The sequence below is a fragment of the Sardina pilchardus genome, chromosome 2 (genome assembly GCF_963854185.1).
Source record: "Sardina pilchardus chromosome 2, fSarPil1.1, whole genome shotgun sequence".
Lineage (NCBI taxonomy): Eukaryota > Metazoa > Chordata > Actinopteri > Clupeiformes > Clupeidae > Sardina > Sardina pilchardus.
Genome location: NC_084995.1, coordinates 20,601,336 through 20,740,176, shown reverse-complemented (window position 1 = coordinate 20,740,176; position 138,841 = coordinate 20,601,336). Strand labels below are relative to the sequence as shown.

At 41.9% G+C, this 138,841-nt stretch overlaps 15 protein-coding genes across 24 annotated transcripts; 6 read left to right on the top strand and 9 right to left on the bottom strand.

Moving 5' to 3' along the window:
* Window positions 1–3,889: 3,889 nt before the first annotated feature.
* LOC134101393 (CD209 antigen-like protein E) lies at window positions 3,890–19,378 on the top strand. Of its 2 annotated transcripts, none has more exons than XM_062555041.1 (5): window positions 3,890–4,022; window positions 18,127–18,213; window positions 18,694–18,836; window positions 18,916–19,022; window positions 19,123–19,378. In XM_062555041.1, exons 1-5 carry the CDS (start codon window positions 3,938–3,940, stop codon window positions 19,265–19,267), a joined length of 567 nt encoding a protein of 188 aa, XP_062411025.1. In that variant the 5' UTR covers window positions 3,890–3,937; the 3' UTR covers window positions 19,268–19,378. The 2 variants fall into 2 exon arrangements, with proteins under 2 accessions (XP_062411025.1, XP_062411033.1); XM_062555049.1 differs by lacking the exons at window positions 18,127–18,213; window positions 18,694–18,836; window positions 18,916–19,022; window positions 19,123–19,378 and adding exons at window positions 6,845–6,931; window positions 7,089–7,231; window positions 7,310–7,416; window positions 7,517–8,035.
* A 4,873-nt stretch (window positions 19,379–24,251) lies between these two features.
* On the bottom strand, window positions 24,252–25,569 carry cxcl8a (chemokine (C-X-C motif) ligand 8a). 2 transcript variants are annotated; one of them, XM_062521086.1, is made up of 4 exons: window positions 25,368–25,569; window positions 25,135–25,267; window positions 24,868–24,954; window positions 24,252–24,629 (listed from the first exon to the last, which is right to left on the bottom strand). In XM_062521086.1, exons 1-4 carry the CDS (start codon window positions 25,426–25,428, stop codon window positions 24,617–24,619), a joined length of 294 nt encoding a protein of 97 aa, XP_062377070.1. In that variant the 5' UTR covers window positions 25,429–25,569; the 3' UTR covers window positions 24,252–24,616. The 2 variants fall into 2 exon arrangements, with proteins under 2 accessions (XP_062377070.1, XP_062377078.1); XM_062521094.1 differs by having other exon boundaries at window positions 24,252–24,626.
* A 5,021-nt stretch (window positions 25,570–30,590) lies between these two features.
* Window positions 30,591–32,568, top strand: LOC134065961 (interleukin-8-like). Its single transcript, XM_062521107.1, has 4 exons — window positions 30,591–30,767; window positions 31,254–31,386; window positions 31,548–31,631; window positions 31,729–32,568. The coding sequence occupies exons 1-4, from the start codon at window positions 30,704–30,706 to the stop codon at window positions 31,739–31,741; spliced, it is 294 nt and encodes a 97-aa protein (XP_062377091.1). The 5' UTR covers window positions 30,591–30,703; the 3' UTR covers window positions 31,742–32,568.
* Window positions 32,569–34,069: 1,501 nt separating this feature from the next.
* On the bottom strand, window positions 34,070–53,195 carry LOC134098459 (zinc finger protein GLIS1). The gene is made up of 9 exons (XM_062551514.1): window positions 53,158–53,195; window positions 51,761–53,030; window positions 47,027–47,188; window positions 45,360–45,470; window positions 43,437–43,614; window positions 41,708–41,864; window positions 36,663–36,811; window positions 34,931–35,044; window positions 34,070–34,704 (listed from the first exon to the last, which is right to left on the bottom strand). Exons 2-9 carry the CDS (start codon window positions 52,865–52,867, stop codon window positions 34,619–34,621), a joined length of 2,064 nt encoding a protein of 687 aa, XP_062407498.1. The 5' UTR covers window positions 52,868–53,030; window positions 53,158–53,195; the 3' UTR covers window positions 34,070–34,618.
* A 10,251-nt stretch (window positions 53,196–63,446) lies between these two features.
* ndc1 (NDC1 transmembrane nucleoporin) lies at window positions 63,447–72,244 on the bottom strand. Of its 2 annotated transcripts, XM_062521066.1 has the most exons (18): window positions 72,082–72,244; window positions 71,433–71,553; window positions 71,238–71,339; window positions 70,955–71,129; window positions 70,711–70,843; window positions 70,419–70,527; window positions 70,278–70,329; window positions 69,977–70,109; window positions 69,771–69,863; window positions 69,584–69,665; window positions 68,357–68,521; window positions 67,730–67,993; window positions 67,270–67,400; window positions 67,038–67,088; window positions 65,904–65,967; window positions 65,507–65,607; window positions 64,606–64,766; window positions 63,447–64,435 (listed from the first exon to the last, which is right to left on the bottom strand). In XM_062521066.1, exons 1-18 carry the CDS (start codon window positions 72,118–72,120, stop codon window positions 64,372–64,374), a joined length of 2,040 nt encoding a protein of 679 aa, XP_062377050.1. In that variant the 5' UTR covers window positions 72,121–72,244; the 3' UTR covers window positions 63,447–64,371. The 2 variants fall into 2 exon arrangements, with proteins under 2 accessions (XP_062377050.1, XP_062377058.1); XM_062521074.1 differs by lacking the exon at window positions 67,038–67,088.
* Window positions 72,245–72,736: 492 nt separating this feature from the next.
* On the bottom strand, window positions 72,737–73,486 carry zgc:113691 (uncharacterized protein LOC503529 homolog). Its single transcript, XM_062551502.1, has one exon. It carries the CDS (start codon window positions 73,484–73,486, stop codon window positions 72,737–72,739), a length of 750 nt encoding a protein of 249 aa, XP_062407486.1.
* Window positions 73,487–74,394: 908 nt separating this feature from the next.
* yipf1 (Yip1 domain family, member 1) lies at window positions 74,395–79,016 on the bottom strand. Its single transcript, XM_062521056.1, has 10 exons — window positions 78,958–79,016; window positions 78,552–78,614; window positions 78,304–78,461; window positions 78,125–78,208; window positions 77,922–78,009; window positions 77,727–77,843; window positions 77,142–77,308; window positions 76,345–76,527; window positions 75,589–75,697; window positions 74,395–75,314 (listed from the first exon to the last, which is right to left on the bottom strand). Exons 2-9 carry the CDS (start codon window positions 78,583–78,585, stop codon window positions 75,608–75,610), a joined length of 921 nt encoding a protein of 306 aa, XP_062377040.1. The 5' UTR covers window positions 78,586–78,614; window positions 78,958–79,016; the 3' UTR covers window positions 74,395–75,314; window positions 75,589–75,607.
* A 260-nt stretch (window positions 79,017–79,276) lies between these two features.
* On the top strand, window positions 79,277–81,649 carry lrrc42 (leucine rich repeat containing 42). 2 transcript variants are annotated; one of them, XM_062555028.1, is made up of 7 exons: window positions 79,277–79,900; window positions 80,022–80,153; window positions 80,246–80,364; window positions 80,560–80,645; window positions 80,742–80,855; window positions 80,986–81,064; window positions 81,143–81,649. In XM_062555028.1, exons 1-7 carry the CDS (start codon window positions 79,449–79,451, stop codon window positions 81,418–81,420), a joined length of 1,260 nt encoding a protein of 419 aa, XP_062411012.1. In that variant the 5' UTR covers window positions 79,277–79,448; the 3' UTR covers window positions 81,421–81,649. The 2 variants fall into 2 exon arrangements, with proteins under 2 accessions (XP_062411012.1, XP_062411003.1); XM_062555019.1 differs by having other exon boundaries at window positions 80,243–80,364.
* A 2,472-nt stretch (window positions 81,650–84,121) lies between these two features.
* tmem59 (transmembrane protein 59) lies at window positions 84,122–87,989 on the bottom strand. The gene is made up of 8 exons (XM_062521032.1): window positions 87,775–87,989; window positions 87,288–87,393; window positions 87,048–87,142; window positions 86,756–86,908; window positions 86,589–86,661; window positions 86,351–86,477; window positions 86,026–86,143; window positions 84,122–84,876 (listed from the first exon to the last, which is right to left on the bottom strand). Exons 1-8 carry the CDS (start codon window positions 87,937–87,939, stop codon window positions 84,724–84,726), a joined length of 990 nt encoding a protein of 329 aa, XP_062377016.1. The 5' UTR covers window positions 87,940–87,989; the 3' UTR covers window positions 84,122–84,723.
* A 310-nt stretch (window positions 87,990–88,299) lies between these two features.
* tceanc2 (transcription elongation factor A (SII) N-terminal and central domain containing 2) lies at window positions 88,300–91,737 on the top strand. Its single transcript, XM_062521044.1, has 4 exons — window positions 88,300–88,616; window positions 88,707–88,848; window positions 90,911–91,104; window positions 91,367–91,737. Exons 1-4 carry the CDS (start codon window positions 88,515–88,517, stop codon window positions 91,553–91,555), a joined length of 627 nt encoding a protein of 208 aa, XP_062377028.1. The 5' UTR covers window positions 88,300–88,514; the 3' UTR covers window positions 91,556–91,737.
* A 250-nt stretch (window positions 91,738–91,987) lies between these two features.
* On the bottom strand, window positions 91,988–95,184 carry cdcp2 (CUB domain containing protein 2). Its single transcript, XM_062551493.1, has 6 exons — window positions 95,148–95,184; window positions 94,116–94,463; window positions 93,472–93,813; window positions 93,016–93,369; window positions 92,612–92,793; window positions 91,988–92,331 (listed from the first exon to the last, which is right to left on the bottom strand). Exons 1-6 carry the CDS (start codon window positions 95,182–95,184, stop codon window positions 92,020–92,022), a joined length of 1,575 nt encoding a protein of 524 aa, XP_062407477.1. The 3' UTR covers window positions 91,988–92,019.
* An 843-nt stretch (window positions 95,185–96,027) lies between these two features.
* Window positions 96,028–101,432, top strand: mrpl37 (mitochondrial ribosomal protein L37). The gene is made up of 7 exons (XM_062521020.1): window positions 96,028–96,522; window positions 96,869–97,052; window positions 98,833–98,948; window positions 99,582–99,767; window positions 99,971–100,113; window positions 100,363–100,563; window positions 101,206–101,432. The coding sequence occupies exons 1-7, from the start codon at window positions 96,141–96,143 to the stop codon at window positions 101,281–101,283; spliced, it is 1,290 nt and encodes a 429-aa protein (XP_062377004.1). The 5' UTR covers window positions 96,028–96,140; the 3' UTR covers window positions 101,284–101,432.
* A 564-nt stretch (window positions 101,433–101,996) lies between these two features.
* Window positions 101,997–118,886, bottom strand: ssbp3a (single stranded DNA binding protein 3a). Of its 5 annotated transcripts, none has more exons than XM_062520975.1 (18): window positions 118,728–118,886; window positions 118,104–118,176; window positions 117,861–117,922; window positions 116,970–117,054; window positions 107,991–108,080; window positions 106,360–106,434; window positions 105,957–106,016; window positions 105,696–105,750; window positions 105,480–105,553; window positions 104,874–104,965; window positions 104,653–104,701; window positions 104,498–104,533; window positions 104,257–104,320; window positions 104,030–104,100; window positions 103,796–103,865; window positions 103,631–103,659; window positions 103,245–103,346; window positions 101,997–102,935 (listed from the first exon to the last, which is right to left on the bottom strand). In XM_062520975.1, the coding sequence occupies exons 1-18, from the start codon at window positions 118,781–118,783 to the stop codon at window positions 102,906–102,908; spliced, it is 1,173 nt and encodes a 390-aa protein (XP_062376959.1). In that variant the 5' UTR covers window positions 118,784–118,886; the 3' UTR covers window positions 101,997–102,905. The 5 variants fall into 5 exon arrangements, with proteins under 5 accessions (XP_062376959.1, XP_062376967.1, XP_062376975.1 ...); XM_062520983.1 differs by having other exon boundaries at window positions 104,874–104,941; XM_062520991.1 differs by lacking the exon at window positions 106,360–106,434.
* Window positions 118,887–119,413: 527 nt separating this feature from the next.
* On the top strand, window positions 119,414–131,588 carry acot11a (acyl-CoA thioesterase 11a). 2 transcript variants are annotated; one of them, XM_062520963.1, is made up of 16 exons: window positions 119,414–119,493; window positions 120,393–120,611; window positions 121,911–121,980; window positions 122,716–122,776; window positions 122,919–123,020; window positions 123,408–123,555; window positions 124,282–124,438; window positions 125,085–125,204; window positions 125,688–125,826; window positions 125,961–126,016; window positions 126,906–126,972; window positions 127,273–127,356; window positions 128,219–128,352; window positions 129,027–129,158; window positions 129,815–129,941; window positions 130,259–131,588. In XM_062520963.1, exons 2-16 carry the CDS (start codon window positions 120,428–120,430, stop codon window positions 130,421–130,423), a joined length of 1,746 nt encoding a protein of 581 aa, XP_062376947.1. In that variant the 5' UTR covers window positions 119,414–119,493; window positions 120,393–120,427; the 3' UTR covers window positions 130,424–131,588. The 2 variants fall into 2 exon arrangements, with proteins under 2 accessions (XP_062376947.1, XP_062376939.1); XM_062520955.1 differs by lacking the exon at window positions 119,414–119,493 and adding an exon at window positions 119,622–119,755.
* A 298-nt stretch (window positions 131,589–131,886) lies between these two features.
* On the bottom strand, window positions 131,887–135,323 carry fam151a (family with sequence similarity 151 member A). Its single transcript, XM_062551481.1, has 8 exons — window positions 135,134–135,323; window positions 134,621–134,782; window positions 134,347–134,496; window positions 133,882–134,044; window positions 133,524–133,748; window positions 133,162–133,298; window positions 132,934–133,068; window positions 131,887–132,689 (listed from the first exon to the last, which is right to left on the bottom strand). The coding sequence occupies exons 1-8, from the start codon at window positions 135,321–135,323 to the stop codon at window positions 132,028–132,030; spliced, it is 1,824 nt and encodes a 607-aa protein (XP_062407465.1). The 3' UTR covers window positions 131,887–132,027.
* Between the last annotated feature and the right edge of the window lie 3,518 nt (window positions 135,324–138,841).

Genomic DNA, 138,841 nt, shown 5'->3' with positions numbered 1-138,841 from the left:
AGTGAGATGTTCTCACTATTGGTAGCATAAGAGTATGGGTATTTTTTACACCCCAAGTTGTGAAACATTCCTTTTTTTTTTATTATTATTATTATTTTTAAATCATTACACAACTTTTCCAACATGTTGTTACTCCCATCCCAAACTTTTGAAACACGTTGCTATATTAAAATTCAAAATTAACATATATTTTCCATTATAGTCAAATTTGTCATTTTCAACATTTGATTTGTTGTCTGTGTCATTCTTGCAACTAAATATGAGTTTTTGATTTGCAGATTTCAGCTTCCTGTTTTTATTTGTATATATTTGTATCTGTCCCAACTCTTTCTGATTTGGGGTTCTATCACAAGATCATTGTCACCAGTATACGGTCTTCATTTTAGTGCTGATGGAATATGGGCATCATCTGAAGGCTAGGTTATGTGGTTTGGGATCTGAACAGCCCTGTAAAAATGTAAAATGTAAGTAAAGGCTTGACGGCATGTTTCCTGCATATGCCAGCATGTTGGCAAGCAGTTTCCAATGCTGACTGCAGGTTGTTGATTGTGTCAGTGTTTTTACCTCCGCCAAGGAGGTTATGTTTTCATCAGGGTTTGTTTGTTTGTTTGTTTGTTTGTTTGTCTGTCTGTCCGTCAGTCTGTCTGTTTGTATGTCTGTCTGTTTGTTAGCGAGATAACTCAACTCAAAAAGTAATGGATGGATTTCGATGAAATTTTCTTGGAAGGTCAGAAATGACCCAAGGAAGAAACGATTAAATTGGAGTGATTGGTATCACCGTCGAGATTCCAGAGGTGTTTTTCGCTTAGCGGTGTAATGGCATGGTAGCCTACTGTATGGCGATCTGAATAGTTTAGGTTCAAATGTATGACAACCTGGAAGAACAATACAGGCGGAGGTCTGCACTCTCTTGAGTGCTTTTCTAGTTTGACAGGCTTTCTTATATGGAAGCTTGTTAGATAGAAACTTTTTTTAGACCTGTTAATACCTCAAAATGAGGATGGGAATAAATGTAATGTAAGCACTGCAGCTCTAAATAAGTGTTACATTTTGGACGAAGCTCAGGCATTGTATTGTCGGCAAAGACCACTTTTAGTTTTACTGCATTTTCATTAAAAAATGTCTGATGTATCAGCACAAAGCTAAGATTTGCTGACCAAGCACATCACCCATTTTCTGAAATCAGCCTTGCCACCTCAACTGAATGGCTAATAATATAATATAATATATACTAAATATTTAATATAATATGGCAAAGAAGACACACTATGCAGTAGTGTTATGGATACAGCAATAATGTACAATGCATGCTCTGCAGTTTTTGTTATTGTTATTTCCTGTCACGATTCTCTACATGACATTGGACACTGAACATTGGTCCTGTTGATAGAACCCCAAATCAGAAAGAGTTGGGACAGATACAAATATATACAAATAAAAACAGGAAGCAGAAATCTGCAAATCAAAAACTCATATTTAGTTGCAAAAATGACACAGACAACAAATCAAATGTTGAAAATGACAAATTTGACTATTTGGGTATATAGCTAAAATATGTATTATCTATTTATCAGTGACTTTTAAAAATCTTTTTATCTTTGTTTTTATGCGGAGTCAGTGACAACGACATTTCGTTCCACTTTGTAACCACAAGGTGAAATGACAATAAAAACTTCTTGATCTCTCTTGATCTTGATCTCTTGTTAGTACATGTCAGGAGAATGCCCATGGATTCTTTAGGAAGTGTTAATTCTACACAATTGGATTACGCCAATTCAGAAAAGGATGCAGAGGAGGATCCATCCACAGGTATACAAGTAATTCCGTTTCAAAGATGGAAATGCTTGGGATCAAACTCACACTCATACAGACATACACATCAGTCTTTTGTATTGATAAACTTTATTTTCTACACAGGACATGTCTGTTACAGGGTGGTCATGGGAACTCTGGGGCTGCTGTGTGTTCTCTTTCTAACTTGTAATACTCTCAGTGGAAATATTGCATTACATATTGCAAGAGAGACCTGTTGCAGACTAACCTCAAGACTTTGCAGAAGGAGAACACTGTGATTAGTGAAAAGCTGGATCTCTGATCTTGGTGAGTTTAAGGTGTGCTGCCCAAGCCTGCCATATGCTACCTATACTTGTAATGATTCACCTTTCCCCCACAACAACCCAATGTATGTTGAGATTATTGATAACTCAGTTTTTTTAACCCTGGAAATAGTGTAGTCCACCACTTATGAGTAATTTCAATCAATCAACAGCTCAAAAAACATATTTTAGGGTGCCACTGACGAATTCCAGTTGATTGTAAAGTTTCACTTACTGTATGTAGCAGCTATGTGTGTCTCATACTATAGCCACAAGTGCAGAATCAAACATAGAAAGTTAAAGGAACACTTCACCGTTTTTTTTCATATTAAACTACATTATTCGACAAGTTGATACATACCTCTCAGGTTTCAATGCGTGCACTCACTGGTTCTGGCGCGCGGCGCAACTTTGATAGCACTTAGCTTGCCCAATGCATTCATTAGGATCCAAACAGAGATGAAGTTAGAATACTACCGTATTTTTTTACAGCTACAGCTGGGCAGCCATTCACGCCTTCTCGTCATTAATGTTAATCTTTTGGGCCTCTGTGTCTAGTTACAGCCTCTGTCTGTTTTTGGTCTTGGATTTGTGAATACAAATCTGAATAAATGCGACTTATAGTCAGGTGCGACTTATATATGTTTTTTTTCCCTTCATGAGGCATTTTTTGACTGGTGCGACTTATACTCCGGAAAATACGGTAAATGGCACTATTGAAAAATGATTCGCGTTAACAACTAACGTTAGGGCAGCGACGGTGGCCATCAAATCAACATGATTTGGCATTAGGCTACAAACAGAAAACGTATGATAGAGTTCGGGGCAGGCGACATGCTAGTAGCAAGATTGCTTTCCTGGATTCTGGAACCTCAGACCCTACTAATAACTTCTAGCATGTTTGCCAACTTTTTAAAATGAATGCCATGAAAATAGAGCCCTCCAAAAAGGCGAACCATGAAATCTATTGTTTTTGACCTTTTGACCTTCAATTTTGACCTTAAATTATCAATATGATTTTGGCAACTGCTGGATTCTGGAACCTCAGACCCTACTAATAACTTCTAGCATGGTTGCCAACTTTTTTTAAAAAAAAGAATGCCATGAAAATAGAGCCCCCCAAAAAGACAAACTATGAAATCTATTGTTTTTGACCTTTTGACCTTCAATTTTGACCTTAAATGATAAATATGATTTTGGCAACCGCTGGATTCTGGAACCTCAGAGCCCTCTCATAACTTCTAGCATGGTTGCCAACTTTTAACAAAAAATGCCATCAAAAGTGTTTTTTCAGGGTCTTGGCCTGCTGACTATTTCTCATTTGTGACTCATCAAAGCGAAATCAGTTATTTTAAGAAAATCCTTCCGGATTAAAATGTTGAATTTCACATTTTTGCATAATCCGACAGTATACAGTCTACAGTTTCATAAACCCAGCGAAGATTCAACACATTTGCAGTCATTCCCGTTGTCCACGCTGCTTAAAAAGGTGATTTTCTCCTCTTCTGGTATATCGTGACAGGAGAACCATGTCAACTTTGGATGCGGTTATCTTAGCGATAGTTTGTGTGATACCCTCGATATACATATCGTCGGAAAGCTTAGTTTATGGCCGTTCACGTGAGCACAATAACTTAATTTTGTAAATTTTACCGAAACGACTGGTTTTGCTTTGCAGGGTCACATTTACACATACATTTAGTAAATTGCACAAGCCAGCATTGTTCCTCTTTGTTACATTTAAAGAGGAACATTTCCACTGCTGACAGTACCACATGCTGTGTGCAATAAAAGAGAGGAACAACATCCTCAGTAAACAGGCAGCAGTACTGCAAAGTAACATGGAGACGACTGTGGACATGAACGACTATCAGAACTCCCCTCATGGCCAACATGCCCAGGCCCCTGCATGCCGACATCACAAAGGTAAAACTGAGGAGACTCTAAAGGAGGAATCAGTGTTGTTCAAATTTGTTTAGAAGACTAGCTGTTTGGCTCTTGAAGTTAAGAAACTATACATTTGTCTCATTTGTCAGTTCTGACAAGACAAAATGGTTGTGTGTATCATAAATGTCTCTGTGGCAAGTGCATTCTTATACTGTACATACTGGTATTCAGTGTTGGGAAGTAATTGGGTGCATTACTATAGAACGAAATGCGGTCAATGTGTATGCTATAATCAATAATAATCAATAATCAACAACCGGAACTATCTATTTTAGAAAATATTTAACTTTATTCAAATGACAGAAGCATTATGTCATAAACATTTATGACTTGTTTATAATGTATGACATGTTCACTGAAAAGCAGATTGTGGGTTGTTGTTGACACTATGAGTCTTAAGCTACAACTTCACATAACCTCACATGTCTGTTTCCTCCACTAATAAAATATAATACAACGTTCATTCATGTAACTCAAGTTTGATAAATCCATCGGAATAGTATTAGTATTGTGTGTCTGTGTGTATGTGTGTGTTGTATTCAGAAATGTATCTAATGCATGGATGCTCTTGCTCACAATAACACACACACACACACATACACACACACACACACGGATGGTTAGAGGAGTACGTTTTTGCTCTCTGCTCTGGCAAGGTCACACAGAATTAAATTTACAATTACTATGCTCTTGGCACATCCATGATGTATGGTGTCATTTTCAGAATTAGTATCAAACTCTGGCTAAGACCCTGTTTACATATTATCTTCTACATTTAGGGTAAACCATTTGTTCACGGTTGTTGACGGTTTGAATAAATGTGAGAAACCCTACCCATGAACAAAAACCTCTCCACCCACATGCTTACAGAAGCTGTTAAACAACAAGTTGACAAGAATAAGCATAAAGACATCCCATTCTTAAGCCAAGCAGACATCGGGTAAAGTGAAACCTCTGGACCACAACACAACTCTCCTCGGTAACCTCCTAGCGTTCATGGTTCAGTCCAAGTCAGTCAGTCAGGGCAAAAATTAAAAGTTAGAATATTGAGTCATTGTTTGACTTTCGAACTTCTGAGGAGAAAATCCCAAGCGTACTCAATGCAAAAAAAATAAGACCTGCAACATTCATCAATTTACCGAGTAGTCTGGAAAATGGATAATTAAAATTTTAAAGGTAAACTATGCAAGTTTTTTTTTTTTTTAGCAATTTGTCATACTAAGCAGCTTTGGAGTCATTGGAATGGTTATTTGATAGGCTGGGTGAACCCTGCCTGAACTTCCGGGGAATTTGAATTTCGCCTGGCAGCTCAGGCTGGAAACCAGCAGATCTATCTCCTCTGTTTACTGCCAGAACCTTTGACTCCAATCAGAAACGGCCATACTCCATACTCCTGAATCTGGCATGCTATTGGTTGGTGACGTGACGATAACGAAACAAGCGACGCAAAGCAGCAGTTGTGTGCACACTCAACCTATCGATGCCGCTATCGCTTCTGTTTTTGGAAGATTTTCTTTGAAAACAGAACAAAAACTTGCCCTGGAACACTTCATACAGAAGAAGGATGTGTTTGCGATTCTACCGACCAGCTTTGGTAGAAGTTTAAAGAGACCCTATGCAACTTTCTGCAGGAGACGATCACTCCTTGTTTACATCTGGAAGTCTGAGACGAAGAACCACGCTTGCAATTTATATATTTAAATATAGCCTATACATGTATAAATATACACGCTAAAGCTGTTGGGGAAGCTCTGCAGAGAATATGCAAGCATAAAACGAGCGAAAACGAAAAACGAAACCGAAACCAGAGATGAAATCGCCAATCCTGCATAGTTCCTCTTTAATTTACCAACTAGCCCGGCTCGTGGCAATTGCGTGAGTCTTTTGAACGATACCCATTGATCCTGCCTCTTGTGCAGTAGAAACAAAGCGCAGCCTCCCCAAACTAATGTTTAATCTTAAAAGATTGAGCTTAATATGGTGAAAACCAGACTAATTATTTGACTTAATTCGGGTGACGCTCGCTTCCCTCTAGCGCCTCTGAGCGGAAAAACCACGCATGCAAGTTTGTTGTGACACCGGGACGGAAAGTCTCCAGCCTCGCAGTCTCGCAATCATGCTCATGAAGCGGCAGACTGACTGATTGAGGAGTGTTATAAAATGTACACGCTAAAGCTGTAGGGGAAGCTCTGCAGATTCATCTGCAAGCGTAAAACAAGCGAAAACGAAAAGCGAAAGCGAAACCGGCAATGAAATCGTCAAACCTGCATAGTTTCCCTTTCAGCCAATTTCTCATTCTTTTCATTTGAAATCTGCAAATAGAACAAAGCACTGCAAAGTGTTAGATGTAGGCCTTTCATAGGGGTACCTTAGTCACTGCACAATGAAAAAACAAGGTGATCACTGATCATATAAAGGTCAGTGCGTAAGAAATCCATAAGAACATAGGAAATGTATGGAATAGGGTCACATCTCCTACAATACATTAAATGATGTTTTCTAAACAAAGTTCAGGAGGATCCCATAGGGTTGATCGACAGGCATCACTCACCTCACTTCTGGTCGTAGGGTATAAAAACCATATGCTGGAGTTGCAAAGCCTCCCACCTCCTCCCCTGCTCCTCCATATGAGCTCCAAGCTCTAGTTACCCCTCACATGCGGACATCACTCGCATGTGATCTCCGCTAATGGCATCCCAGGACCATGGCCAGCTACCAAGCCAAACTTGCCATTCTCTGCAATCACTTTAAGCAATCCAATGGGCGAATTAGTGAACATGCACATTTAATTCAATTTTCAGAGTACAGATTGTACAGACTGATTGCAATGAGTTTTGGGATTCTCTGTGTTCTGCAAGTGGCTCTTAACATCTCCCTGCATCTTGCTGGTAAGTTTTGAAATCTGTACCAAGTATCATTCAAGTAAACTACTTTGTGATGCAAACGATACATCTAAATCTGAATATGCGTAATTATATGTGTATTGATATGTTTGTAAATATATGTTTAGTTATCTATACATGTACATACTTTGTTTTATTGTAGGAAGATCTTGTCCAGTGGGGTGGTTTACATATGGTTCCAGCTGTTACTATCTTTCAACCTCACGCAGAAACTGGACTGATAGCCGTGACCAGTGCCTAGAGAGGGGAGCAGATCTGATTGTTATAAACAGTCAAGAGGAGCAGGTGGCTGGCAATGTAAACACAAAACACTTGGTATTAATTATGAATTGGTTTTAGACTCATTATGATCTTCTTTCATAGGAATTTGTAAGAGCGCTCTCCGTGCATGCTTGGATTGGTCTCAGCTGCAGCGAAAAAGACAGGGTCTGGAAATGGGTAGATGGTGCACCCCTGACCAATGGCACTGGGTGAGAATGGAGAGATTACAACAACGTAGTTCAGTATTTACAAGTAAATGTACAATAACTGGACACAATGACCTGAGTGCAATCCTGCTGCTGTACACAGATATTGGTCGCGAAGAGAGCCCAACAATGCGAGAGGGATGGAGAACTGTGTTGAAACATGGGCTCGTGACCCATCTCTTCAGACCTGGAATGATGGCAGATGTGAATATGAATTACAGTGGATATGCGAGAAGGCACCTTAGTCCAACGGGTGCAAAATGGAGGCATTATGAGTGATTTTGAGCTACAGTACATTGGTCTAGTACAATGCTGTTTGTAAAGATCATTATTCACATTTTGACTTTTGACATGATAACCACAATATACAGGGCTCTTTTACTTCCTTAAGTGGGCCAAGAATTGAGTAAGTGGGAAATCCCTGGGTCTGGGTAAGAAAATATGATGTGGCTAATATGAAGTCATCAAAACTGTCAGCCGTCATGTGACTGAAATTGCATGACTTCATGATTGGTCACAGAAATACGCAGGGCCCTCTCGGAAGTTGAGTGAGTTCAGTGATTTATGATTTTGACTATATCAACGATGTAAATTTGTCAAAAATAAAACAAGGTTCCTTATTGTTATTGATTTATGTTAGTGATCTGTTCAATAAGCAGTATGCATATAGCCTGACTCTCGCCAGACCCTTGTAGTTCCGCCATGCTCCACCAGAGGCGTTTCGCTGAGCTCCACACAAGGGTCTGGACTCGAGGACAATCCAAACTCCTTCCAGGGGGCAAAAAATTATGAACCAATCAGGAGCACCGAAGCGAGTGTTTGATTCAAACAACAATGGCGGCACGCAGCGAGGAGTCTTGTGCTGACATTGATTCTGCTATTTCAACCGTTTTGTCGAATCTATCGAGTATTCATTCTTTAAAAGATTAACAGAGAATGGTTTTGAAGACATTTATTGGTGGCAAGGATGTTTTTACTCTTCTTCCGATCGGGTTTGGCAAGAACTTGAAAATGCCTAGCACGTCATTCAAGATAACAGGCAAGTGGTTTATCAAATCACATGCAAGGATGTTTTACAAGGACCCGCCTTCATAAATATATCTCCTATGGAGAAGTCCCAGATCCTTGTGTGAAGCAGACAGCGAACTACAGGATCTGGCGAGAGTCAGGTTAATATGCATATATTATGTTGGGAAAACAAAGAGAGAACTATCCTGTCCTCCCCCTCCCAGCTTCCCCAGCCCCTCTGCTCTTTCTCTGATGCCACACAGGAGGAGGTGATCCACCTGCGCCCTGGACCCTTTCACTTCAGCCCTGCTTAAGGCCAACATCTCTGCCGTCTCTCCACTCAACATCATAAACCACTCTCTCCTGGCTGGCCATATCCCATCTACATTAGAAGCTGCTGTCATCACCTTTACTGAAAAAAAAAACACCCTGGATCCACAGGGTCTCTCCAACTCACGGCTCTGTATTGAGCCCCACCCTCTTCACCATCTACATGCTCCCCCTTGGCAATATCATTAGCAGATATGGAATAACTTTCCACTGTAGGCTGATGACACACAGCTCTACCTCAGCACATCCTCCACCAGTGGCGTCATGCCCATTGAAGTTAAGGGGGCTCGTGCCCCCTCAGATTTTTCGTCCCTGATATTTTTTTTAATCATAACGTTCTGATTATACTCCATAGTAATCCATACCAGAGCCTATAACGACTCAAATGTATTCTTCTGGATGTAATAAACCTATAACTAAAGACCGGCAGCCCTTTTCCTAAATTGGTGTCTATAGCATACTGTATGTTCCCGTGGAAACTGACACGCACATTGAGCGCGCATTGTTGTGTGTTGTGTTGTGTGTTGAACTGTTACAGTTAAAGTTAGGCTACAATTTGAACAGTTGAACTGCACAGTGTTTGGACAGCTACAGTCAATTAGCCTGGATGCCAGACCGAAGTTTAGCCCCGCTTACATTCTTTTTCTGCAGGGAACTTCGGTCTGGCACTGCTCCGTTCAGCTGCTACTATTCGAGATACAGATCTGTTCGGACCAATCACGTTGTCAGGGCGGGCTTTACATGATGATTGACAGATGAACAGCAGTGAAGTTCACGGCTGCATGCGTCCTCGTTTGACGAGTTGGGTGTGAGACCATGTTGGCTTAGGTTGATTTTGATTGCAACAGAAACGCTATGGCTATGAATGCATAATTTGTTCATGCAGTTTGGCCTTTCGTTTATCTTAGCTATTGAAACGGAGGTTTTATCACGGATTCACACAACTATTTCTGAACACTTAGACCAACGTGGATATGTGGGAAAACTTCAGTTTCACTTTCACCAAGGTAAAACAGCATGTTTGGGTGATGTTGTTCCCGTTTGTTTAAAAATGTCTGTTTGCAACGTTGGGTTAACGACACACTTCCCCAGCTGTTCATTGCATACAATTTGAAGGAATTATTTTTAAAAACGAAGGAGGATGTTTTCCATATAGCCTACCCTGCTACATATTTCGTTGTCTTAGATTTCGCAGATACTGACAGCCAATAACTTGTTCTGTTTGGTTTGGTCTATCCAATGAGTGCAGAGCTATCCCCCCCGCCCTGTATCGGTTGAATCACGCCCCATAATCGCAGCTGAATGGAGCAGTTTCAGACTCATATTCTGACAAGAATTGAGTATGACGTCGTCAGGCTAACAGTCAATAGTGTTGAAGTGGTAAATATGCAATAAATCAACATTACATTTGGATGATATTAAAAAGTAGCGGAATTATTTGTGGACCTGGAAATCTTGGTGATGATCACAAAGTTCACCAAACGCTCCAAAATCGCATTTCCAGGGAAGCCGGGCTTCTCAGGGAGTGAATGGGCAGTGGGATGTAGCCCACCAGGACGAACTCTTTTATCTACCGCTCTGAACGTGGCTAGAACTCGTTGATTGAAAGCTATGTTGCGATTGGAGAGCAGTGTTGGGGAGTAACGCATTACATGTAATTGAGTTACGTAATTTAATTACAAAATAAATGTAACAGTAATATATTACAGTTACTGTAGAAAAAATTGTAATTCAATTACAGGTACCTTTGACATTTTTCAAAATTACAATTTGAATTACATCTCAATATTGTCAGCAAAACCTTGCAAAGAATATTGTATGTAAAAATAACTGTTTCCCTCCACAGCCATAGCTTGATACAGGACCTTCTGATAGGCTCTATCACGTCTACAGCGCATCAGCGTAGGCCTACATGCCTGCCTGTAAACGTGTTATGATTATCATTATATTATCCTTACAAAAAATGTGATGCTAATTCATGACATTGAATGCCCTTGCTGCCTTGTGCGCTTGTACAGAACTGCTCGGCAGCCTGTAAACCAAGGCCGAAATCTTCGCATGGATTTGGGGACTATATATATCAATAAAAAATCGGAAAAGTAATCAAAAAGTAATCAAAAGTAATTAGTTACGTTACTCAGAAAAAGTAATTCAAATAGTTACACTACTATTACATTTTAAACAGTGTAACTTGTAACTGTAACACATTACATTTCTAAAGTAACCTTCCCAACACTGTTGGAGAGGAAGAGTTTCAAGTTCAGGGATGCGTTGACGTTAGTGTTGGCAGGTGAAGTCAAAGCCAAGGTAAGTTGCAGCTCAAATTCTTGTATATTTGTGAGCAATACAGTCGGTTTCTATTTATCCTATACTCTGCAAATAAAACCGTAATGGGGAATTAGGTTCTTACGGTGGTGTATTGGTGGTGTATTGCTGTCACACTAGAAATGAAAAAAAAGGCTCAGTATCAAGTAATTACGTGAAAGTTTCTTGTTAGAACAAGATCTTTTTCACGTTTTAACAAGATACGTTTCATGTTATTACATGAAATGATCACGTTATTTCATGATGATATTTTCACGTTATATAACATGAAAATATCATGTTATTTCAAGATATGATATTTTCACGTGTTTACAAGATATTTATCCTGTATTACATGAAATTTTCACGTTATTTTATGACAACGAAACTTAACGAGACCAGGCTGGAGAGCCCATGGCTGGCATATAGGCTGAATGAGAACAGGCTCTCGTGTCTATGAACATGCACCCTGGCTGCTATTGCAGTGCTGCTTGATGAGTGTTTGTTTTTGTGCATGTGTGTAGCCTACAGTACGTAGTCGCCAGCTGACCAAGTAACAGGAGCAGGCCTGTGTGTATCGGCAGAGAGCCGCTGCGGAGGCGGATAGAGAGGTGAGCAGGAGTAGCCTGCTCACACAGTCTGATAGTTATGCTTCATCTTCTCATCCACTTGACGCAACTTAATGCAAGAGGGAGAAAGGGCCTTGATACATTTGCGAATATTTACGCAATTTGGCTGGTTTGGTGCCGTAGCTTGCATGTCAGGTCATCGTGGTCATATTTAGGGCTGTGGGGAGAGGCTGCTGGGAGTGAAAAGTGAAGCGCAGCAGTTACACAGTGCAGTATGGAGCCCAGGAAGGGTCAGGTGGGTGAATATTTTTTAAGTGCACTTTTGCGTTCCCTCGCAATACTTTTTGCGTTCCCTCGCAATACTTTTGCGTTCCCTCGCAATAACTTTTGCGTTCCCCCGCAATAATTACGTATATGTGGCGGGGAATTTGCCATTGACTACGCCACCCCAGGTATTAGAGGGAACCCAGGGAACATCCTCTAGAACCAGTTACTGTGCGTTCAGACCAAGAGCGACTTGAGCTTCCAAAATCGCTCTGGACGCCCTGTAAAGGACACCGTGGGAAGCTGGGAAGCTTTGGCCGCTCCTGGCCGCTCTGACGTAGTAGCATTCTATGTTCGTTGAAAGTCTTTTGGTCGCTGAACCGCGTCATAGCTCATTACCATAAAGTTAAACCACTTTCAACTTTCTCTAGTCGCTCAAGACGCCCAAAACGCGACGCCGACGGATTCGTCGCTGCTGGCAGCTGAGAGAAGCCGGCTTCCATTAAAAATGAATGACTTCCGGAATCTTTGGAAGCTCAAGTCGCCGGCGGTGTGAACACACAGTTAGACACACAGATCCGTGGGTGAAAAGGCAGAGACGTCCCATTACATATATTTATAATTTTATTAAATAACAGCGACAAAGACATGTACACAGACACGCGGGAGTTAGGCTGTGACATGGCAGGTAACCCTAACAGGTGCTCTACCCCAAAAGAGGGCAATCAAGTGCTCCACACAGGCACGACAAACAGGTGGACTAGCAGTACTACAGTAGCATTACACACAGCACAGCACACAAAAAGAGGAGTAGCGACCACTAAATGGAGTTCCCCCAAAGAGACAGCCCAATACAACAAATCACAGGGACACAAATCAAAGTACTACACAAACACCTAACAAGCCATTGGCAAATGGCAAACAAAACACAAACTTGCACTTACATGTATACACATACGCACAAACTCAGACACACAGGAATGCCACCAGCAGAAGACAGCAGGACCAAACGGGAAGAAGCTGGAGCCACCCGAACCAACTTCACTGGCCGCCACTACGATGTTGCCGGGAGTGTGGCTGGAGAGCACAGGCCAGAACATGCAATATGCACACACACACACACACACAGACACACACACAGTGTTGATAAAAGCGCAGAAACAGAGCAGCCTCGTCTGTCGGATTCCACTCGAGCTCAGGCCTACAAGAGTGGGGAACATCCTTACAATCAGCTCAATCACTGAAATCATAAAATAAAACTAAAAGGAACCTACCACTATGGAAGTACATGAAGTACAAATGACAAGGGAGCAGGCGCCATGGGGCAGGGTGCTTCCAGCAGTCCTTGACGGACCAAAGCAGATCCAGTGCACAGGGCGAGTGAATCTAATTGCTGGCTTGCTGCAAAACAGCCATATAGTACCGACCAAATGCTAGGGACAGAGCCCATGGAGCTGGGGTGAGAGCCGTCCGGGGATCACGCATCCAACAGACCCCTTCCAACATGGCCTCTCTTCTACCCCCTTTACCCCAGGATCTGAAGGCCTTTTCACGTGCAAGCAATTAAGCAGAGGGGCGGGGCAAGGAGAGCAAGTTAATTGCTACCCATTTGGAACTAAGCAGTCTTCGTCCTGTTACATTCACGCCTATGTCCTTTAAGCCGCAGGTTCCGTTTGCGGAGTGGGAGGGGTAGAGAGGGAGCGAGGGTGTGTGTGAGATTGGAGTGGGAGAGAGAGGCATGTTACAGGGACCTGAGCAATGTGAATGTAGGCTATATTGTTATAGAGATCACAAAATAAATCCTCGGATCCAAACCACTGTGCAAGTTATTAACCTGCATGCTGTTGTGAAGGAGAGAGGGAGTTAACCCGAGTCAGTTCAAGTACCTCGGCCCTAGGAGCAGCCAAATAAGTCTCCCCTGAAATCTCAAACTACGTTCTAATCTAAGACATAAAGACAACATTGGGCGCAATACTGTAGGCTAGCCTAGGCTACGTCTGGTTAATGCGCTGTCAACTCTCATACTGCGCCGAAACAAGACAGTTCTTCAGCAGACGCTTCAGAGTTTTCATACTTATAATCACATTGTGTCTCACAGACAAATCCGCCAGTATATTGCTGTATGTGAGCCCCAGGTTAAAGTAAAACTTAATGTCCAGATTATCCATGAGATGAACTGCAGTCCATGTAAACCTGTATGGTAGGCTAATGTATGGATGTTGAGTCATGTTTCATGAATCAGTCATGAATGCTTCATGCAGTTCATGACAGCTGTTATGAATGTGTTATGAATGAACCCGTCAAGTAAAGTGTTACCAAAAAGATTCACCCACCTGACCCTTCCCGGGCTCGGTAGTGCAGGCTGCTGGAGAGCACGGCAAAGGAAATGTTTAAACAACAAGCTTTTTGAGATCAATTTATCTCTACAGTAGGTAATCATCAACACGGCCCAAAACGCCACACCGGGATTCTTCCCGACTCTCCCGATTGCCACTCCACTGCATACAGGTGCAGAATATTCTGGACAATGCTCGGGTGTTCGCATATAGCCTATATATATTCGCATATAGACAATATCATCCACAAGTAAATAACTGGAGAATCGTCATAAACCGAGCTTAACATAGAATTTGATTGACTCATGATGTGAGCCATAGTGACCAACCTTTCTTGCCCCTCCTTCCGTTTAGTTTCATTATCATGAAATAACGTGATAATTTCAAGTAATAACATGATAAATATCTTGTAAAAACGTGAACATACTGTATCATATCTTGAAATAACATGATATTTTCTTGTTATAAAGTGAAAATGTCATTATCATGAAATAACGTGATAATTTCATGTAATAACATGAAACTTGTCTTGTTAAAACGTGAAAAAAGATCTTGTTATAACAAGAAACTTTCACGTAATTAGCCTACTTGAAACTTTCACATAATTACATGATACTGAGCCTTTTTTTATTTCTAGTGTGACAGCACACCACCGTAGGTTCTACAGAGTTTGTGACTTGCTTTGTTTCAGTTATGTATGGGCTTTGTAGCCAGATAGCTCGCTATAACGCCTGGCAAGGCTAATGTTTACTTGAATTTTAAAAGCCATTTGATAGTCTCCCCCACCGGGGGAGATTGAAAATAGAACAGCAAGGCAGATGAACGTACGGAATAGCCACATAGAAATAACTAGTTCCAAATGTAAACTTCCTCCAAAGTGAGCTGATAATGTAGCCAAGCCAGGTGACATGTCTCAGAATTCTAAGGTAGCCTATGTTTGGTCTATTCTGGGATTTTGGGATCCAATATAGCACCCTAATAACATTTATCCAATAATTGACAACCACCCCACCCCCCCATCCCCACCCACCGTCGGAAAATTATCGCGACGTCCCTGATTGTGCCCTTTAAGAATTTTGGCTTGCATGACGCCCCTGACCTCCACTTCATCTGCACCCCTGCCAACATCCACACTGGCCACCTGTCTAGGAGATAGAGGCATGGATGAAGCTCAGCTTCCTTCGACTGAACAGCTCCAAAACAGAAGCCATCCTAGTTGGCACACCACATCAGCTCCGCTCTTCCACCATCATCAGTATCACCTTCTCTGACCAAAACATCTCCATATGTACATCTGTCACCAACTAGTTGGGTGTTAAAATTGCCCCACAACTCACCTTTGACATCAAAAACCTCTATAAGACTTCATTCTACCACCTTCAGAACATCGCCAAACTCCGTCCAACACTCACCCTGGGGGATGCAGAGAAGCTCATCCACCTTTGTCTCCTCCAGGCTGGACTACTGTAATGCACTCCTCATCGGGATCTCTGGCAAGAGCATCCAGAGACTCCAATATATCCAGAACAGTGCTACCAGGATCCTGATGAGGGTGCGCAAGCATGAACATATCACCCCCATTCTGAAAAGTCTTCACTGGCTCCAGGTTCATTTCAGAATCGAATATAAGACCTCACTCCTCACCCACCAGTGCATATACGGACACACCCCCCCTTTACATACAGGAACTCCTCACCCCAGACCTCCTCACGCACCTTCCGGTCTAACAATAACACCCCACAGCATGAGTGATGGGGCTTTCTCCGCGGCTGCTCCCAGGCTGTGGAACGCCCTCCCTGAGGGCCCCACAGAATACTGACACTTACAAAAAAACAAAAAAACAATGCTCAATGTTTTTTTATAGACATTTTTTTATTTTTTCTTTCTTTTTATTTGTTTCAATTATGACCGCTGTGAAGCCATACAGGTTTTGTCAGATTTTTTTATCTGATACATACACACAGGCTGTGCAGTGATGATCAAGCTACTTAGAAAATGCAGTAAGCTAATCTAGCTGCTCTATATTAAATGAAGCTTACCTACACAAAAGCTACCTAAAAGACAAAATGTAGCAAGCTAAGTTACATAAATGTATGTAACTTATTTTTAACTACAAGTAGTGAAGCTACTGCCCATTAAAATAGCCCCACATCATCACATACCCTTCACCATACCTGGAGACTGGCATGGTGTTTTTGTGGTGATGTGGGGCTATTTTAATTCCAAAGACAAAGGGAAACTTATCAGGATGCATAATATCCTAGATCCATGAAATACAGCTGGCCTTCAAAATTAAAAACATAAAAAAAATCTTCCTGCTTCTATGGGAATTTTATATCATCTTAGTCAACTTTAGCATGGGTTCAAATATTCTCCCCACTGTGTCCCAAATCCCAAAATATGTTAGGCCCTTTTTCTGATTTACTCATACATTTAGTGAATTGCACATGCCAGCATGGTTCCTCTTTTTGCCGAGTATCACATGCAGTGTGCAATAAAAGACAGGAACCAAAGCACATCCTCAGTAAATAGGCAGCAGTACTGAAGTAACATGGAGACGACTGTGGACATGAACGACTATCAGAACTCCCCTCATGGCCGGCCCCAGTCGTGGCGCGACTGGCTGGGGCACCTGCACCGCACGCCGGCGACCCGGGTTCGATTCCCGCCCCGTGGTCCTTTCCGGATCCCACCCCTATTCTCTCTCCCACTCGCTTCCTGTCACTCTACACTGTCCTGTCACATTAAAGGCATAAAAGCCCCAAAAAATATACTTAAAAAAAAAAAAAAAAAAAAAAGAACTCCCCTCATGGCCAACATGCCCAGGCCCCTGCATGCCAACATCACAAAGGTAAAACTGAGGAGACTCTAAAGGAGGAATCAGTGTTGTTCAAATTGGTTTAGAAGGCTAACTGTTTGGCTCTTAAGTTAAGAAACCATACATTTGTCTCATTTGTTCTGACAAATGAGACAAAATGGGTGTGCCATATGGCTTACATGCCTGTAGCCAGCTGAAGTCACAGAAGTCTGGACCTTGATCATTTTTTAGAGCTAAATGTTGGATTTTCAGCTAAATATTCACCTGACAGAAAAAAACAATCAGCAGTTTAAAATGTCTCTGTGTCAAGTGCATTCTTATACATAGCGGTATTCAGTGTTTGGAAATAATTGGGCACATTACTAAAACAAAATGCAGTCCATTTTAGACAATAGAGTAACTTTGTTAAATTGACAGAAGCGTTATGTCATAAATATTTATGACATGTTTATATATATGACATGTTCATGACAGTGTCATGTCACTCTTATGTAGCTACCTTCAAGTAAAGTGTAACCAAAATATGTATACTTCCTTTGGGACGTGGTAGCTTTTTAGCCTATGAGCAGACAAAACATCACTGTTCTTTGACACACTGGTTTCATAGTGCAGAGTTTACACTGTCCATCCTCACTGTAAAGCAGATTGTGGGTTGTTGTTGACACTATGAGCTACAACCTCACATGACGGTTTTATCCACTGCTAATAGAATATAATACAGCGTTCATGTAATCCAAAGTATTTAAAATATGTTATTCACTTTGAGTAATCTATTGGAATACGATACGGCATAGACATATGGATAAACATTTCTCTCTGCTGGATAATTTTCAATTAACCGAAATATTGGTGTAAATATTACCATGATCAAATCTTCACCTTTGGGTTACTGCACAACGATCACTGATCACATAAAAGTCAGCGCGTAATAAATCCATAAGACATAGGAAATGTATGGAATAGGGTCACATTACATTACATTACATTTGGCTGACACCTTTTAACCAAAGCGACTTACACATCTCCTACTATACACTTACATGCACATTTAATACAATTTACACACATATTTGATCATTTTCAGAGTACAGATTGTACAGACTGATTGCAGTGAGTTTTGGGATTCTCTGTGTTCTGCAAGTGGCTCTTAACATCTACCCGCGTCTTGCTGGTAAGTTTTGAAGTCTATCAAAAATCATTCAAGTAAATTAGGTAACACTTTACATTACAGATCGGTAATAAGTGGGTAATGTTATGGTAATAATATCTATGCAATTTAATGGTAATAATATTTTGAAACTACATATTACAAATAATAATGTGTAATTTCTAGAGAATTACTGTGCAATTACCATGACAATGCAAATCACTTGGAATTAAGAGTAAAATGGTAATAACTGCTGTAAATATGTACTTACCGAAGCAATAAATATTTAGGATAAATTATTTGTAATATGTGGTTTAAAAATATTTTTTGAAATTGCATTTATATTACCATAACATTACCCACTTACAGTATTACCGATCTGTAATGTAAAGTGTTACCGTAAATTACTTTATATGTATATGTATGTAGAATTATGTGTATTGATATGTTTGTAAATATATATATTTAGTTATCTATACTTGTAAATACTTTGTTTTATTGTAGGAAGATCTTGTCCAGAGGGGTGGCTTACTTATGGTTCCAGCTGCTACTATATCTCAAACTCACACAGAAACTGGACTGCTAGCCGTGACCAGTGCCTAGAGAGGGGAGCAGATCTGATTGTTATAAACAGTCAAGAGGAGCAGGTGGCTAGCAATGTGAACGCAAAAACACTTGATATTGATTATGAATTGGTTTTAGACTCATTATGATTCTCTTTCATAGGAATTTGTAAGAGCGCTCTCGGTGCGAGCTTGGATTGGTCTCTGCTACAGCGAAGAACACAGGGTCTGGAAATGGGTAGATGGTGCCCCCCTGACCAATGGCACTGGGTGAGAATGGAAAGATTACAACAACGTAGTTCAGTATTTACAAATAAATGTGCAATAAATGGACACAATGACCTGAGTGTAATCCTGCTGCTGTTCACAGATATTGGTTACTAGGAGAGCCCAACAATGCGGGAGGGATGGTGGAGAACTGTGGTCAGACATGGGCTCGTGAGCCATCTCTTCAGACTTGGAATGATGACAGATGTGGCCACAGATTTCAGTGGATGTGCGAGAAGGCACCTTAGGTCAACTGGTGCAAGATGGAGGCATTATGAGTGATTTTGAGCTACAGTATTCATCTATTGTTGTTGTTTTTAAAGATCATTACCGGTATTCACATTTTGACATTTGACATGATAACCACAATAGAGATGGTCTGATTATATGTCACTGTAATCTTCTGTCTGAAAATCCTCGAAGTATTGATGGTGAATAAGGTTGATACAGTATGGCACTGAGTAAGTACACACACACACACACACATGCATGCACACATATACACATCCACATGCACAGACACACGTGCATGCACACCCAGATACACACGCATGCATGCACACACACACACACACACACACACATACACACGCGCACGCGCACGCACGCACACACACACACACACACACACACACACACACACACACACACACATCCACATAACCAGGTACACACACTCACACTCTCTCTCTCTCTCTCTCTCTCACACACACACACACACACACACACACACACAGGCATGAACATATAGTACTCACACACACACACACACACACACACACACACACACGCACAGGGGATGGAAAGAAGGAGACGGAGACAAATTGACAAGTGTGTGATTTATTTTTGCGTAGAGGATGTACTTGACTGAGTGTTGGTCATATTTTGCACCACTAGATGGTACATCTAGTATTATATTATTCTGAGATCTCCTTTGCTGTTGTTTACTTCATTTGTCTGTTAGTCATATTTTCTCTCATTTGTTGTGGTGTTGTTATTACATTGTCTGTCATTATTTTTTTTTTTTTCATTATTATTATTATTATTATTATTATTATTATTAAAAACTATTTTTAAAAACTGCTAACTGTCAGTCTGAAGAAGGGTGTTCGCCCGAAACGTTACTTGATTAAAAACAGTTTAAACGTGGAGTTCAGTGTGCAGATCCAGCTTTGCTTGTTTCATGCATTTTTTTTAATTTTTTTTTAAAATCCAACATCTGTTAGCCTCTGGATGTGCGCGCCTGCTCTCTTAGATTTAAAACTGATACCTGTCACTGTCTAAAAAGAAAAATAGCTTATTATTATTGGAGAACAGAGCATTGGTAATACAGCTTGTTTAGAGGCCAATGCATATTATACAGTGAAAAGTCAAATATAAGTATGAGACAGCAGATAGTTATGTCTGACTCATAATAATACAAGACCCAATTGCAGAAGCCCAAAGACTAAAATAGAAATGGCACAAGTGTGGCATGAAACAGTTCCGGTCCATTTCAAAGAACATGACTCCTCCAACATCATTGGCAATGTATGTGTGTATTACCTTGTATGAGTGCATAGTTCATACAGGAAAATTGGACTTACGCCCTTAATTAGTGACAACGCAACCTAACCAATCACCTTTGCCTCCTATACGCCTGCACTAGTTTAAATTCTCCGCGGTCTCCGCTGCCAGATTCACCCAGCTCTAAGACGCCGCTTATTTGCTCCCTCCTCCTCCCCAGCTCCACCTGTCTAGATCTGCTTATAGTATAAAGGGGGGTTTTCGTTAATTTCTACTTGTCTTATTTATTGTGGCAGCTATTTACAGTGTTACTTGTATTTTATGCAGCTTCAGTTTTGCAGCTTTGCAGCTTTAACTTTGCAGCAGCATCTTGAGCAGATCTAGGGCGCCATGACCAAGCATACTACCTTGTACTTACACTAATAAAAATCTTATTTACTAATTCTGAGAGTTTCCCGTCTGAACTGTATTACTGGTCGGTAGTTATTTAAGGTCTTTCACTTCCTTACCAAGTAGGCCAAATAGGAAAATCCCTAGGTCTGTGGGCAACACAAAATATGATGTGGCTAAAATTACTCATATTGTGGCATGTCAAAACATGCGTCAGGGCTGCCAACTCTTCAGATCAGCTTGGAGTGAGATTTATTACAACACGGTGGTCTTTCTGCTGGGCCTTACTGTCGCACCTCCAACGGCACCTGTGGTGGACTGTGCATGGCAGGGGTGCAGTCCTCCATGAGACAGGCCTAAACCTGACCGCGTACCGTCCATAAGGTTTTGTTGCAGGGTCTTCAGCTGGGGACCACTACTCATTGACGTTTGGCTCCTTAACCCAGAACATCTCCTGGTAGCGGGCCAGTGACCAGGAACGTCTCCCTGACACCCCCAGCAACAAAACATGAATGTTACTCCCCTTGTCTAGTCATCTCAGCCAGAGCTGGTGGCTTGCTTCCTCAGCTTCCTCAGAGAGCTCTCTGGTGGATGTGCTCAGTGTGGCTTCATGTAGTCCCAGGTCCTTGAGCAGGCGTGATATTGATCTGCCCAGAAATCCTCTTTCTCCCACCTCCACTGGGTACAGCCTCACACTCCATCCATTTTCTCTGCAGACCACAGCACCACGTCAGGTCTTAAGGTGGTGCTGCATATCTCCTGTGGGAACTAGCTGCCTACCCAGGTCTGCAGTACCTCCCTCTTTCCCACTACCCCTGGTGTTGGCAGGTGGTCTCTTGCTGGTATGCATTGCGAGTTCCCCCTGCCTGAGGAAGTGGATACTGCATTGGCACTCTGATGGACTCTGGCTGTTTGCCTCCAGTCGTTTTGCAACCCGACAGAACATGCTGGATTAAAGCACTGTTGGGCCCGCAGAGGTCACAGGATTGCTCTGTTCCAAGCCACTGGCGAGGATTTTGAGGGCTTAGGAGGGTGACATACACTCTTAAAAAAAGTGTTCTCAGGGTGCTATATAGAACCACTCAGGCATTAAAGAACCCTTAGGGTTCCTTTGATGGACCCTTCAAAATGGTTTAATGATCCATTTAGGTGTACCATAGCTATGGATGTTAGTCTGTTGGGGAATAACTGAAAACACCAAAAGTTGCGTTTTGGAGAGATTAGATGGAGGTACTGATCTTTCATCCAGCCTGAGATATCCTTAAGGCGTGCAGAAATACAATCTGAAACGCTAGTCATCAGGTGGGAAAAACAGGTAAAGTTGAGTATCTTCCACATAGGCAAATCCATGGGTGCGAACGATCTCATCTAAAGGAGTAAATAAATAGAGAAAAGAAGGGGCCCTTATATGGTGAGGTTATGAGACATTATATCTGTCTTTGCCAAGACACGCTGAATGAATGTCTTTTAGGATTCAAACCAGTTATGAGCTTTCCAGACAGAAATGGCCAGCTCAGATAATGCAGAGAGGAGAATGCATGGTTTATCAGGGACTGCAGAAGAAGTCAAGCAGAATTACAACTGACAGGGCACTGTCAACCTTGCTCTGATAGATGCATCTCTGAAATGACATAATTTTCTCTTAGCAGCTCTAAGTTCCTTTCGGTTTATGAGCCATGGGTGATGGGTTTTAGAATAAGTGAGTCAAAATGGTGGGTGAAAAGAGGACATGCTGTGTTTATGACAGGACTGTGTGGTGGTTCTCCTCAAACAAATTCACTATGACGGTGTCATTTGCACACTTCCCTATGTGGTAGTTATCAATCTCAGTACAACAGTTGTCAGAGTAGGATGGACATTTAGAAATCCAATTTGTAAAGTTACAAATAATTTCAGAACAACCTCCATAAAATCCTCACAGTAACTAGAAACTAGAAAATATCGTTTGTAGATTTCAGAGTGAAAATGCTGACAAATATTTGTTCTAATGTTTTCTTCAATGGCTGCTGGCAGTTTATTATTATTATTATTATTATTATTATTATCATTATCATTATTATTATTATTGTTGTTGTTATTATTATTATTAATTCAAAATATGCTACCCAGATTCAAAATACCCACTGCAGTAGCCTAATATTTCACTCTAATATGTCCAAAATAAAACCCAAAAGAATTCTTGATTTTTTCCAGTGTTAAGTTTTCTGTACATCAAATGTAGGCTATGCAAATCATTGCATATTTCAGTAAATAATAGCTCATTTACACATGTATAACATTTAATAAAACGTCCAATACAAAAATGTCTTCATGTAAATAATCAGCTATGTAAGATTTGAGGGAATATCTATTAGTTTTATATCACTGGATTTAATATGTCATACTGTTTACACTAAAAGTCAGGTAAGTGCTAGGGTAGCTAGCTTTTCCCATTATGAATTAGCATCAGAAAGTTGGCATCAGAAAGTATATATTCCATTGGATTTGAATGTCACAGATTAGCAAATGTACCTTTTTTTGTGTGTTTTGGCACAAGGAACACTACGCCTCTGGATATGATTTTATCTTCTGATTAGTGTAGAAAACATCTTGGGGGTTACCGGTAGACAATAAGGTGTTGATCTCTTTCTTTAGCTATTGTAATTAGGCGTAGAAGTCAAAATTGCAAAAAATGTCCCAGATTAGGCTACCTGAATTCGCCTTAGCCTGGGATCACTAACTGGGAGGATCTTGATTCCTGAATTAAAGACAATGCAGCCAACAGTGTCGAGAAACTTGACAATGGCCTGGAACAGACTAGTCTATGCGGCAGAGCAATGGTGGCTTGAAAGAAATCCTCATGTTGGATTATTGCCATCTCTGGTTTCAAGTTTCTTCCTCTTAACTCCCTTGCTGCAACTGCCACTGGTAACTTTAGAACTCTACAGTTTCCGAACCATCTAAAATCCTACCATGACCATTCCACCTCCAGTTTTTACATTTAGTTTTCAAAGCAATGTGTCTTTATTATTTCCCTAGGCCTACTTTTTGTCCACATTTTGCCTGAACAGGATTGACATTAGGATAAACTGTTTCTGATCTGATCTGAATGGCAAATCAAGAAATCAGGACTAATCTCTATAGACCCTGTAGTGCAGCATGACAACGTTAAACACATCTTACATTGTCCTGTAGCACCTGACCATTTGTTTGTTAATCAACTGGGCATATTCTATGACCCATACCCGCCCACACACGACCTACAACTTCAGAGTGGTTCCATAGGCCATTTCCAGTTCCGTTCTTTGCATTTGTATAATAAAACGATCAATTCAGCATTATATAATTATTGTGGAATTTATTAGGGGAAGACCATTGAATGTAACAGTGATAAATAAATATTTCACATGTGACCAAAAATAATATTAGGGTTAATTTGCAGTAAAAATACAAAAATGTGATCTAAAGCCTGTTAAAACACAGGGCAGCGATATAATAAATAAAAGCAGTATACGTTAATAAATAAATAATATAAATAGATCAACCTTCATAAATACTTTGACACATTTAAATATGACAATATGGTATGTTTTTCTGGTTTGCATCCATAAAGTTCAGTAGTTAAAATGCTGGCTCCGTCTGAGGTGCTGAAGTGGTGGTGGTTGCTGATGCAGATCATATGAAAAGGTTGTCTGTTGTCAAGACAAACGCTGGTTCTTGTTTCATGGTTTTCTGCTGTAAAGATGAAATTGATTAGATTGAAACAAAATGCATACAAACTGTTCAACTCAATGCCTTATCAGCTGTGTAAAATAATTACAGAAAAAGGCTTGGACATAATTCTGTAAGTAGGCTACATATTTAAATACAATCAAACTGAAATACTACAAATTCAAAACAACTTCATGAGTGAAGTAAATACAAAATTAGCCTCAATCTAATCAAAATGTCAGACGTTCAGCATTTGACTTACTTGGAAAGGATCTTTTGAATGACTTTCTTAACCCAAGGAGCCTTGGTGTCCAAGCAGATCTCCTGAGCTGTGCCTTTTAGTGTTGCACTGCAGGTGATAGAAGACATGTGAGACAGTTAGAGATGAGGCCAACCATTCAGAGACAGAGAAACTGTTGTTTTTTCTACAGGATAAGCATGCCTCCATTAACTGCTCTGCTATTTGCATGAACACTCAAAAGAGTCAATGCTGGCAAAGTGTCCTGGGTACCAAAGAGGCAGAACTCACATAATTTCTGTGTCCTCACAGTGGGGGGTGGGAGGAAAGAGTTCCACGCTCTCAATCAATTTTCCAATTCTTCGGCTCTCCGTCTCGATGCAACGGCAGCGAGGTTCCACACCAAGGCCTCTCAAACTCATGCCTGCAGTCAGGAAATGAATAGCTCAACATTAGTTATACTCTATATGACAGCAAAGGTGGAATGAACACTGTTAAGTCATCCAAGGTAGTTGAAAACTCACCCTCTGACATGCTGATAATGGCAAGGAAGGTTGCAAAAACCACAATGGAGATTCGGCTCATTTTTCCGAAGGCTTTAAGGTTCTTTCCAATGATAAAATAACACTGACAAGGTTGCAGTGGCGGTTGTTGCAGTTGTAATCTTTTTGTGCTGGTAGAGCGGAGAGTGTCTTCGTCTATCGCCTTGAGGCTTGAATGTGCCGCGGAGCAGATAGCAGGATCCTTTTAAGGCTGAGTCTTGGAGGTGAGTCAAGCAAGGGGTTTCGCAATCATCGAAATCTGGGAAAGTCTAGACTGACGTCACGTTCAAGTCAGCAAAGAATAACTCTTTTCAGCCTTAGCTGTCCGTTAGTCAAAATATTAGTGTCATTTGTTGTCATTTGTACGGAAATTTTTCTTGATTTGATATTTTTGTATTCTTAACTTGCATAATTCATGCATGTTTATTACTTTCATTTATCAGTTAAACATTTGCTAGAGAGATGTTAACACTACATTTCTTCGAGTAACATTTGCACATGTCATGGATCAGGCTGGTTTTAATTCAAACAAAGTTCAAATTCTAATTTATTATAGCGACAATAACAATCTAGATTATATCAAAGCACATGAGCAAAGAGCCGAAGGCTATCTTTGCTTGTAATACCAAACCACAGATATTTAGCCGATGACAGACATAAGTACTGTCGTCAGAGGCACTAGGGATCACAGATTATGATGCAGGAAGTATTTTCTTGCCAGATACTCTTCAGTGGTCCGTTGGTTGACTGTGCAACATGTGCAAGTCCAATCCTGTCACTTCCCATACACTTCACTTGAATTGACATTCCTCGTCTGCTGTCACAGACAACTCATTTGCACAGCACTTACACAGATTTCAACAGCACAAGCTTCAGAAGACTAGTAATCTTTTGTCATATAAAGTATCAAAGGAACTGTATACAAGTGCAGAACATCAGCCGGATGGTGATGCACCTGAAAACCCCCCACTTTCACCATTTTATGACTTTGCCTTCACATGACTTTCTGTGATGCATATGTGCAGTTATGCCATGCTCATTTTACTTGCATGGAGACTATGTATCTCTCTCTTTGTCTCTCTCTATCTCTCTCTCTCTCTCTCTCTCTCTCTCACACACACACACACAAAACCTGATAAGGATTTTCCTGCCCTCTTTTCTTTCTCAGACCGATACCTTTTCCAGGCCTATATAGCTGGTACCTGAAACCTCTGAGGGGGATTTCTTGCTAATGTCAACTAAGCTGTATAAACATGGGACATACTGTGTAGGAAAAACAGGATGACATACAAAACTTAAGAAGGCGCATAGGGATAAAATCTCCTGGGTGAAACTCCAGAAGCTTATCTGAAACTCCCACCATGTCTCTCAACTTCACAAACAAAAACAAAACACGCAAACCGAATTTCACACTGGCAAAATATTCAGCATGAAATCACTTCCATGTGCTGTACTGTACCTTTAAACATGTAACATCAATAAGGCTACATGGATAACACACATTAGTGGTTTATCAAATGTTCTACTATAGAAACTTAAAAGTCTAAGTCAATCTTATTTGTACAGTATAGCACATTATCATACATAATTGTTATTCAATGTGCTTTACACAGACAGAACAGACAAATACATTTGAAATAGTTCAAGACTTAGATAAAACAAACAAAAAAATAGAATGAATTAAAATGAAGAAATAAATAAACATAAAACAATCCACGTGGCCTATATCAGCAAATCAAAGGCAGTAGAAAAGAGTGCAGTTTTAAGTCTCTTTTTAAAACCGTTGGAGCATATCTAATCCGTCTAACCAGTGGGCGGCATAATGACTTAATGCCATTTCACTGTTGAATTACTGAACTGCTTTCACTTTACTGACATGTGATGTGAGTGAGGGAGAGTAATAGGTGTGCCTGTGTGTGTCTTCCGTCTCTACGAAAGTTAAATTGTAACTCCTCTAAAGGAAGTATTTTATATTTCTTGTAAAACACCTCTATACCTCGTATGGGGACAACCACCTGGAAATACACACCCTTCTGCATGCCATTACTCTCAAGTAAAAATGAATGACTGTGCAGTGCAATGTCCTGTTCATTTACTGGACACATTCAAATGGAGACAGTAAACTGCTCTACACCCCGCCTCTCCCCCATCCCATTGAGGACCAATGGAAATAAGCTTTTTAGTTTTACTGTGTTATCCTTGATATCTTTGTAAGAAGGTGCGTGAGAAGCAGATCTCTGTTGTCGCAACTCTGTATCTATATGGCTCTGCCCTTACCCAGCACCAAAGATTCTAGAACAGAGCTCTGTTCTAGAATCTTTGCCCAGCACCTTCCAGGCAGCGTTGCCTTGCAGTCGATGGTGGCAGGCCAATAAAAACTTTACTCCGGCATGACTGGCTCTACGGTTGATGAACCATGGTTGATCTGATGATCATGATAAATCATCATGCCCACATGCCATCAAAATCATCCATAACATGTCCAAAATGGTAAATAGTGAGTCTGGTGCATGATCTAAAAATCACTACCTTACTCTCTGTAAAAATTAGTTCGCCACTGACCAAGAAAAACCTGGTTCATAGTGAGAGCTACATATAAAGCACAGCTGAAGAATCACGGATATAATTTTCATTGGTTTAAAGGATGTTATGCCCAAAACACACACATGACTGATTAAGAAACATAAGAACAACCTTTTTTGTGCCAAGTCCTCAAAGTTTGACCACATAATCATGCCACGCCTTTAATTTCTATAAACTTTATGTTAAATTTAGAAACTATTCTTTGACTAATGCCCTTTTATGCTTTTATTATTTTATTATTATTATTTTTAATATCATCATTTCTTATACCTGTTTGCTGTTGTTTATGTAAAGCACCTTGAATGAATAAATAAACTTGACTAGACTGATCTTAACCCTATATGCACAAAAAGAGGAGCCCTCCCCTTCAGAAAGTGTGCAAATCCATACTGTACACACAGAGAGACATAGGTATCATTCACATACACCCCTGACAGACTTCTCCTACCCTCTAAAGCCATGCCTTAATCATATTTGGGGTCCCACATTCAAGGGTCAACCTAACCTAGGGTTCTCTAGTGCGGTTCATACAACAGGTACACACTGGGCATGCCTTGGATGGCTCCACAGCAAGCCAGCCCACTTTTTACACCATTTATAATGAGAGGAGAGAAGGGTCACCCCATTTGCCCTTGAACTTTGGGCCTCAGGTGCTAAAGCTGTAGCCAAAGAGGCAGGATGAGTGACTGCAGTCTCTATCCGCTACATACATCAATGTTTTTCTCCTCCTTGCAGCATTATAGCTAATCCTGATACTCCTTTGATGGAAAAGACAACAATGTGCTTTTATGTTCTCCAAAATCCTAAACAAAAATGCTGAAAACAGCATGTCTAGCTGACTGTGTAGTGACATATAACACAAAATACATCTTTACCGCTCCAGTCTCTATTCTATCTGAACCTCATTCCACAAACAATTTGCAAATTGGTAAACATTTACATTGTCCTGAAAGACAAAATATTGTCAAAAGTTGTTTATAATCCCAGAGTATCCTAGTACTATGCAATCCTTGTAATCTTATGATACCATTCATTTGAATGGACATAAAAAGTTCAATATTCGCATGTTGTTGCCATATGGCAACAAATAAATTTTGCTAATTTACAAAAAACTCATAATAAAGTTGTTTTAATGATAAATGTTTGCATAGTCCAGGTAGTGTTTTCATTTTTTTTTCTCAAAGAAATTATGCCTAAATTCAGAATTGTGACCACCCAGAGGTAAACAGAAGTATTAACAAAATATCCTAGTCATGTGACCTAACAATTTTTTTTTTTTAATCAAAATTGAAATCCCCCTTTTCAAATATAAATAGTAAAATGTAGGTTTTGTGTTACTGCCAATTAGAAACACTGAGATAAATCATGTGTTGCCATATGGAAACGCCATGCAATATAGGTATTGAGTAGGCTACATCCTTGGGAATCAACCAAATCACCAATCAAAACCAAATCATTGTATCAAAACCAAGTCGTGATACAATACACGTTTAGGGAATCATGACATCATGATAACAGTGTGATAGAGAAGTGAAAATCTGACATTTCACCATCAGCGGATGGTGAACGGATGTAAACTACTGCCCTTGGTATTCCCCATGCATATAGTGTCCAGTAATATTGACTTGCTGTATTGGAATATCCACAACAGGTCATGCATTGAGGATCTGATTAGATCATCGGACAGTTGATGTATGGTCATATGTTTTTGACAGAGACATATAAACAATGACTGAGAGGCCCAAAATAAGTAAGGCATTGTCACATGAAGTTCTCGTGGTGTGTGTATTGTGGTCCTGATTGAAAACCCCTAACTATTCACGACTTGGCATATGGCATTGTTATGACAGCTACACTAGGTATGACTAGGTATGGTAAGCCTATATTGTGGATTCTTGTGTAACATTGCCTCACATCTGACACTGACATGCAGATATGGGCTTGACACCTTCTTCAGTTAAATCCATAAAGTGCACGTTTTTACCTCAATGTATCAGCTTCATTTTGAAGGTAAACCAATGCGGTGCATGGTAGAAAATCGGTGATGTGAGATTTTGGGATCAATCCCATTTCACATTCTACATTCATGAGTCAGTGTTTGTTCTGCTGTCTGAGGATTCATCCCTCTAACCTCACTCTTGGCTGCTTCCTTGCTATTGTACAATACGATGTAGCCGTCATCAAAGACTAAATCCCTGCTACTGTACGGTAATCCAAATAAAAGCCTTACAGTTTTAAAAATGTATAGCATAACTGTATTTGCAGTTCTACATGTATATAATAAAGCATGTGTAGATGTTTACATACGCATTTGATCTCACATTCAGTGTACTCAAGCTCAGCTGTTTTTGCACAATACAGGCTCTGCAGATGGGTAACACTCTGACACCGCCATTTCAGCCAAAGGGGTGGTCTTGTTGCAATGGAAAGTTTATCTACTGTACACTTTAGATACCAGCTGTTTCTTTTTGCATTGCTGTAAAGCATTTCTAAGGGGTTTGGTTTGATTGTGAGAGTCCCAGATGATGAAATGTCATGACTCACTTCCACTGCCATTGTATAAAAAAAGAGATCTTTCCCACAGTGTGACTGGCAAATGAGGAACAGGGAAGAGTTCTTGAAAAGAGTTCCTGGATCTGAAGTTAAACATTAAAAACAAATCTGTTGAAAGTCAAAGCAAGCGCAGAGCTGGATTCTTGACCTGGTGATTAACCTAGAGATTAACTCAGACTAGAATGGGCAGTAAAACACTCGGCGGCTGTTTGACTGTGCTTGTGGCCTGCTTGGTTATCACAGATGGTGAGTTACCTATATGCTGCAGCAGCGTCACATACAAGCATATCTGCATGCATCTCACAGACATTCATCTCCACTAAACCGTGCATACAGTATGCGTTCATCTGTGTAAGTTCAGTAAATATGACTGTATTTTTCCTAGAGAAGGGTGTATGCTAAACTCAAAGAAAAGTGAAGATCCACACACCCCATTAAAGTTCCTGACGGCCCTTAAGGGCTTGAAATCATACTTCATAAAAGAAACTTAACTTTAAAAGGAAAAATACAATTAAATCCAGCTGTGCAAGTTCTGTAATTATGATTGTATTCTTCCTTTCACAAAGTAACGTTTCAAGCCCTATGGGGCCGGTGTGCATGCAGATCTTCACTTTTCTTTGAACTGCATATTTTTGATCCTGCACCCGAATCAAATGATATGAATGTGCGTGATTAAACTTTGTTTACTCAACACGTACAGTGTGCTAAACTCGCCCTTTATAAACTCAACAGGGCTGAGCCTGCGGGGGGCAGGAGCGGAGCCGCGCTGCCGCTGCATTGGGACAGAGGGCCGGCGCATCGGGAAACTGATTGCGAGGGTGGAGATGTTCTCCCCAAGCCCTCACTGCAAAGACACGGAGATCATGTAAGTGCTGAAAGTCTGTCTGTCAGACATACTTTGCTATTCTCTACCCTACAGCTGGTCTTTTTCACAGTTTTTTTTTTTTTTTGTTGTTGTTGAATTTGGTCATTTATATAAGTCTTTAGAGGTAATGACATTTTCCTCTCTCTTTCCTTTTTTGACAGTGCCACCTTAAAGGATAGTGGAAAAGAGATATGCTTGGACCCCAGTGCTCCATGGGTTAAAAAGGTCATTAACATCTTGTCAAGGTAAGTTGGTAACATTTTTGGATAAGTAAGGCATTTAAGGCACTACATCATAATCTGAAATTATATGTAATGATATGTTTCTCCTTTTCCCCCTCAGAAACCAGAGATGAAATCTGTTCCTAAAAAACTTCTACAGTAGCTACAACGCTGTCCAGTTCTGAGTGTGTGATGGCTGTGACCTAGCCTGGCATAGCCATATGTAAGCTTCCGCTCAATTTTCATTTCCCTTCACCATTACCTCTGTACGATATTAGTACAAGGGTTTGGTATGACCAGGCTGGCTGTGATCCAATGCTTGGAATATTTCTGTACTTAAACGCACTGAGAGTGAATGTTGAAGATGTATGGTTCACACATGTTCCAGGTCATGGGTACAGTACCTGTAAATTACAATATTTGTACAATACATTACAATGTTTTAAAATATTTGCACTGAACAATTATGTTTTTCAAAAATGACCTGTGATGCACAGTTTTATGAAGAGAGGCTTAGAAAAACATGGATGTACTGCACCCTCTGTTGGTGAAGTAAAAGAAGTGAAAACGTGTCTATCTGGCTCAGAGCACTGAGTATCAAGACAGAAAAGCACAAAAACATTCTGTAATCTGTAAGTGCTTCTTCACTTGGCTGAGCCTCCTAACTGTCTCTTTTAATATCAGCCATAGCTATGTAACGTAAGCTAAGGCAACGTAACACCATACTACTAACTGGTCGGTGTGGTAATATAATGTTACAATTTACAACATTTTATTTGCTGTATCTGAACTTGCATGCTGTCATATGAAGCATGGGTATGAATTCAGATTGTGGCTTTTTTGTTTTGTATTTTGTTGACTTCACCAAAAATACACGTATTTGCGTATTTGCTATAAAATGTGCCCTCTATTGGTTGATAAGAGGGAAGGCTGCAGGTCAGGAGATTAAAATTTTTCTCAAATAACATCACTTGTCAGAACAATCTATATATCTAAAATAAATCATCATTTTTCAGAATAAGTGGTTGTGTTATTTCTATGTAGTATTTGTGTAATGCACATTGCAGACAACCCCAATTCCAAAAAAGTTGGGACGCTGACCACAATGTAAATGAAAAGCCGAAGAATTTGTGGATCTCAACATCATCTACTGTACAGTTCATAATATCATTGCAGTAAGAGAATCCAGAGAAATCATTGAAAACAAGGGACAGGGTTTAGAAACAATATTGAATGGCCGTGGTCTTTAGGTATGGAATTAAAACCGTTGTCACCTCAAACTTAATTTGAATGTTGTATTTATTTATGCACATATTTATTCTGTTTTTCTTATAATATATTCTGTATACTGCATACAGTATATCTATATGAAGACTTAAGTTACAAAAGCCTCAAAATGCCACCAAATGAGATAACGATGGTGAGTATCTTCCTGGTCTGTCAATTTTTAGGCAAAAACCTATAGGAACTTGATAAAAAAAATGCTCATTTAAAAGAAAAGTTGTCAGACAGATTTTGTTTTCCATCTGAACTCTTCATATTATTCTTACCAGCCTATTACAATGATACTGCTACTACATTGATTGTACATACTGTATATGTACATGTTGTTCATACATTATTCAAATAACATAGCCATAGCCACATACAAGGTAACTGCTATACTTCAAATATTTATATTTAATTGATATTACTCTAGACCACCTTCTGTAAACCAACTGTATACTACTGTTTACGCCTCACTATATTTGCTATCCTGTCTATGCACCCACCACCTGTCTATACTTTGTACTGTATATCGCATTGCATTTTTCTGCTCTTTGCACCTCTGGTTAGATGCAAACTGCATTTCATCTTTATTCTTGTACCCTTTACAATGACAATACACTTTAATCTAATCTAATATAATCTAATTTGCATTCGAATGAACACATTTGAGTAATTGCATGGAGAAACTGAATTTGAATTGTATATGCTGAAATTGAATTCATTAGATTGAAACTGAATATCAGTCAACTTGAAAATGAAGTCAAACTTATTTGCTCTGATACACAAATTATCCCCACTGGAGATTTCGCTCTTTGCACTTTCACATGCAGTTTGAGTTTCTGATCATCTTCCTCCAGATTTCGTGATATTATACTGTGTGTAACACTATAAATGGGGAAGGAGTTTGAGTTGGTTTCTAACTAACTAGGTATTGTGCAAGTGCTAAATGGTGTCAGATTTGTCATTGATGATGGATGATGTTGAAAGCTCTCTAGAGAGTTGGTGTATTGTGTACATACAGTATGAGCAACTTACACACGTTACTCATCTGAATCATCTTGAATCTCAATATTCTGAAGAAGGCAAGGTTTACGTAGGTTTTCATAATTTAGCACACCCTTGGAGTAGTCATTACAGTTTCACAAATACAAACATATGGAAAACAAATGAATGAATAACTGGTGTATGTGTAAATAAAGTATTTATTAAAAACATTTTTGTCAGGAATAAAAATGCAGATTCTCTTGTGAGAAACCATTACATTGAGGCACATTGTTCTATATAAAAATGATGACTATAGTTGATGCTACAATTATGTTGCCTTTTTCAAAAGAGCATGTATGGGTGTCCTTACAACAGTGCAAAAACAGCATGAACCTACTTTATAATACCTACTTAGAATGTAAACATTGGCTCTGACAGGGAGAGAGAAAGAAAAGAAACAGTAATGATCTTCTTGTGAGATAGACCGGCGAATGGTGAGTGATAAATAGAAAGTTACGCACACAGACAGACAGACAGACAGACAGACAGACAGACAAGCAGGAAAGATAAGACACTGGAAACACTGTGAGGAGTGTATGGGAGAAGCCCAGTCCAGTCTTTGGGGTGCAGGTTCATGAGAGATCACTGCACAGTGCGGAGACATGTTTCGCTCTTGCTCCCGCTACCCCAGAGAGCGATGATGTCCGTCCTCTCTGTTCCACCAGAGGGCTCCCCGCTGCCTGTACAGGACAGTCCTCTCACAGGCACATCTGGGGGGTCACTCTCCTCTGGAGAGAGGGGAAAACATGGCTGCCCGAGGCTTGGTGCTCCTGCCCACTGAAGCCTACTGAGACACAGGTAATGCATACCGGTATGCATATACAGTTTCTTAGTGTGTGAGAGCACATGTGCGTTAAACACCTGACTCTTTAACATACTTGCATAGACTTCCTTTCCATGGTTAGATGTTATAGTAAGTTATAGTACAGTAATACTGTTCATGTATGAAAAGTCCATTTGAATTAGATGAACATTTGAGAGCGAGAGGGGTAAGAGGAAAAAACACACACCTGTAGATGGCACTGTTGAGCTAGGGTTGAGTAAGTAGCCACTGGGCTCAAACAGACCTCCAGAGGCTTCACTGGCCAGATGGTCTAGAAGACTGATATCTCCTGAGTGGAAGTCTTAAGATGTACAGTATGTATGTGTGTGTGTGTGTGTGTGTGTGTGTGTGTGTGTATGTGTGTATGAGAGAGAGAGGGAGAGAGAGAGAAAGTGAGAGAGAGTTGAAGAGAAAAGAAAACACTTTAGTGTCTTACAACAACAAAACATACAAAAGTGATATAAAAGTAAAATAAAATGATTTAAAAAAAAAAAAGATTTTGTTGTATTGGTTTTTAAAAAAAATATTTTTGTATTTGACTCTAGGCAAGACAGATGATAAAGTAAGTTGTGAAATTGATGTGCAAGTGTACTTGTGTTCTACAGTTATAAGAAAACTCCATTTGTTGAAAGGGCACTCAGTCCAAGTGATCCAAAGAAGACTCGGACAAGATAAAAGAAAAGAGAAATATGCTGCTTGATTTGTAGCCCCAATAGGGAGGCTACAACGGGTGCACAACTGAAGCACTCCACTCACGTCACGTAACAACAGTTTTAGAAGACTGGTATAATGTTTTTGAACGTAGACGCCGCCATCACATCTGGTGCAGTCAGTTCCATCGATTACAGTGGAAGCTAATTGTTGCATCAGACGCTACACGCACGGAACACTTCATTATGTGCCTGGAGTATAGCCTCTGATACCAAGAGATCATGGTGACCCATGGTGAGCCATTGCTTCAGACTCAGTGGCAGCTCACTTGCAGGGCGTCTAAAACATGCTCTGGCTGTTTCATGTCAGGGTGTCCCACAACTGGGCTGCTGCAGTGCCAGATGTTTTAGTGTCTAGAACTCTCACAGCAAGTCTCTCAGAGCTACAATAGCCACTGTTGGTTAAGGCTTGCATTATTCACTCTTGTTAGGACAAATCAGCCACATAAATAAAGGGAAATGAGCAAATAAGCTCGTAAATTTTACTGAGAGCTTTTTCCAAAACATGCAAGGATTTGCAGAGCTTATAAAAAGGTGTACTGGAAATGGCCCCATTATTTCCAGCCGTGGATCCAAAAGGTCAGTCTAAAACGTTTCTCAGAGATCGCTTATTTTTTTTTACGGTCTCTTCATAAGGAGCATGGAATTTGGTCATTAGGCAATAATAAATGTTAGTTCAACAGCCACCCCCTTTGGATCTCGAAGGAAGTGTTCTTCTCTGTATCAAATTAATAGGTGGTTTTATTTAGCTCAGGTCTGACATTTCTAGCAGGTAATTATCTCTTCATTAAAGTCCAGATGCTGTTAAAATAAAAAGCATCTGCCAACAAAGCACCATTCAAGAGCATTTCACTACATCTGAAAAACAGAAGTTTCTTTTTCAATTAGCCATTGTTACTAAATAGCATTGTTCTCAAAGGAAGAACTCTGGTAGACCACTAATTCCTTTCGTATTCAAATTACATTCGCTTTTCATCCAAGAACATTTCAGTGCTTCTGAAAACAAAGTTTTTTTCAATTAAACATTGTTACTGAACAGCACTGTTCTCAAAGGCAAAACTGTGGCCCACCACACATTCCCGTCGTATACAAATGACAATGTTTTTTTTCCGGCAGAAAACAGGTTTCAGCAAGCTTCAGCAGGTTTAAGTAAGATTTCAGTTCTGCACTGGATCTAAATAAGGACACACACATCATATGGACTCTTACCATGATATGCTCCTGTTAGGTCAGGATAGAGCGCCTCATGCTTCGGATCACACTGACCCGTCAGCAACCCCAGCCTGTCGGGATGGGCCAGTGGTTCCCCTCGGCCTCTAAGCAGGCTTACTTCTGAGAACATCAACGACGAGTGGAATCTGTGGGCGAGACAGGCAGGCACTTGTGTCCACTTCACCGTATTTCACTGACGTCAATTAGAGCCCACACCTTCGGACATGAGGAATCAGATATGTAAAAGTCCGGCTTCAGAGATTAAAAAGTCCTGCCGAGTGTTGGTTGTACCTGTGCCCTCAACACGGGTGATTTAGCAAATTAGTTGATCTACCAGGCAGAGGAGTGGTGGCTGAATTGCATTCAGATAGTGAATGGATGGAACTAAATATGTGGTAGGACTTTTACTTTCTGAAGCCAGACTTTTGTACCTCTGTGAAGAACTTCAAGGGTCATGCTATTACATGGAGCAGTTCCATCTGCGTGTGTTCTGCCACATAGAAGAACATGCCACTATACGGGCACGATTGAGCACTCACCACAAGCTTTTAATGGACCAGATATGTTTGACTTCCCCCCCTACCCTGCGGCTACCTGCGGACCCAGGGGACAGTGTGAGGACCCTTGGCTCACCGTGCTGAGCCAGAATTAGCCAGCTCAGTGGGCACGATTCAGATGAAAAGAAAGTGGGAATATTGGAATATTGGTAACTCACATCTGACTTACTGAAGGGTAAACAGCTGTTCTAGCCTCTCCCTGACGGAATGTTACCTACTTAAGACAATAAGGACCAAAGACATCACCCAGCTTTGTTGCTTTTTCTTTTTTACCATCATCAGCAGTGAAGCCCTGGGTTATTTCACTGCTATTGCACTGACTCATTCTGACCATGCCACAACAACCACACGGCAGGAACGTTCTGTCTTCCTGACACAGGGGCTCATTCCCAAAAGTTCTCTGGCATTAGACAGGAATGTGTGACAAGTCACTATAACTCACTGCTGCCAACTTCACCCTTTCAGACCTTGCTTGTTTCACTAACAAGGCCCTTTAAACATTTTTTTTTTTTTTTTTTTAAAGAAAGCTGACAGCCAGCCTGCAAAGGACCAAACGAGAGTGTGGTACTCATATTTGAATGGCCTTCCTTCTTCAAACGCGGCAATGTTATGCGTTTCATGTGGAACCGAGTGTTTGTGTGGATGACGTGCGCGCCTGGCTCCTCTGGCTGTCGTGTCCTGCAGGACGCTGGCTCCTGCCTCCCTTTGGGACGAGAGGTTTGGTGCGATTCATAAACAGTCCCGCTTCTGTCAGAGCCGCTGAAATCCGCCCAGGCTTAAAGCCCGCTTCTCGCTCAATTCGGATGGGCCATAAAAATGTTGCAGTCGAGATAATCTATCTTCCAAAAAATGCTGCTTTACTGGACAATTCCCATGTCAAAAGGATATAACTTTAAATTTAGCACAGCCTTCACTCTTGGGCTTAAACGGAACAAAATAAAATAGAAATAAATTGCACCTCTTCAGGAACTGATGAAGCTAACAGATGTGTGCATGGGAATAAAGCAATAGGCTTGATATAAATGAGGAGCCCCCCCGTCCAGCACCAAAGTCACGTCCAAATTTCTGTGGTGCTTATGGGCTCAGTAAACTCCCTGCATACCTTTTGGCTCATAACGGCCCAGAGGCAAATCCGATGGTGGAGTTTGTCCTTTTGCAGAGAAGCATTGATATTTGAACAGATGTTTATAGTGTCATTTGAGCAACATTCACATTGTGGCCCTTGAACCTTGCCTAATCTCTTCAGGATGAATTAAGGTGTGTTTCACATGAGAGAGAAAGAGAGTGAGAGAGAGCAAATGTGTATGAGAGAGAGTGAATGTGAGAGAGAGAGAGAGAGAGAGCAAATGTGTGTGAGAGAGAGAGTGAATGTGTGTGAGAGAGAGCGAGATGGTGGCGCTAGTGTTGGCAGAGGGTGGTGGTGTGTGTGTGTGGGTGGGGGGGGGGGGTTGGAAGGGGGGCTGGGGGTGCGGCTGATGTTGCTGTCAGCACAAACTCAGGAAACAGTTCCACTCTTCATAGTTTTACAGCTCTCCTCTCCGGGTGCGCTAATCAGTGCCAGCTGACCAGTGCCGGCCGGTAGGAATGAGAGGAATCTTTCATGCCGCGCAGCAAAGTCCCCACTGTCTCATCGCACTCGTCCTCCTCCTGTTGATGTTTCTCCCCCTGGCACTTCACCCCTCCATTTCACGCTATCTCACTTGAAGTGTTCTGGCTCTCTCTCAAGGAAAACTCTCTCTAATGAGGACAGCTGATGCTGCAAGTGCCAGGACAGGTTTAGAGAAAGGAAGGAACTGTAAAAGTTACACTCCTCAAGTCGTAACTCGTTAAAGGTTTTTTTTTTTGTTTTTTAAAGTTTATCTGTGATGTGACCAACTTTTTTAGTCTGTCAGAATCAAGAGTTGAAATATCAACTAAATGGGAGATGATTATAATATTTGTATAAATAGATAATTGAAGCACACTTAGGTCAGTCTTTGGTTTTTTTTCAATAGGTAAACCGTGAACTGAATCTGTTGGAACAAATACTGACTCACACTTGGAAGACGTGTGCTGAGTCATGGTTTGCTGGGAATAATACCCACTCAGCCACCCTGAGTGACTACAGGCTAGCTCTCTAAGCTCTTAAGGATAGCTCCATTTCCTCTGTCTGCAGCAAAATTCCCATAAAGATGCCAAGTAAGACTAAAGGTGTCCTCAGAGACAATCCAATCTGCACACAAAAGAGTTTACTGTTTTTTAGTACCATACCAGATAATGCTTTTACGGTAACAAAACAATGTCAGCTGATCTGACACTCAAGCTTGGAATTTCATCAGAAAAGCCTGAAAATGCATGAAATGTCTGTGCCTGAGATATCCATTAGTGCTGTGATAACAGTACGGACAGGACACTAAATAGGCCACTTTATTATAGGCTGTCAAAGCAGACCAAAGCCAGAAGCGATGAATCACGTTAGATACGTCAACCTCTCCATCCCCATAGAGACTGACACACAAGCAAATATATATATACACACACACACACACACAGATATATATAAACATTCCCCTTTAGTGCGAATAAGTAACAGCCAAATGGAGGACATTTTTCCGCTGATCCTCTGATGGATAGCCACCCCATAGTAACCCCTGCCCCCTCTCTCCTCACCACAGATCACATATTACCCATGTATCACCAATGCATTCAAACTGACACAGGGCACCGCAAGCTCCAAGAAATAACAGCACTATGTGCAATTCTAAATGACTGCAAATGGCTCATTTCAGCCAGTGTAAACACATTTCGCAATGAGGTCAGTTCCTGGTGGCAGGCGAGGGAGTGAAGATAATTTGGTTTAAAATGTTTAATGTCTTTCAAAACTATCGGTGGGGAAAAACAAGTGCTGGATTGGTATTGACTTTGGCAGGCTGTCACGAACCACAGCCGCTGAGCGTTTCTATCGGCCGCTCCATCTTCGGCCTAATGGTGACGGACGGTTAGGGCCGTGTGTGGAGCCGACGGAGGTGGAGGCTGGTGGTTCTACTCCGACGTGCGCTCTGTCTAATAGTACCTCATGAAAAAGTGCTCCAAGTGGTTTACTCCGGGCTCTTGTCTATAAAGGCTTTCTAAGCTCCAGAAGCACAAAGGGTTTTTTTTATAGCTCCTGTATCAGCTCTTGTCCTACTCTCCGTCTCAGAGCAGCTGTTTAAAGACAAGACTGTGAGTCAGATCTTAAGCAGAGCTTCTCTCCATTTCCATTCAACTTTATTTGGTCGTTTTCTTTGTAATAGTTGTGGTACCAGATGACAAGACTGTAACTACCTTAAGTGCTTTTCATAATTCTATTTGCAAAGTATTTCTATGACAAGCAATTCTATTTGCAAGTATTTCCATGACGCTTTGAAAAAAAAAAAATGTCTGGAAAAAGTGACTATGGAACTGTTCGATGACAAAGGCAAGAGCATGCAAATCTCTGATGAAAATATTTTGGTTCTGGTTCTGTTTGTGTGTCTCCATAGTTCCCCGGTGCCTCTGCCTGCGGGCCTCTCTGGAGGCTATTAGCTGCAGTGGCATGTGGCTGGGCTTCGGCTTGTGTTGCCATTTTGTAACTGTTCTGCTTGATGCACAGATATGTCTTGCAGATGGTCCCCCCGCAAGTGACAAACAGTCCGTCAGGCACCGTGGAAACGACTTCCATCTGGACGCTAAAAGGCCACTTCAGTTCGTTTCAGCCTCAAACGTCAGCGCCACACTTTGAGGAGGATCGGCTACTTCAGTAAAACGCAGGGCAAAAGCCTGCCGGACAGAAGTGTGTAGGGCTCCTGAGTTAAAGGGATAGTTCGGATTTTAAGACACGAAGTTGTATGGGTTCCCTGTCAGCAAGGTAGTGCATCAGCACTGACTTACCCCCGACAGCGTCCTGTGAGCCGAGATCCAGCCGGTTTTAGATCGTTTTTGATGCTGAAGAAAGTAGTCCGGCAAGTTTCTGGGGTCACGAAAGTAAAGTGTTTTTCTTCTCAAAACCATATGCGTTCAACAGAGTGATATATTTGCACCACAAAAACGTTGTCCAGGAAAAATTCAAACCTCGTTATCACTTACTTATTTTTCGCGACTCCTATCACTGCGCGCTACTGACAGCTGGACAACGTTTTTGTGGTGCAAATATATCACTCTGTTGAACGCATATGGTTTTGAGAAGAAAAACACTTTACTTTCGTGACCCCAGAAACTTGCTGAAGAAAATAGTCCGGCATCAAAAACGATCAAAAACCGGCTGGATCTCGGCTCACAGGACGCTGTCGGGGGTAAGTCAGTGCTGATGCACTACGTTGCTGACAGGGAACCCATACAACTTCGTGTCTTAAAATCCGAACTATCCCTTTAAGCTACCGACCCCAACCCCTTCCACCCACCCACCCACCCACCCGCGCTACACTCGCTGCGCTGAGCTTATTGCCCTTGCTGTGTTCTAATGCTGGTGCTCACATGGTCAGTGCTCACCTGTTTGGCAGGGTCCTCCCCGGGGACATGAGGGCTAGCTTCTGAGGAGAGCTCCCAACACGCTGCTGGAGGTCACATGGTATGGGGGACAGGTCTGGGGGTGTGGCCAAGGCCTCTGATAAAGGGATGATGCTGGTTTCAGAGTAACCCTCCGCCCCTGAGAAAATAACAACAAAGATGAATCTCAAAATCACATCTATGGTTCACCCACAGCGTGACCACCAAGTCACTATAGATCTCAGTTAAAAAAAAAAAAAAAAATCTAATGCTCACATGGACTGAATTAAATTAATCACATGTTGATAATGTGACATATTGGCAAATGTCACAATAATCTAGTTGAATCTAGTGCATGTCAAACAATTTTAGTTATTCATTCTCACAGAAAGTTTATGCTCAATTTTTTAGAACACTAAGATATTTGTCTCTCCACTGGCGAATTGAGTCTTTTGAACTATGACAGATGTTTTCATTTTCACCGTGGTCCTCTGGGCCAAATAGCCAGCGGTCCAAAGCAATTAATGTGGACAACTCCCTTGGCTTCTTGACTCCGAACCCTGACCAAAGGAGCTTCAGTTCACCTGACAGTTTCTTGAGCTGGACATAGCCGCCCATAAATGAAGATGGAAAAGAAAAAACAAGCGAGAACGCAGTAAAAACATGGTGGAGAGAGTGCGTGAGCAATAGGGAACGTGGCGAAAGGCCTTCAATCAAGCGGATGCCCATCGACTGCCTAAACAGAACGCTGATGAGCCGTTTGGAAGAACTGGTGTCAGCTGACCGGTGGGGAGCGATGGACAGACACTGGTGTGATAGGCTTCTTCTCCACACATAACCTAGAACACCTACTGTATATGAACTCATATGAGTTCATCCCAATCCATTTACAAGGCTCTGTTGTCCATGACGCTACATTCTGTGTAAATATTAACAAGGCACAGCTCATCCATTTGTCAAATAACCAGAGATTGGGATTGCGTGTGTCATCCAAAATAAGAAACAGAACTATCAACAATTTGCGTGACTACAGTTTCTGTCCCCCATACGAGTTTAATCGAGTGTTCTACCAACCCTGGGCACGGGCACCCTGCGCCCCTCACACGGCATGAGGCTTGGGGTCATTCAGTGGCACGGCGGACTCATTGACACATATTGGAAATGGAAACTGTAGGAGCTGGCAAAGCGGACTTCTGCAGTGAAGGAATGAGGGAGTGTGAAGAAAGAGAAATGCCGGTGCAACACAGATGTCTTCTTTAGGATTTATTTTAAAAGGTGCAAAACATGACTAACGTTTCGACGTTACTAACGTCTTCATCAGAGTCCTTAGAAAGACTGGGAGTAAGTCCCTGATAAGGATCACTATCAGGTGTGATTGGGCGTAGAGGGGCGTTGGTAACCCGCAGATACACCCAGAATTACCAAGGGCACACTCACAACATCAGTCATTAAAGGCAACTTGCCCACAAAAAAGTAAAGAAACATTACAAACAGGTATACATTGTCCACAATATAATGGGGGGAAAGAAAGCTATAGCTTACGGAGCTCACCTGGGAAAAAGCAGTCGTGTGGTGTGGTGTGGTGCGGTGTGCTGAGGTGTGGTGCGGTGCGTTGTGGCATGGTTTTGTGCTGTGCTATGTGGTGCAGTGGTGTGTTGTGTGGTGCGGTGCGGTCCGGTATTGGTCTGTGCTGTGCTGTGCGGCGTGGTGTGGAGCCGAGTGCCGAGCTCACCTGGGAAAGAGCTGTGGCAGTGTTGTGAGTGGGGCCCATCCGGAGCAGCGGCGGTGGCGGCGGTGGCGGTCACCCCGGGGGAGCCGGGCTCCATCAGACCGGGAGCAGCGCTCAGGAGAGAGTGCAGCGCCAGACACTCGCTCATGCAGTCCGTCTCTACCTCAGAGCACAGCAGCACCTGTCCGTCAAACAGCCACACACACACACACACACACACACACACACACACACACACACACACACACACACACACACACACACACACACACACACACACACGGACACCATCAAGGACTACCCTGCTAAAGGCTGAAGGAGAGGCTCTGGACAGACTGCTTGCTCACTCATGCTTACAGGGTTCTAATTTAACTTTATAAAAATGGGAATATCTACCAGCCATTCACTGACAAATGGTTAAATTCACCAGCCACTCTTGTGCCTTGAGATCTACCAACCACTTTCATATTCTTCCAGCATTTGGCTGGTGCTAATTGAACACTGGACTCGCAAATCTGTGATGACTACAACCCCGATTCCAGAAAAGTTGGGACACTCTTTGTGTAAAATGTAAATAAAAACGGAATGCTATGATTCACAAAATATGGAAACCCTTTAATTTGATTGTGGATAGTGCAAAGGCAACATACTGTTGAAACTGCATTGTGTTTGGAAAATACATTTTTTGAATTTGATGCCAGCAACACATTTCAAAGAAAGTTGCATTTCATGTCATTGCTACGGACATGCCAGCAATACATTTTTTAAACATATTGTAATGTTTTCCCACTCTACCCTTCACTTCTGGAAGACTCTGCCTCTCTGGGATACTCTTTTCATACCCATGTACTCATGTTGCCAGTTAACCTAACATTGCGAAACAATACAGCATTGTGCCCATTTCATAAAATAGTGCAAATTTGTCAGTTGTTGTCAAATGTTGTCTGTGTTCTTTTCAAACTCTGTTTTATTAGCATCTTGCAAATAAAGAAAGTGTCCAAACTTTTCTGGAAACAGGGTTATGCATGTTACGACAAATAACACTGGACAGAAATGATTTATTATTATTATCATTGTTATTATTATGCGCTAACAAAATTATTGAATAATAGGCTATTGTAAAGATAGTAAGTAATTGCAGGCAAAAACAATATATGATTCCATTTCTGACATTACTGTGCCGTAAATACAACAGACCTATTGTTTTGGATTTTGAGGCATTTAGGAGGATTTCTTCCTAAGAAACAATAAGAGCTATACGTTGATGAGCAACCTATACATTACACAGCTGAGAATAATAAAGTTTTATAAATGTCTTTGCAGTGCATCATTTCCCAGAGCTGTTTGGATAGCACCAATAGATCCACGAGAGCTTAAAACACCATTTTAAAGTAATTGCATACTTTATCAAATGAAGCTCAGATGCTTGTTTACCATCTGTAAATTGCATGGGTCCCACTGGAGCAGGCTGGTCCTCAGCTTATTATCTACAATGCAGGCCCACATGTGGTCCTGCTTACAGCAGTGCGCATGTGGGAATACACAATGTCCCCCACACCACCCTCACCTCCACCCCCTTCCCACTCCATCATCCAATACACACAACCACAGAACAATGGGCCTTTTCTAGGGAAATGTAATGAAGAAGTGTGTGTCTACCATGCATCATCTTTTTAAGAGCACTTCACGATTAGGCACGGACGGGAGTTTTTTTTATTTACATGACAATGTGGCCATATATTCCAGAAATAGCTATGCTCCCATAGAGATGTCTTGACTTGTCCTGAAATGCCTTACTCGGGGAAGTTCAAACCACTCGAGTGCAAACATCTGTCAACTGTTCTAGAAGCAACAGTAGGGGAATACAAGTGCTGTCGCTTGGCTGGAGTAGACAGTAGGAGCCCCTGCAGTCGTGAAAGTTCCTACCTGGTCTCGAAGCTGCTGCATCTTGACGGCGTGGGCTTTGATGTGCTTGCGCAGGGAGCTGGGGTCCGTGTAACGCTTGGTACATCCGGGAAGCTGACAGGCATAGGGCTTCTGTTCCCAACACAACGCAAGCCAGATCAGACAGAGAGAGGGACCCAGGACAAACACATTTGACCTTGTGTACTGTGAACGATGACTTGCAAAAGAGCATTCACACAGCTGTGGTTGGACTGTGGCTGATCTAGGACAAGCACAGGTGCAGTATGATAGCTAGTGAGTTTACAAATAAAGGCAAGGACGTGTTAGTGTAGTGTGGGACAGATAGCCAGATCTGTGAGGGGAGTTCATGACCACACTTGTAAAGCGATTTGACAGCTCTGTAATTAATACAAACAACATCATACCTTTCAGCTGTGTAACCAAAGGAAAGCAAGCAATGCGAGAGACAGACAGACAGACAGAGAGAGAGAGAGAGAGAGAAAAAAGACAGAGGGCTGGGTGAATTCTTTTTTTAATGATCCAATAACATTATTAAATGTCTTACATCATCTTGGCGGCTGGAATTAAAACTTTGTTTATATTCACAACAGACTGGCGGAATGGCGGGACGCATTGCTGTACACACTCAGGGTTATTCATATTAGTTATGAAGAGATATTTTCCACACCTTCTGTGCCGCAGCGCTCACAGCAGCCGCAGAAGCAGCAGCGGCAGCGAGTGATGACGGCGCCGTGGCAACAGCTGCTGTCGGGCCCACGTGAAGCCGAGAGCGCTTACATGCAAAGCCACCCTGCTCCAGCGCGGCCCACCGTGTTGACTTGAAGTGCGCGGAGGAAACAGATATCACTGGCAGGCTGGTTGTTACAAGACCTTTATTAGCTGGCCTGAAACCCAAGCGGTGAGTGCTGCGGGCGACGAGAGAGAGACAGCGAGAGAGCGAGAGAGAGAGAGACGCGGCCAACACTGGTAGCAATGAAGTGGCTGTCTTTCCCTCGCTCCTCTCATTAAAGTGAAACAAGATCTCGTCGCCGGAGCCCACTGTAAATCCTGACTGGGACTCTTGTGTAAATAAAGGGCCTGTTATTCTAAGGGATTTCGCCGAGCTGGAAAAAGTGACAGGCATGCTCCGACCACTTGTTTGTTAGTATTAGTCCTAATGGGCTTGATATGCCCCCTAATTCCCGGAGAAGACAGATGGCCAGATGATTTTTTAAAAAGGGGGGATAGGGTAAATTGACATAGATTAGAGAGAGGGAAAGAGAGGGTGCTGTACGTCAATGGCCATAAAAACAAATGGTAAAACTTTAAAACAGCCAAGGCCCTCCTCTGCGGTCAAATAATTGTCAGCATATTTTCAGCAAGGCTTTGGAAGTAGATGAACCACTTTGACTGTGGAACACCCTATTTTAATCCCTTATGTTTACAGAAAAAATAATCAGAGACACTGCTGATGATATTTAGGTTAAAAGTAGGTACAGCTGATCCTTACATGACAGACAGACAGACTAAAAAAAAAAGAAATCCATATTTATTTCATATGTGTCTGAAGCCGTGTGTGACTCAACGAGGCCTGAGATTCCTCTGGGTAGGGATTAGCATGGCACCAAAGCATGTGAGAGATGGTGTGCGATGTGTCGAGGTGAGTGATGGTGTGTGCGGGGAGGTACCGTGTCCAGGTGAGTGCGCTGGTGTTTGGCCCGGTCGCTGGAGTTGCTGAAGGCCTTGAGGCAGCCGGTGTGCTGGCACAGGTAAGGCTTCTCCCCGGTGTGGCTGCGCAGATGGATCTTCAGGTTCTCCAGGCGAGAGAACGCCTTACTGCAGCCCTCAAACTGGACACACACACACAGCAGAAGACACTCACAGTGACGAGCCAACATACACTCTGCGTTCCTCCTGGTGAGAGAAAGCCTAATGGCAGCCCTCAAACTGGACACACACATACAACACACACACATAAGACACTCACACTGACGAGCCAACATACACTCTGCGTTCCTCCTGGTGAGAGAAAGCCTTATGGCAGCCCTCAAACGACACATACTGTACACACAACAGAGGACACTCACAGTGACAATCCACCACGAGAGGAAAAACTATAGACTATACATTTATAAACTATAAAACGTATTTTTTAAAAAAACATTTTAAAAGCCATTTGTAACAAATCTGCATATCAAGAGCAGCAGCACAAGAATTTTAACACACTGAAGACGTAAAGTTCATAGCCATGTTGTGTGGTTATGTCAGCAAACAAACTGATTGCCAGGTTCCTCAAGCGGTGTTGGCACATGGTTTCAATAATCCGTCTAAATACCAGAGACGTCCTGGTTAAAATGAACAAGTATAATATGACCATGAGGTTACAAAGGCTAGTCATTAATAACAGCAACCCTCCCAGCCACCCCACATGCCGTACCTACAGAAATGAATGCTATGCATGTCTTGGAAAATGGTAACACACCATAAAATTGTAATTTCCTGAGCTGCACTGTATGTAGTAAAAAGCTGTGAAGAAAAGGAGTTAGGCTCTTGTTACATAGAGAGGCCATGGTCAATTGTACTTGCCAGTTCAGTATACACAAGAAGTGAAATATAACCTCAAATGTCACACAAGCGTCACCTTGAACCCAGATTGTGCGTTAAAGATCACAAAATATACAAAAAATTGGCATGATGGCAAAGATCCAGTTTGCTCCCACACAGACACACACAGACACACACACACCCACACAAGCTATACAGTAATATATTTAGAACATGAGCAAAAAAATTGAGTTTATGAAAAGTAAATTCATCCTTATTCCTGAACTCAATCCAACAACAACAATCCCATTTGATCTACATGCCCTACAAATCAGGCCTTCTCTCTCCATGTACTAAAGACAGGAAGTGGTGCCAATTGAACTGCTTTTTCTTTACATTATGTGACATGAACTTGGATGATGAAATAAGTGGTGAGCTTTTATCTGTATACCACATACATGTAGATGTCTGCCTCTATCATTTCTACAGGCTGGTATGAACACAACATTGTGTAGCACTTTGACACACGCACGCACGCAGGCAGGCAGGCACGCACGCACTGACACACACACGCGCACACGGACAAACACTCTCACACACACACAATGCACTTGAGAAGTAATACACTGATGAGTTAACCTTATAGCCAAGTGATTATTCAGGTCATTATCAGCACTACTGAAACCACTCTCTCTCTCTTTTCACTTTCTCAAAGAAAATTCAAACCACCAACTTACTCAAAGCTTTTACATTTTCAGCAGAGCATCCGCAGTATTTCAAATAACCTTCTGGGCATCTTAGTAGAAGCCTTACAAACAAACCATCCACATTTCATTGTTGTGTTTTTTTGCATTCTGTTTTCCAAGCCTACCAACATGTCTTTCAGTAAACCCCTTATAACCCACAAATAAATAACTCGCATGTACCCAGCTTTTATTTAATGTGCTGTTAAGCCTAACAGACCCCAGTAATTTATGGATCTCAAATGTGCTGAAAAGTCCACTTGCTCTAACAGTGAGACGTTTTCTCGGAACCTTTTGAAATTACTCACTTTATGCTTGGCTGGACTGCAATATTAAAATCATAAATCATCCGAATGTCTTCCAGATGGACACCCTGCGTTCGCTGCATATATCAAACAAAAAAGCTGAGGCATTGCCATGCATCAACATGTCAGCGTCCTGCGTCTGCGTGTTATTCCACCAAGGCCCGCGCACGGCTTTTGACTAAGAGGGCAAATAAGCCCAAAGGCAGGGTGTTGCTCCGCAGTCCTGGTCAGGCTCCGCGCCGTCCGCTGACTCACGGTCAGGCAGCCTTTGGTCCAGCACATTATCATGCCCTAGGGGACACTGTGATGAATTCAGCCTAAAAATCAGATTCCAGCCACAGAAATGTTCATGGCATACTGTAGGCACAAAAATCCTTTTTATGTGCAATTTATGTGATAAGTGCTTTGGGTGCCTTGAAAAACATTTAGCTTACATAAATGCAATGTGTTGTTGATTGTGCACAAGTTTGAGGTCTGCTCCAAAATTCATTTTACTCTCCGATGACAACCATGTGGCTTACTGATTAGAGTGATGCCCCTCTGGACCCATGACAGGACACTCTGGCAGTGGCTTCCCATCCTCTGTGTCCACTCTTGTGCTCTGTCCTCCAGATGTTTGCACACCAGCGCTAACATTTCCCTGCACAGGCTCATCAGCGCAGTCTTGCCCTCTGAGCGTGTTAGCTGCCAGCCACTGATATACAGTGTCCTGATTCATTCTCCGTATGATGGCCCTGAGGCTTAATCCACACAGCTACAGTATGCAGACGCTTTCCTCACTCACACACCATTCAAACGGCATGCCATTAGCAACAAGCAACGAGCAAAAATGTAACGTTAATCTAACTCTGTGACTATAGGGGGAAATAACCACTAAAGACAATTGAGATCATTTCAGCTTTAGAGGCAACAAGATAATTCTCGAATGAGTGGGGCTCTACTAGCCCTTCGCCTGATGAGGCATAATACTAAAAGAAAAATTATCATGATCTTGCAAGGAAATAAATTACTCAACAATAGCCATTAAATGTAATTGTTTATGTTTGCTGCAGTTTCGTGGCTCTATCTGGAAGATGACTAATACATGTTGAGGTTGGTGTTAAAGTTTACTGGTATTTATAATAACTTTAATACCCTCAAGATAAACCTGCATACTGTGTGACGTCGTAATTCATAATAAATGTAAAAGAGGTGAAAGCAGTAAAAAAAACAGCAGCCAGCTGTCCAAAATATGTGTCTATATTAGTGCTTCATTAGAATAATAACAACATGGAATAAAATCTCTGTATTAATGAGGGCATCATACCCAGAAAGATTATAAAGTTTAATGACCAAAACTGGCAGTGGCAGTTCAGGGATCCAGCATTACAAGTGGGAATTCAACTGGACTTGGAAAATTACCTGTAACTGCAATTATCATTTTTCATGCCTTACCATTTGACCACTAGATAACCTCTTATTAACACATAGGCATTTCATACAGACATGCAGCCAAGCAGCACATATCCTGTTGCTAGCTCTTTATCATTGACATCTTTGCAATATTACTTTTTCCACTTGGAAAATAATAGAAATGGACAAGAATGTCTGCTTCCGATTTAGTGTTGACATTTTAAAAACAGATTGTCACGAGAAGTCCTAAAACTGAAAAAGACTTTTGAGTTTCTTTATTATTGTCTATGTCAGCAAACACGTTTCCCATAACATAATTTGACAACTGATTGCTTTCATCATTTCTCCAAGTCCTTTCCTTTCACTACACCGTAACATCAAATACAAATGAGCATTTCATCCACCATCACAATGCCCCGCCACTGAAGCCAGCCTGTGGGCTTACTGTGGCTAACACACAGCCAGATGAGGTCAACACAGCAAACAGGTCAGTGAACAAACAGGAAATGAGTGCATGTCTGCTCCAAAGTAACTAATATTTAATCGCTGGCTTGTATGAAGTCTAAGAGCCAGAGGTTTTCTCGTTTGTTTGGTTTTCAATTCATGGGAACATCCAAAAAAAAAAAATCCCCATTCCTTCTGAAAACCTTTGTCCAAATCAGCCCCCACATAAGGACCAACTCCTCTCAAAACTCCAGAACATTCCTGGCCTTTCCTGAGGGAAGCCTTCGGTGAGCAATGCATAGTGAAACAATACACCAAAAGAGACAAGAAGAGTTAAGCTCAAACCGCCTCTCCATCTTTAGCTAAGTGTGCAGCGTGACCACATCATTTTAACTGTCAACAATCAACTGTCTGGAAAGGTCACTGATGGCAGAGTGCAAAATCAGTGTAGCAGACCTCTTATTAGTCAAGTCTACATGAGCGACGATACCTGTGGGTTTGAGGAGAGCTGAGATCATGAATCAGTTCAGCTTTACTAAACCTCACAGCAGTCAGAGCAGTTTCGTCCTCATGAGGCCAGGGATTATTTTATTATTTCTTACAAGCGAGGGGAAAAACAATGCTCTCATTAAACATTTGCTGAGTAATTAATTACTGTAACCGGTAATAACAACAACAACAACAACAACAAAATCAATGTGAAAACTCCTCAGAAATGTTGCAAATTATAGATTGTGTCTATATTGTACAGTACATGCCCTATATAAAAGCATGACTACAAGAGCATTCACATCTCAAGAGTGGACAAAGACTGCAGCTGTCTAGCACTCCAAGTCTGTCTATCTCTTTCTCTTCTTGTTCTGAACGTTGGATGGATGCTTCCTGAGCCCGTAAGGAATAACAGGATATTGTAAAGAGACTTATCTCTAGTCCATTGCCTGGAGCAAGAGGCAGTGGATTAAACTGTGTTTTCGTAACATTTAGTTCAACTCACCATGCACTTGTTGGGCTTCTCCCCAGAGTGGACCCTCATGTGGATCAGGAGCTTGTAGCGGGCGTTGAAGGGCTTGTAGCGACGGACGCAGCCGGCCCAGAAGCAGGTGAAGTCCTCGCCTTTCCGCTGGTCCACGTGAACCTTCTCAATGTGCCTCACCAGCTCCTCCGTCTGCTTGTAGGCGGCGCAGCAGTCCAGCCACTGGCAGGCTTGCTCGTCTCCGGGGGACGTGCACATCTCACCCACCTCCCTGCCCCTGTCCAGCTGCCCAGCTCGGGCCTGGGGCTCCTGGGACGAGTGCCTGGAGGCCATGAGGCAGTGGTCCTTCAGGTTCGTGGGCGGACACTGGTGGGAGTGGAGGTGTTCTCTGCGTGGAGATGGTGATGGCAAGGTGCCGCATGGCGCCGGACGGTGGTGGCGTTCCTGGAGGAGACGCGCTCGATCCTCCTCGTGCTTCAGGTGAAAGAGCGCCTGGTTGCACGGCAGGAACAACTCGTCGCCCGGCTCCTGCTTGAGAGCGATGGGCAGTGGGCCGTGGCGGTCCGGCTGCTGCTGATGTTGCTGTTGTGGAGGGACATTTCTGATGCTGTCATGGTGGCCAGCTCTGGACAGAGGAGGTGTGGGGAGAGGAGCAGAGCTCAGGTGAACAGAGGAGGAACAGAGGGAAAGGTTGGTGGTTGGAGAAGATGAGGAGGAGGAGGAAGAGGAGGAAGAGGAGGAGGAGTAGAACAGAGGTGAGGAGGTGAGGGACATTGAGGAGGTCAGTGGATGGACACAGTCCTTGGGACTGTGTGAACTTTGAGGGAGCTGCACCTGAGGACAACCAACCACAGGACGAGACCCTTCCTTGCCGACTTGGAGGCAAGCAGCCGTGGCCTTCTGGTTGGAGCCGATGCTGGAGACCATGCCCATGTCCACAGAGGCCACAGACACCGGAGACATGGTGGGGAAACAATACATGTTGCTCAGGAGAACCGAGTTGCTCAGGTGGTGCGAGCTTCCTGGGGGAGATGGAAAGGGATGGAGGTTCTCCTCAATACCAAATCCATGTCGGAGGCCATAGGGACTGAGCTGAACCTCAGAAGGACCAAGGCTTGTTGGTCCCATGAGGACACCTGGAACAGCGTTCTATTTGGCCGAGGCTCTAAAAGGTGTGGTCTGTGAGCTGGACCTGAGAGTCTCCTGCTGTCCTCTCCGAATGAGCAGGAGACCAAATGCACTTAAACAGGAAGCGCCACAGCATCTGCACATATTCTTACTCGCTGAAAACCTACAAGACAGACACATGGGATGTGATTCAATGCAATGCCTGAATCTGATACGACTGGTACCACAGAAGCTTTGAAAGTCTGTAGTTCTTGGTGACTAAGATTGAGTGAGATCAATGATGCAGTTACCTTGAAAGAATCTGCTGCTGTTTGGTGTGGTGCTGGAGCACAGGACTATCAGATAACTGCAGTGACTAATTCTCTGTGTCATTTTGGACCCACTTCTGCTCTTCTGTTTGTCTCAGCGTAGGCAGCTTTTCTCACATCAGCTTACACTGCTGTGCTCTCTCAACTGGAGGATTAAGAAAATAAGACAATTTAGTCTAAGAAGAATTAACCATATCTACATCGGGACCCACATACATTACACTTTTATACCATATACTGGTACACTGTGTGTATGTATATATACATATATACACACACACACACACACACTGGGGGGCGAGGGAAGCAGCTTTTCTGAGCTCGACCAAAGTGACCTTCCATCTACATCCAGTCTTTCATAAATCTTTGACAACAGACAAACTAGAAGGGAGGTCAGCTGGCATGTGCAGCAAAATGGATCCCACACCATCTGCGCCAAGGCCGCTCCGAATCTGCTCGCAGCCTGCGGACATGTTTATTTGTACTTCTTGTAAGGTGTGCAAGTTGTCAGTGTGATTTTGGTCTGAATGACATCTCCAACCCCGTGGGCCGGCCAGAGGAACAAACAGCGACTTGTGCCGTGTCAGATGGCCTGGAACCTGGGCCAGATGAGGATGCAGAGCCTAGCGCAGGCGGGAGACTTAATGGAGCAGATCTCACCGCTAATGAGAAGCAGACAGGCCAGAGCTGAGCAAGGCCAATGGCTGTCCAACAGTCACACTACTGTATGACAGGACTGTACAGTGCACAGTACATATATGCTGCATACATATATATTTTGTAGCACATGCTACAAAAAATCAGTCTGTACTATGGATGATTTTTCATCTTACGGCTGCTAATACCTTATTTAAAATGTTTTCTAGAGTGTGATCTACAGATGAGGTGGTTGTAAATACATACCAATGCTAAGGATTTTGTGGATTGTGCTACAAAACTATGAATTTCTGTAGCATCAGTGCTATGAGCAAAGAAAACATACAGCCCTGTAGAATCTTGGGTGAGACGTATAATGGCCGACAGGTTATGTGATATGGGTTTTAGAACAAGGTTTTATTTATATGGTAGCCATTGACAAAAAAAGACAATGTATGGCCTGAAGAAAAAAACACAAATAACATACACGGATATACATGCAATCACATCCCTAAAATGTCATTTCACTAAAGTTCAATCTTTATCATTATTTCTTAACAGTTTTATGTGATTTGGGTTTCAGATTCCTACAGTTTCAATGAAGCATTAAAGCATGTAATCCCCAGGTAGATCAAACTTCTATGGAGAGTGAAAATAATCTAACTTTCCAAAACATTCCCACTTTTTAACCGTCTGATCTAAAACAAGATCTTGGTTCACAGTGTGGCTGCATTCAGACATCTGTTCTGTGACAGTATCTATTAATTACTGTAGGTCACATGATCCAATATGGGGTCTACTACAGTGTTTATGACTGCAATTTTCGTGGAACATTATGGCCATCATATCACGGATTCCCGGCTTTCTGAATTCTTCCACTTGTTTGTCAGTGTTCATTTTTAATCCCACCAACAACATAGACTTAAAAAACACTTTGCTGTGATTGACATCTACACCACAATATAGAGTGATGCTATATATGACCAACCACATAGTCTCCAGTAAGACTATAATCAAATCATGAAGTCAACATGTGGCAACTTGAAAAAAAGAAAAGGCTACGTTTTTACTTAATGATGCTGGAAGCGGTTTGTGAGTTTATGCCTGTAGTTTCCTGGTACACTCTGTTTAATAGTATTATTGCTCTTCCAGTAAATCTGTCCCGTTCTCCACACTAAAGGCATGGCGTCTTTCTCGCCAGAAGTGTGGTGGGAAGCTAATTAGACAAGCTTCTGAGAGTGCAAATGTGGCCGCAATATGAGGGATGGAGCCAATGCCAAAAATGCCCGAATGTACAGTATGCTACATGCTACAGTGAGGTTCCCCAACAAAAACGCCTGGGTTCTGACTGCATACAAGATCAAAAGCATAAATCTGTCAGAGCGTATGACATGTCTGAGTAATTTTAATTAGTTAGAAATTTGTAATAAAGTGACTGTTCACTTTTTTCCATCATGAATTACATCAGTGACAAATGTATAAACATCCAACTCAATAGGTAAACTTCAGCGGTTTTTATATACTCCTCAATGTTCTGTTACTTTGACCTGTGACTCAAAATGAACCATTTCATAGACTGTGTAGAAAGTGGTCACAGAATGAACAAATGCAAGACAATGGACCAAATCATCAGCCCTGCATGGCATCATGTGTCCCTGCATGGACACGTCTCAGCATTTCTTTGGAATAATAAGATCATTTTGTTCGTAAGACTTTTCTCGGTGCCAGACTGGGTATTGCCTGGCATGTTTTGCAGAATTACTTTTGTGAAGAAAAAAAAAGATGATTAAAAGGTTCACTAAATGTTCTGGAGTAATTGTAAGTCTAATGGAACTCTACACACAGACACCAATCAAATGGTTGCTCTTGAGATTTACAATCACTGATGTAAATGTCCTTGTCCTTGTGCTAGCCTCCATGACCATTTGACAGTTTGGCTGTTAACAATACTAGATAGTGCAGTGCAACAAGGATGAGCACATCTCATTCTTTCCACTTCTATTCTGAATTGAGTTATTTACAATGGATGGAGGGGGTGTACCAAATGGAAGCAAAAGCATTGGAAAAGCAGTAAAACCCTTTCTTCGAGTGTGCAAAGTACTATTTCATTCCACAAATGAATATTCAACTTTCCCATTACACCCCATATTTCTGTCCATGTTCGTAATAATAACTGATCCTGGATAATGGAGTTCAAACAGTTAGTGCAAACAGATGTCCAGATATTTGATAATTTGTGCACAACCCTATAAAAAGCCAAGTGAATCGGCATCTTCCCATGACAGAACTTTCACATCCAATCATGCTACTTTAAATGTTTTATTAGCCACAATACACTGCAATCCTGCACAACAATGTGTTGCTGTTGAAGACAGATTGCCTTTTATTCTCATTCTACACACTGTTTTCAGCATTCAATTCTGTTACGTTTCATGGTTCAGAGCCCCTGTTTGGGTCTCTGAGGGACCCATGCGATCTGAAACAGATGTGGGGAATATATTTTTTGAAACACTCTGCTACTTCCTTCTACACTGTCTTCAATGCTGTGTCATTGTATCCATGTCAATTAGCTTGAATGGCTATTTTTAACCAGTGTTAACATACCTCTGAATTTCAATACTCTATCGGCAAGAACTGCATTGTCATACAGATTTTGTACAGACCTCTTTTTGTATATTTGGTATAGTAAAATAAACTGTATGTGGAACTGTGGGTAGAGAGGGAAAGAGTATTTAGCACGCCATCCATTTGATATAAGAAAAGCATGTGCTTTCTGTTAAAACCTGCTCTGTTTTAGATATCATTGAAGTTCCTTTAAAACAGCTGTTCAGTTCCAGGAGAGGCAATGTGTTCCTCTCAAGAGTAAATATCTTGGCCTTGAACTTGCTGAAGTAGTGACAACGCAACAAACCAGCTTCGAACTGGATTCATAATGGAAACCAAGGCTTCCAAGAAAACCAATGAGTCAGCATTAAAATATGAAAACATTAAAAGATGCTAAGAGACCAGCTGTACTGGTAAGAAACTAATTCCCTAGGCATAAATTGTGTTGTGTGTGGTAAACTGTAGGGTTTGAAATGATAAAAACAAGAACACCAACTTTGACCAACACGTTTCATCAAACACCAAATACCATTCTTACAAAATCTCAGAAAAATTACATGTTTATAGGTTTACCTGACATAAAACATAAAGCACCTAGCAATACCATATATTACTAGCTGCTGTAATATGATTAAATCAACACGGCATATAATTCACTAAAGTTTTAGGTCAAGTTGGCTCTGAACAGCGATATTTACATAGCAAATTTACACAAATTCTGTAAGGATACTGGTAAACATACAATATATAAAAGCTACAGGACATACAAAAGTAGCGTATTACTTTAAATCACACAGCGGCTTTGCTGTAGTGTAGACATAAACAAAAGCTTTTAATCTGTTACGGTGATTTAATCTGAGTCAGTTACATGTTAGCAGATGGGCCATTAGACAAGTCTGCAAAGGCAATTTACCAGAATGATGGAGAAACTGGGGAATATGTTAAGTGGCAGTCAGGGGCTTAATATCCATACTTTGGTGACAACTTCAACTGAGAATTTGAAAAACGTGGAAAAACCATATATGAAAACACAGGCTATTTTGAAAGCTGGAAAATTCCATGGCATCCATATGGAAGAGAACAAGTTGTACAACAAAATAAAATCAGATATATGCAGATTTCACAGCTTTCCTTTCCACAAACTATGTCAGCATTACCAATTGAATTCCATAACTGTTGCTTTTCAATGCTTTGACAGGATTTGAAGTTTGACACTGGTCCAACTAATCATATGCTTTAATGTATCTGTGAAGTGTTAATGGCCACATTTTATTAAGTCAATCTGCCGGTCAATCTGTTGCTCTTTGCCGTAAGAAACGAAGGAAGCACACAGTAGGCCCGAGATGTACAAGGGCCAAACCCGTCTTTTTGCCAAAGTGTGTGTGTGTGTGTGTTGAGACACCACTGAGTGTTATAACTGGGTAATTTACAGCGGAGATACAACAAAGTCCAGACATGCTCTATTTACTTACACAGTAATGAAACACGTTTATTTTACAGAATGAGAAAACAAACACTGGCCAAAACCTCTGGCTTCCCGTGTGAGTTCTGGCACAGTCTAGGCCCTCGCATTCCCGCTGTGCGTGGCAGCACCATTCCAAGAAAAGGCCCTCTTTCACAAACCACCTTCAAAGGTGGCATAACTAACAGCCAAGCCTTTTAGTGTCATACGCCACTTAGTAGACAAACTCTTTTAACAAACACTAGGCACATTTAAACCACAAGCAATATGGTTCAAGGTTCAATCGTCATCGTGTATGTTAATCTCACTATAGTGAGGTGCAAACGCTAAATCAAAAGCACATTAGCAGCTTTTCTTACTCCTGACATGACATCAGGCACATGTCTTCACCTTCAAGGGGCGTAATTTAAACGACGGGCAAAATGTAATGTCAACATGCAAAGTGTCTTACACATGAGGTATACGTAGCTATCGTGTAGAGTGAGGGAACATTGATCTGACTTACTGATGTTTGTGCTAGGATCTTGGTCATGGCATTAACTCAGCAAATAGATTTTGCCTTGCACTTAGCCCGCCATTTAAATGAGAGCCATACATGTTTAACACAAGCCCTCTCGGGATGACAGTACTCTCCAGGAAAACTCCCACGTATACACATATTTCCAGACCATGCTCAGTCTTAAAAAAAAAAAAAAGGTCTGTCCGTTTAGATTAGTCACGTGCACAATGCCCCAAAGGGATTCTAGTCGTGGATAGAGTCCTTGAAGGATAAAACAGCTCAGCATGTGTCTGACTCTTGGTCATCAGCAGTAACACATTTCCCGGGACCTGACTAACGCCATCATCACCAGAAGAGAGCTGCAGGCAGCCAAAGCACGGTGCCTGCGGATCCTAACATTTACAAGCGCAAGTGCAAATCTGTGTGCAGTCTCTGCAGAGAGTACAGATGGCAGGAAATACCACTGAAATGACAGTGGCCCAATCCAAACCACCAGACAGAGGGATCGTCTGCTGCTCTGGCAGCCCAGAGCACGACACCAAACCCAGGCAGAGCTCAGGACCTCTCAGCCCTCACCTCCATAACTGTACAGTTTACGAGAGGCCTTCACAGGCAGGCTTAGAATCATTTATCATAGCGTGCTTTGCGAGGCCTTGGGAACATTGTCAACCATCGGGGGTTTGAGGCATGAGAGAGTATCGCAAAACTGAAGAAAAATGTACAAGTCTACACAAATGGGTGCACTGTAGATGCAATAAAACTGCAAGTATTGTCGGTGTGTTATAACCCGTATACTGTGCAGCACAGCTGGTAGTCTGTTGGGTTTAATAACTAGAGCAAAAGCGATATCAAAGACCCTCGCCTAAAAGTGAAGAGAGAGAGAGAGAGGGAGAGAGAGAGTGAGTGAGAGTGAGCGAGAATGAGAGAGAGATGGAATTTGCTGAGTTTTTTAAATCAATATGCATAACCACAAAAGCTGAATGTTCTGGCTAAATTGGAACAAAAGATGAAATTACATAGATTCAGTCTACGCCATGGGTGTCCATGTCTATTGTGGCACACTAACTGCATTCAGAGACATTTTTGAGAAGAAAACAACATGACATGAGACTTTGCTGAACTGTAACTAAGATCGCTTTTTTGGAGGCTCTGATCTTAATTATAGTAAATGTATTCACATTTGGCATTCTAGTAAAGACAAATGGACAATTGTTCTATCTGTGTGAGGTGGAGGGATGGATGTTGTGTTCATTAATTAAGACCAGTGGTGGTTAGACAGTGGTCTGTACCAACCAAGCCATCCATTTCTCATGCAATTGCCCTCCATGTAATGCTTCTCCATCTATTTGTCTGAGTATCCTTCTGATCTGTTCTCTATCAACAACTCATCCAATAATTCTACATTTATCTGACACTGTCAAAACTGCGTTATTGACATATTCTTATTCTCTGACAACTTCATTATGGTGAAGTGAGGTGTTTCTTGAAGTGGTGAGCATTTTTAGCCATTATATCTAAAGATGCTTGTTCCACTTATCAATACAACTCTATATAATGTGTGCCAGTGTGTGTGTGTTTAAGAGAGAGTATGTATCGGTGTGTATATCTGTGTGTGTGTGTGTGTGTGTGTGTGTGTGTGTGTGTGTGTGTGTGTGTGTGTGTGTGTCTGTAAACTTGCCGTTTGAGTGGTTGACTGTGTGTGCTTGTGCATGTGTTTATATTTATATGAGTCTGTGTCATAGAATCATAGTTTAACCCCATAAATTGATCCTAGGTGCAGGACAACATTAGAAGTGATCATCAGGGTTCATGCAGATATTGAAATGTGTCAGTTGCAGAGCCCCCTACTGATGGAATTTCACAAAATGTGTTGTGCAGTTAAAGACAACCAATTTGCTTAAAGACGTTAACTTTGAACCACTATATGACTATATCACAACATATCGGCAGAGGCATGTCTTGAAAAAGTGAAATGTGTCAATTGACCTCTATATGGATGGAATTTCGAAAATATTTGATTTGCATCTTGAAAATGTGATACTGATGCAGCATATCAATACCATGTTGTCGACCAAAAAACAAAAAGGAAAAAAAAAAGAAATAAAGGAAAAGGAAAAAATCGAATTAGATCAAGTTATAAACTTTAGGGATTTTTAATTGGACAAAAGTAGAGGCGTGGCGAAGAGCATATCAACCTATTATAGCTTATTAGTTATTAGGGTTGGTGTTTCAATTCAGAACTTTAAGATTCATGTTGACATCTCTCCTCTCTATCCTGGTGGCAATGTCTACACTTCAGGTTTCAGGCATTCCACGACACTGAATTAATTCAATAAAACTCTTCTTTCAGAAATAACTTACAGTTAAATCAAACATCTCCCACATATTGACAGAAAAAAAATCTATGAATGGCAGTCCTGTGGAGTTTCTGGTTGTGTCAAACCTTGAGATCCTGGTTTAGGACTTCAAAAGGCAGATTTGCTATAATTGTTTCCACAGCACAATTGTCTTAAACCTAGGCAATTACTTTTACTCACACAAAAACATGAAATTATCACACAGAGTTTACAGCTTAGGCTAATATAAGTTTAAGGATACAGGAAGATTACCATAGAGCCTGTGTAGAGAGGGCAAGCAATAGGTCAATACCTATAGTTAGGGAAATGAAAAGGGACATTTCACTATATACTATATAATGAGGTACATATTTACCACAGACCTCATACTTATAAAACTTAATAAAAGCGTAAATGAAGTAGGTGAAAACAAGGCATCTGGCATTTGAGTTGCTGATTAACAAAATAATCAGTTTGCTTCATGAATTAACTGAACAGGAGAAATATATATCATTTTATAACAGCGAGAGCCCTCAATCTAAAACAGACAGTGCGAAAGGGGGTCTCCTTATTCTCCACAGACAGTTCCTTATAGCAGAGAAAAAATCCCTTTCCTGAGGATGATCTTAAGTGAAAAGCAATCTTCTGGAAAAATAGCCTGAAGTAGGCCAAGACATACATCAGAATCAGGACGGCGGATCCATTCTATGGTGAGAAAAAGAGCACATTTCCCTAAAATAACTCCTATTGAGAAGATGCCAGTAAAACAGTCAAATCCTTGTCATCTTAATCCACTGGGAAACTATATGATAATATACAAAAAATAGGCTATGAGGCCTATAGCCTACTGTTTATCTCACAGCAATACCATTGGATTAAACCTGAGCAGTAAGAGCACAGTCTTAAATGAAATTTTAAAAATCCAATAATAGGAAATTGGCTAGAACTGAAAATGAAAACCTGTCTGAACATATTCAGTAGGTTAATATGAAAATCGGAACATCGTTTCACCAGGTTTAAACCTCCAATAGAACCTTGAGACAAAAATGTAATTTCACTTGCTTTTACAAGTGCTTTCGATGCGCCAGGACCTGTCTGTGAAATAGGCCTAGCCTACTCGAACGATAGCTTATATTTTCAAACTGGTGGAGAACGGCCTGACTTCCTAATAACCATTACATGGGCGCAAACACGTTCATGAAAAATGTATGCTCTGCTAGAAATAATATATCAAAGCTGGTAAAAAAGAATGTAGAATTACTGAATAGACAATCCAGATTCCACATTGAACATTTTCTCACGCTTCTCAAGTCAAAGGAAATTGATGGGGGTACTGGAGACATTGGGGATTTTCCCCTTTCAATTTTTAAAGTAAAACCTGCATGACTCGAGAAGATATAGCCTACACTAGGCTATAGGCCTAATAATACTAATTGGTAACGATTTCCAGCGATTGTGAAAGGGTGCCTTCTACCAAAGAATAGGAGCCTATACTTAATGAAGGATGGATTTCAGCAAATTATCAAAATTCCATTCATGTCAAGCATGCTCTCATTAATTTTTAGACAAGCATAAACGTAGGATAGGATCAACATCTCATAGCCTACCCAACACAAGCCTAGATAAAACTTTTTGGAGCTTTATTTGGAGTTTACTTTTGATAACATGTTATGGCCTGACTTTCCTCGGAAATTAGTCATTCTATGACAAGTGCAGCGCATAATGTCACATTTTAGAAACTAAGAAGCTGATCATGGGCTTTTTCGCCAATATCCACAAATCAATACTGTCTTAATGTGATGCAATATAATTTCCACATATGCACTCTATTATAGCCAGCTGTAAAGTGCATTTTTTTGCCAAGCAAATAATTTGGAAATCAATCAAGATCCGCAGGACGAATCATTCCCACTGCACATTGCTCACTTGCGAATTTAGCTGGATTTGGTGTATAGCTTTTCTTCATTCAAAAAGCAACACAGCAAAATCTAGGACCCATGCAAACACTGTTTAAAAAGGTAGCTCACAGCACGGATTTGTTTTCCCATAGAAACAACTCTTGAATTGCCACTTACCGAAGAATCAGATGAAGTTGATTGAAGGCTATGCCACTGCAATGACTACACCATGTCTCTCAGTCTTGTGCATCTCTCTGCATGCAGTCGAATCTCTCAAATCTCCACCTCCTCCCCTTTCGAAGGTGGGATGTGTTTCAGATTTTAAAGCTCAAATTGCTAAGATGTGAACCCCATGAATTCATACGTTTATCTGACATTACCTCATTTCTAGACGTGTTTGAGTCAGTCTTCCTGCCACTTAATCATAAATATGCCGGTGTTGTGCACATGGCCAGACTTTCAACCCGCTGAAGAGCGAGGCCAACATTTAAAACACATCAGCGTTGCATTAAGTCCCCAGACTGTAGCCTATGTACGTTCCAAAAGTTGTCTACTGTCACTGATACTTCTGTAGCACACCAACTTAATAAAACTAATTTAAAAAGTAGTCAACTGTACTCACTGTACTCATTTTCACGGTTATGACACGGTGTGATACACAGCATCATCAGACAGTTCCCTGAGAGTGAGCTGTCCACAGAAAATACCATGGAAAATACGGTTCAAAATATTTCAACAGCGACCCCTACCGCACACTGTAAATAAATAGCCAAAGGGTACGTGGTATCTGATTCTGAATATTTGTGTCACATAATAGTGGAAGATTGCTGTAAAGGTGCATTTTACACAAGTACAAAGCTATTTATTAACTCGACATGTACAAACAGTGTGTCCTCCAAGCTGCAGTACTGTATCACTCATAATGTTCCAGAAATGTGTGATCTCTGATTGCATTTACTATGGGTGAAAGACCACAAACCCCTTATACATGAATACCAGCAACCACTCAGAAAACAGGTGAGAAAACACAAGACCTCTGGTGACATCCAAGATCTGAATAAGAAGGGCACTTAACAAGGAAGATGTTTTCGAGAACAAGCAAAACAATACCACTTTCTTCACCTGTGGGTGAATTCTTAATCAAGTGAAATTAAACACAGCCCGGGCTTCAACAAACAGGTTAAACAACAAGCTTGTCAAAGTGAATGTTAAGGTACATAAACTGGTGAAGCTCTGCAATTCTTCTCAGCTGGTTTCAATCAAAACAAGTAAGACACACCATTACAGTCTAATGTATTCCACCCTTCTTATTAAATACTAATAAAGGAAAAGGAAAAAAAAAAATTAACCGATCTCCTTTTTGGAACTGTCTCTTGCTCATGATTGAGGGTCTTCTTGTGCTGCCAGTCGGCTGACCAGCGAGTCCTAAATGTTTCATTAGCTGAGAAGGCAGAGGGTAGAGTGTCCCTCACAGGGCAGCAGTCCCACAGCAGCAGCAGAGGACGACTCAGTCAGCCTCCTGTGTGACTTGTAATTCATCAGGTTGCCTGTGCTCCTCGCGGATACCATGCTTTGGTGCACAATTGGTAACCATATTTGTGTGTGGGCCAGCAGACACACACACACAGACACACACAGACACACACAGACACACACAGACACACACAGACACACACAGACAGACATACACAGACACAGAGACGTGGCCACGAAGCACAGAGGTCCCAGACAGATAGGCATGGGAATCTCATTGAGTCCGTCTTATTCTTTGTACTCGAGGAACTGCTGCAGTCTTTTTCTGTGATCAGTGGACATCTGCACAGCACTACGAAAAGGAAAGTACAATGTCATTAACTTCACATACAACAGGACAGGTTCAATTAAATTTTACCATTAAAAACTGGGGGAAAAAATGGTTGGATGGTTACAACAGTTGGTTGGTTGAGAACCACTTAAGGTTCCAAATATGGTTGTTGTTGTGACTACTTGGCTTACTGTAAGTGCTCCCCAAAGGTGTTGGTTATCCTGTATATGGCGGTTTTGAGTGCCGCCCTCATAGCAAAGCGCAGGGTCTTGTAGGTGGACTCTCCCATGCTGCAGGTGGACCTCAAAGGCTTGCTGGATGCGTGGGGCAGCTTGAAGTGTCTGTCCACTGCCTAAATTTAAAAAAAAAAAAACAAACAAACGTTCATGAAATCAGTGAGCAGGACAGTCAGTGAACAAGAAGAGTGAGTTGATTCTCTATTGTGTGGATTCTCTATATTTAGACTGTTCTGTGTAGCCTGTAACCACGAGTCCACAAGGTTTATGCAGAGATGTAGGCCAAACTGCCTATTGTCATGACTTCAAAGACAAATGTTACAGTCACAAAACTAAAGCATTAGAGACCGATTTATAAATCGGTGTGCTGATATTAGCTATTTACCGATCTATCGGTATCAGTGTTTAGAACGGCCGATGATTATTTTAAAATGAAGTAAAGGAAAGTCAAATTGGGATCCAGTTTAGTTTTTTGCAACTTAAAGGAATGGTTCAGAGTAATTTCAGGGTCCTTTGCACCATGAGCGAGCCAAACACCAGGCTCTCTGCTGCTACCGCTACCACTGCGTCGACGTCACTCACACGGACACATAGACATAAACGCACACACACGCAGGTGATACCGATGTCAAATGTAAATTCACCCTAGGGTCCTCTGCACCATGACTGAGCCAACACACAAACACATACACAACTCAATGTGTTTAATGCTCTGCGACGGCTTGCGACGGCTTGCAAATACGTGCAACTTCTAATTCACACCGCTGCAACTCAGTCTCGTTGCGTCGGGAATCTTTGGTGTGAGTTGGGCTTTAATGTTTACATGGCAATATATGGTAATGCTTCAGCCTCTTACCTCTTGCAGCACCAGCATGGTGCTGAGAATACTTGATAGTGTAGTCTGCACAACCCCAAAGCGATCCTCTGAATAGGACGCCACCACAAGGTGGGACAACCCTGACACGACAAAATCAACGAAACACATTAACCAACAAATTGGCAGAATTCCACCAAAATGAATACCCCAAAATCCCAGTGGACATAAATACGTTGACAAGCTCATTGTTAAAAGGTCCACACACTATTTGCGAACCCAGGCAGTTTTTCCATGCTGGTTGACAGGGCAGGACCTTCAAGCCGTTTCAAATTACTCCAAACGTGAACCCAACGCTATCACTCAAGTCTTACTTTTCATTTAAACCAACACTGAGGAAGATAAACTATGTGATCAAGTTACAAATGGCCCCTCAAACCTTCTAAAGCCCAAATGTGAGCTTGGCTGTCAGCAAACAAAGCTTGGCTGGTTGCCTCTGGAAGCTGCAAAACAAACAAAGAGAGAAAAAAAAACACAAGATACGGTCATGATTTGACATGAAAAAAAGGCATTTGCAAAGATTCCAAAAAATCTGTTGCTACTAAAATCTGCTATGACTAACTCATGTTAAAGGAGTGGAGTAGTAATGATTAAGGTGATTGTAATTTTTCTCATTTCGATTGTAGAGCCCTCCAAGAGTTACGGTGGTGGTGGTGATGTTTTAGCAACAGCTCTTCTAGTTTAGCATTCACCCGCTCATGTTTGCACCTTCTAATGTCTGCCCTCTAATCCCTTAACAATAGATTGGTGTACCCACACAGTAGTTTTGCATTACCTTGTAACAGTTTACAACTATTAGTCCTGCGATGCTTGCGTTTAAAAGGGAATGCAAAACCATTGCATTGGTCTGCAAAAATATTGAGGGAATACAAATCTAGCTCAGAAATAAGATAACCCAGGGGAAAAACAACAACAACAACAACAAAAAAAACACCACCATCACTCTTAGGGGAAAAGTGCCAATAAGAACCCAGGTGAACAGAGGTCTAGAAACTAATGATCATATGAGATTATTATTAATTATTGATTAGAGTAATAATTAATTGCATTAAAGGCCCTAAATTCATGCCAGCATTCAAATGTTCAAGCACTGTGTCTCAACTTTGGCAAAAAATGGATATGAATAAGGTACAAATTATTTGCAGTTTTAGAGTTTAATACTCTACTAACTTTACACAGAAACATACGACCCACAAGTTCTGGCACAAACCTAGAGCCCTTCGGGTTTGCACCACATTCTATGTCTACACATCAAACAGTCCGGGAAAAAACAGGCACTACAGGACCAAACAAACGCACCCTCTGATCACCAGATCTACTTCACACCAATCCCCGCATGCAAACACACTACAACCGGTAGAGATAAACGGAGACGATCGTATACAGTATGGACGACGACAGTAGTGCATAGACTCCATTCGTCTGGGCAGTGGAACATGCAAAACTGAATGTGTGCCTCCACTACTTCTCCCTTTCCCCGGGGTGCACACACATGCAGACTACCTAACCTTACCTTGTTAAATAAATACATAACCAGCACCCTCTTTGCCATGAAACCTTTCACCTATACAGGACAATTTCAAGTGGAGGAAACAAAATTAAAGCAAACGTTAAGTGAAACGTGGTACAGCTGATCAGCTGAGATATGTATGGATGTATGTATGCATGTATGCAGTGTATGTATGCAATGTATGTTTTTATCTATGTATGTAGGGGGTGAGTGCTGAGGAGTCTGGGCATAGTACCTGTTCCTTGCGGTTCTGAAGCCACTGGGCGAGGAAACTGGGTTTGTGATCGGCTGGAGGGGAACTGGGGCCAGGAGCAGCAGCAGCAGCAGGAGCAGGGCTGGCAGTGGTGCTGCCATTACTCTGAGAATCTGAGCAAACAAACAAACACACACACACACAAACAAACAATCCATCAATTAGTCAATCAATCAATGCAGGAGGAAGACAGCTTGTCTAAGAAGGGACAAATAATGAATCTCTCTGCACAGAGTAGCATCAGCACTAGCATCAGAGAGCTCAGGACCGGTCAAGTATCTTTTTCGTTGATGTCAATTTCACTGTAGAGTTTAAGTAGGACTCATTTTCTGGTTTCACACATGTTCTCACCAAGTATTACCTACCTATGCTAACCATTAATCACCACCCACATGTCCAGTTAAGAAAAGGGACAAAAGGCATTTGCCAGGCTGTAACGGACCTGTTGAGGCGCTCCACAGCTTGGGCCCCCTCCTCATGACGTGGGGGCTCTGCACGGTGCCGAACCAGGGTGAGTTGGGCTCCTGGGGCGCGGTCAGACGGCGGATGGAGGGGGAGGAGAAGGGGCTGTCCAGGTCGGGAGTGAAGGGGGCGGTCAGGGGGCTGTGCAGTGTCCCCACAGAGGAGCGCAGGAACACGGAGCCCGGGGTCTTCAGGATGTGGCTGGGAAGAGGCGTCTTCGGCAGGTCCGTGGTCCCCGATGACACTGCAAATCAGAGCAGAGAGTGAACAATCAAAAGACAGCAATAGCGAGTCTAGCTCCTGCAACCTGTAGGGTTTACTTACAAGCACAAGGCAGGAATAGCCAGTCTAGCTCTTTCAACCTACAAACTTGCTCATCTTGAATATCAATACTAACGCTGCAGGTGTTAGATTAGGTTTCCCGCCCAGATGGAAGAAAATAATCCCTGATTTAGTAGTTTCTTAACAAGGGGAGATGGATTTTCTCCACACACCTCAATTGAAAAAGCTGTACAATTACAAAACTAACTACTCATACAAGTCCTAAATAGCACTCACTAAACCTGAGCCCCACGATCCAGACTTGGTCTCGTGCTAAACTCTGTACCTGAGCCCCACGATCCAGACTTGGTCTCGGAGCTGCTGCTGGACTGGGACTTGACGCGGCCGTTGGAGGCCACTGCATCATGGTGAGCCACCAGCCTCTGAGTCAGCTCCGTCAGCAGGGACAGGCACTCCTTACTGATGGCATTCCAGTTGTGAGGGTGGCCACCTGGAAACCCACAGGGTGTAGTACAGCAGAGTCAGCAAAAGCTTCGCTTCATTTGCTTTTCTCACATCAATACAAACACATTTTTGCTTTATGCATGTGCGCTTGGAGCCCTACGTAGCCTGAAGTAACCTTTAAAAAACATTTATCCCAAGTCATTATACCGTTTCCTCTTTGAATCATTTCTATAAAGATTCACACCTGAACATACTGTACTTCCCAGCAAATTTTACAGTATGTTTCCTGAATAATGGTTACTTTACATGTCCTGAGCTTAATTTATGTTTTTCTATGTGAATAACAGGAGCTTGAATGCTACCTCAGCTAAAGCCTACCTTACATTGACAGACTTTGCAAAGATTTGGAAAAGATTTTTGAAAGACTACAGTCTCAGACCCTCTCACATCTAAAGACAATTCATTGAGTTTTTAGTCACAGTCTAGTCACAGGCCAGTCTCAGATTAGGATTTTGCAAAGACTGTGGGTCACTATTTACAAGACTGCTGCTAGATTCCTTCAAATTATTTCCATCGTGCAATAGGCTACACGTCATCATTAACAGGAAATCACATGATAGCCTACTCATATCAAAGTATTTTTTTCGTGTTTCTGCAGCATTGTTTGATGTGTGACATCACTAACAGATATAGAGTTGTTCTGTCTCGTAGAATAGCCGACTAATAAATTATAAGAAATGAAATAACAAATAATCATATAGACTACAGCTGTCGCCTATTTTGCCACTTCCTGTTTTCGTGTTCGCGAGAGGTTACTATTGGTTTTTAATGTTCACGTCACTATTTGCATGAGCCACGACTGAAAAGACTTCCGATAATATCAAACATGTTTGATATTGTCGTAACGGCAAAACTAGAGAAAGACTGCCTCCGACGGACTTAAAACCGCTAAGATTGGCACCTTGCACTAAACGATTTAGATGACGGGAGCGCGCTGCGATTCTAGCACAACTCTCAAGATTTCCGCCCGATTTTGGAAATTTAGTCGCCGACTGTTAAAACAGGCCAAAATCGTGCAATGTAAGCCAGCCTTAAGCTGACCACACACCTGGCTGACTGAGACTGAACACCTCCAGCCTTCTCACGGCCGAATGCTGGGACAGAAGAGCCAGGTCCTGCAAGGCTAAGAACTGAGACACACACAGACACAGACACACACACAAATCAGTAAATAATGCTGTACCACTTACTGGCAATAATATATAGAACAATATCCAATATGGGTCTTTCATTACCTTAATGATGGCTGGCTCCTTGCAGAGTAAGACTTTGGGAAGACATTCCTCAACTTCCTCCGCAAATGTAGGCTGGACTGGAAAACTGTGCATCTTGGGAGGCATGGATAAACACAATTTAGGATCTTATAATCATAACCTTTTTAAGAAGATGTATTTTTTCTTCAGTCTATATATATTTTTAAAAAAGTTTAAATGTCCAATACCTCTGACACATAAATCCTGAAGAGCAGGACTGTGATGTACCAGGTTAGCAGCAGGAATGTCCCAGCGATCCACAGATGGTACAGCAAAGCAAAGTCCAGCAGTCCAGCGACAGTGTCCAGAGCATGGAGAGACCTGCACCAGGAAAACAGCGCAGGTGAGGAATCATGTAAGGACATGGCACTAAGGGCTATGTGCTGCAAAAGCAATCAATCAGATACACACAACTTTTGTATTTGCTGGTAGTAGGTAAAGCAACGCACGTACGCACGCTTCTAAATCCTTATATGTTTTAAAACGTACCCATCTTCCTGTAGATTGAGAGTTCTGCAGATCCACGTTTTAGGTGCATATCCTGATAGAGGAGAGAGAATTTTAATGCCATAGACTGATTATGAACTCCTTTTTTAACATGAGAGGAAAAATAAATTGAAATGGTCTTACCAAAAAAGAAGTACAGAGCTAAGTAATTCCTCAGTGCATACATGGATTGCACAGCACTGCATTTCACCACAAGAGACAGAGAGCCTTTAAAGCGCAGATATTTATATTGCTGGGGGGAAAACAAACAAACAAACAAACAAAACATAAACAAACATCCTTAACGGGCAGCAGCAGTTTCAAATGGGGCAATCAACACGGTACTAAACATAGCACTGTCTGCAACACAAACTGTATAATGTAGACACACTGACGAGACTTATCTAAATAACTATGACTTAATATGGACATGTACCTGTATGGCAGGGAAAGACACATAATTCATGTTGTTCACAACACCAAGGAGACTGTGGCTGTATCCCATGAAGGCTCCGGACAGCAACAGGAGCAGATGGTACTCATTCAGACACATCTGGCCAGTATCTTCACTGTGAATACAGGGAAAGATACAGGGAGTTTCTATAAAAAGGAATTTTGCATTTCGGATAACAATAACCAACATGATTGCAGTTCAACCCCTCTAGCTGCGAGTGTCTTACCTCTCAGACGGAAGGCAGGGGGAACTCAAGGTGCGGTACCTGCCCCCGATGGTGATAGCGGCACACCAAGACACAAGCATCCCCACCGCTGCGTGCACAACAGAGTGTATGCATTGCCGAGGGTGGAGCACCTTCCCCAAAAGAGCAATCCTTGTGCAAGGGATGGAAGGGACAACTGCAAAAGCAGAGGGAATCCGTGTGAGACCAATCTTGATTCTGGTGAGCTTGGAAGTAAATGGCATCCTAAAATGTTCATGTTCATTTCCTGGACTATCCATCTTACCTGTGTAAGATTCGAGGTTGAAAAAACCAATCACCAACACCACTCCAGAGAGTAGCACAAGAGAGAAGATGGTACTTGAAGCAGTCAGAAGAGCAAGTGAATCTAGCATGACAAAGATGTAAATTATTTTCTGGGAGGGGAATGAAAAAGGGTGACGCATACAAAAATAGAAATGTACACATCTCGTGTCCTTACCCGATATCCACTGAATTGGATGGAGTAAACTGAATCTACTCAAGAACACAAACAGCGTTGTGGTGACTGGCAACAGCAGCACAGACCAAGCAATGCTAGCAATAGCTCTCCAACATACCACCTATAAATTTCAGGTATTACAGATCAGATCATGTAACTTTAATAGCATACAGTCATACTTCACAGTATTTGGTTTGTCATAACGTTGAGCTTTCTTCAGCTTATTAAGATACGTATTTGTACTTTAACTGCCATTAAAACATCAAATTGGCCATTTTAAAAGCTATCTTTAACCCCTAAACCCCTTAATCTAGGCTGAATGAACAAACTGCAGATGTTATCGTCAATCGTCTAAATTAACGTTATAATGTAATTCATAACATGCCTGTTGTTCAACATTTAGTTAACAAATCCACTTGACGTCAGGCCACAGAGAGGATACATTTTGGGTGGCATGTCAACATTTATAGAGAAATACTGCTTTGTTTTACCTAACGTTGAACTGAGTTAACAAGATCTGTTAACTTATAACTTTAACATTAACGCTAGCGTTACCTTCCTTCAATACCTCACGTTCATGTTAACGTTAGCCAGTTCACAACAAACGAGGAAGTTCGAACATTAACATTACATATAAATACACACTTACCTTACGAATAAACCAACAACTGTGTTTTAAAGAAAACATTGTTCATGTCCATATGAAGTCCCCGGTATGCTTTAGGACAAATTCGTTAAATATTTGACAAGCAAATATTTTCGGTCAAATTTCCCAGATCGCGCCACATGAATTCCAAGGACCTCTAAGCCCCTTTACAATAGCCGTCTGATTCACTGCCTGACACATACGTTTGGAATAATTACATACATCACTTTATTAAAATAAGTATAATATCCACGTCACACTTTGTTGTTATATACAGAGATAAGCAAAATTTAACGTTACACTGTAAAACTATATAAAGCCCTAACGGTCCTTTTAAAAGTGAACCTCGCTCGCGCATACAGACAAGCTACCTAAACACAGGCTGGGCTCAGGGCTGAGCGGAGTTGACAAGTTTGCCAGTGGTGGTGACGGCTCGCGGCACGAATGAAATGTCACTTCAGCAGAATGAATGAAATGAATTCATTGTTAATATAATCGGGCTAAGATTTGGATAGCTGCAAGGCAAGGTTAAATTTACAGATTGAATCGAACAATCGTCTCCTAACCGCAGTGCCATGAAAGTGAGGCAATGAATATGCTTTGTTACGGAGTCTATGATTAATGAGAAGTCATGTTGGCTCCTTTTCCATATTCAATTTTACTGTGCATCATGTTGAATTAATGCGGCCTTTTCCCGTAGATGAGTTCCATTTGCAAGCGAGGTTATACTGCGTTTATCAAGTCCTTTGACAATCCTCTCCGTCTCTCTTCGGAACGTCTTAGTTTCAAAAGCACTGGTGGGTAGTTTTTGTGTAGAATTAATAGACATTTCAGTTTGAACTGCTTTGTGTATTCCTGTTTTTTGTCCAGGTCTTTGAGGAATTGCGGGTAGAGTAAGCTGCTCACGGTGAGCCTTCTTGTCCTCCCATAGTTTTAGCAAACGTCGCTGATTATTGGTCATGTCTTTTAAGTTTTGTTGTAATGATTGTACCTGATCCTCCAACAGCGTTTTCGAGGTCACGGTGTTTGCCAACTCTGATGTAAGCTCATCTATTGTCAGGCATAATTTGCCTGCTTTTTCAACTAAAGAATTGCATTCGCGCTCCTTCTCATGTAAGTCATTTATTATATCCCGTGTGGTTTTGCCCTGAAATTTTGGGCTAGATTCCAAGCCTATTTCAGCTCGAAGAGTTTTGACCTGTTTCCGCAAGTCTTTATTGTCCAGAGTCAATGTCTTCAATTTCTGTTTCAGCGTCTCTGTTGACCTCATTCTTGAATCGTACTGTCTCAGCTTTTCTCTCATCATGCTTTCCCTGTGTATCGCATCGTCTCTTTCTTTCTTGCATTTTTCCAGAAGTCTCAATGTTTCGTACTTGGAGACTTTTTCCACTTTGCCGTTTGATGCCATCGTGTCTCAATCTTATGTCAAAACGACAGCATAGACCACATGTTAGGCTACAGTTGTAGAATTACGATTCCTCAGTCATGCCAAGCACACAGTAGGGCATTAGACAACTCCAGAAGGGCACATAACATGAGACAACTTCAGAAGCTGAGCATGAAGGTAACGTCCAAATAAGTAACCCTCTCCAGTAGCGCATTCTGCAAGAAAACGTTAACAGAGTAACTGCAGCAGTGACTTCATCATTTGACATTCCTCTTCTGAGGTTGTCAACCAGAGCGCCAGCACACAGGTGTAATTCTAAGCTTTGGCTAGGATGACCATTAATTAGGGCGCACCAAAAGTTGACACAGTTTCCAGTGACACAATTTCTCTATTTCCTTGATTGCAAAAGTTATGCAGTCCTGGCTACACTGTGAATGCTCTGTCTTGGAAAGTAGTTTTGCATTTTAGGTAACTAGTCCACACTTTCCAATGCAGACGATAAAGCCATTGTATCTACAGCCTCACCCCTTCAACCCAGATTAGACAGACGGGTGTCCTAGGAACAAACACCTCAGCTCACTAGGCCCTCTAGATAATGCCGTTACATTCATTCCTTTAAATTTTTAAACCATCCTATAGAGGCAACGGTACTGGAGTAAAATTACATTTGTTTAGGCAGGTTTATTTAAAGAGACTAAAGCTTACAGTGAATCATGCGCATGTTGTTACAAGAAAGTTTTTACTGTAAACTGAAGCTTAGAAACAGGTATTCCTGGAATCGAGCATTGTAGAGATATAAGACGGCCACTTTCAGTAGGACCGAGGTGTCAAAGGAAGCGGTCTGTGTAAATGCACATTATTTAGTATTACCTTATTCTAAATGAGCACATAAACGTCAGTTTTGTATAGTCATCAATGACAAGAGGAGAGACATTTTGTAATACAGTAACAAATCTTTATTCAAATTCAAAATTAGGGATTAAAATGTAAATATCTTTAAAAAAAAAACTGTACATCTAAGTTTTGGCTGATGATTTTGCTTGTGAAAGTACCGAGGCAGGGTAAAGTCTGCCCAGACATATTTAAAATCTTAGTTTACCATTAATACCATTAATCTTCTGGGCCCAGTTTTTTGGGGGAATCCTATGTTTTGCTATCCAGGATCACCTGATCCATCTTTTATGCCATGATAAGGAAACGTTTTTTAAAGGAACATTGGATTGGATCACTGTGATCCAAATGCTGAATTTCAGTATTACCAAATCCCATTTACCAGAGCTTTAAATCCTATTTCTAAAATTTGATCTAATACATGATCCAAAATCCCACTAGACTACTTTTGAAAAACTGGGCCCTGAAGTTTTACATGATATGGATGTGATCCTCAACACCCAAACAGTGACATACCAGTTCCTAACCCATGCATATTTTTTTTACAATGATCTGCAACTTCAACCAATCTCTATACTGATAGTTTGTTACCTTGGCTCAAAGTATAAATACAGTGGCCTACCCATTAAAAGTTATATTTAAAAAGAATGAATGGCAGAATCGGAATGTCCTACTCCAGGAACCCATCAAGTTCAGTAATCACAAATATTTTGAAACCGAACTATGCACAACAAATGACACATCCTGCTATAAAACAGGTTGTTCAGTAACAATTAATGCCGTTGAAAATGTAGTGCTTCTGTTAGCCATGTCCACTCAAATGTAGAGTCTTACCAGCACTCAAATAATGGCTGTTCGGACAAAGCTCAACAAGGACACTGAGTATGCATGAAATCCAGACGACAATGACTTCATCACCACGGCAACCTGATTCTTAGTAATAAGGCAACTGGAGAACCTGCAATTAAAGAAGAATAACACTTGCTTTGGAAGGAGAAATCATGTCGAGGAAGTCTCATCTCAAGTGTTAGCATGTCAAGACACCAAGATAATTACATATCATCACAAGACAAAAGGAAATCAGCAAGTGTAATATTAGATGTCACACCAACATGAATTTAATAAATTAAAGGAAAAACTCGGTCTAAGGGGAAAAGATTTCCATTACTTCAGAGAAGTTGCAAGAGCTATGGAGCTTTGAAGTGAAGTTTAATCTCCTAAACACTGTTTACCTCAGGCAGAATTTGACATTTAAGGTGTCTTAGTTGCCACTGTCTTGATGTCTTCCTTCTGCCCCATGATGGAAGTGTTGTCATACTCCCGTGTGCTAAAGAAATATGCCTGAGGGAAGACATAATATAAATATCAGGTTTATTTTATTTCTTCACCACCACACAGATCACTAATTAAATCAATCTAATCACTGACATCTGATATCCAAGTGGACATGATAGTAGCCCATTAAATCTAGGTAGGGGACAAACTGGGCCATTTCCACGTCAGTCAACAATATCGGTCAGTGTTCCCGCCTATAACAGTATACCTGTCTTCACGGAAGGTATAATTTGACACCTATCTGGGATAATCCTTTCACGCACAAGCGCTAAGCACCAAAATGCAAGCATCGTGTGGCCACAACAAGCCAACTGGCCTCAGTGGACTATGTGATTGCGGTCACTTAAAACAGGCCTTGAAATTTAAACTTAAAATATAAAACAACTTAATTTTGGCGGATTGCTCCAATATGAAAGCAATACTACCGGTGAGTATGTAAATGTGAGTTTATTTGTTACAACACATACAGTAATTTCCTGCTTATTAGCCGCATTGTGTATAAGCCGCAGGACAATGCAAGTTAAAAAAAATAAAACCATATTAACTGCCCTTGTATGTTGACATCCTAGCTGAAGACATTTTGCAAAATCAATGTATAAGCCATAGCTAATAGTTGAGTATGTCTGAATTTTTTTGTCAAACGAGATTTTTACCTTGCAACCCACTGCTAGAAGGACGTGGAGAGCCACAATAGTCACGATAATTGCAATGGCGACTCGGCGGTGGTCATCTCGAATGGCAGGCCAAAAGGTCATCACTAGAACTGATCCAGAGAGACAGAGAGCTGCAACAATGGAGAACCACCTGACCCCTTCATTTGGTATGATCCACAGCACCTGATACACCCATAAGATTTAGTTAAAATATGTCATATATTCACATATTTGAAGACTCACCACATAATTAAACGGGTTTGAAAAGTAAATACCCTTCATAATTCATAATCACATTCTGATATACAAACCTGGGGTCAGATTAGATTATAATTAAAACTGACAGCTTTTTATCTGCAGCTCCCTAAAGCCACAAATGGGGCTTTTCCATTGCATGATCATCTCAACTCGACTCGATTTTGGTACCGTACCGGGTGTTCGTTTTCCACTGCAATAAAGTATCCCCATAAGCTAGCTGACTGCCATAGCATCGCTGAAGAAAACAACTGTAATGTCATTAACGTCACCTTCTGGTACCGGCTCAGCTTGCTTTGAACCTCAAGAGAGGTGATACAAAAGAATAGTACCAGGTACCAGTTTTTGTTAATGGAAAACCAAAAAAAGCGAGTCGAGTTGAGCTGATACCATGCAGTGGAAAAGCCTCAATACATTCCAGGCACATCTACAGGCATTCCAGGTACACAGTTGCAATGACAGAGACGCCATTCTCCATCAAAAATATTGAGGCAGTTATGATATGTATAATTGCTACATAATATTGCTTTAGTCATACATACCACAGCTGGTATGTAGATAGACAGAGAATAACCGTAGACACAGACGATCTCCAGAAAGGAATAGGTCACAGAGTTCACCACTTTGCTGTTGCGCCATGTGAGAAAACCCCAGAGGGCCAATGGAACAAGCCAGGCATAGGTATAGATGGCTGTGGCTGCCATGGTAACTGGATAAAAAAATATACATTTTTAAGTTTATGTTCACGTTATTATGTTTATGTAAAAACTGCTTATGCGTCATTACAACAAAATTATTAAAATGTGGTTACAACAGTGGTACTCAAGTGTTTTCCTTCATTCTCCCACTTGGGAGGTAGGGAATTTTCAAGCCTCACCTGACCACATCACCCCAGCAAAATGGTAACGTTAAAATATTATCTAAGCATTGAGGTGCCATGTTACTAGAGATGTTCTCATGTTGTGTTAATTGATAAGTAGACCTGCTTATGTTTGTTTGTGACTATTTTGTTTTGAATGTATGATCTCCCTTGTCAAAATGAAGGCATTTAATAAGAAAAAAGAAAATGCACATTTCCAACAAAGCAACACAGCACCCAGAGGCTATTGAAGATACTTCACACTTACCTTTCCGAAACTCAGGTACATATTTATACTGTGGATTACCATGGTGCTTCAGAAAGGTGGATATGTTACCACTTATGGCAATGGCAAACACAAGGGTAGCACAAATCCAAAAGGGTCCTAAAAGCACAGAAATGAGCCTTTACGACTTATATGCTATTATGAACCATCAATAATCAAACTAACACTTCTACTCACCATAAAGATCAGGATTACTGCGTATATGTAGACGGACAAAGTTTTTCCCCCGCCATGGCAGCACTGATCCAAATATTCTCTCCTTCACCTGATTACAGAAAATCCACAGTAAATGTACAAACGAGTCCAGGCATATGAAAGTGAGGTATTGCTGTGGCAGACCTGGATAACAATCTTGAACAAGCCTCCATGGAACAGCTTACCTCTTGTGTGTCCACATCAAAAAACATTTGGTAGTATTCAAATGTCCAGAAAGGCGCATTTTTAGACTTTCCATTGGAAAGCAGCTGAAAAACACCACATTTCAAAGTATTTTTTAAAAGGGGTCCCGCACACTCACTGTGTTTAGTCATTTCAGAGTTTTTGTCTGCATTCTTCTCACCTCTGCTTTGTCATCGTCTGTGTCAAGTTCATCATTCTCCACCCCAAAAGGAGTAGGTCCTGTGGTTTTGTTTTGCTTTTGAGATTTCACCATATCATCCATGTCAACAGATGTCGAATCCTTGGTATTACCAGAGAGAGTCCCATCCTCATCAAATTCTAAGAAACAAGATGTCAGATCAGTGAAGTGAATATGGGATATGCACACTATCTAATCATTCGTACCTTAGGGTGAGCTGAGGAACTAACCTTGAAATTGAAGCAAGAAATCATTGTTCGCCATTTAGATCACCAAGGAGAAATGGCTGGGTACTGTTGGGAGAAGGCCAAATGACAGTAATGCTACTTATTACCCATTTTACATGTTACACCTACTGTTTTACACATGATTGGTGCATACAACAAGCATGAGTGTCTGATGACAAGAACCAAAGCTACAAAAGTTTTGCCAAATGTTAACGTTAGCTAACGTTATGCTAGGGAAGTTTAGACTAGCTGCTAGAAGCCAGAGACACTTGAGCTTTAAAAAGACTTTGTAGAAGCTCAAGTACGACACAGTAAATCACCATCTAATAATGCGACTCCTTACATTGGTTAACCATTCAATAGTGACAAGCGACACCGTTTTATTGAAATTAATGGTAAATTAAACCACCTGAAAGTGTAGACGAATGGTCCACTTCAAACCTCTGTAGTAGCAGAGCAGTTAACAACAATACACGTCACATCCGATAAGTCCACGTATCTATCACAATAAAGGTTCAGGTTTAACAGTGTATTATAATTATTCACAAGCAGAGACGGTTGAAAAAGTTGTTAAGAATCTTTGTTACAAGTGAAAGGAAACCCCTAATAGTGTTATTACACTAGACATGTCTGTATCGTCGAGTGTTTTTCATGATGCATAGCGGGGAAAATCATTGTCTCCCCAACGCGACCTTTATTTTGATTTAGTCTTCGGGGAGAAACCCAAACTCGTGCAAATTGAATTTCTGTTATGGACGAATAGTTTGAAACTGAGAAGGCAAAGGAAGGTTTTCCAAAAATGTACAACTTATAGTTGTCGGTCTACTGCTAATGCAGATTTGGGTAAACGCGGCAGGTTATTCCAGTTTATAGGCTAGGCCTACATTGGGCTACTTTAACATGTATTCAAATGTTGAACACGATGGGACCATTTATGTTAGAGAGAAAGGTGAACTGCACTGTGTAAACAATGCTCGTGAGGCTGGATATCCACCTGTAAAAAGGAAACCTACAAGACTATTTGAGAAGGACTTTTCTGTTCAACTGTGTATAGACAATGTAACTGCCTCTTGCTCTAAGAGGAAAGATCACTTCGTTTTCACGTACAACAGTGAAGGCAGTTTACGATATACTGCCAAATCTTTATTTAACACCTGCTTGCTTTATATTGCTGATAACGTCCAACACATCGAATCTCTCGTTGGTTTCCCTGAACAAATGGCTGACAGACTATTTGCAGCTGCTGAAGAAAAGCAAAAATTCTCAAATTCGGAGACTGGGCTAAGGGCTCTGCAGGTGTTTTGTGAAGCCTATGGGGATCTTGTGCTTAGGTCATTGTGTTTGAGAAACAGGTAGGTTAGTTTTAGTATCACTTTTTGCTGTTGGACAGTTGTAACCTTAATTTGAAAGGCTCGAGACCTAATGCTTGTTCATACCCCCCCCCCCCCCTTTTTTTTTTTTTTAATGTTAAAGGTTTTCTTTGTTGTCTGAAAAGTTGGATGAAATCAAGATATTTCAAAGTCTACATTGCTTAGACCTTCATGGATGCAAGTTGGGAGATGGCCATGAAATCTTTGAACATTTGACATCTGATCAATTGGGCAGGTATAACCTCCCCCACTTCCTGTTTGAGACGATTTTCTTATTCAAAGTTCTTTTTTAATTATTTCATTATTCATATTATTTTTTTGTAGCAGTCTCTCCCAGTTGTCATTGGGAGCAAACTGTCTGTCAGACCCTGGCCTTCAGAAACTAACTGCACCAGTTAGAGTGATGAAGAGGGGGCTTCAAAATCTCAAACTTCTGGACCTGAGCTGTAAGTAGCCTCCAACATTTGCTTTCATGTAACCTCATTGCTTCACTCACTGTGGTAGCCCAGTTTTTCAGGTGACTTCCAGACAATTCCTCCATTGGGCTTAATGATGCTGGATACCTGTTTTCATCAGAGCGCAAAGACATAGGCTTAGACAGACTACATCTATGTGAAATATTTTGCTTTCTCTCTGTGTAGACAATCCTATCTCTGAAAGGGCAGTGGGATACTTGGCTTGCTTTCGGAAATTGCAAGGCCTTGACTTGTCAGAAACGCTTATCAAGGTAAAGAAAAACAAACTACAGTCATTTGGCATTCAGTTGAACATTGCTGCAACCCAGAATGTTAGCATAATATAATTCATGATAATTCTTTCTCAGGCAGGAATGTCCTTGAATAAGCTCCTGTGGAGTAAAATGAGACTGGTTCCCTCGGATAGTCCTGTGGCAGTATTTAATCACTCCTGCTGTAAAACAGAGGGCTGGGCACAGGAGGTAAATCAGAAAATCTATTAGACATTTCTTTTCTGCACACTGATCAATTTGTTATGTAAGGATTAAGTTGTGTACAATGATAGACTGTTGTCGTCCGTGCATGTTGTGGGTTCATTCATTTCATTTATAGGTCGTAAACCAGTGGGAAGTGAATGGTGCTAAATTGCCAGAGAAAGATATTAAACCAAGGACAAATGCTCTTCGTTTTTGTAAGTATCACATACTACTTTAGTTACGGAACCAAGATGATGTTGTTAATAGTTAATAATCCATGGAATCTCTTCTAGATGGGAGGGAGAGGTTTGTGCGAGAGACTCTGAATTCCACTCCCGTGGTATGCAACAAGTCCGATGATGTGATTTTGAGGCTGCAGTTCTACAGACCTGCACTGCAAGGAGACATCGCTGTGGATGCGGACAGCAAAACAGACATGCCAGCACAAAAAGGCACGAAAAGAAAACTGTCCATGGAGAATGAAAAGGCAGCTGTGAGCAGTAAGAGTTCAAAGCGCCAGTCTGTGTCCTCATTTTCTGCTGAAGACTTGGACTTATTGAACAGCTACTAATACCTCCATAAGTGAACTTTTACAAGGCGTTGTAGTTCAATTTCAGAGCTAAGATTTTTTTTATTAGTAACAGAGCAGATTATATTACAATTACATACAGTTGAATTTCTGTTTTATCATAATAACTTTCATTATCTCATTAACATGCTCCAAATAAGTTAACAACCACTTAAAGTTATAAAATGTATGTCAAATTTGAAAGAAAACACAATAGAAATTACAAACAATAAAAAATAAATTTGTTATGCTGCTGTGTGCTTTCTCTAGTCTATGTAATTGTCCTACATGTACAGTACATAATATGATATTTTACTATTGAATGCTTTCACAATTCACTTTGTAAAATGTGTTGGTGATTGACAATAATGATGATGGAGGATACATGATCCTTGATAATGTCACCTCACACTACAGACATCTCTCTATGTGAGGTTATGTGGAGGTTATTAGCCACCTGAGCACACATACTCATCTGACCAGTCGTAGCAGTTCTGCCTGCCATCTTTACACAAGGAGCGAGGGACACACAAGCAATATTGGAACTCTACTGGGGTGCATGTCCACCACTGTGATCCACAGGGTGGGCAATCTGCATCTGAGAAACGTGTACGTGAAAGTATTTGTAATGTAGATGACCGTTACAATTTCAGAGTCCATAGAAAATATGCAAAATAATAAATGACTAATATAATTCTGAATATAGCTGTAAGTCTATAAGTACATTTAATGTTTATGGGATTTCATACTCACAGATGCCAATCTCATCTGAGCAATCCCCACAGTCATTTATCTGGTTACACTTTTTATCTACAAAAATCCAGAAGTTTGAGTTTCCACATCGGAACACAAGGTTGCTTGGGAGGTTGTTGGGCAGATCACCTGAAACAGAAGTGGACAGTAGATTAGATTAGATTAGATTCAACTTTTTAAGTGGACAGTATAATAGCTAGCTGTGTGCATAGTCGGATATAGAGACGGCTCTGGCTGTGTGCAGAGTGTGTTTTTGTTAAAAATGTCACGCTTATTTGATGAACAGTCATAGATATGAGAAGTTATGAACGTAACTGCACATGTGTCTGCTCTCATCTGCCCCACGGGGGCAGTTATGAACCCCATCACAAAGGAGTGAAGGTGGCAGACAGGTGATTCGATCATCACAGAGAAAGCCTGATCCATTCTGACGGGTCTTGCACTCACGATTAACTGAAAACAATTTTCAGGACAATACAAAATATGAATACCTGAACACAGGAGCATCTCAGTCCTAGAGCCTCAATGTGAAAATACATGTACATAGACACAGTTCATTCACTCTCATTCCATTGACATAAGTATTCACCTATAAGAATCTATACCCAGGGGATGGAAGTGTGTGTGTGTGTGTGTGTGTGTGTGTGTGTGTGAGTGAGTGAGAGAGAGAAAATAAGCACCTAAGGACTAGGTCTTATCAAGGAAAATATTTATGATGTAAATCAGTTCATAGACCTTCCACTATACACATATTGCAACACTTTTTTGGTGTCTTTGAAACTGAGACTAGTTTTACAAGACAAATGAATTTCTAAGCCAACACTTTGTGCCAATATTAAGTTGAATCTATATATTCTAATGGTCTGTTTATTTGAATGAATAAGTGGACCGTTATTCTTAATTGTTTTTTTCAGCATGTGTACTTATGTGTACTTCGTAATACAACAAGAGCACATGGATCAGATCTCAGTTTTTATTGGTGTCTCACCGGGAGGCAGTTTGGGGATGCCAAAGAGCAAGGCAACGGCGACACCTGTGGCGGTCAGCGCTAGGCCAGTCAGCACCAGGGTGGACACACAGACAGCTCTCCTGCTGCAACAACTACAGCTGCAGCACTCCCCACAGCAGTCTGGAAGGAATCAAAAAACAATGTTAGCTGAGGCTGATGTCCTGTGCTAGTTTTCTCATTTCTTTGGTAATTTTAGGGTTTTATTCCCCCTGGCAATTCTCCAATTCTTAGTTGACTAGGACTTCAGTTTCCTGCTTATGAAAGTATTTGGGCGCCTTGAATGACAGTTCCTGTATCATATGGTGATTGTCCTAGCCAAATAACAATTCAGTATAAGACAATGAAATAGCTTTTCTCCTTAGGATAATGGGCATGTCTTGAATGAATCCCAGGTATTTTTTGGGGGGGGCTGGTGTTTTCATTGAATTACATACAAATTAAGTACAGTACATATTTCTGACCAGAGAGATCTTACCTTCCTCAAGTGCCTCAGTGGGTCTAACTGACCGGTGAGCTTCACGCCTCTGGAGATGAGACAGGGGTGAGTGCTGCATCCATTCATGTTCAAAAGTGTTGCTCAATGGTTACACGATCAACATTATCAAAGAGAATATGATATAAAACGTCAGTATCTCACCTGCGGATAAGTCCGACTGGATTTCATCTTTCATTTTTCAGAGGTCGTCAGCCTTCCCTCATGACTAAGGAGTATCTGTTCTGTTATCAATATGCAAGTCTATGTTGTGATTGCAGACAGTCACCTAGTAACCATCCTGTAGATAAATCATAGTCCTGCCAGTGCTGTCTTAGACATGCCCACAGAGAAACGTAAACAAAGAATGTCTTCTTATATATCAGCAAGCCCTTGATATGACAGCACGTCCCTTGACATCACAGGGACAGCAAGAAAGATTGCAGGCATAATAGTATCAGTACACCAGCTATTTTAAAGAATTTTATTTGGGAGACACATAGTTTAATTACAAACATCCATTCTTATGTGAAACAGTAATCACACGGTGGGCTAGCTACTGTTTATACATTTCCTCATGAAGCTCAATATACCCCACTCTGTGCATGGGTCATCCCTTACAACAGACACACCACCTAAGACCAGGGAATGGGTTTAGCATGAGTTAATCCATATGGAACTCACTATTAACTACAACACCTCTTGGACAGAAACTGCAGTTAACACACCAATATTAATCCAGGAAAAAAAACAGTTTCTAAATGGATCTTTAAGACCTCCCCTGAAAAAGAAGTAAAGCGATTTAAAAAAAACTTGGTGAAACAGGGCTATCATTGACAGTGTAATGCTTCAATCATGCCAATATACAGATACAATTATCTTCCCCGTACCATTGCTTAGAGCAGTTCAAACGCTTAGGAGAAAGTCATAGAAAATGTGCTAGAATTCATCAACGCAATTTCAAGTGAAAATGTAAACTGCTTAAGAATAAGACCAACACCATAGGGCTCATTTTTGTCTTTTTTAAAATACCACCCTATCAAATATTTGTCAGAAAATGATGCTGCCTTTCCTAGATATTGGACTGATCGAGGTTGACTTTGGATGGCAGCGGGCCCGCCTCCATCTCTTCTCCATTAGAGGTGAGGATCACTAAAGAGGATGGTGAGTATGGTGTGAGCTTCTGGTCTTTCATGAACTCCATATCCCCATAGATGCTTAGTTTCTACGACAAAAGACACAAAAACGTTCAGTTAAATCTTGATTTTGATTTCAATTAATCTCTGAAATCAGTTTCTCAAACTAAATTAACCCCAATTGTCCACACGTCAAACCCCAACACAAAAACCTATGAATGAGGCAGTTTATGTCAAAACTTACCCAGCTAACAAGCCTACATAGTACACCTGTACAAACGTCAGCCTTATACACCACCAACAACAGCACGGTGGCTTTGACAAAACTGTCTATACTGCAAACAATTGCAATTTAGAGATGTTGTTCATGATCATACTGTTAAACTGTTGTTACATTTTCAAGTGACTAAGATTTCTGGTAATTTTCCCATTTAAAACGTGCCTCCTCTCAAGTTAGAAAGTGCAATAAGACCAACTGAAAATGAAACCTGGCGCATTTCTAGGCTGATTTGACATGGAACTACACTCTCATCTGGCGTAATAATCAAGGCAACTTGCAAACTACTGGCACTACTACTGCTTGTTGTCTATGCGGACTATTTTCAGATGCTGCGTACGATATCACTGCGCCTATGGTACGTTTGCAAGTTGCCTTGATTATTACGCCAGATGAGAGTGTAGTTCCATGTCAAATCAGCCTAGAAAAACGGCAGGTTTCATTTTCAGTTGGTCTTATTGCACTTTCTAACTTGAGAGGAGACACGTTTTAAATGGGAAAATTACCAGAAATCTTAGTCACTTTTAAACATGAAGCTAGCAGGCGAGAAGCTAATGGTCTAATCCGATTAAATGATCTATGCTAGGCTGAAGCTAAAAGTTGTATCGCCAGACTCACAGAATGGCTGGATGAACGGGAACAAGGTAAATATCGATTGTTTTGCTCGAGGGGAGGTGGAAAATGAGCGTATTTCCAAAAATGGCGGAATATCCCTTTAAGTTTATACCGGTTCTCAGTTCCAAATTGATCCTGTTTGGAGTTTTACTACATTGTTATATCTGTCTTTGAGAGAAATAACTATAATACAGAACGACTTCAATCTATGCCACCGAAGAATGGAAATGATGACCGTAAAAATAGTGTCATACAGATAAATGTTAGACTTTAGACCCCCCTAAAATGTTGTTTGTTGTAGATGTGATCAACAATAGTCATCTAGGTCTTGTGATGATGGACTAACCTCAGCAGGGACATACTGGTCAACAGCAGTAGCCACTGTGGCACAGCAGATCCAAATCAGAACCAGGACTGACAGAACCAGAGTAGTCGTCAGAATCCAGCCTGGAAGCCATGGGTTCCTGCCGTCAAAGAAGTAATCATTTCAAAGCAAACATAAGGAATTAGAATCTTATTTAACATCTGTAACTATTATAAGATCTGAAATTATAACATCTCATCTGTGTTCACATAAACAAGAAAGTAGTTCAATCACTGTGGGCGTTTACATTTCCTCCTTTTTCGTGAAGGAAAAAAAATGTGCATTTGAAAGGTCGCTGCACACCAACCTTGACAGGCAGCCAAACAGGCTAGACTGATCCTCGCTGTTGCGTCTGTCCACAAACATATCTCTATCTCTCTCCTGAATGTAGCTGCGATGGTAGTCTTTGTAAACAGGGTTACTCTGTCCTTGGTCTGCGACAATGAAAATATTTTACATTTAAAATACCATGTAGACTAGCAGAAAGGTTCTTGGACATTTAAGTCTATCCATCTATATTAAACATCTTTATAAGAGGAACATACAGGAGTTCTGTGGTACATCCTCCTCCTCCATCTGGTACTCGAGCTGAGGGACAAACTGAACTTGTGGCTCAGACTGTAGAATTGAAGACAAAGTATCAGAACCAGCTTAAGTTAACAGCCAAAACCTTACCCTACACAGTTTGAGCAAATCTGAAATGTACGATTACCTGGAAAATAATTACTTTTCCATCATCTGCTTGGAGGTAGAATGTCCAGGAAGACATGATAAAGTTATGAGCCTGGCTCATCACGTCATCCCAGAATCCTCTCACTAAGGTCAGTGGGTAGAGTAGATGGATCCGTGGCATCATGGATGAAAGCTGCAAAGCAAGGCAGCAATGTATATGTGGTCAAATATGTGACAATCATGTAAAAATCAATGACTGACCAAAAAACATGGACTATGGCATGCTTTCACATTCTTCCATTAACACACAGGTGCATGAGTTAGGAGCTCACCTGTTCTTGCCTAAGCTTAGCAAAAGGAAGTTGGCTCTGACATCCGAGATTGCAGGCATACTGTTCATCAGCCTGGGAATATGCCTCATGACAAGCTATGTAGATTAGAAAAACAAACAATTCAAACCATGGCACAGTCCTTACAATAAACAAGCACTGCCTATACAATAATACACTGAACGTATGTAAGATGGAAGGAGTGAAAGGTATGAAAGGCTTGAATTGGAGGAATGATCTCACCAGATTCGCATTCTGATTTAGTTTGATTGAGGTCTTCAGTGTCTCCGACAAACTGACAAATGGAAAACAGACGACATCCTCTCTGGCAGGCATATAGTTCCTCCTCCTGCAAAATAAAGGCAAACAGTAGTGCATTACTCACAACTGCGCTCTCCATGCAAGAATACAATCGCGTTTTAAAGGCTGTCAGCAACAGGAAGATAAAACATGGAGACCGCTTCCCTGTTCGTCGGCCCGACACCACCATTGTCATCATTATCCTTCATGTTTACATGATAAGGGAGCTTAAATATGACATCTGAAGCCGCAAAATAACAATATACAACTCAACAAATAATCACGCATAACATTGTCGATTCAGTCGATTTTCAGTGAATCATGATGCAATTATGATGAAACTACAGCAAACGTTTATGAACCTAGGTAGAATAGACTGATGGTTATTGTAGCTAGACAGCTAACAGTTAGCATTGTTGATGATACACACCCGTGGATAAGTATGCAAACTATAGGTCATCTGACATGTTTTGTGGCAAGAGGCGGTGTTTCCCAATGCTCCGTCGAATGCATCGGACGATACAGTCGCTGCCAATGTGTAACTGCAAGTTAAAAGCAGTCCCAACATTATTCTGTAAGGACCTATCGCGTCCATTTCTCTAGCAAAATAGCTAACTACGACAGGTTCACACTTCCTTGAGCGATACACTTTTGTTTGTTGGGTCTCGCGAGATATGACACCCTATTTGGCATGTTCGCACGTGAGCTTGTTTCCCACTTTCAGGCCATGCAACATCTACTTAAAAATGTGCTACGTTGTGTATCGCAACAATTATACTATAGTATTCACCATGTTTTATTGCCAGCCATGCAATAGTCAATTCCATGCAATCTGTAACACATACATTCAACTCCTGAAAAATGTATATAATATGATGCGCATGTGAAAACAATATGCACGACTCTACCGAACATGTCCTTTTTGGAAATCGGCGCGGCACTGATAGCATAACATAGCTAACATAGACGTAGACGTTCTCGGCTAACCAACTAACATAGTTAAAGGAAGCGAGGGAATATCCGACAACTTTTATGTATTAATGACGTTACGTTATAAAAGATTCACTTCCATGCACACGCCGGTAGCTCTGCCACTTGTGTAGGATATGTTCAGACACCACCACCAACACTAACATTAACGGAAATCTTGGCTACACCGGTGCGAGATCAATGGATAAATTTGTTGTCAGGTCTCCTGGGAAAGCACCTGAAAAGTCGGCAATGAGGCATGGAGAAAAGGTTTATCGTCAAACCACCATTGAATCTCTTCGGGTAATCTGCAGTTTTGTTTTTTTGACTGTTAATATCTTTATCTACTGTTGTCGTTGTATTTATGCCATTCTTGCTGTTTGATTCCACCAGAGAGTTGTTGTCATTGAAGACATCGAACGGTACAAAGCTATACTTGAATTGTCTGGTCAAACTAAAGAAAACATGCTAATGGCTTTGACGGAACTCAATAAGAAGATGCCATCCAAGGAAGTACTGAGGACCACCCAAATAGGTGAGATTGCTTGGAGTCGAAATTAAATAGGCTATGACGACGTTTTGGCAGTCGCTCTCATTCTCTTTGCTGTTAACACCTGGTGAGGTGTCTTGCAGGAGGGTCATTCCACCTCAATTCAACGGATTTTAGAGAACATTTCTGCTTGACCATCTCAGATTTGCTTCAAACTTTTACCATCTAAAGAGTAACCATTTTAACTAACTTAGCCAAAATATTAGATCGGTATACCTAATACATCCAGACAAAAACATTTTTGAACATGGTACCCCCCTTCTGATTTTTGGCACATTGGCGCCCTCATCTAAATCTGCAGCAAAGTTCAGATGTCATTATCTCAAAAAGTGTTCAAGCTAAAGACTTCAAATTTTCTGTGAATAATGATTGCTACCTATAGATTCCACATATTCATTCCTAAGTCGTATGTGTTGACACTGACTGTGTTTCAATCTTGTGAAATCAGAAGAAAAATTGCAGATTTCTTTCACACCCCCACATTGGGTGCCCCATTACACAATTTGTAAACAAAATGTTTGGCAAATGGTTATGTCTCTCTACAGAAGTGTTTAAGCTGTCTTTGAAAAAGTAATGAAGAGGTGTCTATATTGCTTTTTTTGTTGGAAGTATTGTAACACAAAACTGAAAAACAATCAATTTGGATAATATTGTATCTCCATTACAGAGGTATGACAAGCTATACCAATGAATTGAACACATCTCCAGAATGAGTATGAAATGGGCTTTCAGACTGTGAAATTTCAAGATGGTATTATGGCTATGGTTATTGAAATGTTATTTTTGAAATATTGGTCTACTATAACAACACATTGCCGATATCCATGAACAGTGACATCTAGTGGCATTAAATAGTGACAGCAGCAATTTATTTCGGAAATACAGGAAATATTTTATTAGTTCATCACTCAGCAAGTAAATGAAAATATAAATGTTTAACAGTATGAGACATAAACATCTGATACTTAGGAATAAGACAAGGATTATGAAATCATTAAATAATAGCACAAAAAAACAACACTAATTGTTGTAATAGACCAATATTTAAAAAAATGTTTTTTAATAACTGCAGCCATAATACCATCTTGAAATTTCACAGTCTGAAAGCCCATTCCATACTCTTTCTGGAGATGTGTTCAATTCATTGGTATAGCGTGTCATACCTCTGTAATGGGGAGATACAATATCATCCAAATTGATTATTTTTCAGTTTTGTGTTACAATACTTCCAACAAAAAAGCAATATAGACAACTCTTCATTACTTTTTCAAAGACAGCTTAAACACTTCTGTAGAGAGACATAACCATTTGTCAAACATTTTGTTTACAAATTGTGTAATGGAGCACCCAATGTGGGGGTTGAAAAAAAATCTGCCATTTTTCTTCTGATTTCACAAGATTGAAACACAGTCAGTATCAATACATACGGCCTACGAATGAATATGTGGAATCTATAGGTAGCAATCATTATTCCCAGAAAATTTGAAGTCTTTAGCTTGAACACTTTTTGAGATAATGACATCTGAACGTTGCTGCAGATTTAGATGAGGGCGCCAATGTGCCAAAAATCAGAAGGGGGGTACCATGTTCAAAAACGTTTTTCTCTGGATGTATTAGGTATACCAATCTCATATTTTGGCTAAGTCAGTTTAAATGGTTACTCTTCAGGTGGTAAAATTTTGAAGGAAATCTGAGATGGTCAAGCAGAAGGCATTTGTTGAATTGAGGTGGAATGACCCAGGAGCAACTTGGGGCAAGGTGCCTTGCTCAGGGCAGGGGTACAATGGTGAAGTCCCCTGGCATGGAAACTCATTACCTTTTGGTCTTCCACTTGTACTTGTGGTTGTGGTTCCACTTCCATGCCCGATCCCTAACCACAAGACCATTCAAACATGCATATAATGGGCCTTTACTATACATGCAGACACATCATGGCATGATATGCTACTGTAGGCCTACTGTAGCCTACATGTAGGCCTATGTATTTGTCATGCGCATACATGAATGAGTACATAATTAACCAATTTAATCGTTTCTGTTTTGAAAGGGCATGTAGTGAATAAGACGCGAAAGAATGCAGATCCAGAAGTAAGCTCTTTGGCTAAGGAGGTCTATAAAAAATGGAGAACTTTTGTTGAGGAGAATGCAAACAAGCCCTCTATAGAGGTTCGCTGCGATAAACAAACTGAGGAGCTGCGGGACAATGCGAGACGGCTCCTTTCTGAAGCCATGGAACTAGAGGTATAGCCCGCTTCCGTGTTCAGATTTATGTAGTCTTATAATGTATACAGATTTAAAATGGAACATACAAACACATTACTCCATAACTAGAGCTTTAAGTGTTTAGATGAGCAGTTCTGGACTCCTTTGTTTTATTACTGGTCATTCACAGAATTGTTGTTTTATACTTTTTGCATCAATACTCACATTGATCAATCAAAATTCTTCTGAAGTATCTTGTAAGTCACTTACTGTAACAAGCCATGCTTATTTATTTTTTCAGAAATCACATGGCCTTGTGGACAATATTGAGAGAGAAGTGTTCCATCAAAGTGTTCGTCTTATTAATGTTGGTTACCGACGAACTGTGAGGGCCTTGGTTTTTGCCTTGAAACACAAGCCTGACTTAAGAGCTCAAGTGAAGGACAATAAACTTTCTGTAAACATTCTTGTTAAAGACCACAAAAAATGACAGTGCATCTGAAGACACATTAGAAGAAGATGTGGAAATACTGCTGCTTGTGACAACAAGAAAAACTTTTTTTTAATGTTTTAATTTTTTAATGAATGCATTTTTTACTATGAATTTTTAGTGACATTTTGAAGGTATGAAAGGTGATCATTCTTGTTTCACCACATAATTAAAACTTGAATGACGCAACAACGTAGTTGGAATGTTGGTCCTCTGCTTATCCAATCTCTCAGGACTGTCACACATTTCAGTGAGTGAGTCTGCATGTTGTGTTAGTTCCTTCAACTGTCTCATGAAGACATGCTCTTCACCATATGACAAACTCAGTTCTGATTAGCAACAAACTACCAGAGTAAAGGAACACATTTAAAATCTGGTAGTGCGGAAAGGCCTGTGAATCTATGGTCTCATGATCAGTAGGGAGGTTTTAGTTTTTCTCTTGTATGACGAAGATGCAGATGATCTCATAGCAACACAAGCCAAACAATAGCAATCAGCATCAGGATAACAGCCATCACACAGATGCTGATGAAGACGATGTCACTGGTTTCATGTGGCTCACTGTTTCCACTCCCGCCATCTCCCTGGCTGATTGACTCCAGGGCGAGGCGAGCCAATTCATTCATCCGGTTTCGCTCCTCGATGGAAATTATGTTGACATAAGCCAACTTTCTCTGGGCGTCGCACTGTACCTCGTACTCTTGCACGTTTTGCTTCTTCCCATCCGAGAGGTCAATGTAGAGGCTGTTGACTAGCATTGTGATGTTCTGTCGTTTCTGCAAATGTGGTAACCCATTCCAACGAGATAGTTAGAACTAGTATTCCTTTAGCAAATATTGAATAAATCAGTATTTTATACTTATAGTGATAACTATAAAATAATACATTTCAAAAGTATCCACTGAGGGATTATTATTGAATAGATTTTTTTTATTTTATGTGTTACATAGTGCCTTTAAAAACACCAAAGGTTGCTTTACAGAGTAAACACAGTGAAAAATAATAATCAGCACAAAACAAGTAAAGAAAAACATTGCAGTAAAACAGTGATTTTACCTGACCAGCTGTTCCACAGATGCCATCAAAGCGAGCCAGTATTTTATAGGCTGTTGGTGTGATCTGGGCCGGACATGAAGGGTTCCCCAAGTAAATGCTCTCATCGTCCAAAGGGGGTAAAGACAGACGGGAGATCTGGATCTGAAACTCACTTCTCGTGCAGCTGATGTTGATGGGCACCACTTAGACAAAGAAATAAACAAGGGAATCTTCACTTGTCTGAAAAACACCATTTTGAACACATGAACACAAGCAACTACCTTGAATGGAGTGCACAACTAACTTTATATTGTAGTTTTTGTGTGTGGTTTTTTTTTTTTACAAAATACTAGTATACGTTCAAATGCAACACACACCTAGTGCACCTTACCTTTAGAAGGTGCAGGAATTGTGTTGACACTCACCTCCTATATAGGAGGCGAAGAAACCCTTAAAAGCATAGTTTCGGTCGGTGGTGAGGACCACCAACAGTTTGTTGCTCTTCGAGAGTACTGAGGGAGGTTGCTCTGAGCCGCACCAGCGGCCTAGCAAAGGGTCTGACTCACTGCTCCCGTCATATACAGCCACAGAGTCGTAATCACAAACGGCAGTAAGGCTGTTCTCATCCTCCAGCTCTATGACTGGGAAGGACAGCTTGACTCTGTATCCAGCAGACAGGGTAATAGTCCAGTGACAGTTTATGTTGTTTGGATAGATGCTCGGATAGTTTGGACTGGTAAAGTTGCCACTGATGGAGGTTAGAATTTGCTGGCATTCAGCTTTCATTAAAAAAAGAAACAAATCAACAAACAAAAGACTTGTCAGTTTCACACAATCACATTGCAGAGCGTAATATTAGGCAGCAAATTATTACAATTTACCTGAGTAGTAATATGCCTTAAATCCTCTTCCTCCGATGTTGAAGTCAGATTTGAAAACAACAAGCAGTTGGTTTGAGGTAGTGATGGTGTCTGGAGGTCTGTCACTCCCGCAGTAGTTCCCCAGATGCTTGTGCTTTGTTGTGGGGCCATCAAAAAGGGCCACATAGTCAAAGTTACAGCCCTCATTGTTCTCCAGCTGGAAGTCCAAGAAAACCAAGCTAACCACGCTACGGTTAGAAACATGCACAGTCCAGGAGCAGTCTGCACTATTACTATAGTCCTGTGGGTAACCTGGGCTTGAGATGATCCCAGATAAACCAGTCAAAACGCCGCCACACATATCTGACGAAAGGTAGAGGAAGAAAACAACCACACACTAGAGGGTGATGCAAGTATGACAAGCTCTGTAAATGGCAAAAAGGGAAAGCAAGCATTCAGGGCCTTGATTGACATGTTGAGCAAAGTGCCACATCTAAAGCTAGCTTAATAACGCAAAATCTATTTGCAAATTAATATCAAGAAAGATCCAAAGCTTAGGTAAACTAAAAGCTGTCTCATGCCACTGCCGTTAGTTCATACGTGAGAACTTTGCTCATAAACTGACTTTGCACTTTGCACTGGCATAAGAGATGTTTAAAATGTACCTTTCCTGTAGCCCACCGAGAATCCTCTGTGAGCCACATGACGGTCTGAGTGGAAGATGATTGACATGACATTCCACGAGGAACTAAACTGGGGAGGGGACACGTCCCCACAGAACTTCCCCAGGAGGTTGCCCTCATCCTCGGAGACGCCGTTGTAGATTTTGATGTAGTCATAAGAGCAATTGGCGTGGTACTCCAGTTGAAAGTTGTGAAATGTGAGAAGCACCGAGGAGCCCTCTGACACCACGATCAGCCAAACACATTCTATGTTGTAGGGGTACACGCCAGGAAAGTTGGGGCTGGAAATGTTACCTGCGCTTGCGGATAAGATACCGCCACATTTTACACCTGTGGGAGAGAGATGTGCAATGTGACTTACATCTTCATTTCATCCCATTATTAGAAATTTATTTGATTCTGTTGAAATAAGTCATGAAGAGGAGAACACTCTTCTCGTTTTTGTTTGACAATTCAATATGTTGAATTGTGGTGTTCACAAGTTTACAGTCCAACAGTATATACACTGGTCTGAAAAATGATTGCTGCATACAAGTGAAAAGAAATTGCATTGAGTCATTGGATTATTGCATGGTATTTTTTTAGTTGAAGTCTGGGTTCAATCACAAGGAGAGGAAATTAAGTAAATATTTCAACTTCATAATATATTAATGTAAATAAACCATGTGGGTGCAGTCTACAAGAACAAAAATGGAAATATTTCTAAATAGTTATTCTTAGCATCCACAGGTTATTACTTTTCTACATTCTGCTTTTGTCTGACATCTCTACATTTCTGTAGATGTTTCACTAAAGAAGATTATCAAGATGGTGAAACAAGACAACTTGTATGCATGAGAGAATACTGTAAAACACTATTCTTAAATTTTATTTTCAGAATTTCCATGTAACTCTGATACGATTTGTACATCACAACAAAATGTCCTCTCTTCATGCAACAGGCTGTCTAAATGGAGCTTAAAAGGGCGTTCACATTGAAATGAATCACACATTAATCAATTAATAAACACTTACCTCTTTTGGTGAAGGCTTTGCCAACAAAAACAAACATTATATGAAGAAGGACCATCCTTAAAGTCATTTTGAAACTGTCCTCTATTTTTGTCTGTCACGCTCTAAAAACAATGGCCGACATGGACAGCAGTGGAGCGACAGTACGTCAAAGTCCACAGCCCAGTAACGAAGCCAAGGGCGAGAGGAGAACTGGTACAACACTGAAAAATTCATTCACCACCGTGAATGAGGAACCGGATAGGTGAGCCAGTCCTCGCCTTTCCTAGACTTTAATGAGAGGTATCGAATTCACCCAGGTGACTTGTCAGGACACCATTTGGAAGAGATGGCATAAAGTTTTAATGACCATGTCACACACATGCTTGGTCGGAATGTCATGTGCTAAAGTGAAGGCACAGGAAGTTTGGTGAATTTACCAAGAAACTGTATATTGCTTTCAGTTGCCTTAATCACAACAGAGGATTTTCTGTCAGGAAGATATAGCCATATAATTAGCCATAGTTTAATAACGAATGCAATTGAGATACACCCATTAAACCCCACATTTTAGAGCTCAATATAAAATTTGATTTACACAAGAATTGTCCCCTGCAAAACTAAACATGAAGTCTATAACAATGTGAAAGCCTGATCTAAACGTTAATAAGATTCAACTGCAGTGTCCTTTTATTCTAAAGCCATTCTTTTTGATATATCTAAACTCAATAGGATGATAAGATGACATATTAATGTATGCATTTAGGGGATAAACCTGAAGGCATCTTACTTGCATCAGCTTACCACTGTTTTCATTTAGGCCTTACAACTATAACTATGACCAGTAGATGGCGCCTTCAGTCGAAATGTCCCTGTGTTGGTTGGTTACGAACCCAAGAAACAACTACGCATGCGTAACCAAAATGTCTGCGCGCATGGCGGAGTAATGTCACGTCTAGTGACAGAAACATAAGCTAAGATTTGTTTGTTTGAAAAGGATAGCACAATTTCTGTAAAATGCTGAAGACGCCAGTGCATCGTTGCAATGCGATAACCACTGGGTTGAAACACCTATGTGTTTCAAATGAGATAGGATCATGTCTGTTGGTGCTTCGTTCGGGTCGACATGGCCATCGTCCCCTTTCTACCAGCTCATCTGTCTGCGGAAAAGCTCTTCCAAAGAAGAGACCCAAGGAAGTCGTGGAAATAAGCGGTCTTGAAAAGGTCACATATGCCGAGAGAATGCATTTTGTTCCTGGGTTGGCGAAACCCATTTTTCCAACCTGGAAGCCTGATTTTAAGGACCCTTTCAAGTATAAGTCACCAACACCTGAGGAAATGCCACTGTATAAGGATAAATCCTGTTACGTGTTCCATCAAAGGACGAGTCTAATGGAAGGTAATTATATAGTTTGTTTTTCCATTTCATAGGCTGACATTAAAGTGACTTGCTTGACATCAGAATGAACGTTATTTCCCCAATGTTTGCGTTGTGTTTGGATTATGTTGTGGTAGTGGAAGATTGGTGACCCATGTTGTAGGCTACAGTAAGTTGTTCTTAAACTGGCCTAATGCTCAAATTCACCTAATACTTAACAATATTACCTATAATACCTAACTCTCGTTTCATCCATAACCGGCACAAAAGTGGACATGACATAAACACAGCTGTCATGATGCTCATCATGTAAAGTAAGAGATTATGCAGATTTTGTGATGTTTATGCTTATATCTGTTTATTTCAGGTGTGAAACAGAGTCTCTGGCTGACTAAATCCAAACTAATCAAAGGAATACCTGCTCAGATCATGGCGCTAGCTGATGATCCAGCATGTCAGATCGAGAATCAGGATGAACGAGTTCAGAATGCTATCAAACATGCCCGCTTCTGGGACACCACAGAGAGAAGACCTCCAAGAGAGAGGTTCTGGTAAGTGTATTATAAAATGGTCACAGATAATGTAGGCTAATGACCACATGTGATATTCTTTGTTGAAGAGCAAGATCTAGCCTAGATGTTAGGTGTTATAAACAAAGGCTGTCCTATTCAAGACCCAGGTGATCATGCTCAGGCCTGAGATGTGATGAGATGACCTTCTACCTTGAATGACAGAAATAGATCAACTTAGAGAGATAGAGAGAGCAAATCAAACGGATTGATTGATTGATTGACTGGTTGACTGACAGATGTATCAGAGTCTAAATACCTTCTGCCTCCTACTGGGTGCGAGGGCTACTACACTATTCGTCCTACCATTAGAAATTAAGATTGGCCGGTGGTTTAAGAGCAAACATTAGATGTGGTACCCTGGAAATCCAGATTTCTTGCGAGAGCACAATTTGAATTTGCTCAGCGGGTCAGTCTGTCCATCAGTAATGATGCTCATTTCCCATGCCGTTGGAACTCAGGTTGCACCAATCACATCAGTGTATCTGATATAGGCGGGCCAGAGGCGACCTAAACAGACGATGGCAGCACTGATATGTCGAAGTCCGGAATCAGTCAGTGAACATTGGTCATAGTGTTATCCAATTACGTGCAGTGATATTTTCAAATGCATGCTTGGTGCCGCCCCTCAACTTGGGCCATTTTCATTACTTATAGCCAGACCTTAAATCTTTCTACATTTGTGCCTGGATATTCAGGCGATAGATGTGGTAGAATACCTGATGGGGGAAAAAAGGGTACAGTGCATGCATCATTTTCTTCACAATATGGGTAACATTTCAGCAATACACACATGAGCAGACAATTCAATAAACAGGAAATATGTATTTGAGTTCTGACCTGGCCTCTCCATCTCCAGTGACTCTGGTGTACGGCTAGAATCTTTTGCCTGAGCTTACATTTTGAAAGAAAAAAACTTTAACTCCTATATCTATATCTGTATACTATTCAGTATTCAATGTATATAAAGTGAATAGTATCCCCATCTTACCACAATATTATAATACATGTAATTACATTAGTAACAATATTACGATGCGGGACTGATATGAGGAGGGGGTGGACAGGCGCTGTTTGGTGATGCTGGATTTTTAATGAGTGTTGTTATGGACAGGACAGCCATCCTGCCTGCTGGGGAGGGGGCAGGAGGGAGGGGGGTGGGCTTCACCATCTCAGTAAAGCCCTTATTAATTAATCCGGCCCCAGGGAGCCCTGCAGTGCCTGAGCCAAGAGTCACCGCGGCTTTGATACATCTCTCATCTGCCCTCAGAAAAGCTGCCCTTTCCGCCACACAGAGCCGCCTTTTATGTGCTCTCTCCACCGCTGTCCCCTAGTGTTTGATTCCCAGCACAGCGCCTCGACCACCGGGATGCACGCCTAAAGGCCACGCTATAATTGAATGGAAGTGATCTGCCATTGCTCCCTGTTAAGTGGTTACACTTCAGCAATAGGCCCTGTTGGCCTGTGCTGGGTTGCCAGAGTACCAGGTGTCTGGCTTCGTCAACCAAAGAACCTTGGAAGCAGCTTGAATCTTGATTCCTTTTGAGCCAGATCCAATTTAACAGATGCACTCAAGGCAATTGAACCGTTATATGCATAATGAAAATGTAGTTAAGCTGGCTGTGACAGGTTTCCCCCCCTTTTTTTTACCTCCAAGACTAAAAGAGACCCTTTGTCTGTTTCTGTTGTTGTTATAATTTATGTTTGTTTTGCTGCATTGACTGGGTGGGTTGATTTAGACTGTGTTGTCTTGTGTCCATAGTCCCACACTCCTAAACAGCCTGATGCACCTGTGCAGACTCCAGCAATTCAAACACCCTGCTTTGGGAGAGCGGCTGCTGTCTCGGGACTATAGGCTGGCAGCTTCGTGGCACAGAGGTAGGCCCTGTCTGTTCAGCTGTCAAACTGGGATTGGTTATGTCCCACCGGCTGTGGATGGCTTCTCTTGGACAGTGAATGATTAAAGGAACACTCAGCCGTTTTTTCATATTAAACTACGTTATTCCCTTAACTAAGACGAGTTGATACATACCTCTCACGTCTCAATGCGTGCACTACCTACCTCTGGTGCGTGGCACAACTTTGATAGCACTTAGCTAGCCCAGTTCATTCATTAGGATCCAAACAGAGATGAAGTTAGAAGTGACCAAACACCTCCATGTTTTCCCTATTAAAATACAGTTACACAAGTAGTTATACGACCAAGTATGGTGACACAAAATAAAATTTGCTTTTTTAAGCGGATAACTGTAGTATACTGTACGGTGGAATAGCACTTGGGAGCACTTCAACTCGGCTCCAAGAGTGCACGCTTTGAGATGCGAGAGGTATGCATCAACTCGTCTTAGTTAAGGGAATAACATAGTTTGTATGAAAAAACGGTGGAGTGTTCCATGAGCAATGCTATGCTAGTTTTGTTATTACCCGAGTATGATTTGTAGGTATCTTAGGATAAAAACATGTATTGAATGCTTGTGAATAACTCCCACGTGTCCGGTGTGTGTGTGGCAGGTGAGGACCTCGTCCAGGTGAGAGGGCTGAATGGGATGCTGCTCAACAGCATGTCCCCCTTGCCTGCCATGGCTGACCAGGAGGAGGTACTGAGGACAGCCGACAGTGCTTTGGAGACCTTCTACCCCATTGCGCCCACAATCGACCTCCAGAACACCAATGTCTACGACATAAAGACAGACACTGGTAATCGTCTTGCTTATCCCATGATAATACAACCATTTGAAAAAGGATGTGTTTTCATGGCAGTCAGATTTTCACACAGATTTTTTTTACACTCAGATGTAGAAAAATAGTATCTAGTAGCTAGTATCACAATTACTGGTTATGAAAGCGTTTTCCACATAGATGCTTAATTTGCTTGGTGTGTCCTTGTCCGCCCCCTACAGGGTTCCGAGAAGATTACGCTTATCCGCACGCTCACACGCTCTTCTTCACTCACCTGATGGACGGCTTCCTTGAGCAGCTGCGGGCGAAGATGGTCATGTTTGCTTTTGGAAACGCGCTCGCTCGTGCCAGAGCCCTGTACGGGGTAAGGTATCCAGTTTTTGTGGACACACACCACACTGATCTGTTCGTTGTTGTTTTAGTAATCTGGCCAGACGGGGGTGTCTAATTGCAATGTCGATCTTATAACTGGCCGTCGGTCAACATCTGACAAATTTGAGCTGCGTGTGTCGGTAGACTCGGTACTCGACAGAGTATCAATAGGCTGTGGTGACAACACGCTGGCTTGGATGAGAGTTAAGAGAGTGATGTTTGGGATGTTCTCCGTTTACAGCCGGAGCCACAGGTCCTGGAGAAGCCAGTGGTGCTGCAGAGCGTCGCCACCAACGGCCGACTCTTCCAGTTCGTGGTGTTCCAGTTGAACACCACAGATCTGACCGCCGACGACGGAGTAAAGAACTTGGTGTGGATAGAGGAGCAGCCCCTCTATGACTTCGCTAAGGTCCGGCCGCTGATCAGAAAGAAGGTCGTACAGGTAAGGAGTCAAGTGCCATGCTAACTGAAAACCTCTCTATGGCCTGGGCCGCTTTATCCAGCCATCACAGATGTCCTGTTGCTAGTTTGCCCATTTAGAAGTGTGTAGACAAAGTGGATATTGAGATCCCTACTATGCAAACAACAAAATAACGACAGAGACATCCTGAGGGCTGCACTATGAAGTGAGGTAACTGGCTTCCCGGCATAAGTAGAAGTACTGTAACTCATCACCCAGGGAATAACCACTGATCTCCAAAAGACACGTCTCTTTAGACACAACAGCTGCACAGTGCAGTGTTCTTTTAGAGATCAGTGGTTGCTCCTCGAGTTACCTTGATAAGCCAGTAACGATGCTTTTAAAGTATGCCCCTCTGGTGTAATGACATGAGATTCTGGTTTGTCCAGTTTTTGGTTGTCAATCACTGCATTGCACTATTGGTCTACCATGAAATCACATCTCAGAAAACATTATGTAGCCTTGTCTGCTTTCAATAAATGTTGCAGCCGATGTCCCTGTGCCAATTGCAGTGCAGTCGGTGCTTATAGAGGATGCATAGTAATCCATGGGAATGTGAAATCAGGGACAGTGCTGAAAATGGCAACCACAATTCTTGTAATGCATCTTCCTGTCTTTCCTAAGGTGCCTGCTGGCCTGGCTGGGTACCACCCTGACACGTTCAAGAAGTTCCTGGCATTCTACCTACATGGAGCAGTGTGAGCTGAGGGCAGTAATGCATTCAATCCATCACATTGATATTTTGTTGTTATTTATGTGTTTATAACACATGCTCAAACCATCCCATTGATTTCCTTTGTTGTGGTTTATGGCATCCACTGAGTAAAACATATTTCAAAGTTGAAACAGAACATATTGTCATTTTTGAAGAGATATATTGCATTGTATTGCATGATGAGGCCTAAAGAGCCTCTGAAGTGGTATCTTTCTGTTTTACCGTAAAATGAACAATTCCACTAATCCAGTAAAATGTACAATCTAGTACATGTTTTTTTTTTCACCTATAGCTACCTTTGCTTTCCAAGTATGGTGTTAAAAACTAAAAACAAGAACAACAAATGCAAATCAGAGTAGCCAAAGCACAATTCTAATTCTGAAGAGGAACTGGAAAAGCTAGAGATACTGATCCGTGCCAGCATGATATATTTGCAAGTTGCAGCAGATGCAGACATGAGCCTTACTGAATCCATTGACTCATGTTGATTATGACAACATGTTCAAACAGTGATAGAAATGTTTTCCTCAATGCCAATGTCTGTAGTTTATGTTCTTCATGGCTTTACTGCGTTATAAAGGTTCTGGTTTCAGAATTGATTTTAGATTACAGTGACAACTGTGTCTGGGAAAGTTAAGATGGTTTAGTTTTCATTTAAATCACATGAATTGAGACACTCAAATGCACAGACAGGCACTGATTTCTGCAATATCAAGTTTATCAATAGCTCAAACACAACTTATGACATAGGACATACATAGATGTGAACGTGAAGCTTAAAAAAAGAATAGATTTGTTTACTGTCCAATTAAAATAGGTTGATATACAATTCAACATGGACCCCTCTGCTGAGAAAACCGGTAGAGAAGTGAGCAGTATGGTTCTCTGTGCCACTCTCTGCCTCTTGAATAAACCACTCAACGCTAACGGTCCTCCACATTCACTGAGCTCACTGTTCATCACTGGGCATCGTCTCTGTCAATGAGGAACTGTTGTTATTGGTGTGTCATGGCGTTTTTAAAACAAACAAACAAACAAACAAAAAAGAAATTCCCAACAGTAGTCGTTACTGAGTTTGATGTTTTACGTCAGAGAGAGCTGGAATGGTCTTGATCCAGTGGACAGAGGAAACCCTTCAATGGATTTGCACTGGAGCGGTTCCCATATTACTGGCTTCCGTGGACTTCTTTCGAGGACATCGAAGTTCTTGATCCTTTAGTCTTCTAGTCTTCCACCGTGTTTTGAGAGGGCATCATGGGTAAAAAAAAAAATCCTATAGCAGAGGAGCCATCTCCATGCTGACTTTTAAATCAGACAGTACAAAAAGAAAACACTGCTGTAACTAAATAAAAATAAAAAAAGCTCGTTTTAAAAACAGTTCGATCCAGGGGCGGAATTCATAGTAGTGTCTTTGAGGATATAAACCAGGTCCTTCTTGTAAGATGGAGCTACGGGAGAACCCGGATGCTTGAAGTTTTCACTGTTCCCAACCGACTCTAATCTGCTGACGCTGGTGAACTAGACTCCAGTGCATGGCGGTAGATATGCGTTAATCCTCTACACACACTCTCTGGCTGCGGCGTAGTTCTCCTAGCGGCGCCGCGGCTGGTCACACACTCATGGTCATGGTCGGCGAGTACTGAGGGTAGAGAGAGAGAGACAGACAAGAGAGCCATGTAGGGATTTACATTGCTGTGTACATATAGTGTGAGACTTCATGGTATACACACACACACACACACACACACACACCAGGGGTGTGCCAATAGCAGATTTCTGGTGAAATTAACCAGCCACTCAATGTTAAAATATGACTTTGTGTCTAAATCTACTAGCCACTCTTACATTTTACCAGCATTTGGCTGGTGGCTGGTGCTAATTTCCATCCCTGACACACACACACACGCGCGCGCACACACACAAAGACGCTACGCTGGCCTCCACTCACGTTCTCGTTCTGGAAAGAGTGGAGGAAGTTCCCCCCGAGATCTCCGTCATCCCTCGGCGTCCCAGGCGGGTTACTCATCCCACTCAAGTTGTTTGGAGAGTTCTGACGGGACAAGGCCAAAAATGTTTAACAGCCACAGATCCTAACGTACTGTTCATGCAACTAACTACTGGTGTTGAGAACTGTAAGGTATGCTATTGCACTTGTCTTCAATACTCTTCACACTCCATAATGAAAATATACCACAATTGCTAGCAATCTGCTTTGCAATGTGTCAAAAACAGTTGGCGTGATGAAGTACCAAAGAAACACCACAGTGCATGTATTAATGCTTATATGCAACTACTGTAAGATTGATTATTTTGATAATGAACATTCAAAATTACCTTGGGAAGCCCATCTAGATCACTGGAACCTATAACAGAGAGGGGGAGATCCTTAAAACTCTGCCAATAACTGTCCGCAAAACTAGAGTTAATACTGTATGTTTAGTTCATTGTTAGGTTGAGGGCACCGTATCAGTAGAGAGGACCCACTGAACATTAGGTTACCTAATGATCCATTCATGTGATGGGGTTCCATTCCTCCCATGGGCCCATCAGAGTTAGGACCCATAGAGAACTGAGGAAAAGGGCCAAAACCCGCAGGCAGAAAAGGAGACAGAAGTACAGGAGTACAGTCAAATGCCACACTCATGAAAGCGAGAGAAAATTTCAGAAGGGGGGGTATTTGTAGGTTTTTTTGTTTGTTGTTTTTTGTTTGTTATGGGAATGCGCTGGACTCACATTCGTCCGGTTTCCCCCCGGCGGAACAGAGTTAATCATTGTGTAGAGGTTGTCACCAGAGTTAGTGGAGTCTGAAAGTGGAACGTGAGAGCGAGCGTTACACGCCTGACAGAGAGGAAAGGGAGTGTGGCTGATGCAGAGCTAGAGACGAGCGTAGAGCAATAAAGCCCAAGGCGGCAAGCAGAGTTGATTGTTGAGTTGGGTGGGGGGTGGGGGGCATACTGTACCTGCTGGACTGGGCATTATAGGAGTTCCTGGGGGGCAGCCCCCTCCTCCACCTCCTGGCGGACCCTGTGGGACAAGACACAAGGACATGAGCAACACATCTGCCATTTTGTGTGTGAAACCAACAGCCACGCTCCAGATGGAGAGGTTTGGAGGTGACTGAAAGAGTGATTAGATACGAGATGTTAGGAGGAGTTCCTAATCTATTGCTAAAACACAAACACATTGATAAGGAGCTCTCACCCCGTATGTGCCAGGAGAGGAAGAGGAGTATGGAATCTGGAAAGCATCAAGAAACAGCCACTTTAGCCACCACAAATCCTACTCCACATGTCAAGATGAGTCAATACCAGAGGAGAATTGGATTTGTACAACAGTGAAGACGAGCGCAAACTCACATTGTTGCCGTTGTTAGGGTTGGGCCATGGCCGGCCAGCTACGGGGCCCCTGTGTGAGGGAACCGAAAACACAACACCACAAGATCAGGGCCGGAGAACCAAACTGCATTCTTTAGTGGCTCGTCTGCTGCCACACTTATTTTATCTCACTGGCCTACTACCTAAGCCCAATCCCAGGCCAAGTGTGGAGGAGTTAGGCGTCTGCCTAAGAGTGCTCTTACATGTTCATGTTGGGCATGCCGGGACCCATGGAGTTGGGGTGTGGAGGCCTCATCCCCCCGCCATAGTTCTGCAATGATAACCAATGTTCAGACTACCATAAGCAGAGAGCAGAGGACGCGCCGAGAGGAGACCGAGAGGAGACCGAGAGGGAGCAGGAGACAAAAACGGCAGAGGGAAGAAAGAGAAGGGTTAGTGTGGGAAGGGAATGGAGCAGTAGGTTACCAGGCAGACTCTTACGGAGGAGTGTTTAAGGAAAGGTGACTTTGAATGGCAGGGTGTTAAGGCAAAAAATGTTTAAGTATTCATTTTGTGCTATTGAGGACCTTAAAGAGGAAGGCCACAATTCAGAAAGAACAAAACCACCCTTTTTTTTGTCACACCTAGTTTGACATGCTACAGATATGCAGTGATATCCTGAGGAACAAGAACATTAAATTCCGGCTTCAGATTTAGCAAGAGACAATGTTGGAATGAAACCCAGGCAAACAAGGATAATCTGTTAATCTAACTCAGGCCACACCAAAGGGCCATTGATGCATGCAGCATATCCTTTGAAAGATCAGCACACAAGGCAGCAGAAAGCTAGGGGGTACTCCGGGTCATACCTGTGGTCCACCTCCCATTGGGCCCATTCCCCTGGGTACATTCATTCTTTGCATGGGGCCCAAGTTGGGGTGGCCTGCAAATAACAATAGGTAGAAGTTAGTAGTGAAAATGAATCTGTACTTTCTGACCAAAGTGGTGAGTCTTGCTGCTGGAGTGACGTTCATGAGCAGTAGGCTACACTCTTTGTGAGTGTTGTTAAGGCGAAGTCTCAGTACCTGGTGGTCGTGTGGGGTCCATGACGTTTGGAGGCAAGGGCTGTCCACCTGGGAGCTGGAAAAGAGCAAATAGGAGAGAGGACGATTTGTGAGACAACATGCTCCCAACCACTGACTTGAATTTTCCCTTGGGGATCAATAAAGTATCTATCTATCCATCTATCTATCTATCCATCTATCCATCTATCCATCCATCCATCCATCCATCCATCCGACAGCCTGACCAGACACATGGGGCAGGGCTCCAGACGACAGACGTACCTGGTTTCCCATTCTGATGGGAGGACGGGGGCCTCCAGCGTACCGCGGGGACATGAAAGGCTGTTGAAGGAACAACAGGAGATTATGAGAGACAGAACATAAACCATTTATGTTTACATTTGATTAATTTAGCATACACCTTTTATCCAAAGCAACTTTCATGTGTCAATTATTCTACGAGGGCCATTGACCCCGAAGCAACTGCTCAAGGGCACAACAGTGGAAGCCAGGAATTGAACCTCCAACTTTTCAGGCTACTGCATGCTAGCCCAACTACTTCACTAATCTGCGTCCCACTGGTGATGTACACTGTGCAAGCATGTATTTGTATGAATATGTGAGCAAGAAAGGAGGTGAGAAAGAAAGCAAGTCTTTTGCAGAATAGTGGTAAGAATGCGTTTACCTGCCCGTGGGGTCCCATCATGTTAGCGTTAGGGGGAGGCTGTGGGTGAGGCGAAGGCTGGGAGCCGGGGGGACCCTGCGAGATCGGAAAAGCGCAGAGAGAAAAATGGCCGTTACCATGGCATCAGAGGCAGCAAAAAGTGACACATGGCAGGACAGAGGAGGAGAGAATCCCAGAGAGAGAAGGAGCAGGAGAGAGAGAGAGAGAGAGAGAGAGAGAGAGAGAGAGAGAGAGAGAGAGAGCAGCAAATGCAAGAACAGCAAAGGTTCATGAGCAACTAGTCACAAGAGCCAGAAAGCTGATGAGAGAGTCAGGGATATGAAATGAGTGAGCTGATAGCCTTTTGATTGATCTCATTCATTTTGTAAAAGCAAGAAAAGGTGCCTTATCCCAAAAACATACACCTGGTGTGGACCATGCAATCTAAAATGTCATCCCCAATACAACGAAAAAAGTCCAAGCCGAATGGTGAGATGGACAAACCACCAGGGGGCAGCATGACTTCAGTCTGGTCAAACCCAAACCAGCTGCCCAGGCTCTTTCCCTGCCTCACGTTTCAACATGACCACTGATGCATGGCTTAACACTGGGATAATGGACTCAGCTTTGTCTTGGTGTAAAACTTTCCATGCTTGAGTGAAACCTATACTGTGTCCCATGCGTAATTCAATTAACAGTCCTGGGAAGACAACAACGTGATCCCTGCTGAGGCCAGAGTCCCATTCCGAAGCTGATCACCACCACCACTGGCATGATTGACAAACAGCCACAGTTTTTTTTCAAAAACAAAACAAAATAATAATAATAAAAAAAACGAATGTGACCCATTTAAAGGACCCCTTATCAAATGTATTTTTCTCTCCTGACACTCAAACCCTGAAATGCCCCCAACCTGAGGCAAAACACAAGCCCCTTGAACCCCCTTCACCCTCACAGTCAGTCCCTTCTGCTGCTGGTCACTGCTGAGGTGCATCCCTCCTGTGCTTGGCAGAGGACCAGGACGGAGACATAATGGGCATCGCAGGGTCAGGCCAGGGAGGTCAGCGCCAGCGCCGGCTGTGACAGCACTGGGTCTCCGCGCACAGCACAGACAGAGAGACACACACAGGCCCTCCACTATCAGCGAGGGGAGCAGGGCCGCCCACTTAGAAGCTCAATGTTCAAGCCTGAGATTGCACATTCACTGAGAGCCTGTTCAGACTGCCACTCTCTTTGCCAACACCCATTGGAAGGGGAAGAGGACATGCTTCTGTTTGGGGTGAAGCAAGTGGATGATGTTGCAAAAAACAAATGAGTCCTTGGTCATTGCTTTGTCTTGTACAGTTTATGTCGCTATAGTGGGTAGTTTTAAGCTTTAAATGGCTGATTATATTATATTAACTCCCTATGTATATGTACATGACCAGCGTGAGTATGTGTGAGTATGTGTGAGTGTGTGTGAGTATGTGTGAGTATGTGTGAGTGTGTGTGAGTATGTGTGAGTATGTGAGTGTGTGTACCGGTAAGTGTGTGTGACTGTGTGAGTGTGTGTGAGTATGCATGAGTATATGTGAGTGTGCGTCCACTCTCTTAAACACCAAGACATAAGCCTATACAAAGACACATGTGAAGCAGAGCTAAATATCACCCACCTGAAAGAACCCTGGGGGCATGGGTCCACCAGGCATGCCCTCAGAGGGAGGCATGTTGCCCATCACCGGACTGGGTGCAGCGGCAGCGCTCTGTGGACACAAACCAGAACACGGACACCATGAAGTCACATAGCCAACAGTATCAGGTTATGGAAAAATGAGATGATGAGGACTGCCTCAAACATCTGATGACAGACATTTGTGAGTATACCATTCAAGATCTTTAAAGGACATTCTAAATTGTAGCCTATTATCGTACTTTCAATGTGCTTTGGCTGACATCAAGTAATTTATTTACCAGCCATATCATGGTTTGACTGACATCAAATAATTTAGCAAAGAAACATGAACGATTTCAGTATAAACTCAATCAATACAGAAAATGCTTTGCTGAATGACCATTTGATGTTAACTGTTTTTCAACATACAACTTCAAACGTTAAAGTCATTTATTACATGGCTGCGGAAAGTTCCGTTCACATCAATGGCATTTGTTGTACATGATCTATTAGCAGTCATTTTGTTATGCTTCAGATGTGGTAAGCACTCCACTGAGTGCACTCTGTGTGTGGCTAGTGCTGTGCTTTGTTCAATCCAAAACATGGGTTTTGGTGAGTTCCTCCCTGACCGCGTTAGCAACCATGTGTCAGCCTTAGAGGCCTCTGTGTGTTGCAGCCACACATGCTGTGGCTAAATCCCATACACGTATGAAAGCTGATTATGACAAGAGGTCAGGATTTGAGGGACTTAAAGGCAGGGAAGGCAGCATCTTATAAAGAAATCCAAGTAAGCAGCTCATCTTGTTCAATCGCGTCTGACTGGACTTGATTGGACAGTGATGCTGTGGTTGCTACTCTTTATGAGAGAACCACCAAACGGATGATTACTGATTGGTGACAGAGAAAGAGGCTGGCATTTATACATTCATGACACATATGCCATATATGAATGTTTCTCTGTGTTGTGCATTTCCAAGGATAAACTCTAACTACACTGAATGGCAAAAGTAGGTTTTAGCCAGTGTTAAACCATGGAAGGTTAGGAAGAAATAAACCACTGCAGAGGAAACTGGCTGTGTCACCCTCTAAGACATATAGCAAGACCTATACCACCAAACAGCAACTAACTGTATTGCCCCTAAGACATACAGTAAGACCTATACAATCAAACAGCAGTGCACCCCACTGACTGTTTTCATTCATTGCAGCATTGCAGCCTTTGTTTATTAGCACCCGCTAATCCTATCAGGGTCTTGAATTAGCATAGAGGGGCATGACACAGAGCATTTCTCCATTAGTGTCAAATAATACCCATTGTTCAGACCTCTGTCCCTGCTGTGCTTAGACTGGGAGCAGCATCGCTGATTATCACCACCACAGACAGTCTGGCGCACGGCATATGTGCGAACAGTCAATGCAACACAGAGCCACACCAGCCAGCAATATGCTGCCGTCATGAGACATCCTAAGAAACACAGAGCTAAAATGATGGCAAAGCTAACAGCTTCCTGGTAGAATGCTATTGATGCTGTCCAACACAAAAGGAGAATGAGATCAGATCCTCCAGCATTATTGATCTTTACTGGAATATTTAAAAACATATTGACAAAGAAGGCTAACATTTGTCTAGGGATGCCTTCTAGCTATCAGCATGTTTGTAAACAGTGTCTAACGGAGCAGCCCTTGGGGAACCTGGCAGCCAAAACAGAAAGCTGAATGTGGATTGGGCCGTGTCTAAATATATCCCCTCAGCAATTGTGAAATCTAACAGCAGGGGGAGAAACATGGTAGTGTCAGACTCCAGTAGCCTGGGATCTGATGGTAACAAACAACACACCATCACGCAGAGCCCTAACCCGCTGCTTCTGCATGAAACGGAGGCCGAGTCTACTGTATTTATGCACCACAGGCTTGCCCTGGCTTCGGAAGACATGGGCGAAAGGGAAACCGAGCACAGTCAAATTCAGCATGTGAGTCCTGTTAGATGTCAAAAAGTCCTGGTTAAAATAAACAAATAAAAAATGTCAAAAATAATGTCATAATGTCATAATAATCCCACAAGCTTGTTCAATTGGCCATCTGTCCAGACTAACAGCTGGAGAAGATAGAGGGTGGAGACCTGGATGCTTGGTGGGCTAGCTCCTAGCCAAGTGACCAGTCACCACCCATGCCTTCATTTCCTGATTCCTGTTTTCCCCTCGGCCTGCACTGTTTGTGACCTCTGTTATATTGGTAGCAGAGTAAGACAGCACAATGAAAAGCACCAAGCCCTCGTCAAACAGACTTTGACACTGAAACTTACGAGATAACTGTAAAGTAGGAGTATACGCTTTCAGTGAATTCTCATGCAGTAGCCATAGTGCCTGTGTGTTCGTGGGCAGTGTGTGATGGGGACAGAAGTGAACTTGCACATTCGCCCTATTTGACATTTTGACTGAGAATCCAAATTGAGAACCCTTTGACAAGGTGACTGCAGCGGAGAGATCATTTGCAGACTGAATTCAGTCTCATAGGCTGTCTCTAGGCTCAGGGATCTCCACCGAGGCAAATCTCCAGAGGTGTGTGACCGTCTGACCACCTGAAACCCGGCGCACAATAAGGTCTTAAAGGGAGCAGCTGAAGGCCATCCTGGAGGAAGTGGACGGCGCGACAGTGATCCCTCTAATCTTCCCTTCAATCCCCAGCGCATTCGTACAGCCCTGCTGCAGCATCAGGTCTACTGCGGCCTATATGCCAGGGCAGCTGTGGGTTGGGGATGGGAGTGGTAGGGGGATGCTTATGCTGATGCATTTTAGAGTCTTGACATTCTTGGGGCACTTCAGTTGGTGACTTCAACACAAAGGTCACAGAACTCACACTTAACCTTGCAACGAATAATGAAAAGGTGATCCCAGGTTTTATGAGGGCTCTGCTAGGTATAAGCAAAGCAACTCATCGAGAAGCATTGCTGAATAAATTTGCATGAACAATACAATTCACTTCATTACAATTGGCCATATAAACATGTTATAAATAATGTGCAAAAAATGCGTCTGGTAAATTAAGTCAATGGTGATAGGTTACAGGTCGCAAAAACATATGTCAACAATAGAGAATAAAGAATAAAATAGCAATAGCTTACACACGTAGATAGCAGGGATGCACAATTGTGTAACTCTAGTCTGGCTGATACTGATATGCAAAACCAATTTGTCTGATAATCGATGCGATTTTTTTAGGTGTTTGTTTACTTCATTCAATATCCTTCATAGCACTTGAATCTCTGAGTATACCAGTCAGACATAACAGTTAAAAAATCAGTCACTGTCAGTCAACGATATTAATGTCAGGCCGATGGGAGTACATGATGACAAAAAAACTAAAACAAAAACTATGCACTCTTCTACTCTGAGTGTTTACATGGCCTAAATGTTTATCCTGATTCTTCAGCATCAGAACAGTATGCTGGACTGTCCCCATGGCGATTCATTACTGATTGACAAAGAAAGGCCGGGCCCTTTTTAAATGTCCTCTGGCCTCTGGGGAAAAAGACACAGACCCATAAACACCGCCTGTAAACAACAGTATTACTGCCCCGAGTGCACAGCCTGTGAGGAATAGGTTTCCCTATAAGATGACTTTATAATATTAAGTCTATTAGGCATGTAAGTAATCTCTGGCCCTTTTGTGATACTCATCTCTTCTCTAGACTAACAAGCCCAACCTATGAGAGAGAAGTCATAAACTACCCCTGCGGTAGAGAAGTTAATTATGTATAAAGCACAGAAAGCCATTACTGTCGAGCAACATCAATTCTTGCTGTCTTTTTTTTTTTTTTTTTTCTAGGAAAATTGATCGGCATGACCCACAATGATTATTGACAGATGTTGTCAAGACAACATGGGTGTGGTACAACTGGTAGAGGCAGACTTCAAAGAAAAAAAAGAAAAAGCTCTCCATCTGCTCCTGTCATATGCTACTCTTCTCCACAACAAAATTCCCTCTCAAGCTCTCTCTCTCTCTCCCCTTTGGCAATTCAATGGGGCATCTGTTGCTCTCGTCCCTCTCGTGTGTTCACTGGCGGAGGGGCCTCTGTGACCACACTGGCATGGCGGTAGTAACCATGGCACCCTTGTCTCCTCTCCTTGGTGAGTTCACCCCTCTGCAGGGAATCTAAAAGCACAGGCTCCATGGCCCTCCCACACAGAGGGAACAAAAGCATAGAGCTAAGGATGGAGGCTACTGCTACAGGTACTGTTAGGCACAAATGTGATCACAGTAACATTATTGAATACTGTGCCAATTACAAGGATCCAGCTGCTTTTGATAGGGAGTCCATGAACATTTTTGGACCTTTTTAGTGGAATTGTCTCTATTTGCAAAAAAATGTTTTTGAATGCTTTGTAGAACTAGTTACGGAAGAGATGAGTCGTCTATGTCATCAGCCACATCTAGGGGTCAAAGCAATTAGTGGAGAAGGTGAGTACCCACAGACGACTCCACTTGACAGAATAATAACCCCCCTTAGTGGCAATCAAGCCATAACAGAGGTCAGTCAACAGAGCAGTATAAGTGGTCCTTACTTCTAATAAAGGCCAAGTGGCTTGCGCCTAAGGAGCACAAAACCGAAACACATTTCATCAACATGTATTCAACTTTTTAAACCTATGTAGACATCACTGATTAAAACTGATGAGGGGAGACAAGGAAGCTTTAAAGAACCCTCTGGGACCTCTTGCCATGCTTCCATTGAAGTTTCCAATCAGAATCAAGGCATCTTCTTTAGCATAGACTCACAGCACCGATACAAAATTCTGTTCTCTGACTGAATGGCTATCTGAGGTCTATTACTGTGTGCTGATAGGCCTAAGTAGTTATGATAAGCCAATGCTTCGAAAAGCCAGACACTAGCGACAGGTAGCCACCTGCAACTCAGATATTAGTGTGACAGATGAGAACAGCCCTCATCACCGGCGACCACCAAGATCACCTGCCACCTGCCACAAGCCCTGCTGCCATGGCAACCATGACATACAACATACAATGAACAAATACTGAACAGAACTGGAATGCAGTCCTTTGTTATATGAGGACTGATAATAAAAATCACCCCAACAAATAATATGAACATATTACTTGTAATGACAATAGCTATATAACAATGTAACAATAGCATAAACAATAGATAGAGTTAACAATAGAGATGGACCATGATTCTGACTAATAGGCTACTGTAAAAAGACAACAATTAAGTAGGGTGGGACTCTCAAGGACAATGTGCAAAACACAAATTAAACATTTAGAAGATAATCAATCATCTCATAAGGGCCTTTGACTGTTCATCTTTCTGGGCAGAAACCGGCATGTCTGGGCAAGGAACCAAAGAAAATATCCAATAACATATCTAGTTTCATTGTTGAAAATGGCAACGCATAATTGGCAATACTGAAACAGTGGTGCGGTGCGTTGAAAGGCTATCCGTACAAGTGTAAGATTAATCAAAACAGGGAACGTAATCCGGATGTTCGGTGAGACACGTTTGGCTGAGGCGCGCCGTGTCTCTCGCTTTGTTTCCATCTCTCCTGGGCACTTCCCCACCGCACTCAGCTAAAGCCACCAGCAGATTCCTTGCTGATCCCACAGACCTGAACAAGGCCTCCCAAATGGCACCGAAGGCTCTCCAGCCCCCTGCAGACTTAACATGATCTCCCAGAGCAACCTCTCCCAGAGCAGAACCCAACCCTACCCAACCTTCCCCACCCCCAACCCTTCACCTAGCCTCACAAAACAAAAGTGAAGCAAGGTCCTCTGTAGGGGGAAGAAAAAAAAACAGTCAAGGAAATTCCTGGAATATTTTAGATGTGGTAGGGGCTGTGCTCTCCAACCGCTCCTGTCCCAGCCTGCCGTGGCAATCCCAGTAGCCCAAGCCAAGAACAGGAGCCCTCTTATCAGTGAGTAACCTAATTACCTCCCCCTGCACCCCCTGTCCGTGTATACCTTAATGATACGACTATATGAAAGAGCAATATAATGGCTCAGGAACAAACTCATGGATTCTTTGGTATTTACTGAGAGGGACAAAGGGGAAAAAACAGGACTGAATCTCTCTCTCTCTCTCTCTCTCTCTCTCTCTCTCTCTCTCTCTCTCTCTCTCTGTGTTTTACCCCTCCCCCACCTTGGCTCCCCAGCTCTTTCCACCCACCCCCCACCCCCCCAGAACCCTCTCTCCGTCCACTTCCTTCCTCTTCCCTCTCTCCATCCCCCTCTGAGGCCTGTGATGGACTGCTCAGACAGACGGCTGATGGCAGCCGCAGTTGCCTGTGCTAATGTTTTGCTTGATGAGTCCGTTAGACCGAAGCAGTTCAACTGAGCAACACTCGGAGAGCGGCATATTGCGAGACGGCTATATTTAGGATTCATTATCGGAACATAATGCAGCCACAGCATTGATCTGTTGGTCAGTCGTGACTGTGATGCATTGCCCTGCAGTCAAAAATGCTAATGGCCACTAAACATACATATCTAGTAAACTAGCAGGCACTTGATGCCTCTATTGTCATGGCTACGCGCCACCATTACATTCAATGGCGGAGAGAAAAGCATGCACAAATACATACCAATCAATCTAAACCTCACAGATACAAACACACACAGACTTACATTGCCTCCAAGAGGTGTTCTGTCATCCTTATTAACCATATCTGTGAGAGTACACGAGGGCCAGAGGAAAAGGGAAAATATGATTTTGAAAGTGAAATGAACTTGACGTCTTAAGTTCTTTAACAAGTCTGGTTGATTCAGTAAAGATGGCCTAATGCAAGTAAACACACAGCTCATTTCACTCATGGACAGAGGGGAGGGCCATCATTCTCAAATCTCACTATCCAGTGAACGGGTTTTTACACAGGCACGCAGATAGCGATAATTTTCCTCAATCGCGCATAGCAATGTTTTCATTTTTCATTTCATTTGAAGGTTATGCTGGTGATTACAGGAGAGTCTATCATTTCAAAGAGGCCAACCATCAGTAGTCCGTCACACCGGCCTACTTGAGGTTCAGCATGAAGTTGACACAAAACACCCCCGGATAACCAAACATATCAGCCTGAATTCATGTCTGAATTGGCACCTTTTAGGTGGCACATCCTTAGACAAGCGACTTATCTCCACGCTCCTCCCCTGTCCTCCCCCCTACCCCCAGGGCGTTGTGTTGTGTGGTGCGGTGTTGTGTTGTGGGGGGAGGGGAGCTGGAGAGGACGCGGCTGCCCCTCCTTTCCTGCTGTGTCAGGGTTAAAAAGCTAAAAAGCAACAGCAAACCTCGCCATTATCAGGTCCTTCGCGTCCCCCTCCCCCATCACCCTTCACACAGCACTAGAGGCTATTTCTGCTGTTAAAGAGACAGGCCTGTTTTACACAGTGTGTTTGTGTGTTGTACGTGTGTCTAGTTAGTGTCGGTAAAGAGATGTGAGGAAGCTGTGGCAGGCTTGGTTAACACTATTTCTGAAAGGGGGGTCCCCGTTTAACTTTGAGAGCTTGACAGTCACAAACTGGATTGTGTGTGTGTGTGTGTGTGTGTGTGTGTGTGTGTGTGCTCGTGTGCATGTGGTGTTCAAGGGTGTGTTCAGAAAATAAATATTCCTAAACCGAAACATGCTTCCTGAGGAAGGTAAGCCCTCTGTGGATTGTTATTTGGCTGCCTGCTGGTGTAAGGGTTAATATTATGTAACATAGAGTGGAGTGTCTGCAAAAGGGGACCAGCGCTCTACAACACAGAATTACAAAATAAATCCTTGCAGCTTATTCAACTTAATCCACCCTAAGAACATGTACGGCATTTTAAAACTCTGGGATTTGAAGGAGATTTGGGTAAGACTGGTTTATGTGTCAAACAGCAGAAGTCCTGCCACTCATGACCCCATAACCGTGAGTTTGAGTTGATGAAAATCAAATGTCTACATTCTTGTATTGGACACCACAGAAAGAAAATATGCACCAGTCTTAAGGCTTAGTCCTGAAAGATATTTACTAGCCATCACATGTTTCAAAGTATGCACCTGACATGGTGCTGTGCTAGTTATGAGAGAACATGGTTTCTTTTTGTAGTTAGACGGGTCAACTGCTGTGTCCACACTGCTTGTTTATTGAATCTGGTCTATCAGTACAGCACTTAAATGTAAATGGGCTAAAACCATATAAGCAATTCCGTCCAGTAGTAGCACTTACTTTGAACATTACTTATATCAATTATGGCAGAGTTAACGAGATCTTATAGGAATTTATTCCCATATGTTCTCCTAATTTCCTGCTACATAGATCTCACAAAGAAAGACACACCAGAGTGCAATATTTCCAGTACAATATTTTTGTGTCGAGAGAGTGTAACATTAAAATTACCGCAACTTCCCCTGGCCCCATTTAGGCCATCTAATGGGGTCAAATAGGAAACACTATTGGGAGTCAATGGGAGATTACCGTTATGTTAACCTTATGTCTTCAAACAACCTGCCACTTGTTCATATAATTGTTCAAGCATCTTTAACTCTTACAGGTCTTCCATTTAACTTTGTTCACACACCTATTCCAATGAACATTTAAGCTATAGCCACAAAACCAGGGAGCAATTACAAGTGCTTGCTCCCTTTACAAAAAGGAACTATAAGACTGAAATAGTATTTTGGGTCAAAATATTCTAGTAATCGAATATGCCACAAGATAGGAATATCATAGGACATACTATACAAGACTATTGAGGGTAAGGATATTATAAAGGTAATACAGAACACCACAGATGCATCACACACTACTGTATAACTTATAGTATTATGGGTCATTATGTCCATATATTCATTCCTTCATTGTTGACATTGCACGTGTCAAAAAAAAAAATCTCATTTGGCCCATATGCCTCTAACAAATGCACTTCCAGACCACTGCACTGGACCAACAGGAGGAGGTGTGTGTGTTGTGTGTGTGTGTGTGTGGGGGGGGGGGCATTACTCACGTAGTCATGAAAGGCTTTGGCCTCACTGGAGTGATCGCATGTGTCCCTTCTTTCTGGGGCCGCACAGTACAAATCCCAAAATACACTGTGACACAGTTAATGACAAAGCAACACATTTCATAACATTAGAAAAGCTCTGTTCGGGACAAATTGAAAACACACATGCCGATAGGCTATGGGGATGATCTCTAAGTCAAATGTAAAATTTCATGACTTTTCCCTGACAGAAAAAATGTCCATGACCTAATGAACGATACAATATACAGACCACAGCTTTCAGAACAGTTGTGTAGCCTATGTTAAAAAATCCTTTACTTTTTTAAAGCAGGAAATTAATAGGCCTAAAAGGGCTTTAAATAAACGAAGTTGGGCAAAGCACAATTACTAACTCAAGCAAGCAGTAAAGTTAATAAGATATACGCCAATTCTGCATGGACATTATGGACATACTTGTACTTATGTATTTTGACAAGTCAATTTTAAACTGCTACAACAAAATTCCCTGATATTTCATGACTTTGACCTAAAAATTATACCATGCCCTGACTTTCTATGTCTGGAATAGACATTCCAAATGTCCACGATATTCTAGAAATTCCATGACCCGTGGGAACCCCAGATGATTAAACTGGCCTAGGTAGCCTGTCTTTAAAGTAGAGCTTATTACACCTGAAACTCTTGAAGGATAAAGTGACCCGAGAAGACCACCGAGAAATAAAACAGCAATAGGTATCCTGTCTCCTTTGATAACAAAGCTGCACAAAACTTCTCCTTTAAGTGTGACATTTTCTACAGGAGACAAGTTCAAATGTGAGGTCTCATTTGTAATTTGGTTTCCTTTAATAGACTTTAAAAGGTCTCCCCCCACAAAGTTGAGGTAGCTTAACTTACCACCACCATGAATGAAGGAAGCCTGGTGGCTCACCAAGCGTAATGTTTTTCTCCCACCGTATCTATGAAAACGGAAAGACAAAATGACAAAAACATCATAAATGGAAAGAGACATCAAATATCATACAATATGCTTAGAGCTTTCAAAATGGAGGTCACACTGAACCGAACAAAGAGCATTGCGGAATGGACGGAAGAGGTCATTCTCCATGTAAACAAACAGACAATAGAAGACCACCTCACCTCAGAGAGGAACGTTTGTGCAGACTTCTGTGCACCGATGTGAAGCAGATACTCGTAGACGTACAATGCTAGCCTGTATGAGTTAAAGAGACAGGTTTGGTGAAACTGAATAGGTAATAGACTGGCTATCCTACATGGTCTATGGAATATCTCACACAATAAATATTACGTTAACCTATTAGGTTGCAGCCTTTGCGAAATGTAGCCAACATTCCTTCTGACCAAGTTAGTAACATATTCGTAACATGGAAACAAAGTATCCTAACAAATCGCATGTACAGTTTAACTACTGATCAACACAATACAGTGTCACGTGCATTTAAAAATATTTTACTTGATAGACGTGTATAAGGGCTTTAACAAAATGATTCAATCATAAAGAGAATGTGTCGTGTGTCCACATCAACAAAGCTGTTTTCGTCTTACACTCACGAAACTGTGACCATTAATTTCTCTCCATCTCTACAAAACAAGGCTTGTACAAAATCTTTCATTCATATTAGACTGAAAGAGGGTAAAACATCTTCCTGCAACCTCACCACAGACGGACGGACGTAGAGCGCAAACAGCAGAAACAATTGAATGAGCTAGGAAATAACGTAGAGGCATGATCGGAGCCCTTACTTTTCACGAGCTTGCCCGTCTGAGGGCACGGCAGTCCCTTTCCCCTTCGGAAACATGGTTTTAAATGTGCAGAAAGAATTTCCCCTTATTCCACGACGAATTTCTTATGTTCCAGCTGTCAACGTGTAGCCCATCCGTGACCCCATCCTTCTGTGATAGTGCGGCTCAACCGACCCTGGTCACAGCATGGACTATGGGCGGTGACCTAATCTTGGTGATTGACACTCATACTTACCAATGACTTTAGACTGTTTCACTTAAACCGCCCTCTGCCCTTCATAACCAAGAGTATGGGCGGCTGCGATTAGAAATATTTGATCAGCCGTGTAACCTACACTGACAAATGCTTTTGTAGGTATATATAATGACTATAAATCAAATTTGTAAAAAGAGCACATGCATACATATTTAAGGTATAAGTAAAGAAGTCTGATAGAACAGGCACATTTCATATCACTGGTTGTTTAGACTAGGCCTAGCCAGTTTGAGGAAAAAAATAGTCTAGGCTATATTTAACTATTAATTGACCACTTTATTCTGAACTTTTCATCCTCATTTGGCCTTAGACGTTGCTGTGTAGGCAGTTCGTAATGTTATGGACTGATGGAGATATCCACCCAACGACCCTTAAGCTAAACCACACATCGAGACTGCCATCTGCTGTTCGCAAAGAGTTAGTGAACTGTGTTGACTAGACTACTGGACCGCGTTAGTACCGTGTGGTTTGCTGTTGAGGAGAGAAACAAGGATAACACCGGCAGAAAAGGTAGTCTATGACCTACGTAACTTAACATCTTTAAAATTCTTTGGGGTTTATTATAACTCCGCAACTGAGAGAAGTTATGTTGTCTAGGCCGTGCGCAACTTACATGACACAGGCACACTCAGATGTTCCCGGTAAGCTAGGGAGGGGCTTTGGGGATAACATCCCCTTTCAGCCACTCTGTAAACGCACTCGAGAGACTACATAGCCTACATAGAACCCCAATGAGGAGCAAACTGGACTGTCCATAAAATGCATCGTCTAGGTAGGTTCGCGTAAAGTTGTTTGTTGAAGTTATGTTTTAGTTATATGATCGCTGAACTTGCTTCCATAGTTGGGTACGTGTTGATTAAACTGGCCTAGCCCATCAAAAGTTGTGATAGATTCTTGCCGGGATTATAGTCTACCTGTCTCCCGTGTTAAATTCTTTCCGTCTGCCAGCCTATTTGTCACAAATATCTGTAGGCCACGTAGGCTACAGGTGAACTTGTTTAGCCTAGGCCTACATTGCAAACTAAAGCTTGGGCTGTTTTCTACATTTACAAACATGTACACACAGCCTACAAATATGCCTCAGCTATCGCTGTCATTTTAAATGGCTCGCTATAGCTTGTTTTGATTTTAATCATGGCTTGCATGTTTGGACATGCTTACGAGGAAGGTGAAACAGGACTACCGGTATTTCGCAATAGACTAAACCTTCAGAAGCTTTGCGACTGCTGTAAACCTGTAAAGCATGGAGAGGGCAAAGTGTCCATTATGTAGGATATTACGGCGTGATGTAGTCTATTTACACGCGGGCGCACGTGCACCCATTGGTCATTTAGTTGCACCTGTCATTTCGTTGCACCAATCCAACATTTCGAAGAGATCACAAAATATCCCTCATTCAATTGATGTAGGTCATTGGAACACCATCGTGTAGAGGTTTACAAAGATGAGCTCCTCAAACAGTACCTGGACCAAGCTGAAAGACCTTGCGCAGGTGGATAGGGACATGTACAGGAGCCCCACCGAGGTGAAGAAAAGCCAGATTGTGATGCCCTGTCACGCCAACCACTGCCAAGAGCTGAGTGTGGGGCAGCTCCTCAAGTGGATGGACTCTACGGCCTGTCTGTCAGGTGAGGCACACATGCACAATCACAACGGCCCTAACAAAAACATTTGAACTGTTCAGATTGTAAAAAATTAACTGAATGAATGACATTGAATTGAATGATGCTGATTTAGGGAAACAAAAATTACTTAAGCTTATACCATTATTTTAGGAAGGTGATGATATGCAGGTGTGGGAGAATAGATTTGTCATGTTTGGTAACCTTGTTATGACTATTGTAGTCATATGTTATTAAGTAGGGCTATACCTTCAGCAGCATATTTTGCAGTGTAGATATCATATTTATCAAGAGAACCTTTGACAGAAATGTGACAATGCCATTAACACTCTTTCAGTACTCAATACTTTGAACACAGCTCCTATATATTAGTAATGTTTGCACTGTGTGTGTGTGTGTGTGTGTGTGTGCTCGCGTGTGCGTGTGTGTGTGTTAATAATCATAGAAATATCTATGCCTGCCTGTCTCCTCGTCCAACATCAGTGTGTGACCTGACAAATGCGCTTCTGGAAGAATAGTAAAAAAAAATCCCACAAACACACTCCTAAACCTTGTGGAAAGCCTTACCAGAAGAGTTGAAGCTGTTATAGCTGCAAAGGTTGGACCAATGTCATATTAAACCCCCTGGATTAAAAATGGGATGTCACTTAAATTCATAATATGGGAGTCACTGCATGTGACCTAATACTTTTGGCAATATAGTGTATGTGATCTCTTATGGTGGTGTCGTATGTATGTGGTCTCCCATGGTGGTCTCATATGTATGTGGTCTCTCATGGTGGTGTCGTATGTATGTGGTCTCCCATGCTGGTCACATATACATGTGGTCTCATATGGTGCTGTATGTATGCTTTCTCATATGTAGGTCTCATATGGTGGTTTCATGTGTACGCATTATGTATGCAGTCTCCCATGGTGGTCTTTTATGTGTACGGTCTCATATGGTGGTTTCATATGTATGTGGTCTCATATGTACAGTAATTTCATGTGTATTAGCCGCATTGTGTATGAGCCACAGGACAGTGTTTTATGTAAGTTAAAAGAAACAAAGCCTTATTAGTACCATATTAACTGCCCCCTGTATTAACCTTGAGCTGAAGAAATTTAGTAAAATCAATGTATAAGCTGTGGCTAATAGTTGGAGAATTGTTGTATGTGGTCTCTCATGATGGCCTCATATGTATGTGGTCTCCCATGGTGGTCTCACATGTACAGTATGTGGCCATATACAGTATGTGACCTCATTCGGTGGTCTTATATGTCTCCCATGCTTTATAATGGCATGTGTTTCCTGTGGTGCTGCAGCTGAGAGACATGCAGGATGCCCATGTGTCACCGCCTCAGTCGATGATATCAACTTTGAGCGCACCATCGGGTGAGTATGTCACCATTGAAAATGCCATGCCTGACACGATTATCTCCTTCACCACTCTTGTTATTGGTCTCTTTGGGAGAGAGGGTCTCCTAAAAGGATTGCTCCCACAATGTGTGGAGTAGTCTAAAGACTTATGTTTGCCACCATAAAAGTCCTCCTTAAGGTTTAGGCTAAAACATAATTCTCCACCAGTGTCTGCCATGTCTGAACAGCACTTGCAAGCATTTGATCAATTGCAGAGCACACCCATCAACAAATATAGGCTTTTTCAGCGGCATCTGTTTCAGCTTAGATGCTCCTGTGTCTGGGAAGTGTTGTTGAAGCTTTAATATGCTGTAATAATGTTGGCGGAGGAGGCTGCTGACACAGCATGATAGGCTGACTCCATTGATTTCTCCACAGACTTAGGCAGATGTAGAGCTGCTCCTTTGAAACAGGCCCCTTAATTACTGTGTATGTGCCCTCCCTCTCCCCTCCAAAGGGGTTGGCACTGCAGTAAACACAAACGACTCTGATTAATAGGCTGTGGTAGTTCAATGGAGCCAGAGGTAAAGCAATATAAACACATCGACTGGAACAGATGCCATCCTCCCAAATGTCACAAGGAGATGGGCGGAACATTTTAGCGGAGAAGTGCCATCTAAAATCAGCGTCTATTTATTACATGGAGAAATATGTTATTGATGATATTATATTGAACCCCCTCAATGAATTTATGTATCAATTTGTTCGCAGGGTTGGACAGGTGGTCAATATTAAGGCCAAAGTGAATCGAGCGTTTAACTCCAGCATGGAGGTAAGAGTTTTTAAAATTATAAATCAGTCATGTATGTTCTAAGTATACAGTAGTAATTTGCTTTAATTTGGAGACAGATTTAATAAACAGCCACTCCATGGTATGTCCTAAACGGTTTATTGTACTTGCCATCTGGTGTCAGGTTGGTATTGAGGTGACCTGTGAGGATCTTTTCAGTGGAGGCAGCTGGAAAGTGTGCTATGCTTATGCCACCTTTGTGGCCAGACCTCCAGGAGTTGGAAAGGTCAGTGGGATTTCTTCTTAGCAAAGACACCCTCTCTGTATCTACTGTGTGCTTTTGTGTGCACGTGTTTATGTCAGACATGCTCTGCTCTCACATTCATGACAACTAACTTCACACTACGCTGTCTCACTGGTCAAGTCGGATCTTCTTCCTCGCAAATGGTACCTTTGTGTGCATGTGTGCATATGTGCGTATGTTTATGTTGGTGTGTGTGTGTGTGTGTGTGTGTGTGTGTGTGTGTGTGTGTGTGTGTGTGTGTGTGTGTGTGTGTGTGTGTGTGTGTGTGTGTGCTGTGTGTGTGTGTGTGTGTGCTGTGTGTGTGTGTGTGTGTGTGTGTGTGTGTGTGTGTGTGTGTGTTTTTGTGTGTGTGTGTGTGTGCTGCGTCAGGTGCACCTGAGGCAGTTGGTGCCACGGACTCAGGCGGAGCAGGCAGAGCACAGCGTTGCCGCGGAGAGGAGACGGATGAGGCTCATCCACCACGACATCATGACGGACATATTGAACAACGAGTCCTTTCAGAAGGGCATCACAGAGGGTACGAGTATGACTAGGACACACCGGATATGAGCATGACGATGACACACAGGATATGGACTAACAGCATGAGGGCTAAACAGTGCAATGATAAACAATTGAGTGTCACAGAGAGGGTGTCTGGCAGTGGGTTAAGCTTTAGGCAAGGGCAGGAAAAGTTTATTCATATAGCGCATTTCATACACAGAGGCAATGGTATGTGCTTTAGGTACATAAAAACAGAGAACCGTAAATAATAAGGACAAATTATAGTTTTTAAAAAGTAAGTATATCAAATCATTCAAATACATCTGTGATCTGGTAGAATTGTGTTGAAAGAGAGTTTCAGTTCTCCCAAAGGCTTCCTCTGTATGTAGGCACAGACGTCAATGTGCCCTTCACAGGCTTTTATATCAGACTCTTATATCAGACTATACTGTGGTAGGTTTCCATTCACTGATGTCTACGTGACTCATTTCTTTCCTGACGGAATTGCTGTGTCATGAAGTCCCTGTGTTTTGTTTGCTGAATGTATTCATATGCATGGTGAAATGAGTAATTATGCAGACTTTGCATAATATGTGTGTGTGTCCGTGTGTGTGTGTCCGTGTGTGTGTGTGTGTGTCCGTGTGTGTGTGTGTGTGTGTGTGTGTGTGTGTGTGTGTGTGTGTGTCCGTGTGTGTGTGTGTGTGTGTGTGTTTGTGTGTGTGTGTGTGTGCGTACGTGCATGTGTGTGCTGTCACCTCAGGGGCAGGGAGTCATGACCTTCAGGAGGCCGTGCCCACAGAGCGGACTCGAGTGGAGAGTGTGGAGCTGGTACTGCCCCCTCATGCCAACCACCAGGTCAACACTTTCGGGGGTCAAATTATGGCCTGGATGGAGAATGTGGCTACAATTGCTGCGAGGTGTGTCACATGATCAAACATCATCATGACATTCTATGGAGACACTTTTACACTTATACTATATCACTTTGAGATGTCTTAGTGCATTATAAATAAAATGTATTATTCTATTATTACTGTATTATTGTTGTTATTGTTGTTGTTGTTATTATTAGATAATAATTAGAAAGTATATTTGATTGAGTGGCTGTTACTAGAACCTATAGCTCTGCTACACACTGTTTCAGCAACCCCACTCCTAGCATAATGTTTATCTAAAACTGATACAGTATACAAACATGTTATGTGAGTTAATGTTTACCTGACCGTTCCTTTGACTCAAACTGGATGAATGTCAAATCTCAAAAGCAAAGGCCAGCCATAGCTCTATGGCGTGCTTTAGTGTTGACTTTCGTATTAGTCATAGCTGGTCTGTGGCTTCAAAATATCTGGTGAGATGCACAGTAGTTAGTTGATAGCATTAGGATGTGTCTTATGCATTCCATAATGTCCAGGTGCATTATTATGTTAATATGTTGTTATGTAAGAAGAACAATGGGGAATTCAACCAAGCAGTGGAATGATATGAATTATAGAATATGCAATTGATGAAGTACTTGGCAGTGACTCTGCTGCATATCTGACTATTTGTTTGTCTTCTCCGCAGTCGTTTATGTAATGCTCATCCCACACTGAAGGCCATCGACATGTTCCACTTCAGAGGGCCGTCTAGTGTTGGCGACCGTCTGGTGCTGAAAGCGATCGTCAACAACACATTCAAACACAGGTTGGAGAGTCTCTCGTCATCCACTGAAAATATCTTTTTAATTGCTCTTGTCTGCTCTGGGAACAGTGCACTCACACTTTGAAAGGGCCAGACCAAAAGCACGCTGTCTAATTTCACCACACTTTTGTTTTGTAGAGTGTTATAATTGCCTGTAAAGCATACTGCAGTCGTGACTCTTAACCTGGAGACACTTGAATTAAGGGCTGGAAATTCTGACAGTGTTGCTCAGTGCGAACAAAACCCCACATTACCCATTTAAAAAGTTTGGTTCAAACATGTAGTCATTCAGACATTAGGCAAGAAACAAAACTCTGTCATTTCTAAAAGCAGTGCAACATGATCTCTTTTTTGATGCTCGTTTTTAATGCTCGTTGTCAGTGTTCCTGCACTGAGAATTAGAAACATGGGCACTAACTGAGTTATGAGTGTATTATTTGACTTTGCAGTTGCCTCTGTCTTTTCTCTGCCTGCCCTATTGAACAGTATGGAGGTGGGAGTGTGTGCAGAGGCCTATAAGGGGGAGGAGCCACTTCGGCACATCAACAGTGCCTTCATGACATATGAAGTGCTTGATGAAGCGGGGAAGCCACAAAGTCTGCCCCCGATACGACCAGAGCCAACGGTGAGGGGGTCAGAGTTCAGGGTTCAGAGTTCACTTCAAGCAATCCAACCAGTCAGATTTCATATGCCATATCTGATCAAGCGATCCACAGCAACTGCTATCATTAACTAAGAACTGGTGTCCTTCCAAAACAGGAGGGACAGAGGAGGTACCAGGAGGCTATTGCAAGGAAGAAGATCCGACTTGACCGGTGAGACAGCTTAGTGTGAAGTTAGTTGTCAGGAATGTGAGAGCAAAGCATTCTGAAAGAGATGTAACGGTCTCGTCATACAAACTCATGGCGAAGGAACCAAAATATCACTGAGTATATATAGGAACTGATTTATTAAAAAATTAAGAAATTGTGAAAAAGTTGAATTTGGTTATGTCTATCAATTCCTGAGCACAATAGTTCAATTAGCAAAATCAGAGTTGGAGTCTGAATTGGAATAGGTACAATTTGAAGACTATTCCTGGAACAACACAAACACAAAACCACACAGACCTGCTATTGTAGTCAGTGAGACTGTTATTACACCTTTCAGCATTTAGATGGAGCCGTAGAGTCGCTAATAAGGGTCTGATGAGCATATCGCCATACCTCGCAACCTCTTACTTTGACAGTATTGGTTAAGAAATGAATTAAATCCAATTAAATAATCATACAAATCAATTAAATAAATTACAATAGATTTAAAGATTAGCGCTAATTCTTAGTATATTTATGTAACAGTTTTCTGTATGTGTCATACTGTGCAGCATTATGCAAGCAGTCTACACTGCATGGTATTGCAGTATACTCATTTGGTCTCTATGGAGTTGTCCCCTAAGTTATGTGAAGCCACATCAACATTTTCAAGGCACAGCATCCCTTCATTCTGTAAGACAATCTTTACAAACACAGATTTGACTTGTCCTCTGCAATTTTCACGCTCTGGCTCAAAGGCATTTCAGATAATTGTACATGCTGCTTTATATTAGATCCCATTTCCACCTGCCTTAAAACTTAGCCTATGCGCAAGGTAATACTAGGGATGTTCCTGAGTTTAGGAAAGGATATGTGATCTTTTCTTGCCTAAGTCATTCTGTGACCTTTTCAGGAAGTACATCATCTCCTGTAACCAAACAGAGATGCCTCTGTCTGTCCCCTGGGATGCCAGTAACCAGGTACTACTGTAGTGTCAGGAGCTGTGTGTGGAGAACAGGACCAGAGCTGACCACTCAAAGCCTCCTGTCAACACTTGCATTGACTCTCATAGAGCTGACCAGTACTATCTGCCTTTCTGTCTACACTCTAATACACCTTTAGTCTCAGTACAAAGATTGTCCTTGGTCAGATGTGTATGGGCTGCATAACTTCACGATGGAAGAGTTGAGCATGAGATAACCTTATCTTTTTATGATAGTCAATAGTCCACACATTGTGTGCATGCAAATGACTCTGTCTTTGTGTATGTCTGTATGCAGGTGTACCTCAGTTACAACAATGTCTTTGCCCTGAAGATGCTGGCTGCAAGAGACAACTGGGTCCTGACACATGAGAAGAATCAGGTTGGTAACTCTCACCGCACACTGATGTGAGGAATTGAGGATGGCATGTCTTGTCGTTTTTTTTAGAACCTTGACTGTTATCTACGCTCCATAGTACACTGATACTGATCTCTGAGATCGCTGATTGAGTAACGTTATGACATCGTGGAATAAGATGATATCGATATATATGAACTCGCACCATCATAAACAAAATAGACTCACCAAAACAATTACACGTGACAATAAACTGAGAACAATGGGTACCATGTTTTTGGCTTGGGTAAATTCTCAAATAGGAAATGTGCTGATGACAGCAAAACAGGAAACTGTGTAGTAAAGCTAATACAGCTACTCCCTAACAGATCGTCTCCACTGACTCCTGCTATAACGCCACTTGACTTGGGTGCCACAATTGATGATGGACAACATTTTTCTAAGCATGTAGCCTCTAGGTGCCTCTTTATACGTCCTCCCTTGCGCCTCGGGCCTCGATCCTCGATCCTCACTGATCTACATAAAGAATGATGGGGGGAAAACAATGGGATAGTCTATCCACTGTTAGTTATAGATCAGTGGGAACACCCCTCGAGGATCGAGCATCGAGGATCGAGGAAGCATGTTGAGAGGCACCCTATGTCACAAAGCCATCTCAGTTTGTCTTATACAACACTCGGAAGATCTGACCCAATATAATATGCTGCACAGCCTCTTGTGCAGGATGCACAATGCTTGAAGTACCGCCAATTTAGGGGGTTTAATAATAGAGTTAATAATACTCTAATCTTATCTTTTTTAGATAATCATTTTATCTGATAATATAACAATTGAATGATCCCAGGCCATTTGTAAGGGCTGTAAATGTGGCGTGTTGTTCCCCCAGGTCAGCCTATACACACTGGAGGAAGACCAGTTCCTGTGCGTCAGAGTGGAGGCCGAGGTGGAGGTTCCTGCAGCCTCGGCCTTCCAGCTGCTCTCGGACCTCCGACACAGGCAGAAGTGGGACCAGCACTACGAGTAAGCTATAGGCAGCAGCATGTGGTTTATGTGGCACCGCATGGCATGACTTAAAACCATGGCTGTGTCTCAAACCACCTACTTGCACACTTCAAGTACTTTGTTTAAGTATACAGTGCAGATATTGGGACAATACTAACCATCGAAAAAGTGAGCACAGTGTAAGTAAGTGCTCAGTGCACACGAGCAGTGAACTGACAGAAGTATGTGGTTTGAGACACAACCCATTACACACACACATGAATATACTGTGTTGAGAAACACTGTGCAGTCAGAGAAGAGCTAGCTTGGTGTTATCAGTCATTATGTTTCACTCTATAACATTTCATTTCATTTTTGGCATAGGATCATCTTCCATAAGAATGCATTTGGGTTAGAATTGATATGGAAAGGAGTTAGATTACTTCTCCGGTCGTAGATCAAGTTGAGATTGCTCATAGATCGAGTTGAGAGGTGGGAGTTGTCTAATAAAAAGTGAATCCACAGTCCGACAGGGTTATCAAACATCAGATAACAAGGCAGTGGAATTTTAAGGTAACAGTTGTAGAAAATGTTTTATTCATACAGCATCATCCCTCCCTTTAAGAAACACATTGCTCTCCATTTACGGTGGAGATAAAGTTAATTGCACAAAGCTCTGGCTGATGTCCTTCTCTGTTTCCGTCCCACCGAAGCTCGTGTGAGTTGATAGCTCAGGTCGATGAAGATGACAGGCTCTACCGCGTGGTGACCCCCTCCATCAGCGGGGTTGGTAAAATCCAAGACTTCATCCTTCTGGGATCCAGGAGGCCGCCGTGCGATCAAGGGTGAGCAACATGGAGACCATATAAGAATAGGTCATCTTCACCATTATCTTGCCCTAACTGGATTTAAAGCAATACGATGTAGTTCTGTAATTCATTTTCATGACAAACGATAAGGAGAATGGAATCTCTGACACCTGATATTGTATTACCGTTGTTGCGGGAAGGAGCATGTGTATGTTTTGTTCATACATTCGGTTAGCCTGGGTTTTCCCATACTGCCTTGCGCGGTGATTTCAATCCCGCTGCTAAGCCAGTCTGGAAACTAACGCCCAAATGTTCGCCTGATGTTGGCGAACCAATCACAGAACATCCGAGAAGTTTCCGTTGCCTTCTTGCGTCTACATTCGACGCCAAAGGATTTACGGCAGCCCTTAGCGTTGCATACGAACGAGTTGGGTGAGCTATGCGCATTTGACAGACATCCGTGGCGCCCAATGAACGGATCTGGGCATTTTTTCAAATACGAGAAAATGAACGTCTGGTTGCCAGACCACGTCTCATTTGAGAAGTGGGAGGCGTTAGCCAGGCTAACATTCGGTACCCCTTTTGTGATAAATGGGCACCCAGTATATTGAAAATTGACGACAAGGAGTATTCATTCACTGTGCTAATGTAAGTGTGATAGGAACTGAAGTTATTTTGTTGACGTTTCCTAGGGACCCTTACGTGGTAGCACTCCGCTCCGTCACTCTCCCCACTCACCCGCCTACGGAGGATGTGAACCGGGGTGAGGTGCTGTGTGCCGGCTTCACCATATACGCCGTGTCCAGCAGCGTGGCCAAGGTGAGTGAGTGTCACTAACAGTAAGGTGATCACCATAACGTCTGTTTGTCTCACCCACCCAACACGTCCCCTGTCATCAGGCCAAGTGCCTATGGATAGAGCTCAGGTTCCAGTTGATTAGTTGACACACTGCTCTCCGAGTAAGACAAGGGTCTTACCGGGTCTGATGCCCACCCCAGCCCCTTCCCCATCTTACCTCTCGTTCAGAACAATAGAAGTCAGTAGGGTGACTGTAACGATAACTATCACCTACCTACCAACACAGTGTGGGACGTGTCTCAAAGCCTAATCTGATGGCCTCTCCTCCCCTCTCCCAGATCTCCTACTACAACCAGGCCAGTGCGGAGGTGCTGCCGTACATCTCCACGGACGTGGCAGGCCTCTCCTCCAGCTTCTACTCCAACTTCTATGCCTGCAGCCGCTTCCTGCTGGAGCACAAGGCTGAGGACCCAGGGCCCGTTCTGGCCTCTACGCCATTGTGAATACGTCTGGCTCTGCCACCCGTACGCTCACGGCAATCCAAACTTTTCTCATCTCTGTATCCTATGGAAAGCGCTGCCAGTTGCTACCAGAGCAGGGATACCCCTCTCTATCTTCAAAAACCTCCTGAAGACCCAACTCTTCTGATAGTACCTCCTCTCCTAGCACTACTAACAAATGGACATGCTTAGTCTAGCGATTACCACAACATTCTGCTCTATCCTGACTGTCCCTCTTCTTCTCTTTCCCTTGACTTAACTTTGCTTGAACGGTCATTCTGTTCTATGCCAGTAGTACTTATTGTTGAACTAACATGTCCCAGTTGCACTGTACCTTGGTTGGGCCGTTTTTTTGTAAGTCATGTGGATAAAAGTGTTGGTTAAATTACTAAATGCAAGTGAATACTCCATTATCTATACTGTTCATGGGTTTCATCGGTCCCTTTCCACAGGTGGATTAATCAAGCACCATGCAGTCTGTATTCATAACCTAGGTGTTTGATTTTATACACCTATGGACAGGGACCTGAATGAAACCCATGAATACTTTGCTAATCAATACTGGATACATGTTGAACTTATCAAAAAGATTGGCCTCACCACAGGGATTCATCAGGTTAATCTTCTATTCTTATTGTAGTTGCATATGTAAATTATAACAGAAAATATATACTGTATTTGTACTGTATTCTGCTGGATCATGATTGCCAATACTAACTGGAAGGATAATAATACTTTTGTAGTCTGTGAATATGGAGATGCTGCACTTAGTATTCACTATCAGTATTCAAACTGAACCACTAACTGTGGTTCAGTTAGAATATTACCAGGATGTATGTCAAGGAAATGTATAACAGTGTCTCAGTGATGCTGGGACTCTTCCAGGGCTTTCCAAGATATTTGGTTCTGAGTTGGCCTGTAATCTATACTTAGTAGCCTACCAATCATCCATTTTTCAAAATGACGTTCCACACACAACCAGTTATTATTTTAAATACTTGTGCTGTGATGTTTTTCTACTGACAAAATGTTTATTCAACTCATTGTACATTTAAAACATGTGAAAAATGGGAATTTGTGTATTATGTTGCTTTATCCATATGATCTTGATAACAAGATCTTCTATTTGTGCTTGTAGACACATAATCCAGATAATAAAAAGATGCTTATTAAATATTTGCATTTGAGATGTTTACTTTGTTGATAAGGTTCGTGCATGCAGTAGCATATGTCAACACTGTTTTTGTGTCCATGCTCTTATTGGAAGTTATTTTGTAAAAAATACATTGATTCAAGACATTCTCAAATAAATGAGAGCCAGTTGACTCACAGATTGCCAAATGAAGGACACTGTAGGTAGTTCTTTACAAAACCATTTATATTGAGCAATGAATAGCCAAACAGACATGACTATTTTTGCATTGATATACAGTACATAAGTCATTGACACTGAACATTATACAATTTCCACTGTAATGGGGATTTTTAAATTACATGATTGAGTTGCCTTACCTTTAGAGTTGATTCATTACATTTGAATATAAGTTATAAAGAGGCACATTATATCTAATTCAGTCTTCATTGAAGCGCAAGTCACATTCAGATTTTTAAAAATTGTTAACCTCACTTAACGGCTCAGACATATAATCCTGTGGCATATTGAAGAAGATTTGTCCTCTGCTCCCTTGTCGAAGAGACTTCATGAGTTGAACGCAGGTGTTGAGATCTGTTGCAGGGTCAGTCTCTACGGTGAGAGAGAACCGTTTCTGTGTCTCCTGCAGAAGCTGGAGGCCTGCGTCCGACCTTCCTAGCGACTCGGCGCTCAACTGCAGAGACACGTCCTGGTAGACGCCCCTGAAGAGCTGGAGCATGTCCTCCACCAGGGCCCGCGTGTAGCCCTCGCTCAGCGCCTCCCGCGGCCAGCCAGGGGCCAGGGTCACGAAGGGGAAGTTCTCCTCCACGGTGCTCAGGAAGTCCCGAGCGCCGATGTAGCCCGGCGTCTGGAAAGCCCCGTGGGACACCTCCATGTTGACCCAGGTGGGATGGTACAACAGGTCCTGCTTGTACGCCGTGCTCAGGAGCTGCAGCGAAGGGGCCAGCTGGCTCGGAGACTTGATGCGCAGGTAGATGCCCCAGGGTTTGGGCGAGGCGTAGATGAGCTCCAGGCACTCCTGAAGGGAGAGCTCAGGGCCTGGACTCTCCACCGCTGGCTTCTTGGGCAGACCTGCACTGGAGACCACTGGAATGACCAGCATCCCACCACTGCTGTCTGAAATCAGACATTTTATTCTGATGAGGCATTTTCTTGAAAACAAACATTGGGGGTTTATTTGCTGGGTTCATAGTATGACAAATGGCCCTTTATTACCAATGGCTGAACGCTCAAGACATACAAATCAGAAACCTGGAAACATGTTAATTGCCACCTGTATAACAATAAACACTTCCAAAACTGTCCAGTAACCATGTTGCATCCAGAAATGGAAGATTCATTGATGTCATATTTGCCTCACCTCCAAGTGCAGACAACAGGAATTCTCTGCCCGTCACAGTTTGCCATTGGATGTTGGAGCCATCGTTGTTCTTGGGTTTAAAGTAGTCAATCAGATCTCCTCCGGGGTAAAACCGTCGAGGGCGACCCTTCAGGTCTGTCCAATCCAAAGAGTATCTCAATTAATATTTATGAGAAAACGAAAGCCATGGCTGAAAATACAACATACCTTGACGTTGTAAACACATACTTGCAGCCTCTTTAAACTGTGATAGCAGTGGTTCGTAAATGTCGTAGTAAATGCGCTGTGGGCTGCTGTTGTCCCGAATGAACAGAAGGTCATTAAGTGTTGGGTTGTTTGCCCCTTGCCACAGGGTCAGAGTGAACCTGTACCGAGACCAAAAACAAATGTGTTTGTTTATGATGTGTTGGTTCTACGCAGCTTTCTGAAGGTTATTGAGTGCTAAATAAGTCACTGTATATAAATAATAATACATAAAAGAATGAAACCTAGATGTACCCTGACAAACATTTCAAAAGAAAAGGTTGTGTACGAAAAGTGTGCGTGGGAGAGAAAACAAACATACTGACAGAGGAAAAAACAGACGTTACCTCGACGATTGGCTCAGCAGCCAACTGATATGAGGCCACCCTAGCTTGGCCATGTTAGCCAGGATGGGGAAAGTTATTTTCTGTGGAACATCTCGGACAGCAATGTGCATTTTCTCCATCATGTCCAATGAGTATGTTACGTTAGGAAACTGGGGCACATAGAGTACTTTCCATCCTGGTGATATTGTTACCTCAGGGAATTTCTGTTGAATGAGTTGTAAAAACCTTTGGGAAGGGGAGTTTGTAAAAAGAAAATTTAAGGAATGTTTTTGATTGAATTTCTTAAGTAATGTTCCAAATGAGACATGTACAGTAGACATAGATTAACTTAAAATGGTAGATAAATTGTTGCCATTACCTAGTGCCATTAATCACCGGTATAAACAAAGGAACACCGGGCCCATGAATGATGTCCGCATTTAGCCACACTGGGCGATTGATGCGCGCTGTTTGATTTTTCACTCTCAGTATGTCAAGAGAAGGCTCCACTGCTTCAATACTTTTAAAGTCCAGTTTAATTCCTAGAGATGAAATCATACATACGTTCAGCTGGTGAAACTACATCCACTATCACATGTATTCCCAGATATGTCTTTTTACAGGTGATTAAGTACAAAATCAGACCTAAGGCCTCATGTTATGACTTCATCACTTCACACGTGCTCCCATACAGTATATGGGACTGCATATATCCAACAGCATAAACAACTGTTTACATGCCAATAGATACAGTATCAGTTCAGCAGTACCAAGTCTCTGAGAAGTTCTCTCTCAAATGCGGCTTAAATGGATTCTTCATCCTTACTTCCAAACACTACTTTACCTTTGTCTGATTTGAGAACCACGTCTATCCATTCCTGTAGGGTGTTGTCACTGTAAACAGCAGGGGGATGGGCCATGATGGGAATGTTGGTCTGGTTGGCGGTGTTATGCCCTTCTACGTTTACATCCGCTTCCAAAACCATGACTGAACCTAGAGATGACATCCATGAAATCATCCTTAACTAGTCACCTCAAAAACGGAATGATTGTAAAAAAATTATAGGGACCGTGAGGGAGAAGTCCGGCAAACCCAGCTGGACGTGGCAAGTGCTCACTTTTAAGGGCATCGTTAAGCTGTGATTTGTTGTTGGCTGAGTGATACCATGTGGCGTATAGCCCATCCGTGCTTGGGATTTTCCCATTATCCATCAGGAATTCCAACATGTCCCCATCAGAGTGAAATGGAACCTTGATGCCAGAAGATCCTGAACCTGAACCTGCAAAATAATTTTGAAATAGTCAAACACTTGGCATTCACAATGATTGCTACTCTATTTCACTCTTTAGCTTTAAAGTGCCTGCATGGGGATATAACAATATGTTCACTTACACATTCTGAATCAAGTCCTAACTTGTCATTAGTATGCGTGGCTAAGGATTGATTGATTGATTGATTGATTGATTGATTGATTGATTGATTGATTGATTGATTGATTGATTGATTGATTGATTGACTTTCTATCATTGTCACTACACACTCTAAGGAATTCATCTGCTGGCTCCTAGACTGCTGTGTTGACATTCACAAAAGGTATGACATGATTTGATAGAGATCATTATCCATTTACCTGAAGACTGAGTGAGAACAACTGCAGGCACAACAATAACGATCAGCAAGACCACCAAGCCCACAGCAACACACAACATGATGAATTGTTGTCGGGTGAAGATGCCCATTATTGTCTTAGGCTGTTTGTCCTCCTCCTCCTCATCCTCCATCTTCTTACTATTTGTGTCTTCTTTGTCCGTATTGTCCATGGTTCCCGCAACTGGATTATGCGTGCTCGACTATACGGTTCTGAGCCAGTGTGTTAGATGGAGAGGAAATCTGTGTGGTGTCAGCGTGAGGGAGCCAATCATCTGAGCATGCCTTATCATTCAGATCACCATGGGCGGATAACACAGAGATAAAACTGCAATCTGACCAAGCAGCATTGAGCTTTCTGCTGGTTATTCAAGGGGAAACTATTGGTTTACTTTTGTCAAGGGACTTAATCATTGACTAAACAGATAATTCCTATATATATTAGTCTCTTTACAAGTCTTACATAAGCCCATTTCTTATAATAATAATATCAATACAAGTTAACAGACCTAACAAGAGCACTGACACCAATTTTTGGGCACCAAAGAGTCAGGTCTAACATTTTTCAGAAGGCAAAATGTTTAAAGAATCTTTGCAAAACTTTTGATACATCCAAGTATTTTGTGCATTCAAAAGGATAAAGGCATAATTGTGCATTATGTGACTGCTCTGCAGTCAACCAGACTGAAAATTCCCTTTCGGATTGGAGGTCTAGAACAACAGGTCGCGATGCAAAAGGATGCGCCACTGGACATGTTTTGAAAGCTCTATGCGGGAGCGGGTGGGATGAGAGAGATGCGTTTGCGGGTGCGATAGAAACAAGTGATTCACTCCCGCAAATGAAATACTGTATATGTGTCGTGCTCCTTTGGTGAGACAGCTGGCAAAACTGAATAACCCTCCAGCATATCCTGTGGGTGGGAGCAGGACTTAATGTTAAACATGCTTTTTGTGGCAATTAAAGAGTCGCTAATACCATGTTTAGATAGTGTTCAGGGCAACAAAGGTAACAAATGATTAACTTGGACCATTTTTTTTGTTGTTGAGCCAGAACTTCAGAAAGTATTTGCCTGAATACACTACGTGCATTTGGTTTCAGAGGAACACTGGCCTACATTACAAAGACTTAGCTCTTGACCCTACATGACAATTAATATGATATTTATTTAATGTTTATCACATGTTTATGTTTGTCCAATAAATTAGCTATCCAAAAACTCAATATATAGGATATCAAACAACACACCTATGAAAGAGGCCCCACATGAAAATACTAGTTCCAGGAGTGAGCGAAAAATGTCTTTGTTTGAAAAAAAAACATCAAATGGCAACACCTTGCTGGTGGCACTGCTTCCACCCAAGGAAAGCTTCATTAAAAACCCTGGCATGTAATTGGACAGAGTCTGAGCGCATAGTCGGAGCCATGTCAATGCCTCAGGCATTTAATTAGTGTGAAATGTTCTGTCCTCCTCACACACTTGGGTGCAAATATTTGTCATGTGTGCACCACACAATTTCCTGAAGGTGAGGTGGTTAGGTCTGCTTGGCTTCAATCAGATATAGTAAAATGCCACTTGACATGTTTTTTTTTTTATTTTTATTATTTTTTTACTTTCTTTTAGTTCTTTCAGCAAGACAGTCTAGATTGAATAGCTGTAGTGGAAAGGAAATGTTGTGTTCTGTGACAGACATAAATGAATATATTTCAGAAAATATGATATTTCAATTAGAATTTTTGATTGTTTATATGCTCATTGTTGAATTTCTACTGGTAGATTTGCGCGTGGAGATGTGCAGAATATAGCATATGTACTGTTGTTTTTATTATGGCCAGCTACATTTAGTGCCCCTTATTCTTGATCAAAAAACTGCTTCTTGACAAAGTTTTGAAAAAAAAAAAGATTAAATAGTGCCCTACACTGACACATACTGACAGTGTGCTTGCTCTAACAAAAAAAGCCAATAGCCTATCATATGTATCATCAAATATCATTGTATTAGGATTATGCAGCATAATCCCCTGCAAACTGCATGTAGGCCTACTGCCCAGAATTAAAATCAATTTCCTCAGATGTGAGAGTTTATCTATTCAGGTGGCTCATGACCATGGTGAAGGTTTCACACAGGAGATGTCTAATGGAGAGGAGTCCCCTACTTGCCCTCCAACTCCGCCGGTGGGGCACCACATGCTTGTCTCTGATGTTCCTGTGATGTTATCTGACAGACATCTTAATGCAGCATGACGCACACTGCCCTTGCCCATCACAGACGTTTGAAGATCACCCCACCAGGGGGGTGGAGCCCCAATAAAGGAATGCCTCTCCCTCACACTTGCTAGCTGTGATGACCAGGGATGTACTGAAGCGCTAAATGCAAGTAAACGCAGTCTATCCACCTCTGAAATTTCAGAAACAGAGTTTATCCACCTCTCAGTTTATTCGCCAATTGCAACTTTTACCATTCAAAAAGTAGTCTACACTGTATTATCCATTTAATACCACTACTACCACATATGCAATCTTTTCAGAAACGGTCATCTTCACACACGCTGATCGAGTTCTGTTTCAGTGGACCGACGATTGTTGCACATCATCTTCTGTTGCTATGCGGTGCTTATTTTGGGACCGTTCCATAAATAGCTAGATGAAAGGTTAGGTGCTGCAAATTCACAAACAAAGACAACACGTTCACAAACGCACATTCACACAGACAACACAGATCACACAGATGCTGACACTTAACACTTCTCGCAGACTGACTCCTCACTGCAGCTCTATGCATAAGCAAGTTAGATGTGCATATTCAGTATTGACTAGTTGTACATGATATATGAAGAACTGAACTACAGGCTACAGCCAAGTTCTGAAACTACAATAAATGGATCAATATCAGCAAAGGAACTTTATTATTATTTTTGCTTCCTGTGCCTTGTAAGCTCACATTTTGTGTGAAAGTGCACAACATGTTAATTTACAAGGCAAAGGAAGCAAAAGTAAAATGATAAAACTATATACAGTAGGCTATATACACACACACGCACACGCACACGCACACGCACACGCACACACACACACACACAATTTTGAACTATTTTTCAAAGTAGTAGTAGTCTAAGTAGTAGTAGTAAGTAACATAACCAGATTCTTTCCACAGGGTAACTTTGATGTAGTTCATCATCTTCTTCTTCCACTGTGAAGTAACTGGTGGCTTGCATAGCAATGCTTTCAAAGTAGCTTGACCAGCGCTGCATATCTCCCTAATTCAGCGGGCTTATAAAAGAGGCTAAAACAAGTCAAGCAACCGAGCAGCTGTATGTTGTCCATAACCTTCAACTTGCCTCATAGCAGCAGAGGCAGAAAAGCACTGTGACAGTCAGCATCCGCTAGACTCGGCACGCTCGACACGCGGTGCCCTTTCCCCCGGCCCCTGGTGCGTAGCCTCGGGCTAGTTGACTTCCAGCTAATCCCATTGTCGCACTCGATGCAGATGCAGAAGGGCGATGGAGATGAAAGGCAGGCAGGCCAGACAGCGTCGGCCCTCATGCTCCCTCTCTGGACCCCGGAGCCCAGCTGATTGGATTGGGCGTCCATGCCTCCATGGCCACGGGGGATGCTGCACTGTGATGATACGGGCCACCTGTGACCCGCGGTTTAAATGGATATCTGGGCCTCCCCCTGATGCCGCCGCTTCC

Excerpts from the sequence above, each read along its gene's own strand:
- zgc:113691 (XM_062551502.1), bottom strand. The coding sequence starts at position 73,486 with ATGGCATCAAACGGCAAAGTGGAAAAAGTCTCCAAGTACGAAACATTG.
- tceanc2 (XM_062521044.1), top strand. The coding sequence starts at position 88,515 with ATGGATAAATTTGTTGTCAGGTCTCCTGGGAAAGCACCTGAAAAGTCG. Across the intron at positions 88,617-88,706 it reads CCACCATTGAATCTCTTCGG|AGAGTTGTTGTCATTGAAGA; the intron begins GTAATCTGCAGT and ends TGATTCCACCAG. Across the intron at positions 88,849-90,910 it reads ACTGAGGACCACCCAAATAG|GGCATGTAGTGAATAAGACG; the intron begins GTGAGATTGCTT and ends CTGTTTTGAAAG.
- ndc1 (XM_062521066.1), bottom strand. The coding sequence starts at position 72,120 with ATGTTTTCTTTAAAACACAGTTGTTGGTTTATTCGTAAG. Across the intron at positions 67,994-68,356 it reads GTCTGGATCGTGGGGCTCAG|TGTCATCGGGGACCACGGAC; the intron begins GTACAGAGTTTA and ends TCTGATTTGCAG. Across the intron at positions 65,968-67,037 it reads TTATGTATTTATTTAACAAG|CTTCCAGAGGCAACCAGCCA; the intron begins GTAAGGTTAGGT and ends TTTGTTTTGCAG.
- cdcp2 (XM_062551493.1), bottom strand. The coding sequence starts at position 95,184 with ATGTTTGTTTTTGTTGGCAAAGCCTTCACCAAAAGAG. Across the intron at positions 93,370-93,471 it reads TAAGGCATATTACTACTCAG|CTGAATGCCAGCAAATTCTA; the intron begins GTAAATTGTAAT and ends TTTTAATGAAAG. Across the intron at positions 92,794-93,015 it reads CTTCGCCTCCTATATAGGAG|TGGTGCCCATCAACATCAGC; the intron begins GTGAGTGTCAAC and ends TCTTTGTCTAAG.
- yipf1 (XM_062521056.1), bottom strand. The coding sequence starts at position 78,585 with ATGGCGAACAATGATTTCTTGCTTCAATTTCAAG. Across the intron at positions 78,462-78,551 it reads TTTCTTGCTTCAATTTCAAG|AATTTGATGAGGATGGGACT; the intron begins GTTAGTTCCTCA and ends CTTGTTTCTTAG. Across the intron at positions 78,010-78,124 it reads TTGATGTGGACACACAAGAG|GTGAAGGAGAGAATATTTGG; the intron begins GTAAGCTGTTCC and ends TTCTGTAATCAG.
- lrrc42 (XM_062555019.1), top strand. The coding sequence starts at position 79,449 with ATGTATTCAAATGTTGAACACGATGGGACCATTTATGTTAGAGAGAAA. Across the intron at positions 79,901-80,021 it reads TCATTGTGTTTGAGAAACAG|GTTTTCTTTGTTGTCTGAAA; the intron begins GTAGGTTAGTTT and ends TTAATGTTAAAG. Across the intron at positions 80,646-80,741 it reads TGTCAGAAACGCTTATCAAG|GCAGGAATGTCCTTGAATAA; the intron begins GTAAAGAAAAAC and ends ATTCTTTCTCAG.
- fam151a (XM_062551481.1), bottom strand. The coding sequence starts at position 135,323 with ATGGACAATACGGACAAAGAAGACACAAATAGTAAGAAGATGGAGGAT. Across the intron at positions 134,497-134,620 it reads GCTTAACGATGCCCTTAAAA|GTTCAGTCATGGTTTTGGAA; the intron begins GTGAGCACTTGC and ends TGTCATCTCTAG. Across the intron at positions 132,690-132,933 it reads CCTGTTGTCTGCACTTGGAG|ACAGCAGTGGTGGGATGCTG; the intron begins GTGAGGCAAATA and ends GTCTGATTTCAG.
- ssbp3a (XM_062520975.1), bottom strand. The coding sequence starts at position 118,783 with ATGTTTCCGAAGGGGAAAGGGACTGCCGTGCCCTCAGACGGGCAAGCT. Across the intron at positions 108,081-116,969 it reads CCAAAGCCTTTCATGACTAC|AGCGCTGCCGCTGCACCCAG; the intron begins GTGAGTAATGCC and ends TTGTGTCCACAG. Across the intron at positions 104,702-104,873 it reads GGCATGCCCAACATGAACAT|GGGCCCCGTAGCTGGCCGGC; the intron begins GTAAGAGCACTC and ends TCCCTCACACAG.
- mrpl37 (XM_062521020.1), top strand. The coding sequence starts at position 96,141 with ATGCTGAAGACGCCAGTGCATCGTTGCAATGCGATAACCACTGGGTTG. Across the intron at positions 99,768-99,970 it reads CGACATAAAGACAGACACTG|GGTTCCGAGAAGATTACGCT; the intron begins GTAATCGTCTTG and ends CGCCCCCTACAG. Across the intron at positions 100,564-101,205 it reads TCAGAAAGAAGGTCGTACAG|GTGCCTGCTGGCCTGGCTGG; the intron begins GTAAGGAGTCAA and ends GTCTTTCCTAAG.
- LOC134065961 (XM_062521107.1), top strand. The coding sequence starts at position 30,704 with ATGGGCAGTAAAACACTCGGCGGCTGTTTGACTGTGCTTGTGGCCTGC. Across the intron at positions 30,768-31,253 it reads CTGCTTGGTTATCACAGATG|GGCTGAGCCTGCGGGGGGCA; the intron begins GTGAGTTACCTA and ends TAAACTCAACAG. Across the intron at positions 31,387-31,547 it reads TGCAAAGACACGGAGATCAT|TGCCACCTTAAAGGATAGTG; the intron begins GTAAGTGCTGAA and ends CTTTTTTGACAG.
- tmem59 (XM_062521032.1), bottom strand. The coding sequence starts at position 87,939 with ATGGACGCGATAGGTCCTTACAGAATAATGTTGGGACTGCTTTTAACT. Across the intron at positions 87,394-87,774 it reads GTTTGCATACTTATCCACGG|GAGGAGGAACTATATGCCTG; the intron begins GTGTGTATCATC and ends TTTATTTTGCAG. Across the intron at positions 86,662-86,755 it reads GAAAAGTAATTATTTTCCAG|TCTGAGCCACAAGTTCAGTT; the intron begins GTAATCGTACAT and ends TCAATTCTACAG.
- LOC134101393 (XM_062555041.1), top strand. The coding sequence starts at position 3,938 with ATGGAGACGACTGTGGACATGAACGACTATCAGAACTCCCCTCATGGC. Across the intron at positions 18,214-18,693 it reads CATCTACCCGCGTCTTGCTG|GAAGATCTTGTCCAGAGGGG; the intron begins GTAAGTTTTGAA and ends GTTTTATTGTAG. Across the intron at positions 18,837-18,915 it reads TAAACAGTCAAGAGGAGCAG|GAATTTGTAAGAGCGCTCTC; the intron begins GTGGCTAGCAAT and ends TCTCTTTCATAG.
- acot11a (XM_062520963.1), top strand. The coding sequence starts at position 120,428 with ATGAGCTCCTCAAACAGTACCTGGACCAAGCTGAAAGACCTTGCGCAG. Across the intron at positions 125,205-125,687 it reads AACAACACATTCAAACACAG|TATGGAGGTGGGAGTGTGTG; the intron begins GTTGGAGAGTCT and ends CCTATTGAACAG. Across the intron at positions 128,353-129,026 it reads AAGTGGGACCAGCACTACGA|CTCGTGTGAGTTGATAGCTC; the intron begins GTAAGCTATAGG and ends GTCCCACCGAAG.
- LOC134098459 (XM_062551514.1), bottom strand. The coding sequence starts at position 52,867 with ATGGGACCAACAAGCCTTGGTCCTTCTGAGGTTCAGCTCAGTCCCTAT. Across the intron at positions 45,471-47,026 it reads AGCGCACTCACCTGGACACG|AAGCCCTATGCCTGTCAGCT; the intron begins GTACCTCCCCGC and ends TGTTGGGAACAG. Across the intron at positions 36,812-41,707 it reads GGGAGGACCCTGCCAAACAG|ATTCCACTCGTCGTTGATGT; the intron begins GTGAGCACTGAC and ends TCTCGCCCACAG.
- cxcl8a (XM_062521086.1), bottom strand. The coding sequence starts at position 25,428 with ATGAGCCGAATCTCCATTGTGGTTTTTGCAACCTTCCTTGCCATTATC. Across the intron at positions 25,268-25,367 it reads CATTATCAGCATGTCAGAGG|GCATGAGTTTGAGAGGCCTT; the intron begins GTGAGTTTTCAA and ends TCCTGACTGCAG. Across the intron at positions 24,955-25,134 it reads TGTGAGGACACAGAAATTAT|TGCAACACTAAAAGGCACAG; the intron begins GTGAGTTCTGCC and ends TATCACCTGCAG.